Source organism: Camelus dromedarius, chromosome 12 (assembly GCF_036321535.1).
Source record: "Camelus dromedarius isolate mCamDro1 chromosome 12, mCamDro1.pat, whole genome shotgun sequence".
Classification (NCBI taxonomy): domain Eukaryota; kingdom Metazoa; phylum Chordata; class Mammalia; order Artiodactyla; family Camelidae; genus Camelus; species Camelus dromedarius.
Genome location: NC_087447.1, coordinates 37,643,631 through 37,787,809, shown reverse-complemented (window position 1 = coordinate 37,787,809; position 144,179 = coordinate 37,643,631). Strand labels below are relative to the sequence as shown.

The window sequence follows — 144,179 nt, the reverse complement described above, 5'->3', positions numbered from 1 at the left end:
TTGAGTTTCAGATCATGCTTTGAGTTGAGAATTTGGGGGGTTTAAAATGGGGCATAAGCCTCCACCTCCACCCTGAGGTCCGTAGATGCCCCATACCCTTATGCTTGATGGGAACTTGGTTCCAGGTAACTAAATTTATACTGAGTGTCATAGTTTCATAGTTGCTGGGTTCTACTGGAATATGAATGGACTTCTGTGCTATTTGCCACTCGTCAGATAAATGATCTTACACTCCACATATTCCGTACATTTCCCTGAGCATTTGTTTTCTGTACTCCATTCATGCCATCAATCTATGTCTCAATTAAGGTTCTCGGCTGTAAGCAACAGAAATGAACTCTCATGCTGAAAGGCAACTTTTTGGAAGAGTATCACAACGTTGTCACTGAATTCTTGCAGGTCAGAACGTGGGAGTGGCTTAGATGAGGGGTTCTGGCTCAGGGTCTCTCATGAGGTTGTAGTCAAGATGCCAGCCAGAGCAGTGGTCTTCTAAAGACTTGAATGGGGCTGGAAGAGATGTTCTAAGTTCAACCATGTGTCTGTTGGCAGGAGTTTTTTTAGTTTCTTGCCAGTGGGAGTTTTTTATGAGATTGTTCACATCATGGCTTAGCCTCAAGCAATTGACTGAAGGAGGAGAATGGCTGGATGGGGAGAGAGAATGAAAGCGTGAGATGAAAGCTGCAGAGCTCTTTATACCAGAATCACATCTCCATATTTTCCCGACCACATAGACCAACTTTGGTATAAAGTGAGAGGGAATTACACAAAGATGTGAAAACTGGGAGGCAAGGATCATTGGGGGCTTTCTCGGAGGCTGCTTACTACAGTGGGTAAGTGGAGGACAAAGCTGGGAAACAGGATGAAATTAGGGCTGTTCCTGAGATCTGGCCAGCAAAACTTCAAAAAATGTCACAAAGAGGGAACAGTGGTCTTTATGCTGTTGTTGTTACAGTGATGAATATGACTTCCAGTCATTCTACGTTGTTGAGTCATTTGAATTAGATTTAGAATCCTGGGAGTTTGCTGAGCCCACCTCCTGTGCTTCCATTCCCAACGTGCCAGGTTAGGGAGAGATTCAGCTTCCATTGTAGCAAGTACTACCTTCCACCAAGACCTCCCACAACAAGGAATTCTCCAAATGCGAGGTCAGGATGCTAATAAGAAAGAAGGGTTTAATGCTAGAAACCTCATCTCCTCTTCAAAAAAATAATATAATGTCTACTAGAGTCATATAAAGTTGCGGACTTTCAAGTAGCTAGTACAATCTGTGGTTCTGAGAGATTTACGTTGAATAACTAGATATGGTGGTCATTGGAATTTGAAAAAAAGGTAATGCAAACACAGCAAATGTCTTTTAGAGTTTGCTTGGGAGGAGAATATCCTTTTCTAAATAACATCATACATCTGATGCTTCTTGAGTTGCCCTCAGATCTAAACCTCTAGAAAGATAGTAGATATGAGCTACATTCATTGGGGCAAGGGTTTGGACTTCCTATCACTCATCTTTTAGAAAGATGAGCTAAAGGCCTAAAAGCTTTTCAAGAGCCCATGAAAACGTTCAAGTTTCCAAAGTAGATGATTGGCTTCAAAATATGAAAATGATAAAAACAGATAAACGTTTATTTAAACATCTACATATCCATTGGTCTACTCCAACTCAACTCTTATATATTTGTATAGAAATAACATTTAACGTGAGATATAGGTGCTTTTTTAACATGATGTGGGGTGAGGATGTCAAAAATAAATGTGTAGTGGCTGGCAGCATCTTAAAATACCCAGTCTCCCCCGTCCCTCCCGCTGGGTGCGAGGCAGCCCCTTCTCCACCAGAGGGCGCACCAAGCAGGCGCTTACGCTCGCTTTACCAGGATCCCCTCCTCCCAGTCGGGTCCCAGGCAGGTCTCCAAGATTCACCTCTGGTTCTTCCCTCTGTGAGCCGTGGTTTTCTGGCCTGTATAATTCCTCTTGTCTGAGGGGCCTTGAGAAAAGGGCAGCCATAGAGAGACCCATTTTGTTGCCTTCTTGATTTCCCTCAGAACAAAGGCTGGGGCAGAGATGGAGGAGGGGCGGGAGTGGGGGGCATTCAGGGCATGAACGGGGATCCCTGCATTTTGACCCAGGATTGCTCCTGTGGAGGGGTGGGTGAAGACAAAATAAGGGAGATGTTTAATGGAAGAGTTAGTCTTGAACTCAGTGTTGAAGGGCTGGCTGGTAGGGTTTATTTTTTAATTAAAAGATTAAATAACTTCTTTTTTTATAATTATAAAATTAAAATACTCATGGAGTATTAGAAAATTTAGAAAATAAATTTAGAAAATACAGGAAAGACAGAAAAAAAAAAAACCAAGTTGGGGGAAATAGTGTGTTTCTTAGTTATCCCATCATCCAGAGAAATTTACTGTTAATAGTTTGGTGTGTGTTCTTTCTTTTATATCTTATGTGGGTATTTATAAAATTGTATCATGCCAAACTTACTTCTTTGAAACCTGCCTTTTTCAGTGTCCATCTTTCCATGCCATTCCATATACATTTCTTCTAGTGTATCATTGTTCGTGTCCATTTCACATTTCACTGAATAAATGTGCCAGAGCTTATTTCATCCACCCCTTATATACATGTAAATTGTTTCCAGATTTTTATTACTGTAAATTGCTGTAATAATCATCTTTGGAGCTAAAGTTCATAAAATATTCATTTTTTTTCCTTAGGGGTAATGTGCATGAGCACAAGGTAGGATCATGTTAATCTAATTTTAATCTAGATGCCATTTTAAAGAATTCTTTCTAGCAGAATGGGGTTGTAGTGTCAAACAGTAAATGCAAGTAACCTATAATGAAAAAGAATATGAAAGTGAATGCATGTATGTGTATGTATGACTGAACTATTATGCTGTACACCAGAAACTGACACAACATTGTAAATTGACTATACTTCAATTAAAAAAAAATAAAGACAACCAAAAAAAAAAGTATAAATGCATATGTAATTTTGCTGAATATAGGCAGTCTACCATTTTGCATTCCCACCAGCCATGTGTGAGAGTTCTTGTTTCTCCCAGCCTCCCCAACTGGATGTGTTGTCGAATTTCTGGATAACCAGACACAAGGGGAGATGGAGCAGCATAAACAACAGAAATCAGAAACAGACCTGGAGGCTCAAACTTAGGGAACAAATGGGAAGAGAAATGCTAGCTCAATATGGGGAAACAGTTTCTGACAGTCAGAGCTGTCTAGAGATAGCAGGGGCTCCTCTGAAGTGAGGCTCCCTGTCACTGGAAGTGTTCAAGGAGTGGCCAGGCAACCATTCAGCAGAATGTGGTACAGAAGGTTTCAGCCACTTGGCGTCTGGACTAAGCTCCTTCAATGCCTGGAGAAAAGCACACAACCAAACTGATCGATTGCCTTATTTTAAATCCATGAATCCATGACTATGAGCCTTAATTAAGCCTTTATTGCTGCTAGGAAATTGTATATCCTTAGTCTATTCACTCTCCCATTTACTTCGAGATCATCACTCACACCTTCTCCTCAAAATCCTGACACCTCCTCCACCATCCTTATTCTCAGCCCCTGACCTTGCAAGTTCCTACTCCACTGATAAAGTGACATCGATCAGAAGAGAGCTTCCACCGAAACGCCTGTACACTACTGGGATCTGCCCCCAGGCACTCATCTCCCACTCGTCTCCAAGGATGAACTGTCCATGCTCCAAGTCAGAGCCACTTCTTCCACTTGTGCATTGGGCCCCGTCCCCTTTCCACTACTCAGGGCATCGCTCCAGCTGTTCCCTTGCTCTCTCTGCCCTCATCTCCTCCTGCTCCCCCGACCCTTGCTCATACTGCTCCACTTCACTGGTCTCCTTGCTCCTGCTCCAAGACACCAGGCAGGCACACTCCTGCCTTAGAGCTTTTTCTCTGTTTCTTTTCCTTGGAAAGCTCTTCTCACAGATAACCATTTGCATGACACACAACTCCTTTACCTCTATTTCCATGGACTGAACTAAAAAAACCAGTCTAACTATAGGCTCTTTACAAGAGGTATTTAAAGCATAAGCATACAGAAAGCGCGAAAGTAAAAGAACAAACAATTCTCCATGCAAACAGTAGCCAAAATAATGGTAATGTAGCTATATTAATTGTGAATACAACTGACTTTAAGGCAAAAAGCATCATAGAGATAATTAAAGCCGTCTTATAATTGCAAAATTTAAAATTTGTCAACCGGATGCAATAATTCTAAATGTATGTGGAATTAATAACACAGACTCTATGTATATAAAGTTGAAATTCAAATTATGGTGGGACACTTTAACACACCTCTCTTATTAATCACCTCTTAGTATAAGATGATCTGTTTATATCTCTTTTTCCATTATTAAGCTGTGAGCATCCCAGGGTCAGAGATTGCCTGTATTCGGAGTAATGTGCACAGGACTGGTCTTATTCATTTTTTGCTGGAGTAGACATCCTTCCGCAATAGTGAGGTCACTATCTTCTGAGGTAGCACATTCTTGCGTTGCGAATGCTCTTACTCTCAGAAGGGTCTTGGTCTTCTGGATTGAAACCTGTCTTTCCCATTCTCCCCAGCTTTCCTAATGTGGCTTGAGCGTGGATAGGTTTTGGAGACTTTCCCTCCAGGAAGAATGAGTGTGTCTGAGGCCAGATCTTTTAAACTGTAGGTGGGTATTAATGGCAAGGAATTTAAAGTAAATCGATTTTTTAATTTGTTTGTTTCCTACAAAGTCCTTGCTGGGCATGGTTTCTATTAGAAGGGTCCTTTCTGGGCTGTCACCCATCCATCCTCAAAAATATATCTGGGTGTTGACATTAGGGCTTTTCAGTTATTCAAGTTTTCAGGATTTTTATCCCTGGTAGAACTTTTCTGGACGGTCTCACGGCAGCTGCTGCATGTGCCCTGTAGCACAGCTAAAGCTCTTGCCTTTGTCTCTGGCAAAGGCCCTCAGCCAAAGGCTGTAAATCTGGGCGTATACAGACCATTAGAACAATTCAGCGGCTTTCTGGAGAGCACAGTATTTTTATAGAGCGATTTAAATGAGAGGGAGGCTGTGGGACATTTAGAGAGTTTGGAGGTCTGGGTTTTTCTCTTTAAATACCTCTTTGTTCTGATTCTTATCCATTTGCACTGTAGACCCTCCCCCATAGCTTTTGCATCCTTCTCTCCTCCTCTCTGTGTCCTGAGGAGCTGGTCCGCAGGTCACACCACCTGGGCTATTTGACTGAGTTTTGCCAGTGGAGGTGCAGGCTGGAGATGAGAGGGAGAAGCAGAGAGAGGCAAGGGAATTTCTTTCCCGCTTTGCTGCAATGGTTTTGAGATGACCTCTTCGGTGGTTCCACTGGAACACTAGTAAGCCATTTCCCTCCAGCCCCTAGACTTAAGGCGGTAGCATCTTCCTACCGTCATCAGTCCCAGGGTGCCTCAAACCAGTTGTTATTCTCTTAACCCTGACCATAAATAGCCTTTCATTAAACTGTCTCCAAGTCCCATCCAACTGGACTTCTTTTCCTGCTGGGACCTGCCTGGGATATAAAAAGATACAGAATATACATTCTGCCTGAAAGATGGCCCCTTTCATCACCTTATGGGCTCAGAGTCCTTGTCAGATACATCTGAGTGGACTCTCGGACTATATCCTCTGTGACTCAGAGGGGGAAAAGGACACTTTCTTAGAGTCACGGAGGGAAGAGACGCCTCGGCTCCTTTCCCCCTGTGCTGTGCTCCTCCCACTAACCACTGGGCCTTCTCTTGGCCCCATCTTTACCAAGGACATGTGGGGAGGGGGTATAAATTAGGACTTTTTAACTTGTGAGCAAAAGAATAAGCTAGCCAACTCAAGGGAAATAAGAAAATGTTGGTATAGTCTAGGGGTGTCTCATGGAACCTCCAGGACAGGGAAGCTGCTGGGTCTCACAGACCAGGGGGGCAAACACCCTTCTTGGGGAAAATTCCTGGAAACCAGAGTCCTCTTCCTTTCAGTGCCTGTCTCTCTTTATCCTTTCAGCTTCTGGATTCCAGATGGTCTCTGCCACTTCTCTGCTCTGCCACGTTGGGCAGCTCCTTGCTCCTCTGTGCCTGAACCACTCCGCAGACGTTGACTGAGTGTGTCCCTCTGTGCCAGCGCCTTGCTAGGAGACAGAGCCACTGTTCTTGTGGGTGGAGAGAGGGAGAGGCAGACAATAACCAACCAAATAAATACACAGGGAAATTTTGAGAGTAATAAGTCATATTGACAGGGGAATGGCCCAGGAGGGTTCCTTTAATTCGGGTGTTCAGGGAGGCGCTCTCTTAGGAAGATGATGTCAGGGAGGCGCTCTCTTAGGAAGATGATGTGAGCTGAGACCCTGATGGAGAGAAAATCATGTAGAGTTTCGGGAGCCAGAGTAAAGGGTCTAGAACCTTTATTTTACACACAATAATAATAAGCTGCTGAGGAGTTTTAGGCTGGAGGGGAATGTGATCTCATTTACATTGTAAAAGGGGGACTTGGCAGCTTCGTGGCTTATGGAGTGTAGATGGTCAGGGATTCACAATGGAGGCAGAGGAGAAGGGACAGACAGACAGGTTGGATGTTGGGGGAGGGGTGGCGAAGTGAGAGGAATACAAAAGGACTCAGGTTTTTGTTTTGTTTTCCACCTCAGCTGGGAAGAGGTGGTGTCGTTTAATGACCTGCCTTGATTCCAACTCATAACCAGCTCCAGAGCTTCCCACTCCCCAGGTGGGGAAAGTTCTTTCCTGACCAGGCTCCAGCTTCCGTGATGACTCCCAGTGCCCAGGCCCCACTCCGTTCAGGAACCTGGGTTGTGTTCTGCCAGAGCTGGGAAGAAACTTCCTCAGAGCAGCACCACGCAGCATCACACAGCTCCCCGCTGAAAGCACCCACCATCCATGGGCAGGTGGAGTCCTGGATGTTTCCCCTCTTGCCAAGGACGGTAAGCTCCCTGCAATCCCTGCTTTGCAGCACTTTAGTCATGGAGTCAGCCTCTGTCCTCAAACTCAGATCTGGAGTCACTGACTCTGGATGTGTGATTGCTCTCACTGGCTTCATTTCAAATGCATGTTTGCCAACACCAGCCTGACCACGATTGTCATTCCTAATCCACTCCTTCTTCTACTGCCCAGCGGAGCTACCCTGAGACTCCTCAAGGCCCTACTCCCATTTCTGCCCCTTTGCTTGCCACAAGCCATCTGGCCTCCCACTTTAGAAAAGGACCCTCCACCTCTCCTCGTCCAGCCTATCAGAGCTAGCACCTGGCCGTCCCTCTCAGCTGCAGGTGCCCTGCCTCCTGTGGCAGGTATACCTCTGTACCTGGGTTCTTGCACTGTATCCTGGGAAACTCGAGGGCCTGCAGCCAGGCAGGCCTGGGTTTGAATCTTTGATCTTCCACTCACTGGCTGTGGGATCTCGAGAGAGCTGCTTAGCCCCTCTTGCCCTTGGCTCCCCACCTCTAAAGTGGGGATAATAAGTGTATCATTAGATTGTGGTGAGACACAAACAAGGTCACCCGTGGAAAGTGCTTAGTACAGCAGGGCCGTGTACGGGAAGAAGTCAGTGCCTGGTAATGCAGTAGTTGTGGTTATTTTATTATTATTATTTTACTCCTCTTCCCAAGACCTCACTTCTTCAATTACCCTTGAATCTCATCTTTCTCTTTGAACGTGGGGAGCACAAGAAACAGTAGATTCACACTGGAGAGGCGAAAGTGGCCTCTAGAGCGAGGCCCTTGGCAGGCCTCCTCACAGAAGGACACCTGAAGCTGTCCCTAGGACGGCCAGAGGAGTCCCCTGGGAATCTGAAGGACCAGGGAATGGCCACTAAGTTAATTAGGCACCAAGACAGTGACAGAAGTCGCATTTCCCTGCGGTGCGTCTGCTGAAGTTGTCTTGCTGTTTTAGGAAAGAGGTTGCCCCTAAGACTTTGGAAAGAGGGTCTCTGTCTTAGCTCAGAATGCAAAGCCACAGCTCAGACGCCAGAGATTCCCCAGGAGTGTGGGATCAAGGAGGCTGGCCAGGAAGAAGTGGGACTGGCCATAGCTGGCACCCCGATGGCCTTTCCTCCCTGGGCTGAACAGCCTTTGATTCACTGTTAGGGAAGCAGAGCTACCGCCCCTCCCACTAGGACGGTGGCCCTCAAAGTTTAACAGGCATCAGAATCACCTGCAAGGCTTGTTAAATCAGTTTGCTGGACCCTAGTCCCAGAGTTTCTGATTCAGTAGTTCTGGGAGGAGGCCCGAGAATTTGAGTTTCCTGTACAATGCTGGGGGTTTCTGGTGCTGCGTGTCTGGGACCACTCTTGGAAAACCATTGCCCTGGAGGATTGCATATTGACACACTCTTCTTTTGCATCTTGTCTGAGGGAGTGACGTAAGGGAAAGATAAAGGGGCAGGAATCTCAGTGTTCTTATTTTCACTGGCTTGCTTTGTGGCTGTATTTCTCAAGGTGGTTTGGATTGTAAGTAACAGGAAACAGCTAGTTACTTTAAGTAAGAGGGAATTTGTTGAGAGGATGCTCGGGAACCTCTCTGAATTTAATGAAGAGCTGAACAGTTAAGGCTTGGGAAGGGCAGGGCAACCCTGGGCCCTCAGCAGCTGGAGTTCATGTGCCTGCTGTCCAGGGTACTCTAAGCAGGTGATCTGGCCACTAATAACCTCTAGTCCAACCTATTCAAATTCTAAATACTGATGAAAGGTAATCTGATTGGCTCACAAGGGGCAGGACCTTCCTGCCACCCCTCTCTTAGCCAATGAGCCACAGCAGGTGTGTGGTAGAGAGGATGCAGGAGAGGGTCAAGAAAAAGGCAGGGCTGCCTGCCAGGCCCCACCATCCTGAACTAAGCAGCTGTGATCCCATGAGGAGCCTAGCACCGTGACCTCAGTTAGGATTCTTTCCCTCACGGGACCTCAGTTTCCTTATCTGTAAAATGAGGGGTTTGGGTTAGAACCTCATCACCTGATCAGTGCTTTTTCTCAAATTGGCCTGCATCATAATTGTTTGGAATGCTTAAAAATGAAGACCTGCATGCCCCATGGTGGGCTGGGAAGTTGTCTACAACAGGCTTTCCAAATCAAAGCAAAGCAAAGTAAAACAAAACAAAATGCCCCAATTTGTAGTATTTGCCCAATTTCTGTGGTGTAAATAGATACTACCATCATAGCCAGTTTCAAGCTGCCAATACAAAGTCATTGAATATGGACTTGGGAAGAGAAGGGCACCCGGACTCCAGCTCATCACCTACCCACTGATTCAGAACCTCTGAGGGAGGCATTTCACCTGCTTTTCACCTCCACCCCCAGGTGATCCTGGTAGGTAATAAAAATTTCAGAACTCCTGCTCCCAGAGCTCACTGAGGGCCTTTCTGTTCCTTATATCCTCCAACCTGATTATGTTCCAAGTTCTCACACGGGTCCTGGAAGTTGGGGGAAATTTTCCCTGTAAGAGCATTTCCCTCTGAGAGCAGAAGGCCTGACAATGAGCTGTTGCCCAAGTGAGTCAATGGTGTGTTCACACCAGCCTGTGGCCAGATTTGCCTCTCCCTGCTCTCCTTGGGTGGCCCCTCCGCCATCATTCCTGGAGGCAGGGCAGTGTCTCACTGTGCGTGTCTCAGGGTGACAGGAGGACACGAGGGACTGCAGGACACAAGGTCACAGCCGTGGCTACTGGGATCCTTGCCCATTGCTCATATCTCTGGGTGGGCTGGCATTTCAGCTGCGATCATCATAAACTTCTGATCTGATATCTCCGTCCTGGGAACTGAGAGCCTGTCTGGTCATCAGTTATTTTTGTGCAGGTCCCTCATCATGATAACCTTCTTAGAGCAGGTGCAGAATAGTACAGAGGAGGCCTTCTCTTACTTGAGATGTACTGAGGCAAAGAGAGCCATCACAGAGCCCACAGGAGATCTACCAACAGACGGCAGGGCTGGCACAGAAGCTGGGAAGATGGAGGCTGGGTGAAAGAAAGTACAAACTACTGACAGAATTGGAAATTCTCTCTTTAGGGGTCTTTCAGAGGACACCATTTGCATGTTGAAGTCAGGTTGTGCATTTAGTTCTGAGTCGGGATGACCTCTGACTTTCTCTTATTCTATAAAGCAGTTGTTCACAGAGCGTGACCCCCAGACCAGACCATCCACATCACCTGGGAACCTTTTAGAAATGCAAATTCTTGGGGTCCAAATTCTCCCCCTCTTAGAGCCAGTGCCTGACCACATGATTCCAGGTTCATCTATGGGGGTTGAGCATTCCTCTCTCGAAAAACCCGTTTACAATGGAGATGCCCCACAAGGCTGCCATGCTGAGCTGTCCTCAGAGTGGAGGGGCTGTGACTGCAGGAACATCTGGGGAATTCTGGGATGGGGATGGAGGTGAGAAACCTCGAGAGACAACAGAAATCACCCTGGCTGCAGCCGGCCTTCCTGGGCATTCTCCTGGGGCTGCTGGGGAGGCGGCCCAGAGCAAGCCTATCCCCTGCTCGGAGATGTCTAGCTTAGCACGGAAACTTCCAGCAGTGGGCAAGTTCCTTGGCTGCTAAATTCTTCTGTTCTCTTCTTTTGCAGTCCTGTTTCCCTAACTCCCAGGGCTCTGGACTTCGCTCCTTGTCCTGTGTCGTGGCCCCACCCCCTCCTGTGCCCCTCCCCCACAAAAGTCCTGCCATCTGTCTTCAGGGTGGCTCCAGTTCCCTTGGGCAGCCCATGCTCTGTTCTACCTGAGGCCTGGGCGCTGGTGCCTGCTTTGTCCTATGGGTCCTGTGCAGCCTCATGTGGGCCTGGGGGCCAGAAGCCTTCCTTGGCCAGCCCCTGACAGCCCCAGGGTCTCTGACATGTTCCTGGCTTGAGGTTCGTTCGTGATCCTATCAGGAGAATGCACCTGAGACTTCTTCTCCCAGTGACCATGTAGGGTGTGCTGCGCAAACTGGATTTGGAGCTGAGGCTAGGGGTTTACTGTAGCTCTGGCTGGCTGGACTGTAAACCTGAGATCTTCCCTCCATTTAGGTCTAACTGGTCCTTCCTGAGGTGACTTGTGAGGTTGGTAGAGCTGGGAGGGGGTGTTTGGGAGGGAAGAAGACCATGGAGTCAGGCTAGAGGGGCCCTTTGTCTGACGCGGCTCTGGACCACTCCTGGCTTCTCCTTTGGTAGAAGAAACTATGTGTGGTCGTGTCCCTGAGTGTGTGCATGTATCTCTTTACCTGTGCTTCTCCCTGTTCCCCCCATGAGGGTTCCCATGCAGAGCTGTATAGAATCTCCCCTCATCTCACAAGCTGTGAGGCCACAGGCAGGTGATTTGAAACATGTCTGACCTCCATATTCCTTGTCTGTATAATGGGCGTAATAATAACTTCTACAAAAAAGTTACTGCGGTGGCAAAATGAAACGATGCACATAAGCCCCTGAGCATAGTTCCCAGTGCTCATGTGTTAGGCTGTTTATACTAGATGCCTAATGCAAATTAATAACCCCTCTGAGCTTCATATGTAAATTGGAGGTACTAGCAGAACCCAGCGTTGTGAGGATTAGGGAAGTTGATACCTGTAAAGAACTTAGCACCATGTAATAAATGCTAATGATTGTAATGCTTAATATTATTATATGTGTATATGTGTCTGGGTGAGAATCTCTGAGTCTGGAATGACTCCTGGCATGTCTCTGTGCTCGTGGGTGTATATATGTATGTGAATATGTGTGTATCTGTGTTTATATGGCCAGGCAGGCCTATTGTCTCTGGGTGGAGTTTGCTGTTGGCCCAAGCCTGGACTCCGCAAGCCAGCCAAGACTGGTGCCGGGGATGGAATTTCCATTAAGAATTAAGCAGGACAGCTCTGGGAAGCCAGACAGGCAGAGGGGAGGGGGTTGAGGGGGGTGATGCTCCAACTCTGAGCTCCTTCTGTGGCCTCAGTTCTGAGCTGCCTTGCAGAAGGCCTCTGCCACCTTTGCCGGGAGTTGCAGGCCTTGCTGGGGCCATGGCCCGGAAGGATGGGCAAAGAGAGAGGAGCAGCCTGCAGGGGCCTCTGTAGGGAGACTTGGAGTTGCTGCAGCCAAGATTGGAGCCATGAGGAGGCCCCCTGGGAATGGAGAGACGGCCAGCGAGGGTATAGGCGGCTGGGGCCTATGGGGCCGACATGAACCCAGGAGGCTGGGCTGTGCCGTATGTATATGGAAAAGTGTGTGTGTGTGTGTGTGTGTGTGTGTGTGTGTGTGTGTGTGTTCAGGAATGCAGGGTGGGGGACATTCATACCAAGTGCACTAAGGGAACATCTAGCAAACCAACTCTGTCTCTCTCTCTTTCGTCCTGAAACCCAGGCAGAGTTTGGGCATAAAAATAAAAGATTTCTGAGGCTTTTTGCTAATATTTATCCTGTTTATAATCTAAGCCTCATTCCATTTCTAGTGTACTAAGGAAAATCTTAGCTTTCCAAGTGCTTTTACATTCCTGAGCTCATCTCATACTTTCAACAACCTATGAGTTTGACAGAGATTATTATGATCCCCCTTGTAAATATGGGAAAACTGAGCCTCAGAGAGATTAAATGACTTGTCCAAGGACACACAGCTAGAAAGTAGTAGAGGCAGGATGCAGTCAGGTTTCTCTGAGGACAAAGCCTAGGCTCCCCCCCACCCCCCACTGCCTGACCTATCAGAAATGGACTCAAGGATTTGGGAAACTTTGCCCATATGAGGAAGGCTGTGGCTCCAGGGTTAATGCCCAACCAGGTAGGTGACTGAGGGTCCAAGCTCTGTCCCCAGGCTCTGAGACAGCTTTTGTTCAGATAAGAACTGAAGCCCCTCTCATGGGTCTGGGAAGTAGAGTCAGGCTGTCTCAAATGGATAGAGGCTGTATTCAAAGCTGGCTTGTCTGAGGGCAATGACTTGGATACCTACCGACTCTGGGGTCCCCAGAAAGCTGAGGCAGCTGAGTTAGTGTCAGGAGCTGCAATGCATCCAGGGCCAAGGAACAATCATCATTTTTAGCCAAGGCCTGAAAAAGTGAACAAGGATATTAGTGTTAAGGAAGAGATGCTGAGATGGGACCTTGGAGTGGCCATTGTGTCATGGAGACGGAGCTGGTTTTTCTGTCCCTGAACACAAAGTGTGAGCATGTTGACATAATTTGCACAGGAGGGATTTAGGTTAGACACTAGGGAGAACTTCCTGTCAGTGAGCAGGTTCAAGATTGGAAACAGTGCCCAAGGGAGGCTAGGGGCTGCTCTTCCTTGGCGACCCCTGAGAGTGGGTAGAAGCCCTCTAGGCTCCTTGGGGAACTCGTGACAGGATGGAGGGAATTGGATGGAATGACCTTGCAGCTTCCTTCCAGTTCAAGAATGCAATATTCCTTAGCTTTTAGGTAGGAATCCACCTTCTTTTCTAGACGTAGAAGTCCAGGGGGAAGTTTGATGTGCCCTAAGTTAGAAGGAGTCCCTGCAACCATCTTCTGTCCTTTTCGGCATGTGGGTGATCTTATGGAGTGACTTAGGTTCCAAAGGGAAGTACCTGTGCTGAATAAACCACACGGCATTCCAGGCGTTTGGGGGTTGCTCAAAAGTTTAGCGGTTCCCTCCGCAGAGCATGTGAACCACACCCAGACCCCTCCTTGTTTTGTTTCAGCTCCAAGGGAAATGATCGCGGCGCATTCCCTTCCCTCTCCAGATGTTGGCATGTGGGGCACATGTGGGCACCCCCGCCGGGACGGCTCCCAGGCTCCCGGGTGCTTACCCGCCGCTGTGACTCCCGCCTGGCCCCGGGGTGAGCCGGGTCTCTAATTAGACTTAACCGCGTCCCCATTCCAGCGCTCCCCACCGCCTAGCGCGCGAGGATTCCACTGCCTGGGGCACCAAAATAGCCTCATGGCCCGGGCTGAGACTCCAGGCAGCGGTGGCTGACGCGGGACAGAGGCTTGGCAGGGAGCACGCTGTCGCCGGAGGTCCTGTGGCGGCCGGGAGCGGCGGGCGGGGGCAGAGCGGGGCGGGGGCGGGGGCGCGGGGCAGCGGGCGGCCCTCGGGGCTGGGCCGGCCAAGCGGGCCACTTGCTCACAGCCTCAGGAGCCCCAGCTGTGCCTGCCACCGCTGGCCTGACCGCTGCACACAGCTGCTCACACCGGCTCTCACTCTCTCAGAGTAAGTAGAGGCGCTCCCGGGGATGGATTCTGTGCCCAGTCCAGTCTGGGACAGAGCATGCTTGTGACTCTTTGGGTAGCAGGTCTAAGTGTGTCAGTGTGAGTGTTTGTAAGTGGGAAAGAGCACCTGTGGGAGGAAATGTGTCTGGGCCCGTATGTGAGCATGTGGAACTTTCTAGCATATGTCTTAGGGTGTGAACGTGGCTGAGACAGTGTGTCAGTGTGTGTGTGGTGGACTTAAGTGTGCCCACAGGTGGCTTGTGTGTTGGAGGGGGACACGCTGTCCCACGTGAACTGAGTCTGCGCTCTCAGAAGTGCAGACTCAAGTGTGTGTGGTAGACAGGCTCCACAGAGCTGAGCGAGTGCATGTGTGGATGGCTGGATGTGTGTGAGTGAGCTGATGAAGGCAGTGGCCCCTGGAAAAGGAGTGTTATCTGTACTCACTTTCTAAGGTGACCAGACTTGTCCACAGTTGGGGTGTCTTCTCCGTGGGTCATGCAGCTTTGGTTTCTCAGGACTCTGAGCAGGACAGGAGCTCAGCACCAACACTGGAGTGAATGGGGTTCTGAGCAAGCTCAGCCTGCTGACCAGGGTAGGGGAGACAGCTTGGGGGAGACCCCACTGTGATGCCAGGAGGAGACAGGAGGACCAGGGAACGAGCAGACCCCACCACCATGCCCACTCACAAACACTCACAGGACACCTCCACCCACATGCTCACATCTGCTCATGTGTGCACACCTTCTTGCCACCCACGCCAGTCTCACACATACTGTGTCTCAGGACATCCAAGCAAATATTTCAACACATACACCTGAGGACAGTGACAGGTATGCAACAGGCACCTCTGAGTGTAAAATCTACATATGCACAAATATGCACCCCTGGCTTGACCCATTCTCAGCCTCTTAGGTCCCCTTTAGTTCCCTTAGCCTACATAGGGCACCTTGGACAAGTCTAAGAAACTGGCTTTAGTAGGAATTATCTCAAGTCAGGGGCTTCTGCTGGGGGGTCAGGGAAGATGTTGACAGAGTGCCTTCAGAGTGTCCCGTCTAATCTGGAATTAAGGCTGCTCTTGGAGTAGCCTTACCCTCTTAGAAGTGAAAAGACTTCTGGCACGGCAAGCTGGGCCAGTCTGGTATCGGGATCTGAGGCAGAGCTCAGCACCTGTAATTTGCTCCGGGCTCTAGTTGATACTCTGGAATCCCCCTGCGGCACAAAAGCAGCAGCTTCTGTGGGCTGGGCTCAAGCAATCATTTGACAGGGAGGAACTGGGAGCTGAGCTGGGCGGATTTCCTTCTCTTTGGTTTTAGTCAATCCTGTTTTGAGTCTCCCATCTGCAGCCGAGGCTGGAGGGGATAGCCTTTGCCTTGCTCCATCCTAGTGGCTATTTCTTTTCTTGACCAAATCTTGTTCTCCCTGACCTCCTCCCCCTGGGGACTACAGGGGACACACTAAAGAGTGCTTGGAAGAGTCAGTGTCCCAAACTATCAGCTAGCTGCTGCTGCTGCTGCTGCTGCTGTTAACGGCTTCTTGACTTCTCCCATCCTGGCCATTCTCCCGTGGACAGGCTTTAGTGAAACGCCCTCACTAAATGGGCCCCTTCAGTTGTGAAGTTAAAAAGGTGATATTGACTACGTCTTCCTTAGTGTTTATTATTTGGTCTAAGGAGTGCCTGAGTTGTCACTTGACCAACTCCCCTGATACGCAAGGGAGTAGATGGGCTTCAGCCATTTCCTAAGGAGGTGCTGGAATCTGCCTTCCTTTGGCCTGATCCTCCACCTGACCCTTAGGGATGGTTAAATACGGGCAGGCTGTGGTCAGCCTGGCAGCCTTTTACAGAGTAAAGGTGGTGAGGGAAGGAAGTGTGCTTGCCTTCCCTAGCCTTCTTGTTTGTGGGGGCCCCCAACCACCTCAGGACTCAGGAAAAGACTCTGGAAAACTGGGGTATCCACCGTGACTTCGCCCCAGACTGTCCTCGTATTTTTAAATTCATCAAATACATATACCTGCCAATCAGAATTTTAGAGCAACAATTAGGAATCATAGAACATCAAGGCAACCCCACTATGTTAACATGGTTCCAGTTTAAAGAAGAGAAATCAGACAACAGAAAAATGGTAGTAATAACAACCACCATTTATTGACTCTTTAATACATGTTTTATTTCATTTACTTTTCACAACAACCTTACTAGGTTAATAGTCCCCCTTTTTTTTTCTGACAAGGAAATTGAGTGTTCAAGGGGTTCTACAAGTCTGAGTGACTCCTGAGCTCATGATATAACCTTCTTATTCTGTGTTTCTCTTCTTACTCTGGCTCCTAGGAAACTCTTTGTTCACCATATTGCTTCATCGTAGTAACTGTATTCATTGGAACCATGACTTTGACTTTTAATTTCTGCTTTAACAACTTTATAGGATGTACATCTTTAACTGTAAATTCCTACCTCCTCTATAGAAAGAGATCAGAATAAATAAATGAACAACCAACAGTTAAACATTCTATTAGTCTCTAAGGATGAGAACCGTGTTGCATGGGTTTTGGAGGGACATCTCCAATTTAAAATATTTCATCTGGTTTTCAAACCATATGTCTCAATTTTGGCTTCTGAATCTTTGGGCTCTGATTAGTGACCATGTCTTGGGGCTTTTCTTCCTAGCGGCTCTGGGAGATAATGCCCATTCTGTGCTGGCTCAGACAATGGGGATTGTTGAGAATGAATTGGGCCATTGATAAATGCCCCCGGCTCTGACTGCTTCAGCTGCCAGCTTCTCCCTTCTCAAAAGCATGAGTGTCTGTGTGTTCGAAGGAGATTGACCCCTGCCCTACTCCTGGCCCTGGCCCCATGGCCACTGCTTCTTCATGTGACCCCGCCTAGGCCCAGGGCTCTGCTGGGAGGTCTGTGTCTCTTGGACCTGAGCTATGCCTCCCTCAGTGTGGACTACAAGGTCTCTGATCACGGATGGCCCTTCTGCAGCAGGAGATCAGGATGAGGAGTGGGGCCTTTGGAGCGTGGAGAGACACACATGGTGGAGGCAGGGGACTCTTCCTCCCCCTCTCCTGGATCTGTGAGGCCATTAGCTAGTGCTCACTTTCTTCTTTTTCCCCATGAGGAGCTCTCAAGTCTGCCACATGGTCAGAAAGTCATTTGTCACCTCTTACCTGCAAGGGATGTTTGCCACCAGGTTCATCTGAATGCAGGGCAGGGCTCTAGCCACACTGCAAATTTGGCGAAACACCTAACTAGTTTACTCCAAGACTAATTATTTTAGCCTGCCCAAGGCTATTAATATTTGCAAAGGGGAAGAGTGGGGGGGGGCAATGCTTAGCGCTAAAGATTACTTAGAAGGGCTCTGACGGTGGGCTTTCAGGTCCTGTGCTGGAATCTTGCTTCTCAGTATGCATTAAGTTACCAGACGCTGGCAGCTGCTGCCCACCTCCAAGACTAATCCTCCCAGAAGCATTTGGTTACAAAGCAGGAAGAGGGAATCATTGGCCTGAGGCCCCAGGAAATGCCAGGAAGCAGGTGATGTGCTGGTGGGTTGGTGAGGGTGAGAGGTTTGTTCCTTCCCAGGTAAATGCCAACTCAAAAAGGTAAGACTTAGATTTGATTACATCTCTGCTGAGGATTCTGGTTGTTCCCTGGACTTTAAGCTCAACCAAGTGAAAACAGGTTTAAAGTCCAGTAAGAAAACATCGGTGAGATGGTCAGAACTTCTGTGGGGAAAGGCTTACTCACGGTTACTCTCATGGTTTAGTATCTACTAACGGCCAACTCCCTTGTTAGGTGCTTTGCATCTCTTGTTTTAAGAAACCTCTGGAACAATGCTGGGATACAGGCACCACTATTTTCAAGGTAGGGAAACTGAAACACAGCAAGGCTAAGTGATTAGCCCAAGGTCAGAGCCAGCAACAATTCCATCCCAGGTCTGTCTGATGCCAGAGTCTTTGAAGACTCTGTGGTCTGTGGTCCACTGACCACTCCCAGGTTCAAAGGCCCTGAAAGCAGAAAAATCCAGCCCTTTGGGCCAACTGGGGAAGGGCTGAGGGCCTGCTTCTCTGGTTGTAGGACCTGAGTGTCTTCAGCATCCTAAGCCTTTCCAGCTTCAGACGGGGACTGCTACTCTGTGGGAAGCCGGGGTGGGGTGGGGAAGGCCTCCGGGCTGGGCAGAGATCCACTCCCCACCCCACCAGCTCCTGCCAGCCACTCCTTTGGGGTGGGCTTCTGTGGCTTGCTTCTTCCCTGGAGCAGTCTCTGTCCTGGGAACTGAGCCTCCACCCAGACACTGTGATCCAGCCAGCCTGTCTTCCTCCTGCAGCTCCACGGTGCCCTCAGTGCCAAGCTCTGGGGGAGTCCTGGATCTTCTGAGGACGTCTCTGGGCAGACCAGACCTCGTTCGGTGTGAGGCCGCGTCTGTAGGCGTCAGCAGTTTGGCTGGGTACTGGTGTATAGTGTTCACTTTCTGCTGGAGAAGTGGAGGTTTTATCTTACAAACCAAATATCCTGGGTTTGGAAACCATGTGAAATGTAGCCTGCGGTCTGAGGGGTGTGGGCTGCGCGTTGTGGGTCTGTGTGCGGTGCTGGTTGAGGGGCAGAACGACTGACTCAGGCTGACTTGTTGCCTCTGCTGGAGGGTCAGGGGTGGGCTGCGCATCCCGGCAGCATGTGGAGAAAAGAGCTTTGCCGTCAGGCAGATCTCACTTGGAACCGGTTTCCTTCCATGTCTGTAAAAAGGGGTTCCTTATAATGCAATGGTGATGCCCGAACTGGAAACCTTATGGGAAGCATTGTGTCTGGCGTAGAGCAGGTGAACCGTAAAGGCTATATGTGTTCTTCCCTCTTGTTCCACCTGCCTTCTGGGAAAGAGCATGGCTGATGGGCAACAGGTCCAGATTCCAGCTCTGGCTCAGCCTCTGGGTACATTGTGTTATCATACCCTCTCTGGGCCTCAATTTCTTTGTGTGTAAAATTAAAGAAGAACTAATTTCCCTTATTCTTCTGTATTTTTCGAGGATAGGGAAAGAGACTGAAGTCAGGGGGCTCTCTTGGAGGATGCAGAAAGTTTAGTCACTATTCTTCACACATTCATGCTGCACATCCTGTGATGTGCTGGGACCTGTGCACAGCCCTGGGCATCCAGGTGAGTCAGGAACATCCCGGGCCTCAAGCAGCAAAAAGACAGGGTGGCAAGACAGGCTTGTGGCCAAAAAGAGACAGGCTGTCTGTGGGACATGATCACAGCAGGTACTGGCGGTGTTGATGTGTCAGAAGAGGAAGTATCACCCCCAACTGGGACGATCAGAGAGGCCTTCCCAGAGGTGAGAATTCCTGGTCTGGAACTTGAAAGATCGCAGGAAGTTTCCAGGAGGATAAGAGGCTGCAAGACCAGCACATGCTAAAGCACAGAGGTGTTGCCTAGTGTGGTGAGCTTGGGGAACTTTAGGCAATGAGTCTACCAGTCAGTAGGGATGAGAGAGAGATGGGAGACATTATAAAGGGCTATCGGTGGATGTCAGGCCTCGCTGGCTGTTCTGAGGTGTTTGGATTTTTTATCGTGACAGTTATGGGCAGCTGCTGAGGTATTTTAAGCAGGGGAGGGTCATGGTTGGATATGGGCTCACTTATTCACTCAGCAAACATAAAAACAATTTTATATCACCTTCAATTTTGGTGTCATATCAAATTATACAAATTTGCTGATAAAAGAAATTCTTTTTTTTCCCAGCAATATTGATCATTTTTTTAAAAACATTTCTTATTGATTTATAATCATTTTATAATATTGTGTCAAATTCCAGGGTAGAGCACAATTTTTCAGTTATACATGAACATATATATATTCATTGTCACATTTTTTTCTCCGTGAGCTACCATAAGATCTTGTATATATTTCCCTGTGCTAAACAGTATCATCTTGTTTATCTGTTCTATGATTTTGAAATCCCAGTCTATCTCTTCCCACCCCCTGCCCCCTTGGCAACCACAAGTTTGTATTCTATGTCTGTGAGTCTCTTTCTGTTTTGTAATTATGCTTTGTTTGTTTGTTTGTTTGTTTTGTTTTGTTTTTAGATTCCACATATAAGCGATCTCATATGGTATTTTTCTTTCTCTTTCTGGCTTACTTCACTTAGAATGACATTCTCCAGGAGCATCCATGTTGCTGCAAATGGTGTTATGTTGTCGGTTTTTATGGTTGAATAGTATTCCATTGTATAAATATACCACATCTTCTTTATCCAGTCATCTGTTGTTGGACATTTAGGTTGTTTCCATGTCTTGGCTATTGCAAATAATGCTGCTATGAACATTGGGGTGCAGGTGTCATCCTGAAGTAGGGTTCCTTCTGGATATATGCCCAGGAGCAGGATTCCTGAGTCATATGGTAAGTCTATTCCTAGTCTAAAAGAAATTCTTTTATCTATGTCCCTTAATTGATTACAAGACACTCCATTTACTTCATTGTTTTTGTTTCTTCTCTCTCCAATAATATAAAAATATCTTATTTTTATTATTTATGTATATTTTAATTACCTATATAATTTATACTTTATTGTTCACTTATAATAATATATTTATGGTTTTATTATGTATATGTATATACATGAATACATATAAAATATACATATTTCTGATCAATTTAGGAGTAAACTGGAGACATGATGCTTCTTTGCCCGTAAATACTTACGTGTGTATTTCTTTAAAACAAGGATATTTTCTTAACACATACAATTCTGTCCCAATAATGTCTCTAAAGCTCTCCTGTCTCCCTCGCCCCATTCATGGTCCAATCCATAGACTGCATTTAGTTGTCATATCTTTTTAGTCTCCTTTAATCCAGAGCAGATCCTCTGCTTTATCTTTTTGAATTTTTAAAATTTTTTTATTGCTTTATCTTTCTTGACCTTTATGTTTTTGAATAGTACTGGCCAGTAATTATGATGACTAGCCCTCAGTTAGGGCTTATCTGATGGTTCTGCACAATGGGATTCAAGCTGTGCCTGCTGGGCAGGAACCCCGCTGCAGGGAGGTCAGCACGGCGCAAGCACAGGTTGCGGGGACGGTCCCAATGCTGGTGATGGACGCCTTCGTCACTTGCTTAAGTGATGTTCACCAGTTCCTCCACTGTGAAGTTACTATTTTTCTCGAAATTAGTAAATAATTTGTGGAGAGATGCCTTGAGGTTATGTAAATATCCAGTTCCTTATCAAAAGTTTACTCACTAATTCTATCATCATTGATACTTTTGAGTCCATCATTTCTTCTGTATTTATTTTTGGCATTCTACCATAGGAAAGATCTTTCCCCTCTTCTTTTCTCTCTTTCCCCCTTTCCCTCTTTCTTTCCTTCCTTCTTTCATTACTATGGACACATGCATTTTTAATTAATTCATATCCAGTCTACCACCATGTCTTGTTGATGTGCTTTTGAAAATCTCTCCCACATCTGTCACATCTCTCTGTCTCCACCAGTATCACTCTAGTTCAAGGCCCCATTTTCATCTTTCTGGAGTACTACAAGAGCCTCCTAACTGGTCCACCTAGATCCACGCTGGCTCCCTCCAGTTTGCTCTCACACAGCAGCCAGAGTGCGTTTCAACTCCATTCATGTCATTTCCCTCCTTGAGAGTACTTCAGTTGCTTCCTATTGATCATAAGGTAAAGACCAACCTCTTTAATAAACCCCAAAGGTCTTGTTTGTCTGACCCCTGCTGCCGTCTCCTACATCCTCCTACCCAGCTCTCCCTTTGCTCTCTCTCCTGGCCTTGTCTTAGTCCCTCGGGCTTGTCAGGCTCCTCCTGCCACTGGGCCTTTGCATTTGCTGCTCCTCTGCTTAGAATGCTCTTCCTTCATGTCTTTATTGACTGAATTCCTACTTATGTCTCAGTTCTCAGCTCACCTGTCACTTCCATGGCCTCCATGATTAGGTCAAATCCCATTTTAAAGGCTTTACAACACCATGTACCTTCTTCAAGACTTTATCGTGGTTGTGATTTTATGTTTATTTGCAGTTATTTCATGATAATTAATGCTTATTTTTCCTCTTTGGTGATGAGTTTTGCTCATTACTTTATCCTAGTAGATAGTGTGTTACTGACACATGCCACAAATATTTGTTTTATGAATGAATGAATGAATGAAGTTTCGTCAGCTGAACAACCAGATAGATGGTGGTACCACTCAGTAGAATAAACATTCTAGGGGAGTATATTTGGGGAGAGAGAGCTAATTCATTTTAGGACATGTTGCATTTGAGGTGCCTTGACAGCCACATGTCTGCCCCCCAAACATCTTACTATCTTCTGGGCAAACAAATTAGATAGTCATTCGGGAGCTTTGGTGGACTGGTGATAGGTGACATCTAATTCCTGGCTGAGTCTAAGGAGCTCCTGGAGAAAACAGCTAAGTCACATGGCATCCCTAAGCTGTAACCCCCTCTCTGATTTGTAGCAGATACAGGAGATCTGAGGGACCTCCAGGTGGTCCTGACTTCGTTTCTTGGCTGCTTGTATGAAGGATCTTTATAAACATTTATGAAGGCTTCTTGGATCTTGAGAGTTACTTGCATGATTCACATCAGTCAGGACTTGTCAACCTCCTCCCCATCCCTGAGACTGCACTAGACATAGGCCCAAAAGAGAATTCAGAGACCATTTACGAAGCCTAGTGAGCTGTCCTTGCAAAGATGCCAGTCACTCTAGGATGGAGAGCCCATTCTGTCACTCCGGCTCACTCACTCCTGCGTTCCTCACTCACTGATTCAATATCTATTTCACCTTCACTCAGTCACTTACCAACCAACCCACCCAGCATCCACCTGTCTATCCACAAACAAGAGTTTATGTTGGATCTGTAGCAGGACTCAAGGCTGCTGAGTCACCCTGACACCCTGTCTCCTTCATCCCTCTTTCATGTGTCCTCACAGCTCAGGAGCCCATGTGAGGCAACAAACATCATGATAAGGAGACGTCACTGTGCTGGTCGAGGGCCGTCTGTGCTTACTGAGTGTTAACAGGGAGGGAGGGAGACACTAATTACTCCTTTTATTTCACCTTCTGCTTCTCTAGTGTCCTGCCCCTCTTTCAGCGGTGATGAGAAGTTAGGAATTACGCTCCTTGATCAGACAGGTAAAAGCTGATAGCTGGGTTCTGCAGAAGTGTTTGGGGCTCAGGCTCTAAGGAGATAGAGAAATACAGCTCGCTATAAGCCCCACCGTGGAAAAGAGGATGCTTCTGTTTTCTTCTTCGTTTTCTACCAGGATTGCCCTTTTAACCCTGTGGAATTTGCAGAGAGGCTAGGGAGAGGGAGGGACAGTGGGATTTAAAATGTGGCATTTAGGAAGCAGGCAGTAGACTAATCTTGGCCCCGCCTCTCCAGAAGCTGCTCTTTTAGTTCTCTGAGGTTTGTCATTTACAAAGAGCCCCCTTGAATGTGTGCTGTCCATCTGCCACGACATTGGACAGGGCTGGGGCTGACCAGACATAGGACAATGGCTGTCATGTCAGATAGAGAGTATCTTGGAAAAATGACCGAAGGTGCCAAGGATCTGAGTTACAGACTCATTCACTCATTCCCTCCCTCATTCATTCTTTTCAACCACTATCTACTTAGTACCTATTCTGTGCCAGGCATTGTTCTAGACACTGGAGATACAGCAGTGAGCAAAACACCTGCCTGTGTAGAATTTGCTTTCTGCTGTGGGAAGACAGACAGTAAACAGGTTGATATATGCAAAATAGTGCTGAGAGCTGTGGAAAAATATAAAGAATGGTGAGGGGGTTCCAAGAGTGGGAGGGGAATTGTATGTTTATACCAGGTCAAGAGATTCTCTCTGATATGCAGATATTTAAACAGAGGCCAGGAAGCAGTGAAAGGGCAACACTATGTGAATATTAAGGGGAGGAACAGTCAGCATCTCAGTATTCTAGGTGTCCTGTAGTCTGGGAAGGTCAGAGTAAGCTTCCAGGAAGAGGCCACATTTACGTTGAATCTTGACACATGGGGACAAATCAGTGCTGAAGAATAGCAGGGAACTTGCTTTGAAGCATGAACATAACAGGACGTGTTGAGGAGGACAGTTCAGTAAGGCCACAAGAGGCGGGGAGGCTGGAAAAGCATCTGGAGAGTCATGAATACCAGGTTACAGAGTTCAGACCTAAGTTGAGAGACATCAGGGAGACAGAATTTCAAGGAGATGTTACAATGAGAGCTGTGTTTTAAGAGGCTGAAATTAACATCAGAATGGGCTGGGAGCTGGGAGGTCAGCAAGAAGACAATTGCCTTGTGTAAGCCTTCTTGGCCTTATGGCCAGCAATGCCCCTGAGGTTGGGGGGAATGTTGAAGTGGCCCCCAGAAGCACCGCAGGCCGGGATGCGGTGATGTGGGGCTAATAGTGGCTAACAGAAGCAGCAGGTGATCTGAGTGGCTGCCACTGGTTCAAACCCCAGATGTCTCCTGTAACTTGAAGTTGTATCTGAGCAAAGAACACAGAGCAGCCAGGGTTCTGGGCAGAGCAGACTGGAGAAGAGAGCTTTGGGTCTGATCTCTGGCCATGAATGACTCTTTTAGAAGCTTTAGGGAGGAGGGCGTGGTCCTTGGATTGTAGGAATATTAGATTCAGAAGGGAGCTTATCGAATACAGCTCTCTCTTCTCACAGATGGGAAATTGGAAGCCCAGAAAAGGGCATAAATTGTCCAAGGCCATATAGAACCTATGTGGCAGAGAAAGGTCAAGCATCTTATCTGAACTCATCTTGGAGGAATTACTACGTTTTATTTAATTATAGCTTTATATATCTCTTTCAGTGGAAGAGGAAATTCTAAGAAAGAGGAAATCATTTTATGCATCTACTTCTCTGTCATCCGGCTCTAGCCCGACACAGAGCAGATGCCCTCCTGACCTGGACCAAGGCTGCTCTTAGCCTGGTGTTGGAGTGGGCCAGATGTGGGGACAGAAAGAGCTGCCTGTGGGTGGGGGGAGCCCTGGATCACTCATGTGGCTTGGCCTGCGACCATTTCTACATCAGTTATACTCACAGCCCTTGCCAAGGGGCTGTGGATGTGAGGGAGTAATGGGGGCTGCTGTCACAAGGGTATCTGCTGAGACGGGGAGGTGACAGGTGTGCTGAGGGGCCAGGTGTCCTGGGCCTGAGGCCACTGCAAGAGAAAAAAGCCCTGCCTGGCTTGAGAGAGCAGCCCACGGGGGGCTTCATGGCCTCTAGGAGGACACCTGGGATCCATATTTGGGGTGTAAGTCCTGTGCTTGGTCTGCCCTGAGGCTGGGCCCCTAGGGGTGTCACCAAACCCACTCACCTGCTGTTCCAAGGAGCTGAAGGCCACATTTTAAAGAACACGTCCTGTCTTCTCCTCATAGCACGCAGAAGCCTGTGACTTAATGACAGGATTTCAGATAGAACTGTCCTTTGATGTGCCTCCCTCCTCACATTCAGGGCCCTAGCGGTAGGGCTGAGTTGGAGACAGTTTCCTGGAAAGTCAGAGGGATTTGAGCTGTAGCTTCTGCCAACCAGGACCCCAGGGTCTGCGTCGGTGCTGGAGGAGCAATTGGTTCTTAAGCTCTTGGTCAACACATTCTGTTTGTCTTGTACAACGGTATTGGCAGAGAGATTTCTACACAAAGGGGAGCGAGTTATACACATCAGCAAACTGAACCTGTAGACACTGGAAAATAAGTGCCCAACTTTGGCGTCTATCAGTGAATGTCCTGGGGAAGGCAGTGGTGTCTTCTTTAGGTGTGGGGTCATCATGCTCTCGAAGGTGCATCATAGAGTTGGCCAGGTTTTGGGCAGAACTGGAGAGGAGGGGAAGAAAGAACTTGGATTCTAGTCTGGGTTTAGCCACAAATTCGCTCTGTGACTTTGGCCAGATATTTGCCTTCTCTGAATCTTAGTTTCCTTTTGCGTAAACCATAGGGTTGGAAGAGACAATTCCTGAAGACCTGTCCTATAACACTCCAGGTTTCTTACATAATGCTAACCGGAGTTTTGTTTAAGACCCTAACTTCCAGATTTTTATTCTGGCCCAGGTCTCATTTTTCACTTTGCCCGAAATCCAACCTTTATAGTTTCATTCCTTTGGGTCTTTTAAGAGACTCCTATTTCCATAGACTTATATTGACTAACAAAAATCCCTCTTAATTTTATGATATTCTGTAGTGATACAAAACAGTGTAATCTGTGAATTGTATTTCAGCCTTTACAACAACTGTGCCAGGTCATCACAGGTATATTATTATTTCCAGTTTGCATATGAAAAAGGAGGCATGGAGAGGTTTAAGAACCTTGATGAATTTCACAAAGTTGGTTGTTGGCAGAGCTGAGATGAGGCTGCAGGTTTCTTAGCTGTTGACTTTTGTTCTTTTCTTTTTTTTTTTTTTTATAATTCCTGTTTCCTTTTTTATTTTTTATTTTTTTATTGAGTTATAGTCATTTTACAGTGTTGTGCAATTTCCAGTATAGAGCACAATTTTTCAGTTATACATGAACGTACATATATTCATTGTCACATTTTTTTTTCTCTGTGAGCTACCACAAGATCTTGTATATATTACCCTGTGCTCTACGGTATAATCTTGTTTATCTATCCTACATATGCCTGTTAGTATCTACAAATTTTGAACTCCCAGTCTGTCCCTTCCCACTCCCCGCCTCCTTGGCAACCACAAGTTTGTATTCTATGTCTATGAGTCTGTTTCTGTTTTATATTTATGTTCATTTTATTTTATTTTTTTAGATTCCACATATGAGCGATCTCATATGGTATTTTTCTTTCTCTTTCTGGCTTACTTCACTTAGAATAACATTCTCCAGGGACATCTATGTTGCTGCAAATGGCGTTATGTTGTCGGTTTTTATGGCTGAATAGTATTCCATTGTATAAATATACCACATCTTCCTTTGTTCTTTTGTGCCACCTTTTGACTTTGGAAAGGGGAGTCTAAGGACTGCATGGGGTGGGGGTCGTGGTGTTCATCAGATGGCAGAACTATCAGGATGACAGCTTCTGCCTCCACATACCTATACTGTGGAAGGGAGAAGGGTTCTCAGCCTGGGGCAGCCCCAACCGACCCGGGCACAGCGGCGAGGGGCTGTGCTAGCCCTGTGCCTGGTTATATGAAGGCAGGTCAGGGCAGGAAGCAGGCCCTCTGCAGCAGCTTTCACACAGAAAAGCCTGTATTCTTGTCGACCACAGACTATCTCAGCCGGGTTGTGGGTATCTGGCCGAGCCCAGGCCTCCTTTTTTTCTGCTTTTATCCCCTAGCTTTATTGAGCTATAATTTGCATATAGCATTATATGTTTAAGGTGTACAATGTGATGATTTGATATATATATATTCATTGTGAAATGATTACCCCAAGAAGATTAGTTATGCATCTGTCACCTCACATAGTTACCTTTTTATTTGTGTGGTGAGAATTTTATGGATCTACTTTCTTAGCAACTTTTGAATGTATAATATGATATTGTTAAGTAATAGTCACCATGCTTATATTAATCTCCAGAACTAATTCATCTCATAACTGAAAATGTGTACCCTTGGACCATATCTCCCCATTTTCCCCAACCCTCAGCCCCTGGCAACCACCAGTCTCCTCTGTTTCTATTATGTTCAGACTCCACATATAAGTGAGGTCGTATAGTATTTGTCTTTCTCTGTCTGACTTATTTCACGTAGCATCATGCCCTCCAAATCTATCCATGTCATTACAAATGGCAAGGTTTCCTTCTTTTTTTTTTTTATGGCTGAACAGTATCTTATTGTGGTATATATATATATTTTTTCTTTCTTCTTTTATCCATTCATCCATTGAAGGATATTTAGGCTGTTTCCATGTCTTAGCTATTGTGAAAAATGCTGCAAGAAATATGGGGGTGCAGATGCCTCTTTGAGAGAATGATTTCACTTCCTTCTGACATGTACCTAGAAGTGGGCTTGCCATACCACATGATAGTTTTATTTTTAATTTTTTTGAGAAAACTCCATACTGTTTTCCTAGTGTCTGCACCAATTTACATTCCCATCAATAATGCACCGTGGTTCCCTTTTCTCCGCATCCTCACCAGCACTTGTTGTCTCTTGTCTTTTTGAGGATAACCATTCTAACAGGTGTGAGGTGATATCTCATTGTGCTTTTGATTTGCATTTCCAGGTGATTGGTGAATACCTTTCATGTACTTGTTGATCATTTGTATGTCTTCTTTGGGAAAATGTCTATTCAAGCCCTCTGCACATTTTTTTTTCAGTTAGATTTTTGTTGTTGTTATTGAGTTGTATGAGCTCCTTATATGTTTTGAATATTAACCCCTTATCAGATACATGGTTTGCAAATATTTTTCCCAGTTTCCTGTAGGTTGCCTTTTAATTTGTTGATTATTTCCTTTTCTGTGCAGAAAATTTTTGTTTGATACAGCCCCACTTATTTATTTTTATTTCTGTTGCTTGTGCTTTTGGTGTCATAGCCAAAAAGTCTTTGCCAAGACCAGTGTCAAGAAACTTTTTTCCTAGGCATTTTAGAGTTTCAGAACTGACATTTAAGTTTTTAATTCATTCTGAGTTAATTTTTATGAGTAGTGGAATGTAGGGGGTTCAGTTTCTTTCTTTTGCATGCGAATACCTAGTTTTCCTAGCACCGTTTATTGAAGACTCTCTTTTCCCCTTTCAGTATTCTTGGCTTCCTTGTCAAATACTAGTTTACCATATATGCGGACGTTTTTCTTGGCTCTTGATTCTTTTCCCTTGGTCTATGTGTCCGTTTTTATGCTAGTCTGGTTTTAATACTATAGCTCTGTAATTAAGCTGGAAATCAGAAAGTATGACACTCTATTTGGGTTCTTATATGGTATCACATGAATGTTAAGATTATTATTTTTTTATTTCTGTGAAAAATGCCATTAGAATTTTGATAGGGATTACATTGAGTCTGTAGATTGCTTTGGGTAGTATGGACATTAAAACTATTAATTCTTCTGATCCGTGAATGTGAGCTATCCTTCCATTCATTTGTGTGTTCTTCACTTTCTTTCATCCATGTCTTACAGTTGTCAGTGTACTGATCTTTCACCTCCTTGGTTAAATTTATTCCTAAGTATTTAATTTTTTTAATGCTATTGTAAATAGGATTCTTTCTTTATTTTTCAAATAGTTTGTAGTTAGTGCATAAAAATGCAACTGATTTTTGAACATTGATTTTGTATCCCGAAACTGTACTGAATTCATTTATTAAGTCTAACAATTTTTTGGTGGAGATTTTAGGGTTTTCTATATATAAGATTATGTCATCTGCAAACAGAGACTGTTTCACTTCTCCTTTCTGATTTGAAAGGCTTTTATTTCTTTTTCTTGCTTAATTGTTCCGGCTAGAACTTCTAGTACCATGTTGAATAGGAGAGGTGACACTGGGCGCCCTTGAGTTGTTTTTGACCTCAGAGGAAAAGCTGTCATTCTTTCACCATCGAATATGATGGTAACTGTGGGTGTGTCACGTCTGGGCTTTATTATGCTGAGGTATATACCTTGTATACTCAATGTGTTGAGAGCTTTTCTTGTGAAAGGGTGTTGAATTTTGTCAAAATTTTTTCCTGCATTTATTTAGAGGATCATTTGATTTTTATCCTCCATTCTATTACTGTGGTGTATCACATTTATTGATTTGTGTATGGTGAACCCTCCTTGCATCCCAGGATAAATCCCATTTGATCATTCAAACTGAATTTAACAGCACATTAAAAGGATCATATACCAGGTCTTCTTAATTAACCTTCCATTTCTCATTTTCAGAAGATTTCTAACATGCTTGCCCTGGAGATGGGCTGGACTTCTCTGTCTGCAGAAGGAGGCTCTTAGAGCACCCCTCTTAGCTGTTTCTCTCTAGCTCAAACCAGCTCAATCTTTGCCCCTGGGCCAGAGGGATGCTCAGGGGCCTGGATGTATGGGCAAGAAGGAGCTCTCCCCTAATATACCAGGCAGGAGCAACAGTGGGAATCACCCCTGCCCCCAATTCACTCTTTGCGTGTGGTTTTGGATACGTGCATGTGTGCTCTCACTCTCTCTCTCCTGTTTTCCCCCTCCTCTGTTATTAATCAAGTTTTCACATTTGCTTTGGTCTAGTTTGGAGCCTGTTATTCAATTCTCTAAGTTTATTCCAGGGTTGATATCACATTGTATTTACTATTTGAAAATAAGCCTTATTATCTAAAGGAAAAGTCCTCCAACCCCCAATTTCTTTTTCTTTTTCAGGAATAATCTTGGGTGTACATTTCAGGTTTAACTCAAGCCCTAGGAAAAAATTTTGTGGGGATTTAATTGGGATTTCATGGAATCTATAGATTAGTATGATGAATTGATATGTATATGAAATACGTCTTCCTTTATTTTGGTCTTCTTTAATATCTTTTAATTATATTTTATAATTTTCTCAGGAAGGGACTTGCACATTTTAAGATTTATTTCTGCATACCTTATGTATTTTTGTTGTTCTTGTCAATGCCCTCTTTTCTAAATCTCACTTTATTTTTGCGCTAGTGTCTAGGACTATACTTGACTTTTGTATATTCACTTTTAGCCGCTTTTCTAAGCCCTTTTATGAATTAAAATAATTTCTTTGTAGATACTTTTGGGCTGCCTACATTGACAATAAGGGTAACTTACTAGTTCATGGTAAATTTTTATAGGAATTAGGAAAAGATACAACATCTGGGAAGACGTAGGCCCATGGAGACTTGGCTTGCCAAGTGGACTGCAGATTTGTGTTTGGTGGACTCAGCCCTGTGTAGGGTATGTGGCTGGGTGGGCACAGAAGAGGCTGACTTCAGCCTCCACTCACCCCTGGGCTGTGCGCAGGCTGATGTGGCAGCCCTGTGGAAAATCCAACAGTGAATAATGACAGTTTTGTTTCTTTCCATTCGCATGCATTTTCTTTCTGCACTAGCTAAGATGTGTAATACAATAATGAATAGAAGTTGGTGGGAGCTGGCATTTTAATTTTGTCTCTGGTTTCACAGGAAATGCTTTCAACATGTCATCATTAAGCATGTTATTCCTGTATATTTTTTTCTTGATAGACGCCCTTTAATCAGTTTAAGGACAGTCTCTTATATTCTTAGTTTGCTAAAAGGTTTTGTTATGAATGACTGTTGAACTTCATAAAATTATTTTTCTTCATTTATTGAGATGATCATAGGGTTTTTCTTCTTTAACCTATTAATGTAGTGAATTTTATTAATCTCTTTTCTAATGTTAAGAGAACCCTGTATTTTCAGGCTTAACCTACCTTATCCATGATGTATTAATCTATTTATATATAGCTGGGTTCTGTTTAGTAATATTCTATTTAGTATATTTTTATATATGTATGTATATGAAATTGGCCTATATATTTCCTTTTTGTGTTTTAGTTTCAGCATCAAAATTATGTCAGTCTTATGAAATGAATTGAAGTATGTTTTCTTTTATTCTTATTCTCTGGAAGAGCTTGGCAGAGAAAGAGTTACCTTTCCTTTGACTGATAGAAACTTATTTGTGAATTTCTCTGTGCCTGGTATTTTCCTTATGGGAAGATTTTTAACTACTGATTAATTTATTCAGTAGTTATAGATCTATTTCTTCTTGAGTCAATTTTGGTAAATTGTATTTTTCTGAGACCGTAGTTTATTTATAATTTCTACAATATTGTAGAATATTCTTGTCCATATAATATTATCCATCATAATCTTATTTCTGCTGCATTTGTAGTAATAGTTTCCTTTTGTACTAATATCGATTATTTTTGTTCCTGTCTTTTTTCTGATCCTATCAGTGGTTTATCATTTTATTTGTGTTTTCAAAAACTAACTTCAACTCTTGATCACTTCATTTGTGTTTATGTTTTGTTTTGTGTTTTTGTTGTATTTTGCTTAATGTTTGCTTCTATCTTAATTATTTTTCTTTTGTTACTTTCTTTGAAAGTATATTCTCTTTGGAAAATTTCTTATATTGTTAGAAGTTAGAAATTCTTCTAATTTTCATATTTATTTTCTAATTTAAGGCTGCAATTTTTGCTCTTAATGCTACTTATCTGTATACTATGTAGTTTTTATATGTGTGTTTTCATAGTCATTCATGTTTATTTTCTAATTTCTGTTACAATTCCTTTTTTGACCTGTAATTTGTATGTTTAAAATATCTAGAAGTATGGAGGTGTTTTATATAGGGGTAGAGACTGCAATCTGTAGGATACCAATCATTTGAAATTTGCTGAGGCTTGCTTTAAGATCTGGTCACTAGTCATTAAAAAAAATAATGACTCATGAATCCTCAAAAACAGTGTGTATTCCTGATAAGCTGAATGCAGTGTTCTATTCATTTTCACGTTTGTTACCTCTATCTTAATTGTGCCATTCAAATCTTCTGTGCCCTCACTGAGAATTTTTCTGTTTGAGCTGTCAATCAATGACAGAATTGTGTTGGAATCTCCACTTGTGATTCTGGACTTGTTCATTTCTCCTTGAAGTTTTATCAGTCTTTACTTTGTGTATCTTAAGACCATATTATTATTAGGAACATCCTTATGGTAATATCTTCTTGATGAGCTGAGCTTTTTATTTTTATGTAATGAATCTCTTCATCTCTATAGTCATTATTGTCTTAAAATTTGTTTTGTATTATATGAATACATTAGCACCAAAATTCTTTAGGTAAGTATTTCTATGGTGTATCATTTATAGCCTTTAACTTTAAGATGTCTGGGTTCTTTTGGTTTTAGGGATATTACTTATAGCCAACACATAGCACACTTTCTCTCCTTTCCTCCCTGTCTTTTTCTGTGTGTGTATGTGTGTGTGTAAACACATGTTTTATAATCTTGGCTGACAAGTGTCTAGTTTAGTTTATCTCCCTGTACTGTGATAACTATTATTCATTGATACTCCCCTCATCCATATCTCTTTCCTCTTCTGGATATTTTTTTTCATTATAACTTTTTTTTTTATCTTTGCATATTTGAAGGGTAATGTCTATTCTGCCTCTATGTGTATTCTTTAAGTGGGTTACCCTAGATTTTACTGCATTAATAATAACCTAATAAGGCTAAAGTTAATTTACATTTCTATTTTATTTCTCCCAACTAAAAGAAACACTTTAGTCATCCTTTTCTGAATTTGCATATAATACTTCAGGTTTATCTTTCTTTCTTTATCCCACAAACGAGGTTTTGTAATTGCTTCTTATAGTTGCAGTTTGTTTGGATTTACTCATCTAGTAACAAGTAAGTTTGCTCATCAGTCTGTCTCATATCTCAAACCTTCCCTCTGGCATTACATTCTTTCTGCCTGAAATGCATACTTTAGAATTTCCTTTGGTGTGGAATTTTTACTTGTTTGAAATGTATTTGTTTTAGTCTTATTCTTGAAAGAGAGTTTATCTGGGTATAAAAGTTTAAGACAATTATTTTCTGTAATCAGATACTTTTTTCTGTTGCCTGCTGACATTCATCATTGTTATTATGTGGTCACCTGTAGATCTAACCTCTCTCTCTCTCTCTGGATGCTTTCAAAATCTTTTCAGTCTTTTGTGTTCTTTACTCTTATGAGTTATCTAGGGCAGGGTCTATCTTTTATATCTTTCCTGCTTGGGATTCATTGGCATTCCTTGATTTAAAAGTTGTTTTGATTTTCAAAAATTCTGGTAAATTTTTCAGCCACTATTTTTTTGGATATCACCTTTTCCTCCTATTCTCTCTCTTAATCTTTTTTTAAGAAATCTGATTAAATACTTGTGAGGCTACCTTACTTTCTAGTCCTTAGCTTTAGTTCTCTCGTATTTTCTGTTTGTCTCTCTGGGATGCATTTTAGATCATTTCTTTTGTTGTGTCTTTTAATTATATCAATCCAATCTTTAGCTGTGATTAATATGTTCAATGAGTCTTTCATTTTAATTACTATATTTTTAATTTATAGAAGTTTTATTTGGTTCTCTCTAAAATCTACTTGGTAATATTTTATAGCCTCTGTTCCTTGAAAATGTTTCTAAGACTCTCTTTTATGTTTTGAAGCTAAGTTCTCTAACTGAGTTCTTTCCCCTCACAGATAATGTGAATTCAGGCTACAAACCTTTATGAAGGTCATATTTTGTTCATTAATTCTCAGGAGAGATTTTACTTCTTTTTAACCCAGCACCAAAGTTGGGATAGACAGCTTTTCTTGCTCTTCTATATAGGAGATTTATTTTTCATTCACCATTACGTTGAGTTTCTGGCCTTCTGGACAACTATTTTATTGTTTCCCTAGTCCCTGGACCAGGACTTTGTCTTCCCTTCCCCATTCACACATGGAACAGAAGCAGCTTAGGGAAAATAACATTCAGCAGATGTTCTCAGGGCAAAAATTCCAACTCTTGCTTATCATTCCTGGTTCCTGCTTTTGCTCTCCTTTTGGCCGAAAAGCCAAATTTTTTACATTTTTGCCAGCTAAGTGATACCTTTTAAAAATGTTAAGAGCATTTTTATCAGTCCTTTAAAATTCTTCTTATGAAGAAGTATTTTAGACTATATGACATATTATATCGCTCCACATAAAATTCCTGTGTGAATTTTCTCTGTAAGAAGAGGACTCAAATACCAATTAAAAAATCAGATTCTAAAAAATAGTAGCATAGTACGAATTTCCTTAAAGAGAGGATACGATCATTACCCTCATTTAACTTACTAGCTGTGTACATTAGCAAATTATTGAATCTCTCTTGATTTCCATGTCTTTAAAATGGGGATAATAGTAGTACTAATTATTTGGGATTTCTTTGAGAAATAAATTAATTTACTTATATAAAGCACCTAGAAGTGTCTTTGAGACATAGTTATGTGCCAAATACTATATTTTATTAAATTTAAGATGCCACAGATTGTAAGATGCCATGTCACTTCATAAAAAAGAAAAGATGCTTTTAATTAAACTATAACACAGTACAAAGATGCCATTGACTGAAATATACATCCCAATTTCATATGTTAAAATATGAAAAAATGCATCTTAGAACCATCTAATAATACTAAATTTTTTCCTTTGCCCACTTAAAAAATTATTTATTTATTTATTTGTTTGTTTGTTTGTTTATTTAATTGAAGTATAGTCAGTTTACAATTTTGTGTCAATTTCTTGTGTACAACAGCATAATGCTTCAGTCATACAAGTACATACATATATTCCTTTTCATATTCTTTTTCATGATAGGTTATCACAAGATATTGAGTATAGTTCCCTGTGCTATACAGTAGAAACTTGTTGTTTATCTATTTTATATATAGTAGTTGGTATCTGCAAATCTTGAACTCCCAATTTATCCCTTCTTACCACCTTCCCCCTGGTAACTATAAGTTTGTTTTCTTTGTCTGTGAGTCTGTTTTTGTTTTGTAAATAAGTTCATTTGTGTCTTTTTAAAAAAGATTCCACATATAAGTGATATCATATGGCATTTTTCTTTCTCTTTCTTGCTTCACGTAGTATGACAATCCCCAGGTCTATCTATGTTGCTGAAAATGGCAATATTTTATTCTTTTTTATGGATGAGTAGTATTCCATTGTGTAAATGTACCACATCTTCTTTATCCAATCACCTGTCAATGGACATTTAGTTACTTCCATGTCTTGGCTATTGTAAATAGTGCTGCTGTGAACACTGGGGTGCATGTATCTTTTCAAATTAGAGTTTCCTCTGGGAGTGGGATTACTGTATCATATGGTAAGTCTATTTTTAGTTTTTTGAAGAATCTCTGCTACTGTTTTCCATAATAGCTATACCAAACTAAGTTCCCATCAAGAATCAGTTTATAATTTTGTGTCAGTTTCTGGTGTACAGCAGCATAATGTTTCAGTCATACATGTACATATGTATATTCCTTCTCATATTCTTTTTCATGATAAAATAGACTTAATTCCCATTCTATAGCTGAAGAGGCTAAAGGTCAGAGAGGCCTATTAAGAGGCAAAACTGGGATTGGAATCCTAATCCTGAACTTTTGGATTTCCATAACCTCATCATGCTACTTTCCAAATGTTATTGAGCTGCCTCCAGTTTGGAGGATTTGAGAAGGAAATAAAATCCGAGGAGGCTGGACTATCATGGTAGTTGACGTAGCACTGTTGTCTACTCATGTCTTTAGAAGTAAGAGAAAATTGTATTTGTGAAACTGCAAAATATTGCACAGTTCTCTCTCCTCTGTCCTCTTTCCCAAGGGTATATAGACCCCCCTCAAACTGGGTCCTCATCATGACTCAGAGAGGGAAATAGCTTGCCCAGAGTGACCTCTGAGTGTGATTTATGAAACAGGATGTATCCAAATTTTCACCACATTGGAGCTATTCAATTTTCTCTAATGGCCTTTATCTGAGAGTTATGTCTATTCGTGGCAGCCACGACCAGTAAGTCATTAGCTTAAAGTATACTGATTGTTAATTTTAGCATCCTGGGACCTGGGCCCAGTAAGAGAGGACTCTCATTTTTGCGAGTTGAAGCTAAAGAACGTTCGAGCAGTTGGCTAACATTTACATCAGGAAAAGTTAGAAAGTAGGAAGAGATGATTAAAAAGTTAGAGAGTAAGAAGCAGTTGACCAACTGGACATAGTTCAGGAGGGTCAGAATGGCCTCCATTTGGCTGCCTCCCTACTGCTGGGTACTGCTCGCACCAGAAGAAAAATGGAACCAGTCCTTACATCAAGCACCCATGTGTGCCAGGTACTTCACGTGTGTGATCTCACGGCAGTGCCAGGAGGAAGGAACCGTCACTTCCATTTTATTTTTATTATACATGGACCCTGCTTCATAGATAAGGAAACCTAGTACCCAAGGTCGCACAGCTAGTAACTGATGGAGCAGGATCTGAACCTGGGCAGTCTGACTCCAAGTCTGCATTCTTAACCAACAGAGCTCTGGATGGGGTGGCCCAAAGACCCAGCCAAGCCTCCCTTGGGGACTACATGCCACCTAAAAGTCTGGGGCACCATTTTCGCACTTTTGACACTTAGAAAATGGCCAGCTCAGTGCCCGCTCCCAGATGACAGTAACTGCAGTTTCCTGGTGAGGCTCAGGGCTTGGTGCTCCTCTGATGGGCGGCTGGGGTGTCCGAGTCCCAGATCCGGGGCGGGCCCACCCTGAGACTCAGGCTGGGGGCAGCCATGGCCTTCCTGGCTCCAGGAACCTGGGCCTCCCTGCAGGACTGCTTGCACACTCCTTCAGGGGAGGCTGCTGGGGTTGGCTTTGACAAGTTGAAGCCATTAAGAGGATGGATCAGTTTAGTCAGGGCCTGGGGCACACGGGCCTCAGCGGGGAGAGCTTGTCTCTGGGCTCCTTTCTCTCCAACCTCTGGGGACTCGTGGGCATCTCTGAGTCAGCCTGTCTGTCACATTCCAAGGCTGAGCTGAATCAGACCAGGAATCCTGGAACTCCCCTGTCCACTGTCCATCTCCTGTGCTTGGCAATCACAGCAAAGAAGAGAGAACAGGTGTAATTATCCCTGTTTTACAGATGGGGAACTGTGGCACCCCAAGGATTTCCCAAGGCAAATCACCTTGTGCCTGGGTGGGTCTCTCTGGTCTCTCACCAGGCTAAGCCTTCTTTGGCTTTCCCATGGGAGGAGTTTATGGGAGTGAGGAGACCTGGGTGAAGGTCCCAGGGATAGCTGGGCTTGCTGTGTGACCTGGTGCAAATCTCTTCCCCTCTCTGAATGAGCCTCTCCATCTGTTCATGCTGACCTCTCTGTGCTTCAGTTTCCTCGTCTGAAAACTGGGGATAATAATTGTAACTTACTTCAAGGGGTTATTTTGAAGATTAAATGTAAAGTATTTAGAAAAGTTCCTGATACAGTTAGTACCCTTAGAACCCGATAAGTACTCCTTCCTCTACTCCTCCTCATTTTTTGGGTATTATTATTATTATTATTATTATTATTATTATTATTATTATTATTATTATTATTATTATTATTATTACTACAGAGAGGTAATCTCTAAGGCTTCCTATTAGTTCTAATACTATAAGATTATGATGCGAGCTCCTCCAAGAAGGCTGCCTGGATATTGGCTGGGAGCTATAGTCTTACCCCTGTCAAGTTCATGGACATATTTGAGCAGATGGGATTCCTGTTCCCTTCCAGGTAAGGCCTGGAAAGTAGATGTATCCAGTTGATCAGGTGGAGGTTTGGGACCTTGTCTGTGCTTTGCTGAAACTATTCTAGCTCCAGAATCGAGGAGCAGGGCTGAGGTCTGGTGGGCCCCCTCTACCTGATGCAGTGTCCTTCTGGGCTGTCCAGCTGGGCTTCTCAGGGCCTGAGGGGACAAGGCCTGGCTCTGTGAGCCCTGAGGTCTGTGCTGCCTACGTGCTGGGCTCCGTCGCCTGTCAGCTGCGAGGGGCCGTCGGGGCCTCCCCCAGGGAGCCGGAGCTCTCTATATTTCATGAGGCTCCGTCTGTTCAGCAGGGCTGGGTGGCAGCTTGCTTGGTTTCTTGTGCCTCCCCTGGGAATGAGGGTTCTTAAAAGTATCTGATTGCTGCAGGAGGCTGGCCATCACAGCTAGCAATACTGAAGTATCTCTGATGACTGTTACCACCTGTGGGAGACAGGTCACACAGAGGGCCCGCGTGGGAGGGAGGAGGGGGCCTCTTGTCGTTACTGCACAGAGTTCATGGCATCCCTCCTTTCCATGCCCAGGTGCCCACCTCCCCAGCCTTGGGGCTTTCAGGGTCCCCTGGGAGCTTGTATTTCTCTTAAATGAACTCTTGCTGCTGGTCTCACTCCCTGGAGTCCGTCCACTCCACTGGTCCCCATGGGAGCCGAAATTCTACTCTGATCATTTCACTCTCTGCTCAAACACCTTCAGTGGCTCCCACCATCCATAGGCTGGAATCTAGAGTCAGTTCCTTTCATGTGCCTGATTAAAGGTGCCCCTTCCTTCCAGTCCCCTAGGAGAGATCTGGGTGCCTAATACCCGCTTCATTTTCTGGTCTCCTTGCCATGGCTCACATTGCTCTCTTGGCACTGAATGTTCTTGTCCCATCATCACCTGGCAAAATGCCACCCTGCCTTTAAGACTCAGCTCAGATGTCACCTCCTCTAAGAAGTCTGGCTTATTCCCCCAGCTGAAAAGTGACCACTCCTTTTTCTGCTTTTCCATGCCACTGGGATAGCTTCCTCTAAACTCCACCACCATCCCTGGAGGCCCCAGCCTTCTAGAAACACTTGCAGTTCTGTAACTGTACCATGCTCATGATTCTGTGCCTTTCACACGCCCTTCCTTCTGCCTGCACACTCTTTCTTCCCGCCCCTTCTCCTTCCCTTATTCCCACATTCTTCTTTCTGCTTTGTGGTCATGTCCTGAGAAACTTTCCATGACCTCTTCTACTCACCTTCCATTCTCACCTACTACTGCCTGGAAGCCCTCTGGACCTCCCTTAGCATCCCCTTGGTTACCTGTTATTGTAGTTTTCATGCAGCATTGGGACCGCCCCTTGGTCTGTCTGTCTGTCTCGAGCACTTCATGAGCACAGGCTGCGGGTAGGGAGGGAGGCTGCCCAGCTGGGTTGCACCAGGCTGTGAGGACTGCAAGAACTCAGGAGGGACAGGTGGCTCTGCTGTGTGAATGTTAGGTTGCAGAGCCCTTTCCATGCAGTGTGTGTGGTTGCAAAAGGCCCTTGCCTCACTGAATTCTCATAACAACCTGGTAAAAGTAGGTACCTTCCTTTCTGTCTCTCATCTCCCATTTACCAGTGAGAAGAAAGCTGAGGTTCCTTCAGTAAGAACCCACCCAGTCAATCAGCAAGTGTTAGTTGATTTGGTCGTTAAGTACTAGGCCATGTTTTGGGAAGGGGTGGTGGGGAATTGAAGGAGATGCAACAGTGAGCAGGTCAGACCTAGTCCCCGACCCTGGGATCCTCAAGGGAAAAAGATGTTAAACTACCAGTTTCACAGTTAATTGTTTAATTACAATTGTGATAAATTCTACCGAGGAGAAATAATGAGGGGGTAGGGACATCATATAATGAGGGACTTGACTGGATCCCTAGGTCCCTGCCTCTCCTGCCCTCCCTCCCCCAGCTCCTGCTCCTCTCTCTACCGCTGCGGCTGGAGTTTAACTGCTTCCCACAGTGTTTACTGTCCTGCTCCTGTTGACAGCCCTAATGTGTTCTGCAGATTAAACAGTCCCAGCCCTGCCTAGAGCTGCACTCGGATTGGCCCATTAGACAAGAGCAGAAGCTGCCCTTGCTTCTGGTTCTAATTGAATAATTTACTGTAAATAGCCTCCGTTTCCTCCAGAGCCTAAGCTGGCTCCTTAGCCAAATGGAGGTGAGCAAGGGCTGCTTCTGATGGGATGCAGGATCAGAAATGAGCTCTCCAGATGAGCAGTTGTCCTAGCAGGTGTTGAATTAAAGCAGAGACATGTAAGGCTTCAAGTCCTTCTTATAAACTAGCCACTCCTGGCTGGGGAGAAACAGCCAAGAGCCCTGCAGAACCCTGGCTGCAGGCTGCAGGGCGGGGTTTCTAATGAATTAGGAAGGCCCCTGGGCAGAGGGGTGGAGGTGATGGAGTTTCCTCTTTCTTGCTTACTCCTGCCTGAGTCCTTTTCACCTCTCTGATGGGCAAGTAGCATCTCTGCCCTGAGATATATTTTTCTACTCTTCCTTCCATGAGGAAAGATACTCCCTTTGAGGCTACCACGTGCCAAACTCAGGATATTTTATTTTGAATTATGTTGTGTTATATTATGTTATCCATTGAGGAGTTTTATGACTGATCTCATTTGATCTTCATGAGGCTCCTGGGAGGCAGGTATAATCAAGGAAGCTACATTCATGTGGGTTGATGCTTTGCCCGAGATCATGTACTCAGGCATAGAATCAGGATTTGAATCCAGATCTAACAGACTCCAAAATTCAAGTTCCTTCTGCAACACCAGTGAGGACACATGGTGTGGGGCAAAGGGCTTACCTTGAATCCATTCTTGGTTTTCTTACATGCTGTGCAGCTTTGGAGGGGTTCTACTCTGACTCTGTTAACAGGATGAGTCTGGCTTAAGGCAATGGGAGAGGGTAGCCACTCAGCAGGCCGTGGGGTCCTCCTTGAGGGCTGCACGCTTGACACAGGTCTCTGCACAGGTAGGCTTTAGCTGGGGCTGGTTTCCCATCCCCTGATCTCTTTAGGACCTGTAACTCTAATCCTGTGACTCACAGAAGGAACCAACCAATGAGAAACAGAAGAGATGCGCCCACCCTCTATGTCCTTCTTTCTCCAGTGATTTGGGGGCAGCGTTGGGCTGCTTCATTTTCCCGAGGACTCATCTGCTCTCTGGTGTGTCATTGAGGGCTGACACTGGATGAAGCAGGGGGACTCACAGTTTGGGAGGTGGGAGAAGTGAGAGGCGCTGATGAGATGGAAGAGGGCTTGGTTGTCTGTGAAGGGTGGGGGCCCAGTGCTGCCCCCATGGAAAGAAGTCAGGCTTCCTGGTAGCAAATGCTGGACCTGTGTCACTTTTGTTGCTCTCATTATCTCCACCTGCTCCAGCACCTCCCCTCCCCTCTGACCATAAAACCTGTGTACTGTTCCTCTGTCACCCAACGGCTGTGTGAGCTGGAGCAGTGCATGCACTTCCACTGAGTATCAGAGGTCTCGTCTGTAACAAGGGGATGGTGATGGTATTGAATGAGTTAACACTAGACGAAGCATTTAGAACAATGCTTGGCATGTAATACACACTCAAAAAAATACTAGCAATTATTTTTATTATTATTATTAGCACTTTACAAACATCAGCTGAGTTAACTCTTGACATTTACTATCTCGCCCTTCAGATATTCTCTCCTACCTGTTCCCCATCCCCTGTGAATGTGAGCCGAGGCTCCTCTGAGAGCCAGTCTGATTCACAATCCCAGCTTCGACATGTGGGCGCCCAGTCCCACACTGAGCAAGATGCGGTTTCAGACATCAAGGAGCTTGTCCCATTGAGGGAAAGAGGCAGGCATGAATAATACAGCCCGTGCACAGGGCAGTGATGCCCATGCAGCCCAGATGTCCCCGAGTGGCCTCCCCAGCCTCTGGGAACACGTGCAATCACACGAACCTAGGTTTTGTTAGCAGGTGGCCTCCTCTGGCCTCACTGCTGGGGAGCTGGGGATGGAGTGGAGGAGCGAGGCCATATCAGCCGGGCTCTTTAACAAAATCCAGATATATTCGGTGTACTGCCTCCCCCTCAGCTAAGAGCCAGTGGTCACTAACGAAAAGGGAGAAGATGGTTTGAGTATGACTTGTCCCTGCTGGGCTCCAGCTGGCTTCTGTTGGAAGGGCTCAGATCAGTAATTAGGAATTGTTCTGGGATTCTGTGGTTGCCAAGCTATGTTTCTGGAATCTGCCTCCTGGAAATTCAGAACATTCTCCTGTATTCAGGCTTCTGCTCTTGACAGCTCACTCTTTCTCGGGGTCCCTCAGATACGACTTTTTCAGATTCAGAAGGTCCCCCAACATTCTAGGCTGCGCTCACAAAATTCTAACTGATTCACACTCTAAAGAGCTTTGGAGCTTCCTGTAGCCTTACACTTTCCTTGCTGTCACCTGCCTTAAGCTTTACCTCCCTCTTCATTGTTTTCACTCTGCTCACTTCCTTCACCATGATGAAAAGATGATGAAGATGGAGCTAAAATAAGATCTGCTTGCTCACTGCTCCCTGATCACATCAGAGCACTCACCGTGAGAAGTCGGTATTTCCCTTTTTGGTTCTTTCGTCAAACCTGTTGAAAAGGGGCAGATACCTCATTTTGTTGCTTCCAGCTTTTTTCTTTTATGCCCTTTTCTTTTCAGGCTGCTGACTCACTGCATTCCAGAAATATACCTTCTCAATAATGAAAATAATGAAAGTAATAAAAATCGTGCTACTCCTGATGATAATGCAGCCTCGTGGAGCAGTGTTATTGTGCTGGCTGCTTTATACGCTTTATCTAATTTTCCACATCTCCTCCAGCAAAGCTGACCACGGGGCTGAACACACCACAGATTCTCAGGGCATAATAATGACTATTTATTTAGCTCTTGCCCTGGCCTGACCCTTCTACATTCCTTATCTTGTGTCATTGTTATGATAGCCCTCTGTAAAGTAGATATTATTATTCTCAGTTGCAGGTGAAGAATTAGGGCTCAACATAAATGTATTAAACAGTCATCTCACTCATTATCTCTATAGACATATCAAGTGTTTGCTAAGTGCTAAGCCCTTGGAACCAAGTGATCCCTGCCCTCCAGGATCTCACAATCTAGTGGGGCCCACAGACCAGGGAGCAAGCAGTAGCAGTGAGTCTCTGGAATTTTCTAAAGCCCTCGTTTATCCTGGGCTCCTGCCTCCCTATAATTTTCAGATTCACTCTTCCCCCCACCACCCCCCCAAGCAGCCTAAGGGATACTTTCTGTCCAGCCACATCTCTATTAATTAAAGTCCTCCTCTGTTCTTTTCTCATAAGGGTCACTTGTAATCACAGTGTAAGAGCTGAATGTTTCTAGACTTGTCTAGCTGCCCTCCTCAGCTATCTCCTCCCACAAGTTCATACTTGTGTGTTCTCTGAATGTCTTGAAATCTGCTGTCCTCAAGCCCAGGACATGACAGGTGAGACAGTCAGCCCTCTCCTTCTATTGCTTTGCTCAAGTAAAGGTGACAGAATCTCCATTCTCCTCAGTGAGGGCTTCTTCCTTGGCTTGGAGAAGGAGGTGGCAGAGAGGGAGGCATGGGGAAAGGACGGCAAGGTGGGAGACAAACAGGGGGCAGCTGATTTTATGGAGGAAGGGGGACACTGTTGTCTTGGTCTAACCTGTGAGGCCCAGGCAACCCAGGTGGGTCCTCAGTGCTGGGATGAGAGGCCCTTGGAACTGAGGTCACCTTTATCAGTCAGGCTGCTCTGGGGAGTACAGAACCAAAATCCTCACTGCAACAAGAACATTATTATCTTACGTACCAGGAAGCCCAGAGGCAGGCTGGACTCGGGTTGGTTGATTCAGTCACTCAGTGGTCAAGGACCCAGGCTTTTTTCCTCTGTGTGCCTGCTTTCTACTCCAGCTAGGTCCTCTTTTGGTTGCAAGATGGTCGCCAGCAGCAGTGGAGTGACATGTTTCCTTGTACAGGTCCAAAGGGAGAGATGCTGTCTCACCCTGTGGCTTGTGGAGAAAGAAAACTTTTCCTAGAAGCAATCCTGTCACGGCTCATTGGCTTGAATTGCATCACATGCCTATTCCTGAACCGTTTCCTGGCAGTTTGGGCGAAATTACATCATCTAAAATGGAATGGATCTGGGGAAGCAACTGCCATGCCCATTACAGGTCACATTTCCCAGGCATAATCAACGTGAAGAAAGCAGTGCTGTGGCAGTAGACAGTTAGGGAATTAGCATGCGGAGTTTCTAGGTTTATCTAATAATACAGGATGCCCAGTAAAACGTGAATTTCAGATAAACCAGATTCTTTTCAAGTACAAGTATATCCCATGCAACACTTGCTGGTCTGTGTGTCCCGGTATTTGGTACAAAGCAAAACAGGCTAAGTAAGTGTTTGGCAATGAGACAAAAGAGGACTGTAGAGGTCATAGCGGGCTAGGGACTTAGAACTGAGATCAGATCTGAGTCCTGCATTGCTTGTGTGGGGACAGCAAAGTATAAACTGGTCCAAGCAACAGAGGAAGGCCAGGGGGGCCTTCCCTCCGCACATGAGCTGACTCCCTGTGACCAGGATTCAGGAGAGAAAATGATTGAGCCTCCTTGCTCGGGGGCCCTCATTGACCCCATCCTACCCTCTCTTTCCAGGGCCCCGACCGCTGTGGGCAGGCGTTGCTGCAGATTGGCATCAACATGATGGCGCTGCCTGGAGGCCGCCACCTGGACTCCATCCCCATGTCGGGCCAGCGGTAAGTCCTACCGCTGTGTCTCAGGGCCAGGCCTGCCCTGCTGGACTCTGGCTGAGGCCCAGCCTCCGGGTCCTAAGGCTGCAGGTGGCCGCATCTCTCTGTGCACGGGGCTGGGGGCAGGATGGGAGGAATCTTAGGACAAAGTAGCAGGGATGCCATGCTCACTCAGTAAGTATAAATGGAACTGGGCCCTGGGGCATGGAGGAGTCAGCCACATTCTGCCACCAAGGAGCTGCAGTTTAAGATCCAGGCAGACAATAAAGAAAAGAGTCAAGTGGGATGTGCTGCTAAGACAGGGAGCCCCTGAGGAGGCTCCTGATCCCACCTTGACCAGGAGGCTGGTGCTGCTGGGGGAAGCTGCCTCCCGGGAAGGGATCAGTCTAGGTATCTTTCTCTCAGGGCACCAAGGAGAGAAGTAGGCATGGAACTGATCTTTGGAAACACTTGCTGCCCTGAGCTGGCAGTGTGGGAACGGGGAGGGAGGGATACACTGAGCAGCAGGTGTGGCCTGGATGATGAGCTGAGAAGAATGGACCCTGGGGGCTCCAGGGTGGAAGGGATGAGGGAGTGGGTGTAGCTCTGACTGGTTGGTCCTGGAGACCCGACCAGAAGCAGAATGTTTAGTAGTGTTTCATTTTCTATGTTAGGTCTATCACCAACGTCTAATCTTTACTCTGTCCTTAACCCCCTACCTGAATTACAGGGGGTCTCAATTTATTTACATTATGCATTTCTATGTTGTTTGTTTGGGTTTTGAAGGTTTCGTGGGGGAGACTATGTGTTGATTTTAAAATCAGAAAGATTTATTAAATATGTGCTAAAAGTTACTGGAACCGGGTTAATCTCTATGATAGCATCTGTCTGCTCCCCCAGAGCCATTGTTATGAAGGGGTTTAAGAATACGACATACTGGTGCATGTGACTGAGGGCTGGGAACACTGTCAGAAATGTAGTTAAGAACTTCCCGTGTGGCCTGACACTGAGGACAAGGGACCCTGTGGAGGCCCAAATGTGTTTCCATGAGGACTCTGAGGAAGCGCCGAGAGATGGTGAGATGCGCCTGTGAGGGTGCGTGTGTGTTCTCAGACGGGGACTTGGCTCTTACCTTCATGATCCATGACTGCCTGGCTTCAGCGTCAGGCTCTACCTCTGACTAGTTGTGTGGCCTTGTGCAAATTCCTCAACCCCATCAGCTCCTTGGTCCCCCATGTATAGAATGGGGGTAATAGCCTGCATCATAGGGTTGAAGTGCGGATTAAATGAGTTAATAATATATGCAAAGTGTCTGCCTTGCAGTGAGCACTACGTTAGGGGGGCCCTTGTTTATCAAGTGTCCCCATGTGTCAGAGGCCGGCCATGACTCTTCACGTAGGTGATCTTAGTAATTCTTCTAGGAGTCCCTCCCTTCCATTTCTCCCTTTATGTCTGTTAGTATTTGTTTTACATATTTAGGTGCTCCTACATTGGGTGCACATATGTTAACGAGTGTAACAGCTTCATCTTATATTGTTCCTTTGATCACTGTAATATTGTCCTTCTTTTTCTTTCTTTATGGCCTTTGTTTTAAACTCTATTTTGTCTGATATAAGTATTGCTGCCCCCGCTTTCTTGTCATTTCCACTTGCAGGAAATATCTTCTTCTATCCCCTCACTTTCAGCCTATGGGTGTCCTGGAAGTCCTTCCCTGGACACCCAGGTGATCTCACTGAGAAAATAAGAAATCATGGACAGACATTCCCAACAGCCTAATATTTTATAATCAGAAAAAAAGTGGATCTTCTGGAAGAGGTATCTTAGTCTTTCCATCTCCCATCCTGCCCAGGCAGTAGGCTGGAAACTGTGTACCCAGCTGGGCAGCAACAGCTGTGGCAATAAGGCTTTGGGACCCTCCACAGAGCTGATGTGTCCTGGGATGGTTAGACCAGAGCCTGTGCTGGGCATGGGGAAGCAGTTTAGAACAGTGGTTAGGAGTTGGGACCACCCCCCACTCCCCCGCAACTTATTCTTGGTTCTGCTATTTGCTATTTATTAGCTGTAACCTTGGGTTTTAGTTTATTGATCTAAGAAATGGAGATATTTATACTTACATCGTTGGGTTGGTATGAAAATTTAAGATAATATGTATAAAGCACCTGCCTGGCAGGAACTGCTCAATCAATATTAACGTCTTTAGATAAAAAATAAGCCCCCCAGAGTAGAGGAGATGGGGTGAGAGAGATCACACCCTGGCACTCTTTCAGCCCCTGGGAACCACTGATCTCTCTCTTCCAAGCTCCTCAGAAGTTTTCAGGATAAAAGAAAATTAAATGACATAAACATGATTTAGAAATCAGATTATTATTCTTTAGGTTCTCTAGCCGATGTTGTCAGCAAATACTTTGGGAGGAAAACCCCAGACTGATGTGATTCTGCAAACACTGCAACCTGCAAAAATGTTTGTTTAGAATTGTCTTTAAACTGACAATTCCAGTAGGGCAGGGTGGGCTGCAGAGAGAAGGTGCATTTCCTTCAATGTATTCACAGCTGGGCCAGGCCTACACAGAACATTGAGGGAATATAATCCTATTAATTGTCTACCACCCTATTCATCACCTGTGTTCTGGAGGCATGTGCGTGGGCCACGTTCCCAGCGAAGGCTCATGTGTATTTACAGGATGTCAGAGGGGTTCATTTGTTCAATCTGATGCTGCATTATGGACAGACAATAGCTGAGACCTCTTCCTTCCTCTTGTTCCAAGCTGCAGAGGCCTCTCTTGTGGGGAATAACACCATGGTTATTGTCCCCAGATAAATAATTAATGCTGGATAATTGACTTCTTTCTGTTGTGTTCCACTGAGACTGAATTTCCCTCTGTAGTGCCATTGTTCACCTCAATGTACAAAATTAATAAATACTGTCAAGTTGCGTGGGATCATCCCACAGCCTGGGTACATCATGAGGGTTAGACCCTTGGGATCTGAGATCCTTATGAGTAAATGGCATCAGAAAGGGCTTTTCTGGATGCCGGCTTCTGAAAGAGAATAAAGGGCAGAGAGAAACCATGTCTGAGTCTGGGGGTGGGAGCCCCCGCTGAATCGGGGTGGATGACGGGAGGGGGCGTTACCAGGCTCTGGATTCTGTGCCTGAATCTCCTGGCATGCTTTCATATTTAAAAGTAACAAAATAAACAAACCAAAGAACAAACCCCTACTGTTGGAAACTGTAATGGGAAAACTCTAAGTGGTTGAAAGCATACAGGCCTTGGGATCGGACGTGGCCTCAAATCCCAGCTCCGTTTCCCGCCAGCTGTGTGACATTGGCTGCCGCCTGATCTGTTTGCACACCAGCCTCGTCGTCTGTGATAGAGCAGCGGTGGTCTTTGCTTTAAAGGGTCTTGTAAGTGCTGGGGTCCAGGAAGGAAATTCTCTCTAGGCCTCAGGGTGTCAACCCATATTTCATCAGGCTGTCCTGGTAAGGGTAACACACCCTCCCTCCCACTTTCCCTCCCTCAGCAGTGGAGGCACTTGCAAACTCAGGTGCAGGTACTTCCCCTGCGGTTCATGGATTTGTTGGTGGGAGTGAAGGGGGCAGGGGATCAGCTCTCTGAGTAGCAGGAGACTGGCTACTCTGTCTCTAGCTGATCTTACTTCTTGGGTCTCGGGGCTCCCATCTTTGAGTCTGGGGCACTAATCCTCCCGCTGGCTCTGGGCTGGGGGTTGGTGGTGCTGCTAGGACCTAGCCATGTGGTTGGCTGTGGCGGCCTGGGTGTTACCGCCTATCTGCCTGCTCCCAGGGTTGTGCCACCACAATCATGGTATAGCCCTCATCTACTGCAGGGGTCCTGATGGCCCAGTCCTCTGATTTACCTGTCTCCATGGAGAGGTGCCTGCGGGGTGGGTTGGATGCCAGTCTGAGGGATGCACACAGGGCCAAGTCCACACATCCCTTTCCTCCCTACTTCCTTTCTTTCCTTCTTTCCTTCCTCCCTCCTTCCCTTCCTTTCATCCTTCCTTCCACTCCTCTTATCCACAGATCAAGCTGGGACATCTTGACATTTTTCTCTCTGGTTTCCGGCCATTGAGGGTGGGGATACTGATGAAGGGCTGGGCTTCACTAACACCCTTAATAAAGTTGGCTCACCCTCGTCCAGCACTTGCTACAAGCTGGGTGCTTCTACACATAGCAACTCATTTGGTCCTCATGACAGCTTGTGTATGTACTTATTATTATTTCCATTTTGCTAATGAGGGGGTCACAGGTTGGGTCTGAGTTTAGAGTTAAGACTAGGGAAGGGGTGCCTTTGGGATCCACACCCATGGAAGTGAGAGGAAGTGAGCAGGCCTGGACCGAGGGAGATGGTGAGCGGCGATGCCGGCCTGATGACGACCTCAGCTGACCTCACCGGGACTTTTGGGATCAGATTTGCTGTTCATTAGCCAGAGGGGCCAGGGTCTTCATATCCCACCCGGATCTGTCATCAGAGTGGGTGTCTGAAGGCAGGGCATGACATCAGGTGAGGCGGGTCTGAGACAGCATCTGGGGGACCTGCTAACTGGAGGCAGCAAGTCCTTCCTTGGGGGGTAATTGGAGCGGCATGTGTGCAATGTCCATCCCAGGAGGAAACTGAGGCTTGAGGAGGTTAAGTTACTTATTTGTCCAAGGACAGGCTGATGAGGAACAGAGCTGTGATACACATTCCCTGACGGTGCTTGAACCTGAGTGCCAGCCAGTACTCTGTCCAGGCTGCCTTTTCTGTGATGTTCTTGGGGGCATTACACAAACAGATCTTTCACTCATTTACTCAGGTGGTTGTTTATTCATTGGCCTTCCACAAGATTTCTCTACAAGTAGGTACTGAGTGCAGATCATGTGCTTTGTACGGTGCTCTTGCGCTTAAGGATGTGATGGTGACCGAATCTGGCGTGGTCCCTTCCCTCCTGGAGATCACTAAGTTTTATCTCTTGACTTAATCAGGCCTGCCTTTATAACAAGTGTACAACCTACTTGGGGCTTTTATCCCGGATGTCTCACTGCGGGGGAATCACTTTCTCCCAAGGTTGCTGTTCAGCCTGGAGTCTGAGATGAGCCCGGGCTGGTGCAGCTGCAGCTGGTGGCAGGAGGCCTCCTGGGTTCCCCCGGCCTGCTGGCGAGGACCCGCCCAGCTTCCATGAGCCAGCGGGGCCGATGCAGGCCATCCTGTCTCCAAGCAGATAATGGCTTGCATGTGTACACCCTTGGTCTGCGGCTGGCTTTCTGCTGCTGGTCTACTTTCTGTGCCTGTGGTGATGTGCAGGCTGTAATTGTCAATGGGATAATTAGATATTTTTCTGTTGTTTAAACTGAAAGGAAGGCCAATCAAAGCTAGAATCAAATTCCCTTCCTTCTCCCATGTCCCCAGAGAAATCCACAGAAACACAGGGCGTGACCTTGTAAAGGCAGAAGGACAATGATTCAATAGTTATTTTTGAGAGGAGAGGTTGGATTTAAATTCCCTTACAGTGCCAGGAAGTGGGATCATAGAGGCATCCAGAGTTCCTGCTGGAAGTTTCCTCAGAGCTCATCTATGCCCTCCTTGCATTATAAGATGGGGAAACTGAGGCCTGGAGAGGGGAATGGAGCTGTTGTAATATTCTTCAAGCCCCTCCTGCCCTTTTTGGAGTCCTATCTTCCCTGGGCTGTGTATCTTAAGCTTATTTACCCACCCAGCCTCCAGTAAATTCTAGCAGCTCTGTGTCCTAGCCCCAGTGGAATCCTCCTGTTAGCAGTGATCTGTAATAGACATCAGTTTCATTCATTCACTTTTTCATTTCAATAATACTTACTTTAGGCTAAGAGTTTTGGGTCAGACCATGAGTAGTACAACAGTGATTTATGTAAATATCATCTTTCCTCCTCAGTGATAAATGTCCTGAGGGCCAAAGTGATTTCTGATTCATATTTGTGCTCTAGTGATTATAATGCACACAGTAGGAGCTCAATAAATGATTGTTGAATAAATATATGTTTAATAAATGTTTGATGGAGGAATAACAAGTGGCTGAGGAGTCAGAGGTGACTGTGAGAAGTTTAATTCCATAGCTTGGATTTTGTTTCTTTCTCCAAGATACTCCTCTGTCTCCAGCCAGCTTTTTCTTTTTTTTCGGTAGAAAACTGCTGCTTGGAGGGAAAGGGTAAGCTAGAGTTTTAATTTAATTAATTTAAATATTCTTTCTGAATGGAAGCCAAAGATTTAATTGGTGGAAGGAGTCAGACAGTTGGCGAGACATGTTTTCTTTTTCTAAAGAATAGCAATTCAGAAATATTTTTAATCTTTGATTTTAAGGTCATTGGAAAAAATGTCTCTGCAATTTCATCATTAAATGTCTTCAGGAGAACACACTGTAGTGGGGACCGTGGACCAGAAGCCAGAGGCTGGACTTCCTTCCGTCTTGTCTTCCTTCCCTTCTTCCTTCCTTCCCAGCCCTGGCTCCGTGCTAACCTGCTGTGTGTCTTCAGACAATCTTTTTCCCTCTCTGAGCTTCAGTTTCCTTATCTGAGGATGAAGAGGTAGACAAAAGTTTGCCCAGGGACCCTTTCAGCTGGAATGTTCTAGGAGTCTGTGAGTGACTTTTGAATAGTCTTTTTCCTTTTCTGGACAAAAGTATCCCACTTTAGTGTCTCAGGGCTGGGAAAGAATCCCATTGACCAAAAGAAAGTCTTTTCATTCTTTCCTATGAAATGCATGAAGAAGCCTAGCGTTTGCCTTCTGGCTGGGATGGAAAGTGCAAGGCATGCTAGTTTGGGAGCCCATTCCAGCATTTGAGGGTGTGCCCTGTTCAGGTTTTAAGGAAGCCTTGTGGTAGAGCCTGGAGAAATGTTCTATCTGGGGACAGGGTGATAGAAAGCCCTGCTTTGCTGGAATATAATACGGATAAATCCACAGATCCCAGCACTCCAACATGCTTCATGACTTAAAGTTCTTTTTTATTGACTGAATTCATTCCACCCCTCTGACTATTTTTACCAACTTGCCATCTTCCCAACATGTGGTTCCATGCCTCTACTCCTTTGCACATGCTGTTTCTTCTGGCTGAAATCGTGTTGTCTTCCAGCTCTGCTGCTTCTTCTGGCAAACTTGAAGGCATCCTTCTAGTGTTGGCCTGGGAAGCTTCCTCACACATCCTAGCTTGGGCTGAACATCCTTTCTCTGTGCTCCCCAATTCTTTCTTGTTACTTCAGAATGCCACATGGAGCATACTGAACCATATTTGCTTATTTATAATCATTCATTTATTCATTCAGTAAATGTTTATTGAGTGCCTAGAACACGCCAGGTGTTGTGCTCGGTGGAGGGGTTATGTCACAGTTTTGTAGAATGTGGTCCTTCTTGGAGATCCTATTTTTGCCATCTATCTTCTGTAGCCCCAGCACCTAGTCCAGGACCTTGGCAAATTGGGGTGCTTGATAAGTTTGGAGGCCATTACCAAGTGTTCTTGGCATAGAAAAGTGTTTTTTTATGGAGAACTCTCCACTTCACACAGCAGGTAAAACAGAGTAAGGCAGAGAAATCCAAATTCCAGACTTTGAAGAAATAATTAAAGTTTCATTCTAAGTGAAAAGAGGTTAAAATGAGCCAAAAAGAATGTAAGCAGAGATTTTCAAAAACTATTGACCCCTGATGTTTTGAGGAACACTGGATGCCAGGCCAGTAGGATTATCTGGTGATGAGGAACTGGTACCAACAACTGGGGGCCAGGGCACAGGTCTGCTAAACTGGAAAAAATGGTTCCCTTTGGCATCAGAAGGGTCAGGGAGTGTCATCTTCCCCAATGATGGGCGTGGAAGAATGAGGAGGACAGTCTAAGAGGTGAGAGCTGAGGCAGGGCAAGGACAGTGAGGTGGGTGGGAAGACCCTTTGCAGCCAGAGTCCTGAGAGGGTCACTCCCACTCTGTTTGCACAGTCTTCCTGGCATCCCTGCACTGGCTGTACTTCTGGTGTGAAATTGTCAGAGGCCTGTGATGATGCGGCCAGTGGGCCAGTAGTTTTGTCCTGAATTTAAAGAACACACAGGCTGTTCTCCCAGAAAGAAATAAGGCAAGAGTTTGAAAAATGACTAGACATACTGTAGTCTTTAAATGATCACAAGCTTTAAAAAGGCATTAATATGCCACATAAGGGCAGTCTAGCACAGTAGAAAGAGCCCCTGCTGTGGATCTGAGGGTTTGAGTATCAGCTAAATTGCTGTAGACCATTAAAGAACACATCATTTAGTTAAGAGCAAGGCTCTGGTCTCCGACTGCATAGATTCTTGTTTCTACTTAGCCACTGAGACCTTGGCCAAGTCAGTTCACTTCCCAAATCTCAGTTATGTGACCCTCATGGGGTTGTTTTGAGGGTTACCTGAGAATTTAAGATTGGATTAAACAAAAGGGCACATTGACCAGAAGTAAAGAATGTCCATGTTAAATATAAAGATTAAATGCCCCTCTTCCTGGGGCCACAATGCTGGTCCTCCTTTGAAAATGAGACTCCCTTCCCAGATATCAAGGCCATAGACTCGCTGTGTATGTGCTGGCCTGTCCTTTTACTTTTGGAAACCTTGAAGAAATGTAATCCTGGCTTGTTAATGTCTCTTTCTTCTGACAAGATGTAAAACTGTGCTGAAAATCCTGCTTCTCTGAAGCAGTTTCACAGAGTAATCTGGGAAGTGGGCTTCTGGGCTAGTCCACAGTTTGGCTCAAATAAAACTCTTCTATTCTTAAAAAAAAAAAAAAAGGAAAGAAAGATTGGATTAAGCATTTAGCATAGTGTCCAGAATGTAACAAGCACTCAGTCAATTTTAGCTTTATCATTACTCTTAATAGTGAGGTCTTAGACAAGTTAAGCAATACCTCTAAGCCTCAGTTTCTACATCTGTAAAAATGGGTCGATGATCTCCAACTATCACACCTCTGTATGGCCCGAAGGAGAGAGAGTTCTTGGTACACAGAAGGTGCTCTATTGTTGGTAATTCTCCCCTGCTTGCTCTGTGGGCAGTTAATTCCCCCTGACTTTAGACATATTTTAGGGAGCCCATTGTTTCATACTATAATTCCTTAGTATAAGACAGTGCTACTCCCTTCCCACCCTGCATAATTCTGGATTAAAAAAAAATTATCCGATCAGTAGCCTGGTGTGTGGATGTTTGTGGTTACATCTGGCTTTGTGTTTGAAATCTGCCAGACTCCAGAAGACCCAGATTTGGAGGCTCAGTTACCTCCTTCCAGATGTCCAGGAAAGCCACCATCAGGGAGCAAAAGGCAGACGACGTGGGGAGTAGTCATCCTCTTCTCCCAGGGACTCTGCTAGGAACTGGGCAGGGCTCCTGTGAGCCCTGTTCACTGTCTGGGATGCCCTCCCTGCTGCGCAGGCACAGGAGCAATCTTCATAGCATCAGGCTCGGGTTCTGATTCACAGTGGAGACAGAGGCAATCAAACCCCAGTCCTGGCCCCTGGCTCCTCCATCTCTTTGGCTGGAGACCCTACAGGCTCCTGACTGCGGTGGTTTTCCATCATGAAGGGCATGTGACTCATTGCCAGTCCATCTGCTTGGACCTCAGTTTTCAGTTCTCTTCCTCTGTGTGAGAAATCAGACCACCTGTACTTGCAACAGAAAGATTTCATGCACAGTGAGATGGCAGCTCCAAGGTCATGGCCGAGGACGGTTGTGAGGTGCAGGGACGGTAGCCCGCCCCCACCGCACAGCGAAACCCTCCCTGTTTAACCAGTCTTTTTATGTTGGGGTCAAACAGCAAGTCCAGTAGGAGAGGTGGAGCCCTGAGAACCAGAGAGCTAATGACAGAGAATCTGGTGAGCTATGCAATTATGGGATGCTCAGCGCTAACACAGTCCAAACCTTAAGGAGCCACAGTCCCTGGACTCTGAAATTGAGAAGAGCATCTCATTATGTGGCGGCACAGTGACCGCGGCTGGGAGTGGACTGGCTTGTGGCCAGACCGGGCTGGGTTCACCGGGTCTGCTCTCCTCCCTGGGAAGGTTGGGGCCTCTTTGAAGGACCTCCCTGCAGGACCTGGCCCCTACCTCTGCTGTGGCCTCATATATTCCACTGGTTATTGTGCCTCATCTGGAAGCTGCGCTAAGTGATAGGTTTCCTACCTCGGCTGGGGCAGCACCCATCACGGTCACCCAGACCAGAGACCCAGGAGCCAGCCTTGCTCCTTCCCCTCCTTCCACCTCATATCCTCTCATCTCCCTCCCAGACCTTCCTGTCCCATGTCACTGCCTTAGTTCAGCCTTCTGTCCTCTCTCTGCTTTTTAACCATCTTCTCCCAACAGATTACCTTCTTGTATAGTATTTATTTTTTCAAATTTAAAAAAATATTCCAGATGAATTTATTTTCATTTTTTTGTTTGTATTTTTTGGGGAATGTAATTAGGTTTATTTATTTATTTATGTTACGGAGGTACTGGGGATTGATCCCAGACCTCATGCATGCTAAGCACACACTCTACCACTGAGCTATACCCTCCTCACCTTGTATAGTATTTGACCTGGCCCCAGTCCATTTTCTCCTAAGTCCCTGCCCTGCTTTAAAATGTTTTGAGTGACTCCAAGTTGCCTTCAGGATTCAGTCCAAATTCCTAATCATGGTATTCAAGGTTTTTGATCAGCTGGTCCCTTTCTCTCTCCTTAGGCCCCTGATACTTGAGTCTAGTGAAAATTTTGGTTGTATTACTATTTTTATGTCTCTAGGCTGTTTTATATTTATGTGGAAGTCCTTTTGCACTTGTCATCCTGGCCAACTCCTCTCCTCTCAGAACCAGGGCAAATGTCATTTCCTTTGTGTACATATTCCCAGGCAAAGTCAGGCCCTCCATCTCCTGTGAGCTTAGACTATCCTGCTCACAGCTTCTTGAAGGCAGAGCAGTGTTTAGTTGATATGGGGAGAGACTCAGGCTCTAGACTGTGGGTCTGAGTAACTGCTCCACCACTTACCCACCATGTGACTCTCCCAACAGTCTCCTCATCTGTAAGTGTGGGTAATAATTGTCTTCGCTCCTTGGGCTTCAGGGAGGATTAAAGAGGTAATATAGAGAGAGGGCTTAGAGCATGCCTGGCCAACTGCTGGAACTCAACACATTAGCTACTGTTATAATTGTTATCAGGTTGGATTCTTGACACTTTCCTGCCTGTTTAGGGTCTTGCCTGAGCTGTGTGAGTGCTGGGATTTCTTCCTGTTCAGCTTTGTCCTCAGCCTCCAGAACAGGCTAGTGCTGAGAATGCACACAGAAGACGCCAGGACATCAGGGCTCCAGGCCTGGCCCCAGCACGTACTGGCTGTGGGACCTGGTGGGACAGGCAGCCTCCTCAAGTCTCTGCATGTAGGGGTCCCTTGGAAGCCCACGGTGAAGGATCTTTTGTCCCTGGAGTCCGCCCACACCTGTGGATAGAGAACTCTGGGTCAGAGCCCGAGGCTGGGGGTGGAGCGAGGGTGCATTGGAGGAAGGGGATCCAAGCACTGGGGGCTGGAGGCTGACAGGGTCTGTGGAGTCGCTGATGGTGTAGACGGGCTCTTGGAAACACTCTAGTCCTGACTTCGGTACTCTCACCTCTTTCCCAGAACCTTGCAGAGGTACCAGGATGGCAACTGACACCTCTGAGGTGTGAGTCCTCCTAAATATTCCACTTTGGCAAAGGAAAATACTCTCCCTAAATGCTCTCCTAGGAGGAGAATAGAATGGGGAAAGACAAAGCTAAACCCTCTTCAGTCTATACATCAGGTCCCGTGTTACAGCCGTGAAACCTGAGGACAAGCAAGGGCTGAGCTCATGTATGTGCGAATGCGTTTATAATATCCACCTGACGGTACTAAGCCTGCCATCTGGACAGAGCATGGCCTTTCATAATGCAGTTTAGTGTGACATAAAGGACATGGGGGTCTGGAGTCTGATAGGCTGGGTTGAGAGCCAAACTTTGCCACTTACAAGCTGGGTGATGTCAGATAGTTCATGTAACCTCTCCAGGCTTCAGTCTCCTCATTTGTAAAACTAAGATCATTATTGTGCCCTCGGGGTCATTGTGAGAACTGCATGAAGCCATCCCCATGACAGTTGGCACAGGGCCCAGCCTCAGTACGTTTTGGAGCTTGTCATACTAACCTGATGAGACAGGACAACAGTACAGGTCATTGTCATTCCCATTTGATAGATTTTAAAACTTAATTCAGTTCCATAAATATACACTGAGCATCTTCCCTGTATTAAGTCCAGTGCCAGGGGAAGCAGGTGGCGGGGGGTGGGCACGACAGACACAACCCTGCCTCTGCTCACAGGCTAGTGGATAAACAAGTAGTTAGACATTATGATCTGTGTCATGATGGAGGAAAGACAGTGCTACAGGCACACTGCACACGGGACAAAAGCTCATCTAGGAGTCAGAGAAACCTACTTCAGAAGAGACATTTAGGCCAAGTTTCAACGATGTGTAGGCATCAGCAGTGTGAATAGGAGATGGAGAGAGGGCTCAGCACGTGCCGAGGCTGGGGGGCTGGAAGTCACAGCAAAGACACTTAAGAGAACTCAGTGTAGCTGGGACAATGGTTTGGAAATGAGGGGGAGAGCAGGTCAGGGAACTGAGGCTCAGAGAGGGCAAGTGTCACATGCAAGGGCACACAGCTATCAAGACTGGAAGCGGGTTGAGGACTCAGTGATGGTTCTTCCTCAGGTGTTCTGCTGTGAGTATCACCCCGCCAGCTCTCATCTGTTTACTGACAATGCATGTACACACATATTCTTAGATGTTAACAAATGAGTTGTTCCTGGGTTAATGAAAGGCTCAGGAGTATCGTTAGTGGCTTCTTTCTCCCAGGGCGTCTACAATGCCAGAGTTTGATAAAGTTAACAAGATGGGCTCTGAGTCATCAGAGAGGAGGCAGCTATTAAATGTATACATCGGCACAATGGACTGGAAACTGTCACCTGGAGCCAAATTCATGTTCCCTGGCTTTCTGAAAGAGAAACAACAGCACACTCCATAGGTGCTGGACAGACCAGGGACAGCGAAGGCACAGGGTTTGGAATCAGGCAAACTGGGATTGAGATCTAGGCTCTGCCATTGACTTGCTACTGGAAACATTATGAGCCTGTGGGTTTTTCCTCCTCTGTAAAATGGGGCAGAATAAATAGCATTCCTGTAACTGCAAGACAGATATTGTATGTGTAAGCACTTAATATGTGCCTGGCATACAGAAGGTGCTCAATAAATAGTTTCCTTTATAGTATGCTTGAAACTATGCTAGTTTTTTTTTTTAATTGACTTGTTAGAGTATTCAAATCTCTTCCCTACTTTCAAGCCCTCCTACAGATTGATGGAAGCTGCAACCTGGTGAAATGGATGGGACAAAGTGACTGTAATGCCATTATCCATGTCCTCTTCACAAGTTACTCCCTTTTATCAGCTTTGAGGTGTACTGGGGGGAGAACTCCTGGGTTTAATCTGCAGAAAATGTTATGGCACACATGTCAAAATGGGTAGGATGAATAATGAAACTGAGGATTTCTGGGTAGAGATCTGAAAACTTTTCCAGTTCTACAGCTTGGAGCAAAGGGTCAGTGCAGGGAACACAGAGGAACAGAGGCTATTCCCCCAGTGCAATCGGTGATGCAGGAAACCTGCAGATTCTTCAAAGGAGAAATGACCCCCTTCCTGGTTCTGGCATCGCACAGGTGGGTCAGCTGCAAGTCACAGGCAAGCCTGCTGTGAGCTGTCCAACACCACTACACTTAAAATGTGAACTAGGAGTGGTTAGGGATGGAGAGATGGAGAATTACCTGCCCCTTTGACAAAAGCCCCAACCCACAGAAAGGTCTGTGCTGCTGCAGCTCAGCGTGGGATTCAGAAATGGGTCAGAAGCAGTGCAACGAAAACACGGGAAGAGCTGAACAAGATCAGAGAAGCAACATTTCCTTTAGTTGCTATTGGCTGCGTTTTACCAGTTCCGCAGTGCCTTCATGAAGAGAGGTTGGAAGTTAGTATCCTAACTAAACTGTAAATTATTTGTAGCTTGTTGCATAAATAATTATGCTTAAATTAACTGTTTAATAAACAGTTTATAGTTCACTGCATATCAGAGGTTAAGTCATTCTAAATTAACCTATGCATTGTTTTTATAAAACCCTTAGTGAGAGAGCCTTCCAGGTCGGGTTGGAAAAAGGCAGAGGGGACAGGTGGACCCAGCTGACATCTGGTGACAAGATTTCTCGGATGTCTCAGGAGGAATTCTGTTTATTCCGGGTGAAACCCAGAGTGCTTGCAAAGGCTTCCAGGCTCCTCCTGGATCTAGCCTGCGTCCTTCTCTGAGCTCACCTTCTACTCATCTTTCCCTTGCTCACTCCGTTCAGCCACACTTATCTCTGGACCGTTTCTCAAACACCCAGGCCTATTCCCACCCGGGGTCTTTGCACCGTCTATTCCCTCCGCCTGGACTGCTCAGTACCCGCATTTCAGCCTGTGTGATTTCCTCACCACCTGGAAGCATTCCCTCATTTCTTCCCTCCTCCATGAGCCCCACCCTGACCACTTACTTTAAAGTGGCAGTTACCTCCCTTCCTCCCACATGAACAATATTGTCCCCACTTACTCTAACTCTACTTTTTAATAGAAATTATCTACTTTTAACATGTGATATACTTTTAAATGTATCATCTTTATTATTGTTGTCTGGTCTCCCTGCTACAGTATATCCTCCACAGGGCAGGGATGTTTGTTTCCTTCACTAAGTATCCCAAGCGGCTGAAAGAGTTGCTGGCACACAGTAGGCACTAAGGAAATATTTATGGAATGGATATTCAAGGTGGCGCCTGTGAGGTCACACGCTCTGAACAGAAGCTGGGAGTGCTTGGAAGTTTGGGGAGTCAAGTTCTATGGGAGGGCGGCCCAGTGAGAGGGACTGGCCCTCTTCAAAAGAGGAGGCAGTAGGTCCATGAGACTCAGCAAATCTCAAACCAAACCCACCTTCCTGTCTTCTGAAGTAGTTTCTCCTGTCTATTCAGCTGCTCAAGTTAAAAACCTGGGTCACAGCTCTGACTATTTCCTGTCATTTGGTCTCCGAGTCCCGTTGATTTCATTTAGTTATTCTTTTTGTTTTGCTTTGTTGTTGTTAGTTGGGGGGGGGGGTGCTAATTAGGCTTATTTATCTTTCACGGAGGTACTAGGGATTGAACCCAGGACCTTATGCATGCTAAGCATGCGCTCTACCACTTGAGCTATACCTTCTCCACCTTACCTTAATTGTTGTTGAGTAGTTGTTTTCCAGGACCGCTGTGCCCACAGGAATCAGAGATCCTTCTCATCTTATGCTTGAACGTCATTTTGGCTGAATATAAAATCCTTGGCTCACACTTTATTTGTTTTAGTATTTTAAATATGTTACTCCATTTTTTTTCTGGTATAAAGAATTGCTCTAAAAATAATTATCACAGTACAATTTTATATCCCTTATAAGTAACATGCACTTATTTCTAGATGCTCAAAAGATTTTCTTTTTTCTTTTTAAAAGTGCAATGATCTTACTAGAATATGCCTTGTATGTTTGGTTTGATTTATCCAGTATACTAGGTAGTTAGATTTTTTTCCAGCAAAGTTTTCCTGACTTATAGTTTTTATTCTTTACTCTGTTCTTGTGTTTTGGGCTTCATCCTCAGGAACTCTTATTGTGTGTATATTATAACTTCTTTGCGTATCTTATGATTTGTCACTTCCTCTCAAATCTTTTTTATTTCTTTTTTCATTTAAAAAAATATTTCGACATTTTCTTTATTTTGCGTTTGATGCTCTTTAGGCATTGCCTTGAGTTTCTTCTTGTTTAGTCTTTGTTTCTAAAAAATGACAGTTCTGTATTATTTCTAATTCTTTCCTGAGTTAGGACACCTGTTAGAGGCTTTGTGCTTCTCTTTCATGTCTTACTTAATTTTCTTAAAAATTTAGACTCATTTTGTAATAGTTATTGAAACATTGAAATAGTAAGTTATAATTTCCTTCTATTTTGGGGGTACATTCTCCTGGCATTTTCTCATTATAGGGATATTATTCTGACCTTCATTCCTTTTTAAAAATAACTATGCATGGGATAAGACCTCGGTAATTTTTTTGTTGGTTACCTTTATGTGAAATTAGTTTTCATGAGCTATTAGGGTGAGGTAGGGTTTGAGAAAGCTGTTCTAACTTAACAGAACTCTATCTTCTTGTGTTTTTGTATAGAGTTAAAAATTATAGTGATCTGCTTTCTAAGGCTGCTAGCTGTGCTCCTGCCCCTCGCATTGACCTGAGCATCTCTTCCTTCTGTCTCTGTTGTCTCTTCCGGCTCAATTTTGATTTTACTCCTAGCAGTTTCTTCCTATTGTGGCACTTTGCTGTAGAAGAGGTTGCTGATGGGTTGGTTTTGAGAGTTCAGGGTAGGTGCCTTGCACTCACCTCGGGGAGAGGCAGCCCTTTTCCAATTTTAGTTACTGTTCTCACATTGTCATACTGTGCTTTCCAGTAAATACCCAGGGTGTCCCTAGGGGTTCTCCTTTCTTGTGTTCACCAGATGCCACCTTATTGCTTCCTTCTTCCGTTCGTACAGATGATACCAAGCGTCTTGCAGCTGCAGGCAGTTTGTCCCCACCTGCGTGTGTTTCGAGGTTTGTAGGGATGCTTTATCATCTAGGTTTGTTGTAAGTGTTATCCATGGGGGTTTGGCTTTGTTGTCTGGTTTCTCTGTCAGTTTTTATTTGGGAAATTGGAGAGACTGAAAAACTATGCTGCCACTACTGTCATCTTTCCAGAATTTTCCCCTTATTTCTCTTACTTTTAAGTAACTAAGTTCTGGTGATGCAGCTGCTTTAATTCAGATCACTCCAGTAACAACTAACACATACAGTGTTGCCTATCAGTTACTATTCTTAGCCAATAAATACATACATTTGTATACATATGTTTGTGTGTGAATATATGTATTTATGTATTCATATATTCACTTCACTTAATAGTCACAAAAAGCCTAGGAGTTAGGTACTATTATCATTCCCTTTTGCCTCGAAGGAAGAGGAAACTGAAACACAAAGGGGTTATGTAACTTTCCCAAGGTTATAGTTAGCAGGTGGCAGATGAGGATTTAATCCAGGCAGTCCAGTCTAGTCTGAGGGGAGCACTGGTGCACAACAGAAGCCACATCATGTGTAGAAGACCCAGTGCCCTGCCTGGCTCTGATAGTGGCACAGTGGTGCCTAGAAGATGCAGCAGTGAGAAAAGCATCCGCAGCGGTGACAGTCTGAGATGTCTAGCAGAGACCAAACAGCATAAAACAGTACCCAAAATGAAAGGCAGCCGTGCTGGGTGGACCTGGCAGGACCTGGCAGCTAGAATGACGCCCAGTGTAACGGTGCTAAAGAAAGAAAAGATGGCAGAATCATCCAATGCCACCTTGTGGTTGACTGAACCAGTCTTTTGTGGGGGAAATATTTATGAGATGAACTTCAGGGACTCCTGGAAGTAACTGACACTGTGATACCATGTTGGGATGAGAATGTGGTTGGGCTATATTTGTTTATGTCTGTTTCTTCTCTTAGATTGTATGAGCTTCCTCAGGGCAAGGGTCATCAGCAGAAAGCCTGGCATGTGATCAATACCAATAATGTCTCATTGAATTGGCCAGGGATTGTCCGGGAGGCACTGCTCAGTGTTTTAAACCTTATTAAACTGGTTGGGAATATTTTACGTTTGTTATGGGTATCATGGGGGGACAGGCACTTCCTGTGGGAGCTCAAACCTCCCTTCAGCCTCTTCCCCAAGGCTTATATATAAATCTCCACATCTCACTGGAAAACCAGTTCTGAGAACTGGGACAAGGGTTTCTAATGGTCCAAGCTCTAGCCAACCAGAACATTGCTTCATGGAATACAGGAATGTTTTTGCAAAATGCCTTGTTACAAAGGTCTCTCTGGTTCTGCTGACACCTCCTCTAAGTATTTCTATTTAAAGCAAAACAACTTTATTATCATGTCCTTTGTGGGATCTAATTACTTACAAAACCTCAAACTTTGGCTACAGGGAGAAATCATAGCAAGGAGCTCACCTGTACTTTGTCTTACATCCCAGCCAAAGATTGAGTCCACTTCTGAAACATAGTCCCAGAACAGAGGATGGAGTGAGTTCAGAGATTCCGATCTATGTGCCAGGTCCGGGCACTCCTGCTCACTTTTTGTAACACTGCAAATTCTGGAAATATTTTTAGCTGGTGTGGCAAGGCTCACAATCTGCCTCCCAGGCTATCTCTGGTTTGCTTGATTCAATTAAGTATTTATTGATACCTGCTATATGCCAGGCCCTGTGCTGAGTGCTGCTGATGCTGAGATAAACCATTGAGAAGTCCTGCCCTTGAGGACTTCTCAAAGTCTGGTGGATGAGAGAGACAGAGAAACCACATAGTGTAGCTGGTATGCACATAGTCTTTGGAACTGGGCTGCCTCCATGGAGTTCTGGCTCTCCTAAGTCATGTATGTCTTCTGTACCTCGTTATTCTCATCTGTGAAATGGAGAGATTTTTAACTTAACCAGGTTATTGCGAGAATAAAATGCTACATAATTATATAGCCTGAGGCACAGTTAACAGTCCAATAAATATTAGTTATTACTACTGGTGGGTTTCGTCTACTTTCTCTTTCTCTGTGACTTCAGAGCTTTCATCCAATTCTCTATTTTCAAGTTAATTAATTAGTGAAACACAATTGTATTTTTATTCCAATGGTTTAGTTGTAACTTGGGCAGCTTGGGAGCAAAGCACACTGGGCAAAGTCAGGCTGGGTGGAAGGTACATGGTATACATGATGCCTTGAGCACTGACCCATTTCCCTCCACCTACTGGCCAGAAGCTCCTGCTGTCCTCCCTGCTCTGGTCAGACCTGGCCTTGGAACTAAGTGGGATATGCCTGCTTGACAGGGCTGGGGTATGAGCCACTGAGTGGGGTTAGGAGGAGGCAGGAGGCAGGGATCCACGGGCTTACTGGTCGGCTTACTGGTCTGCTTGTTTATTCTCCTCTGTGTGTTTGGTCGCTGCTGGGGGAGGAGGGGGTATCTGTTTAAACAACCTCTAGAAATAGAAGTTATTTTCAGCTCATTCTAAAAGAAAACCAGATTCTGCTTTCCCCACAGGCGCCCCTTGTCTGTCCTCATCTCTGAGTCTGTCATCCTGGAAGGCAGCTCCTGGAACTGCACGGCCGGGAGTGGGTTTGGCCTGAAAGCAGCAATTACATCTCTGGGGCCCATGATCCTGGCCAGTCCTCCCACCACCCAGAGCTTTAGGCAGAGTCTGTGGCCCACAGCTTCCCTTCATCTTCCTGTTGCTGATAAGCAGTCCCTGAAGTTCTTCTTTGGGAAAATGGCCCTTCCTGTCTCCCTGTGTTGAGGATCCTCATCGTGCTCTCTGCCCTCTCCCTTTGAGGGGTAGGCAGGATGGGAAGCAGTCAAGCATAGCACTTAAGAGTGGACTCTGGAACCAGAGAGACCAGGGTCTCAGTCTCGGCGCTACTGCTGTTTACCTGGATGATTTTACTTCTTTCAGTCTCAGTTTCCTCATCTGTAAAATGGGGATGATAATAAGACCTAACTCAGACATTTGTCCTGAGGAGAAAATCAAATAATGCACGTGAAGTACTTAGTGCAGAGCTCAACACATGGAGTGTGCTCACTAAATTATAGCCGTTGTTATAATTCTTGCAGGTGCTAAAGTGTTACACATTGGGAAAGGCGGCAAAGAGAACAAACATTTTTGAGCATCTCCTTTGTGCTGTGCAATGTCCTAGGCCTTTCCCATTCACCATTAAATTTAATTCTTCCATCAAATTAATGTAGAAGGTTCTATTATTACCTCTGTTTTACAGATGAAGAAATTGAAGCTCAGAATGGTTAAGAAACTTACTCAAAAGACTCACGTATGTTGTGAGTCAGGATACTGGTTGCTCTGGTTGGGGAGTGACCAGAAGGAGGCACAAGGGAGACCTCTGGGAAGCTGGTAATAGTCTATTTCTTTATCTGGTTCCTGGATACAAGGGTGTGTTGATTTTATGAAAATTCATTGAACTGCAGCTTGATATAATGATTTGTTGACTTTCATGTACATATGTTATTTCAGCAAAAATATCAGGAAAAAAAAAAAGCAGCCATGGTGGCAGCTGGCCTTCAGTCAGAGATAATGAGCAACAGAGCCAGCTCTTTCTACCCCTGTGTGCAGCCGGGCAAGCCTGTCGGCCGGGGCCTGCGGAAACGCCTCTTACGCTCAAGGCCCTTACACAATAGGCTGTTCTGTCTCTAGGAAGCTGTGTTTCAAAGCCTGTTCAGGCAATTAAGGAGGGAGCAGCATCTTCCTAAGCCAGTCTGAAGGCCTGACTGCCGGCCGGAGGCCTCCCTGAGGCAGCTGACCACAGAAGGCGCTGGTCCCAAGAGGCTCGCCCAGGATTCAGCCATGGCTGGGCTCCAGTCAGCAGGTGATGGGCAGACTAGAGACCAAGCCAGCTGCACTTGCCACGTTCCTTCCTCTGGCAGGACAACTTCCATCCCCTGGCCCAGCTGTGGACCCCCGTCCTTCCATTGCCAGGTTCTCTGAAGAAGCTTCCATCTAGGATCCTTAGCCAGGTTCCTCCTTCCCGTCCCCTGGAGCGTGGATGCTCTGGGGCGATGCCAAGTCAGAGAGACAGCCAGTCTCAGCCTGTGTTTCTGGTTGGGGAGGAAGTGAGGGAAGTGAAATTCTTTATGGAGGGATGGGGCAGGAAATCCTTAGGCCTGTCATCTGGACTCCTCCTCCCTCTCCAAACCTCATTTGTTAAAGAAAGCTTTTTTTTTTTTTTTTTTTTTTAGTTCTTAAAATAGTTTTGGATTTATAGAGCATTGCAAAGATAGTATGGAGTGTTCCTATGTGCCCCATACCCAGTTCCTCTGATTAACATCTAACGCCATCTTGGCACGTTTGTCACAACTAAGGAACCAGACTGTGAACTCAAGTCCAGACTTTATTTGGATTTCACTAATTTTTCCATGCATGTCCTTTTTTGTTTCAGGATCCCATCCACAACACCCTATTACATTTAGTCATCATGTCCCCTTGGTCTCCTTTGGTTTACGACACTTTCTCGGTCTCCCCTGTGTTTGATTACCTGACAGCTGTGAGGAGTACTGCTCAGGCCTTTTGTACAGCGTCCCTCAGTTTGGGTCCCCGATGCTTTTCCCATGATGAGATTGAGTTACGGGTTTCCGGGAAGAATGCCACAGAGGTGAAGTGTCCTCATCACATCGAATCAGGGATACATGCTATTAACGTGGCTTATCAGTAGTCAGTTTCACTTAACCAAGGATCTCTTGGTGAATGGTATTGGCCAGGTTTCGCCACTGCAAAGTTACTTTTTCCCCTCTACTTTCTACACTCTGTTCTTTGCAATTGAGTCATTAAGTGCAGCCCACACTCAGCCCCAACCCACTTCATCTGTTTTTAATCATAGTGTTTATCTGACAAAAGCCCAGTAAACACACAAACTCATCTGAGTATTTACGCAGGTACAGAAACACAAACTCTTACCCAGACGCCCAGACACTGGCGTACAGATAATATAGACAGACACCCGGGTGAGTTCATATCCGCAAAAACACAGACACGCATGAGCACAAATACACAAACACTGGGGAAATCAACAGCTTTGTCATTCCGTTTCTCTTACCAGCAGAGTGATAAATCAACCGGGATTTTAATCAACACAGCTTTTGAAATCCCTCTTTCTCTCTAATTTTTAAAGTTCTTAAAGAGCAGAAGCTGAGTAATAATGCCTCCATGAGAGGTGGGGGTGGCAGGGGTGATGAAAATGTGAGTTTGGAATCTAATCAGGCCTCCCGGGATGAAGGCATTTGGTGGTTCTGACTCCCTTTTTCTCCCTTCCTGGCTCTTCTAGGGCCCTTCCCCATCCAGACCAGAGGTAAGGCGGTGTGAGTGTCTCCCCTTTGAGGACCCCAGAACTCTTCCACAGGGAGACATGCTGTGAAGCCCCCCTGCCAGCACCATGGGTTTCCTTTGCGCAGGTGCTGGCCCCAGCTGCTGTGATTTAGCCATCTTTCAGCCCCATGGGTCTCCACCCCTGTTGCACCACTGCCCTTCGATAGCTTCAGAGCTTCTCAAGATCAAGACTTTCCCTGCTTTCCAGCTCCCCCCACCCCACTGCTGTCTCTTTTCCAGAATGTGTAACTCTAGTCCAGCTGACCTGCCCATTGTCCCATTGTCTGTCCCATCCTGGAAGATGCTCCCACTGTTTTAACGTGTCCATACCCTGCCCAGCTCTAAAGCCACCTTCTCCAAGCACAGTCCCCTGATCTCTAACTGGGAGGAACGGCTCCCTTCTTTGAATTCCCAGAAAACCTTTTCTCTAAAGGATCGCAGTGAGTCAACTCTGCTTAGTTATCTGTGTACTTGTGTTTTAGAAAACTCCTTTTTGCTTGCAAGCAATAGAAAAGAACTCTTGGCCTTATTCCCCAGTTACCAAACGATCCTGGAGTTCCTTGTGGGACAACTGAAGTTGCCATCACAAAAGTGACCCACGTCCAGTAGCTCCAGTCTGTGTAACTCTTGGTTCTAAGTTTCAGAGTTTGGGGAGGGGGAATTAGATTTAGTGCATTGGTTCAGGAGCCCACCCATGAATTACCCACCAGCTATGGTCAGGGGCGTCTTCACACAGCGCAGACATGGCCCCTGCAGGACCACTCTATGTTTGGGAGGAGGGACCTTCCCCAAAGAGGAGGGACCTTCCCCAAAGAGGAGGGAAACACTGAAGCCTAGATTGCCCACCAAGAGGCAGCTAATGTAACTTGTCTTTGCAATTGATGGAAGAAGGAGGAAGGATGCTGGGAAGATGAAAACAATAGACATCAACTGGGAAGTGTTTATGGAGCAAGTGAGTCAGTGAGTGAGTAACTGATTCTGTTGTTGCCCCTTAAAAGTCCAGGTCAGTTTGTCTCCCAGTTCTGTATCTCTAGAACATGAAGGTCAAGTATTTTTCCACCCTCCATATCCCCTTTCCAATCATGTCGGTCTTGGAGCACTCCCAGGGAAGCCTGAGTGGTGAAGGCATATGGAGGCTTCTGCAGAGGGATAGCAGTAAATGTCTGCTGCTCCTTCTTAGGCATATGTCGGGCATGGATAATAAACCAGATACTAAGGACTGTCCCTCACAGGACTGGGAGAGTTCAGATAAACACACAAGTTGCAATAGAATGTTATTAGTGCTTCCATGAAGGATGCACGGAGAGGTCGGGGGCTCTGGGGAACAGCTGATGAACACTGACGGAGGCTTTTCAGAGACAGTAACATTAGAGCCGGGTATTGCAGGGCAAATAGGAGCTTGCCAGGTAGAGAAGAAGGAAATGGGATTCCCATCTGAGAGAGGAACTGTCTATGCAAGGCCACAAGGGGTGGTAAAAGAGCACTATGTTTGAGAAATAGGAAAGTTGAGTGTGCCTGGAGTGGACTGTGCTTATGGCAAGGGTGCTAAGAACTGGGGAAAGATGGAAAAGGGAGATGGGTGGGGAGGGAGGCTGGGGCCAGATCTTGGAAGCTCCCCATCTGAGCCTCAGGAATTTTAACTTATGGGGCAGGGGGATGTCAGCCAGGAGCCACCGATTACTCACACAGTAGTGTGACTATATGGGTCGACCCTATATAGGGTAGTAACTGTATGTATGTATAGAAAGTTCTCCTACATTGTTGGGGGAATGGGACACATTGCTGCTTTGGGGAGCTAATATGGGAGCATATATTGAATTTCAGTTCTACTCCTGGGGATCTGTGACATAGAATGAAGATACTGATATGTAAGGGCATATGTATGAGGGCATTATAGTGGCCAAGAACTGGAAACAAAGTAAGTGGCCAACAATGGGGAAACAGGTTAATAAACTGTGGTTTACCCACAGCATGGAACTGTTTTCAGGCATTGGAAAGCATGTTTTAGAGCCCTACCAGATAACTCGGAGGGGTTTTCATGTTGAGTAAGGAAATCAAAATGCAACAAAATGTGTGTACATTATGGTCCCCTCTGTGAAATAAGTTAGGGTCAGAAAACCTAACAAATGTACATGTACTTAGATATGAGTCCATACAGGAATGTATGAGTGTGGAGAAAAATATGGAATGACACTAGGTTACCTTGAGTTGGCCAGGGCTGGTGGAGGTAAGGATTGTGGGAGTGATAATAAGGTGCAGAAGAATAGAAATTGTCTGCAGTCAAAGAGTGCATGTCATACAGTCCCACTTCTGGAAAGTTAAGTGTGAGCTCACAAAGACAGAATGGGCAGCAGGGCACTGTGATTTCAGGTGACTTTGTCTCTTTATCTATCTATGTATACAAATTCTTTACAAAATATAATAGCTATTTTCACAAAGGGACAGGGAGAAAGAAAAGTCATTGGTGAGTTTTTTACAATTTAAAAAGCAATTTACTATAAGAAACCACATGTACAATCTCCATAGTTAAACATTATAAACCTTGTGGTTAAAAATTGCATTTAAAAGCCTTAGAGTCAAACAGCTGCATAGTTTAGAAAGGCCTACTCTTTCTCATTAAATAGCAGTAAATATGAAGATGTGATTTTAAGCATAGAGAATAAAAACCAGGTCTTCTCTTTGTCCCACATACAGCTCTAAAGGATCCTCCTACCCCCACCCTCCACTGCTCTTACCTCATGTCCTCCATCTCTCTCTCTCTCTCACTCTCACTCTCTCTCTCTCTTTCTCTCTCTCCCTCGGCCAGGTTAACTCTAGCCTTCTTGCTATTTCTCACACATCTCAAGGACACATGTGCCCCAGGACCTTTGCACTTGCTGTTCTCTCTCCCTGAAACAGTTGGTCGTCAGATACCCACATGACTCGCTCCCTTGTGTCCTTCAAATCTTGGCTTAAATGTCCCTTTCTCAGCAAGCCTTCCCTGATTCACCTATTTTCCATTGCTATGCCTACTCCCTCCCACCCCTCACTCTCTATTCTTTCCTGTTCTCTTTTCCTTCACAGCACTTACCACCTCCAATGTATTGCTTATTATAGGCATTGCTTATTTATTTTGGAAATTACTTTGTCCTCTCACTTGAATGTAACCTTTGCAAGGGAAAGGATTTTTACCTATGGTTTACTGTTACAGCTCAGGGCTTAGAACAGTACTTGGCACGTGGTAGGCACCAACTACTTATTCGTAGAATGAGTGACTAACTAGTGGCATTTGGTGAATGGCTGGAGGCAGGTACGATTAGCGACAGAAAGACTAGTTGGAAGACTGTTGCAAAAGCAAAGGGACTTGAGTCCAGCCTTGAAGATTAACAGTGTGTGTCTTCTTTCATAACCTTCAAATGAGGTTGAAATCTATTGTTTTTGAATTTCTCATTACTGTGTCTTGATTCTGTAGGCATCAAAAGTGCCACAAGTGGGGAGGCTTGGCATGTTTATGTCCACTCGTCCCACAGAGTCTGGCACTTATATGATATTAAATATAATTCATTCAACCAGTGTTCAAAGCTTCATTAATAATCTGATATTACCAAATTTTATTTGACTAAGTGAATTTTAGAGTGAATTTTATTTGTTAAAGATCTTAGGACCTAATCTATATTCTCATGCTGTTGTACTAAACAGAGTTAATTTTGTTCCATTATGAAAGTAATCTACACAATTATGATAGGAAATTTGGGGATTAGAGAAAAGTTGAAAAAAGATGAAAGATTTTTTTAGTTTCACCACTCATAAAGAACCACTAGCATTTTAATGTTTCTTTTAAATATTTTTCTAGATACAGCTTTTCAACATAGTTATAATAATTGTGTTTACATTTTTGCATACTGCTTTGCATACTGTGTGTTTACTTTATTCGTGTACACATTTTTCTTTGCTATAAAGTTTTGGAAAGCATTATTTTAAATAAGCGTGTATTATATAATCAGTAGCTGTACCATAGTTCACTTGACATAACTAATATTTGATGTTTAGGCTATTTCTATTCTCCTCTTACTGTAAAGATTATCTGCTACTCTGTTATACTTCATTGCCTAATTTGTCTAGTCATTTGCCTTCAAAACATCTTATTATCTGTAAGATGGACATAATGAGAAGAGGATTAAGGTGAGTGAATGCAAGAAACAGTGATGAGCATACAGTAGGTGTTTCATAAACAGGTGGGTTGGAACTGAAACGCTTGGAGACCGTGGAGTGTGAATAGCCTTCCTGGCGCTGTTCTCTGGCTGCAGGCTGCACCTGATGCAGGTGGACTCAGTCCAGCGCTGGATGGAGGACCTGAAGCTCATGACGGAGTGTGAGTGCATGTGTGTCCTGCAGGCCAAGCCCATTAGCCCGGAGGACGATGCACAGGGTGACCTTATCCTGGCAGGCGGCCCTGGCCCCGGAGACCCCCTGCAGCTGCTGCTCAAGCGGGGCTGGGTCATCAGCACCGAGCTGCGCAGGATTGGGCAGAAGCTGGCCCAGGACCGCTGGGCGCGCGTCCACAGCATGAGCGTGCGCCTGACCTGCCACGCCCGCTCCATGGTCAGTGAGTACAGCGCGGTCAGCAGGAGCTCCTCGCAGGAGATGGGCCAGGTCAGTTGCCTGGCACGGGCATGGGTGGGCACTCGGAATGGGGTTGCCTTTTGGAAGAGTGGGTCTGAATCGTGCGGATTCTGGACTCTTCCTGCCCCAGGGACTTCCCTCCCCTTCCAGTAAAGCAGGGAGGACAGTAAGGGCCGTTATTGAGTAGCTGCTCTGTGCTGGGAAATGTTTTTATACGTATCTCATTTAACTCTCACAACCTGTGAGGCCATCATAACCACCTAAAGACACCGGGCAATGGTTAAAGGCACCCACTTTAATGCCACACTGTCTGGGGTCATATGTCAGCTCTGTCTGCTGTGTCACTTTGGCAAATTACTTAACTTCTCTGTGCCCCAATCCCATCATCCTAATGAGTATAATAACAGTGTTTATTTCATAGATCTGTTGTGAGGACTAAGTGAGTCATTACATATAAAACATTAAAAACAGTTGATTAAGTTGATTAAAAATGTTAGTTAATATTATTGTCCTCACTTCAAATGAAGAAACAGAAACTCAGAGAGCCTAAGTAACTTGCCCAAAGTTATACAGTGAGTGGTATCAGCGGGATTCAACCTAAGGTTCTGTGAATCCAAAGCCCATGATTTTGAATCTTCTCCAAGTCCAAAGTGAACCACTGAAAAATCCCCTTTGTCATTGTTCATCTTTCCTCTGGCATCATTTTTGCACCTTAGTGCTTTCTTTACCTTTCTCCTTGTTCTACTTCACAGACAGTAAACTTCTATTCATTCTTTGAAACCCAGCTCAAATGCCCCTTCCTCTCTGAAGCTTTCCAGATCCCCCAGCATAACTAACTGTTCAGTTTTATTTTTTTTTTTGAGCTCCCAAAGCAGCTGATGGTGATCTCTTTTGCCACATCCACCAAACTGTGTTACAGTTTGCAAACTATATGCCTGTTTTCCAAATCGGATGATTTGATTCTTCATCTGTACGTCCCAGAGGGCCTGGCGCAGCAGTTGGTCCTCGACCAATGCTTATTAAATTGAATAAAATTGATCTATTTTTCTGCAGATTGAGAAGCTGCTGATGGAGAAGTGCTCAGAGCTGTCAGCGGTCACAGAGAGGTAAATCTGGCCTCTGGGTGCCTCTGGACAGGGTCTGCCAGCTCAGGCAGGGGAAGGGGCTGGTGTCTGCTCCCTTGGGGACAGTGTGAGCGGGCAGGCCTGGTGGTGGTCTGGGAGTTTCCTTTTGCTAACTTTTATCAGCAGCCTTAAAAGACTCCCTTGGGATTTTCTGCTCCATTTTCAGGCCTGGGAGAATGTAAAAGGCAGAGGAGTGGCCCCAGCATAGGAAGAAAGAGGATTCTTAAGGGCTGGTAACAAGGAAAGGTTTCCCACAGCTTTGAGAAGCCCCCAGTTCCCAAAGTCAAGGCCAGGTAAAAGCAGACGGCCACCCTTCTACTCACAGACACTGTTACAAGGATTTCACAGACACACACATACCCACAGACAGATACATAAACACACACCCACGCAGTCACAGAAATACCCTCACACCCTCTTGTCCGTATCTCACACATAAACATACCTACGCTTACACTCAGACACGTGCACACACCCGGGTGTGTGCTCACTCGCCATCACCCTTTCCAGCTCCCAGGCCCTGGGAGAAAAACCTGGAACTTGGTATCCCGAGGTCTCACATGAGGTCTTTGGCTTTCCAGTATGGAGCATTCTCAAGCCACAGGGATCGACTGGACCCTGAGCCCTCGCTCTTCGTGTGTAGGGAGAAAACCCTCAAGCCTCTTGTCTGCACGCTGCAGGTGGCCGTTTCTGAAAGGCTCAGAGGCACTGCTGTCTGTCCACCTTCACAGTGAGCACAGCGTACCTGACACACCGGCAGCCCCTCTGCAGCCCCCATCACCCGTCCCTAGACCCTGGCTGTGACGATGGTAGATTCTCCCGGCGAGAAGCCCAGAGGGATGGATTTGGCTACTTTGTGATGGCCTTTCTGGTGCTGTGGACTGTTGGCTGCCATGTCAGGCCCGCACTTCTCTAGGAGGCCGGGGGGATGAGCCAGCCTTGGAATATTCCATCTCTGACTCCCCAGGAGCTGATGTCTTCTTCCCAGGCCACTTGCACCACCACCAGGCCTGCAGCAGGCCCAGATCTGGCCCCTGAAATGACTCTGGGCTGACTGCCTGGCCCTTCCGGGGGCCCACCCTGCTGTTTGTTTCCCCAGGTGCCTCCAGGTTGAGAACGAGCACGTCCTGAAGTCGATGAAGGCCTGTGTGAGCGAGACCCTGAGCACGCTGGGCCAGCACTTCGGCCAGCTGCTGGAGCTGGCCCTGACCCGGGAGGTGCAGGTCAGTGCAGGCTGAGCTGGGGAGGTGGGCAGAGGGGCAGGGCCAGGCTGGGGGAAGCTCTGGAGTGGCCTTTCTTGGGGGACATCATCCTTGGACCACCAAAGTGAACTCCAGCACCTGAGAGACAGGACTATCAGAGCTAAGCGGAGGCTTCCTGAGAGCTTCTAGCCCCAATTGTGCATCTTCCAGATATGAAAACTAGAGCTCAGAGAGGGCAGAGACTGACCAAAGGGCACACAGCAGGGCAGTGGGAGAGCCCGGTGTCTCCCAATTGCCCTTTCAGTATTGCTCCCACCACCTTAAATCTTCTCTGTTGAGTTATTGTTCACAGTGCACACAATGGATCCTTTTTGTCCTGAAGGACTTGAGGTACCTACAGGGAACAAGTCAATTCTGGAACTCTTGACAATAGAGAAGAATCTAGAAAGGTCACCTAGTCTAGCCCGTGCCTCTAGGCAGGCTGGTGCATGATTCCAGAAAGAGTGAGGTCTTTGGAGCCTGACAGACCTACTTTCAAATTGTGGTTCATCCTGGGACCTTGGTCAAGTTCTCTGACCTTGTGGCCCCATTTCTCCTCATCTGTAAAGTGAAAACCTTCCCCCGAAGAAAAGGGAGAGGACTAAGCAAACAACATATGAAAAGTGCTTAGCACAGAGTGTGGGTTAAATACATTTCCCTCTTTTATTTCCCTCTCTTCTTGCCTTTTCCTATTTTCAAAGCCTCCCAGAAAAGCTGATTCCATACGGTTTTCATTATGAAAGGTATTTACATGTTATTTATAGTCACAGAAATACTGTGTCACATATTTGCCATTCTTTTCCCACTGCCGAAGAGAAGCTTTCCACAAATAACAAATCCCTTCCCATATCGGCTTCTCTCCAAACTCGGCCTTTCTACCTAGCCCAGACTTCTCCGTTCTCTCTTTCTTTGTGTGTCTGGCTCATTCTGTACATGGCATGGGCCTTTCTGAGCCAGTTTGCCTGCCAGTCATTGCAGCTGGCCCCACGCAGCCTCACCCTCCCAACCCAGAAGGGGCTGTGAAGTCCACTCTCCCTGCCTCGAGAGTCTGGGACAAGGGGAAGGATGGGCCAGGGCTGGGGTGCTGGGGCTGGCACTTAAAACTGATGAGCAAATGCTGACAGTCACTTGTAGCGGCAGGTGGTGGTTCAAGCTGGGACCAGTGTCCCAAACTGAACCACCAAGTCCCATAGGGACCCAGTGGAACATGGGGCTGAAATGGGTGAAGAAACCAAAGGAGTGATGAGAGAGGGTATAGAAGTTAATGGCGGGGAGGAGGGGAGCCTGGAGGATTTTCCGAGCAGGAGCACAGGTGCCTGCTGATGCTTCTTATGCCATTTTTGCACCCTCTTGCCTAGCAGTCCCAGATTCATTTAGTGGGCTGAAATGGAAGCGTTCCGTTGGGTTGTAAACAGAAGCCAGCTGGGTCTGGAAGTAGTCCTTGGCTCTCTCTACCGGGGGCACAGGGTAGGGTGTCTTTTTGATGCTCTAGGTCACAGAATCCTGGGAAAACTCTGTGGACTGTCAGGAACCTACTTGGGCTTTGTGGACTGTGTATCTGATTTCCCAGGGCACTGGGCCCATTCTGTTTTTCCTCGTCCTGATCTTGTTCAGGGTGGAATTCCTGATCTGGTACTTCTACTTTCCTGGCTAAACCCTGTTCCACCCCCGGGTCTGCCCACCTGCATCATTGATGCTGAACCTGGGAGCTGCTGGATCAGCTGCTCCTCTCTTAGAACTGAGCTCCCATTGGCCCCCCTCACCTGGCTGGGGAGGCAGTGTCTGTCCTCCATTCCTCTGCTAGCTTCCTGACAACCCCTCTTCCCGCCCACATGCCCTGTGGTGTCCTCTAAGTCCTCCTACGGGCTGAGCTTGCTGTACTGATATTTCTTGGCTGATCTCTAAGCCTTTTAATTTTTTAATTCTTTATTTTTTATCGAAGTATAGTCGATTTACCATGTTGTGTCTATTTCTGGTGTACAGCATAGTGATTCAGATACATATGTTCCTCTTCATATTCTTTTTCATTATAGGTCATTACAGGGTATTTACTATAGTTCCCTGTGCTGTACAGGAGGACCTTGTTGTTTATCTAGTTCATATACCATAGGTAGTATCTGCAAATCCTGAACTCCAGATTTATCCCTCCCCACCTCCTTTCCCCCGGTAACCATAAGTTTGTTTTCTGTGTCTGTGAGTCTGCCTCTGCTTTTTAAATAAGTTCATTTGTGTCCTTTTTTTTTAAGATTCCACATATGAGTGATATCATATGGTATTTTAAGCTTTTTTACATTAGAAAGTTTCCATACAGGACAGTGGTAACATAAGGAGATATACTAGCCGAAGGACAGTAGTCTGTATTCAGTGTTGTGAGCATGTTATTTCCAAAACAGGTGACTCAAATACTGTTTTCTAGGATGTTAGCAATTATGCCAGGATTCTGTATTTGAGATATCTTGACATAAATGAACTTAAGCTTAATTATTTGCATCAGCATTTCTCTAATGACGTGCTATTCTGCATTGCGAGTCTTCTAAAAGGTCCTCACACATTTATGGCATTTCTTGTCTGACCTGTAGTTTCCACAGACAGGAATTTTGGGTTGTCTTGTGTATGGACATGTATCTAGTGACTAGAACAGTACCTGGCATACAATAACCATTTAGTAAAGATTTATTAATGAAAGAATATTAAGTGTATTCCAAACTTACACAGTCACAGATCTTTTTTATCCTTAAAGTACCCATTCACTTATTCAGGGAAGCTGGTGTTTCAGGAACTGCAATTTGGGAAATGCCTTTTTAATGCACTAGGGAGCCATGTAGGCTCTTGAGCAGAGGAACAGTGCTCTTTCCGCCCCCTACCTCCACCATAGATCCACAGTTCATGGTGGAATGGTGCTTACGTCAAGGGCAGTGATCATCTATCACAACTTTGCGCTGGTCTGCTCCATCCTGGAATGCTACGCCCAGCTCCAGACCCCAGATGTGTCACTGCAATGATTGTGCTCAGAGGAGGTTCCTAGGAGGATGGGGAAAGGCTGAAGATTAAGTTTTGAGGGTAAGAGTTGAAAGAGCAGGGTTGTTTAATCCAAGGATGCACACTCTGCCACCTCCAAAGCTCTGTGCCTTGGGCCCCCAAAGGGAAGAAGGACCTTGGGCCAGTGAAGCAAATCTACAGGACATTCCATGTAAAAAGGAGTTTGCAAAGCAATCGGGCTGCCCTACAGTAGAAGGGGCTGCCTTAGGAAGTCCCCATCACTGAGGTGGGAAACTCACACCTGGGAGGACATCGGCAGTAGAGGAGGTTGGACAGAGTGACTTGCAAGGGTTCTTCCAATCCTGATAGTATGTGAATTTATGAATGTGAGCTTTGTGGGTAGTGGACTGTGCGTGGCATGAGGAGGCAAATCAGGGTTCAGATCCTGACTGTGCTACTCACTGCATAGGCATACTTCAGCAAGTTACTTAATTTCCTCACCTCTGCAGTGGATTGCTGTTAGGATTAAATGAGACAACAGAGGAATGGTTGGTGGCACTCTTCCAATTGTGCCAACTTCTTTATCCACCAGAGACCTGTTCTGCCTTCAGAGAAGCTCACAACAAGCTTTGCTAAAAAGAACCTTCTAATCACCTAATTACTGTTTATTGAGATAATTTAACTACTTGGTGGGCAGGGAAATTTAAGGCTTAGCTGTTAGGAGCCACCGATGGGAAATTAATGAGCATTAAGGATTAGAGTTGCTGGGATTAAAGGATTAGCCATGTGGGAGTTTAAGAGGAAAAGACTTAGAAAAGTTGATTTACTTGAGGATGACGTCTAGGGGACTTTCTGTGGGTCCTTGACTCAGTGTCATGTGGATAGGTGTTATATGCATTCATCCTTCCGTTGCATCAATCAATTTTTATTTTAGTTTAAAATAGCACCTTTGTTCTTATAAAACTGGTTAGGGAATGTATCTCTGGCTCTGTGGCTAAGAGACCTTGTTAAAAATACGTCTCATAGCCAAATTCTGCCCCTCCCTCCAACCCCAGTCCCAGGCAGAGCTGGACAAACTCAGTCCTCACCTGTGGCACAAGCGCCTATCCTGTGACAGAGGGCAGACACTTCCTAAGAGAAGAGAGGCAAGTGCTAAGCTGAACATACTCAGTTCCTTCTTCCCAACTTGCTAACTCATCCCTACCCTATCAGCAAAATGACATGGAGAGGTAGGGCTGAGGCCAGCAGAGGTGGTGTTGCTGAAATCCTTTCCTAGCAGGACAGGAGGAGTGGGGATTGGCCTTATCCGTGCAGCTGTGGTCAGGCGGGGGTGTGGCCGGGCTCCTTGGAGGAGGTGGGCGGCTGCCTGTGAGGCAGTCTTTTCCCACCTTCATGAAGCCATCCTTCCAAATAACAAAGTCTACTCCTTTGTGGATCCTTCTGGAATCATAGTGGGCAATTTAGACTTTGATCCCAGAAAGCTTGGAAAGAACTAATAATATTACATTCATTAAACTGACTCTAAGGAGATTTTGTAACTAAAGCTCAAAATTTGCTTTCCTGTTCTATTTCCCACTCTGAGATTTTGCTCAGTTATGTTGTCCAACATACGGAGTCACAAACTGCAGTGTGATTAAATACAGTAAGATAAAGATAATCTAAACATACTTGCCAGGATGAGAAATATAAAGCTGTCCAAAATTTTAAAATAGTCTCCTATTTCATTTTAAAGTTCTTTGGGAGAAAAATAAAAGTGAAAGAAAAAAGCCAGAAAACTGAATCCCTTTACTCTTAGGAGTAATTCAAAGCCCCAGATTCTTAGGTTAATAGAATTCTCTTTAGTTTTCTTATTCTGCTCAGTTTAGCCAGCAGAGCCTCATCCCAGTGTGTGTGTGTGTGGAGTCTTGTTCCCTTGCGCAGTTACAGCCCAGGGTCTCTCCAGCAATGGGACCAGTGTCTTCAGGGCTTTTCAGTTTATACTGATCTTTCTCCACCATACTTGAAAGTGCAAAAAAATTAATACCTTGAATATACAGCATTGTCACAGCACTACTCCTACACTCACAGAAAGTTAAAACAAGCCAGTCCTCAGTCCCTAGGGCAGGAATTCCAGTCAACGTGTCTTCCTAAGACTCTGTCCTTAGGGTTGCTGAAGACCTTAATAGACACTCATCTGCAGTTGAGAAAAAGAGGGTGGGTGACAGATTCCATCTTGACTGTATCTGCAACAGGACGTCTATTTATTTCAGTTGTCCGCAGTCCACAGGGATTTGTGAACATACATTCACCGGGGAAAAGCGTCCACCATAGGTTAATGGTGGTACAGTGTTTACCGTATATGGGAGAAAAATGTCTCCTTTATCGTCGAAGGGCATGTGATACATTTTCTTCTTCCTGCAAAGCCAGGCATCTGTAATTCCCTCACAAAGACTGGCTTGACTTGCATTCTTTCCCATTCAACATTTTCAACATTTCTTAATTTTAGGCTCCTCTCTAAACGTTGTGTTTCTACCACCCCAGGCTGCACTGATTCGGGCTGCCTGAAGTGACTTGTGCCAGTGGTCTGTCGCTTCCAATGCACTGTATTCTCCAGGTTCCCAAACATTTCTTACGAAAAATGCAAGCACGTATACTTTTAAGGAAACCAAGTTCCAGATCTTCAATTTTCATTTCTTTTCTTTCCTAAAAACAATCCTCCCAATAAGACAGGTTTTACTAGCCCTTCTATTATTTACGAAAAGTAAGCATACTCTTCACCCATCCTAAATCTTCTAGTGCATTGCCCTTTTTTTTGCACAAACCGTGTTGTGGGAGTAGGGAGAGCAAACCAAAAAGAAGCCTCCCTTCCTGAACCATAAACTTTTAGGCTTCTGTGAATTATTTCCATGCTTTTTACATATTTCTGTTGAGAAAAGCATTAGAAATTGTATGTTTTTCATAGTATGGGGATTTTCTGAATCCAGAAATATGGTTGAATGATAGAGAGAGAGAGAGAGAGAGAGAGAGAGAGAGAGAGAGAGAGTGTGTGTGTGTGTGTGTGTGTGTGTGTGTTGGAGGGGTAGTTATGAACTTTTCCAATTATCTTATCCCTTCCATCTTCGTTTATTCTCAAATCATGCCTAGCTCTTGAGGGACATTCTCCTTGGACAAAGCAAAGAGAGCACAGGTAGGACAAATCAAACACTCACCATGGCTTTTGGGGACACTTTTTATTTTTATTTTTTATTGAAGTTCAGTCAGTTACAGTGTGTCAATTTCTGGTGTACAGCATAATGTCCCAGTCATGCATATACATACATATATTTGTTTTCATATTCTTTTTCATTAAAGGTTATTATAAGATATTGAACATAGTTCCCTGTGCTGTACAGAAGAAACTTTTTTTAAAATCTATTTTTATATATAGTGGCTAACATTTGTAAATCTCAAACTCCCAAATTTATCCCTTTCCACCTCATTTCCCCTTTAACCATAAGATGGTTTACTATGTCTGCGAGTCTGTTTTTGTTTTGTAGATGAGTTTGTAGTGTCCTTTTTTTTTTTTTTAAGATTCCACATATGAGTGATATTATATGGTATTTTTCTTTCTTTTTCTGGCTTACTTCACTTAGACTGATGATCTCTAGGTCCATGTATGTTGCTGCAAATGGCATTGTTTTATTCCTTTTTATGCCTGAATAGTATTCCATTGTATAAATATACCACAACTTCTTTATCCAGTCATCTGTTGATGGACATTTGGACATTTAGGTTGCTTCCATGTCTTGGCTATTGTAGATGGTGCTGCTATGAACACTGGGAATCAGTATGTTTTCAAATTAGAGTTCCCTCTGGGTATATACCCAGATGTGGGATTGCTGGATTATAGGGCAAGTCTATTTTTAGTTTTTTGAGGAATCTCCATACTGTTTTCCATAATGGCTGCACTAAACTACATTCTTGGTGACACTTTTTAAATGCAAAAACTCCTTTCAGCTGTATCTTATACTCAACTCTAAGATATGTCAAAAAAAAAGTATCTTTGAAGAGCCAAAGACTCTCAAACTTAATGATTCTTTTAAATGTAACTGGAATATTTTTGAGAAGGACCACATTTTTCAAGATGTACTGGATAAAATTCACAGATACCAGTTTTGCATGATTTTTCTTTTCAGATTTGATACATATTATTTAAGAAAGCAGTTAAAGCCTACTTTGTCAAAACATTTTATAAAATATTTAGACTAATTTCTACTTCCTGTTAGCAAAAGATATAATTAATTGCTAGCAGCTGTACTAATTAGATTTCAGTATAAATACTTTTCTCCTTCTTTAAATACATATGGAAGTTTGATCATGAGAGCTACTAAAAACAGTTGAATAATTTTGGATATTTTTATTCTCAAATCTTATTTAATTATTACCTGAAATTAAACAGCATAAATTCCATACATATACACATCTATTTGCTGAAGAACTACAATGCCCTCTATCATATTCCAGATTTATAATTAATTTACAGTGTTAGCTATTACTTTGCATTATGAAAAGCTTAATAAATTGTTTTATCTTGGTTTTTGAACATATATAAGTAAATCAAATTTTATTTTAGGTCTATATTATTTTAATATTGACAGTTTTTAGCATTTTCCCTTACTGAATGATATCCATAATTATTTGTCAGCAATTTTTAGCATTTCTTGGAACACATACTAAAATTTTTTTAATTAAAAATGAAGTCAGGTCTATATTGAGAAAAAGCTAAGTTGACTTGGCTGATGGCTTGAGTAAAAGAAATGTCTTTGCCAATTAGGTTATAGGGTAGGTATTTTCCAGAAATTAAATAAGCAAAAGCTGCAGCTTCAAGGTTTTTATACAACATATTTGAAACATACAAAAATATTTGATTAAAATTGTATTGGCAATGAAATTAATAATATTTTGATTTTCCTGATCCTTTCTGAATAATTTGGGTAATCCAAGGTGCTTTAAGTGAAAGAGTAGTGGGTATAATTAACAGTTATTTGATAAGTCTTGGTAGAGTACTTCTGGAATTCTTCCCAGAAATTGAGATAGTGAGTGAATGACTCTAATGATTGGGTAAAAAATGCTTTTGCAAGTCAAATGTTTCCAGTTCTTTGCTTCTACCAATTTATAGGAGTAATCAGCTGGAAGATTAGAAATAGTGTTTGATGATAGATCACAATGTGGTTACATAACTCAGAATGTGCTCAAAGGGCGAACAACTTGGCCATAAGAACTCCTTCCATTCCTCTTTATTGGATTTATGGTAACAAGATTCTTCAGGGTTTATATCTAAAAATATAGCACTCAGCCAGTATTCAATCATGGATAAATAAATGACTTAGACTAAGAAAGATACAAAGCCTCATTCATCTTGTTAAGAGCTAAATTTGTAATAAAATTTTAATTTTATGATTGATAATTACTTATCAAAATTTATCATCTATGTGGTATTGACCAAGTGTACTGATAGTAATTGTAACACTAATTCGACTAAGAAGAGATTATTTTTAAACACGTAGAGCCTTATAGTCACAGGAATTAAAGTTTCAAATTTCAGTGATAAGTATGCTAAGGGTGATCAGTAAAGTACTTTGAAACTTAAAAGTATTACATTAAGATAAAATTCTGCGGGAGAATTAGAATGGGAATATGAATTTAAAGATGAAAAGAAAAGAGGCAAAATGTTCAAATGTTAAGAAAGATTATTCATGTATTTTTAAAACGGGTGGTGATAGTATCAAGTTGTTTTGGTATTTAGATTTCATTGAATATATCTAAAAAAGTGATATAGTGGTTTTTACTTTATGTCAGTATTTATAGTCGGCTGGAAATTACATCCTTTCTAACTTTGTTCTTTAAACTTATGATGAAAAGTTTTGTCTGTCCAATTAAAAATGTGCAAAGGGTCATATATTTTAGAAAGTTCTTGTAGGGCTAAATGAGAAAACGACAGTAGACCCAGGACACACAGGCACTCTGGTTCTGTAACAGGATGGCTGTTGGCCCTGCCTCTCGTCAGAGAATCACTTAAGCCTCAAGACCCTGTCTTCTCAGGAGGGTTTCCTGGTGATGCTCCAGAAGTCTGGTCCCTTATGGGCCCAGTGGAAGCCCATCCCTCTGCCATGGGCTTCTCAAAACACCGTCTTCCCATACCTTTTGAAGGTTTTAGCCTTGAATAACATTTGTTTCTGCTACATCTCTCTCTCTCTCTCTTTTTTTTCCAGTAGCGACTTATGTTTTCAGTTTTCTCTTTCCTTCTGTGAATCCCCTTCACCTTTCAGGGAGACTCAGCTGAATTTCTAAGAGTTTATTTACCCTGCTTCTCATGGAGGTCTCTTTCCTTCTCTAACTCATAGAATGAGCACTATTTGCTGGATCTAAGCAGCTTTCTCGCCGTGACTTCGTTCTCTTTTCTGGCACATTCTTTTGTGTTTCCAAAGTCCTCTTTCAGATTTCCCTTATTGAGAGAAATGAAATCAGTTAAGTTCTGGATCTGCCCCAAACCACCAGTTCTAAGCGATCTTTTCCACATGGGCCTCTCTAAATTGGATATTCCCACCCAGGAGAAATTTTCCCATCAGACCAGTAGCTAATCCAAGCCCGGATTCAGTTATTATTTTGTCTGTCTCCTCTTTAGGATGTCTATTCTTCCCGTGCCTTTCCTCAGAGTCCTACTTCATGCATTTCTCCAAAATGTTCTCTTGGGACACAGGCAATCCTGTGTCCTTATTTTAAAACCTTTTCCTTTGAATTTGTCTAGTAATCCTTTGACCATTTCATGCTGATCTGTGTAATTTTTTCCTGTATTGCAAAACTCTACAAAGACATAACAAACAACCCCAGCAACAATCATTTTTGCTGTATGTCACAATTTTAAGGGTCAAGAATTTTGGTGAGATTGGCGGCATAATCCTTCTGCTCCATGCGACATCAACAGAGGTCTTTTGGTGGTATTCAGCTGGCAGATGGTTTAGAGAGTCTTGGAAAATTTCATCACATCCACGGTGCCTTGGAGGGGATGGCCGGAAAGCTGGTCTCAGCTGCGAGTATTGATCAGGGATCCCACACAAGGCTTCTCTAGCATAACAGTCTCAGAGTTATCACCCTTCTTACCTCGTAGCTCAGGACTCTGAAAAGAACGTTCCAAGAAGCCTGGATGGCAGCTTCAAGGTTTCTTATGACCTAGTCTTGGAAGTCCTGAAACATTACTTCTGCCAAGTGCTGGCTTCTATTGGTCAAGCAAGTCACTGAGTTCAGCCCAGATTTACAAGGGGGGAAATTAGAATCTATTGCTCTAGGGGAAAAGTAGCAAAGAATTTGTGACCATCTTTAATTTACCCACATTTATGCAATCCCCTTGTATGGCTGGGCTGCCCTAACTGGATCTGTCTATGGCATCTCTAACTGAAGCTTAATATATTTATTTAGGTTTTTACTTATTTATTCGTTTATTTATTTATTTTAATGGAGATACTGGGGATTGAACCCAGGACCTCTTGCATGCTAGCCCGTGCTCTACCACTGAGCTATACCCTCCCCTCTGTCTGAAGCTTTTGAAAGAGGTTTCATAATATTTTCCTGCCTCCTTCTGAGGAACTTGTCCCAGGATTCTGTGTGAGAATTTATCTCTCTTGATAAATATCACTGGGCTGTAGTCACTCTTTCTGATGGAGGAAAAAATTACAAACATATCCCTCCTTTCAAATTCTTTATTTAGAGTACTTTCAGTTGTGCGCCTCTCCTTAACCCTTTTTTATCCCTTTCTCCCGCTCTTCAAGATCTTTTGTTTTGTTTTGTTTCATATCTGCCTAGAGTATCTTTAAAAAAAATTCTGCCATTTGATTTAATCGATCTATCTTCCTTTACGTTGTTTCCATTCTTAAGCCAAAGTCACCTGTTAGAGGAGTCCCCTGTCCCGCAGTGACGGGCTCGCAGTGGTGCCCCTGCCGTGCTCAGTCCCCTCTGGCTGGGAGGAGCTCAGGGGGAGTATGGCCCTAACAGGAACACGGTGGTGGATGTAGAGGGGCAGCAGCTGGGCTCTCGGTCACCTCTGCCCCCTGCAGCAGAAGCTCTGGCGGACACAGGGTGGAGCGTTGTAGATACTAATGGAAGCTGGGGTGGAGAGCTGTGCTGCATGGTGACAGCGACTCATGAGGCTGGATTCTCTCCTTGTCTTGAGACTTCCATCTCCACTAGTCCCTGTGAGGACCTGCTGGCATTGAGAGACATGGATTCACTGACTTTGGAAAACAGGAAGTCGAATTCACAGGGGTTAAAGTCTAACTCCCCCACATACCACATATATAACTTTGGTCAGATGTCTGTGTCTCAATCTCCTCAACTTGGAAGGAAATCTTGAACAAAACTTTGGAGAGCCCTTCCAGCTCTGACGCATTGTGATACTTAGAGCCTTGATGATTTCCGTGGAGCCTTTGATCTTGTATCTTCCCAAATTGATCCTGGTGAAAAGGATGCTTTCCACTTTTCATTGTCAGAGAGCTGACTCACTGAGACATCTTTGAGGTGTAATTGTGGTATAAATGGGTAAAGACGTTAACAAGAAATTATCCTCAGACATAAATGGTCTAATAGCTGCAGATGATTGCAAAAGACATTGGGTTTGAACAGTTTAACGTAATGCGAATTTGCTTCAAGTGCAAACACTAATCAGGAACATTAGGTAATTATCATTTAGGTACAGGACCCCAATAGTATGAAGCCTGCATTTTCGTGTTAGCACTGATATCACTTACATAACTGCTTCTGGTAACGATGGGAAAGGATTCTAAGAAGCACATTCATTATAGAGACTTGCAGTGATGAATCTTGGGTTAATTTTACCTTTTGTTAAAATCTTATAAGAGACATCTATCCAATCATAGGGAATAATTTTTATATTTAATACAGTCTGATTAATTGCACATGTAATCTTGGCTGCTATATGTAGAAGACTAGCATGTTGCTATGTGTGAAGAATTCTATGAGTTTGAGTAAGGAAGAGCTATTTACCTTAATCCTCAAACCACCTTTGTAAAATTTAAATCATTTTACAAATGGGGAAACTGAGGCATAGGAAGTTTATCTCCACTGCCCAAGGTCACAAGATAATAACTGCTAGCCATTTTATTTTGCTTCTGTGTGCCTGGTACTTTTAGAAGTTCTTTATATATATTAGCAGCTTTAAGGGATGGGTACCATCACCGTAAGAGAGAGCCAGTTGTTTCCACCATCTTACAGATGAGGAAACTGAGGTGTAGAAGGCCTAAGTTATGTGCTTTGGGGCACTGAGGCAGAAGAGGCAGTGCCAGGATTTGAATCCAGGCAGTTTGGCTCTGAGGTCCATGCTTTTGATCATATACATACTCCCTCATCAACATACCGTGTTAAAAAAAGGCAAGCTGGCCCTGGAATTCAGGTCTCGTCATTTCCTTGTGTCTTTTCTATAATAGCAGGGTTATTTGAAAACAAACCTATTTGAATATTTTCAAATAAACATGGCAACTGAAACCGCACAAGAGGCTTCCCAGAGGTCTTACTTTCTTGCACAAGGCCCCCAAAGGCAAGTCTTCCCCGTTTCTATTGCCACACCTCCCGGGAGAAACTTAAGCAACGAGCATTAATTAGCAGGTAGGAATCATTTGAATCACATGCTTCAAAACAAATGGCTGATTATGAAGTGGTTTTAAGCTACGTGAAAAGCTTTTTCCGAGAAATCAGCTAAACTCTTCTAGGAATAATCTTCATATCTCATTTGTTGGTGACTTCCCTTTGCTTGTCTTCCTGGGCCTCTCGGGGTCCTGTGCTGGGACATTCCCAGCTCTCTCACCACCAGCCTTAGGTCCAGCCTTCATCAGTGTGGCATTCCTCTCTCAGCTACCCATTCTTTGACAGGATTCCAGAGTTGCCATTTTGGCCTGGCTTATCCACCCAAGGCGAGTGTCGCCTGAGCAGGAAGCTGCTAGTAGAGTGTTTCTCTTGACTCATCTCCTGAACCCGTCACCCAGCTGGAGTTTGCCATTAGCCACTGGCCATCCAAAATGAGCAAATTCTTTGGTCATACCTGTAGGAACTTATTAGTTTTCAACTTGATGGTTTGTTTATTTAACTGATGGTTCCTATTCTCAGTAGGAGCCCACAGAATAGCAAAAAGGTGCTTGCTGAGCCCATCGGTGTTGAGAGCTGATTTTCTGATTAACTGGATCAAGGCACATTCATTGTCCATGCCCCAGGGGTTTGAAATTATCCCGTATTTCTGAAAAGTAGCTCAGACCTCATCCTGACTCATGTCTTTCCCAAAGCTGGATGGAACCTCACCATCGTGGGACAGTGGATGGGGCAGGGTTGTAGATTTCAGGGGCCTCTTAGGAGTGTGGATCCACTAGTATTCCACTAAGGAAGACAGGCAGAAGGTAGGTGAGTGAGTGATCATCACACTTTACTCTCTTTTCTTAGGCACTGGTGAGAAAAATTGATGCCTCAGACAATATCTACACCACAGAATCCACCACAGGGAACCTGTTCAGCCTGACCCAGGAGGGGGCTCCCTTGTGCCGAATCATAGCCAAGGTGAGTTCCATGGTTGGGGCCGAGTTCACAGGTCAGCCTGGGGAGAGTGTGAGAAAGCTAGTTTGGTGGGAACAGCTGGCTCAGGAAGCCTGTCTTGGCTCTAGCTTGTACTTGCTGTGTGACCTTGGAAGAGTTACCTCCCCTCTCTGGGCCTTTTGTCTCCATCTTTCATAGGGACTAGTCCCTCTGATTTCATTTCCCACTTGAGACAAGAAGAGGGTGCCTCCAGATCCTCTATCATCTTTGTTCACGTGGTGTCTATTATAAATATCAACCCTCCTTCCTCATCTTCACATACCCCACCAAACCCAAGCCAAACATATCCCCTAACTCAGGTCCTGGGCTGGGTCTTGAAAATGCCTGCAGCCATGGCAATGCTACATGAGGAAAAGACAAAATTGAGAGGAACAGTGGTTTTCATCAATTACCATGGGTGTTACAATTCGTTAACTTTATGGTCAATTTGCCCCTGCATTCAAGGTCCAAACACTTAGAGCAAATACGGGCAATTGGGGAGCCCTAGGACCTCACTAAGGTCTTCTGTTTAATTTTTGCTTTTTATTTTCCACTTGAAAAATGACATTACTGTTGGAGATAGAACGATGATCTAAGTGGAAGCAGTTATGTCCTTCAGTAGACTTAAGATGCCAGTCACAGGAAGATGCCAGTCACAGGAAGTCTTCAGCTCGGTGGTTCCCAGTGCTAACTCTGAATCATCATCCCTCAGGGATGGTTTGGAAAACACAGATGGTTTGCCCCACCCAAGATTCACTGAGGTCCTAGCGTAAGACCTGGGAAGCCGCACTGTAACCAGCTCTACAGGTGATTCTGAGGGGCATGGTCACTCTCAGAAGCACTGGTCTAAGCCCTTAAGGAAATCTGGATGAGCAGGGCTTGTCAAGTCTGGTCCAGGGAGAAGTAAATTGTACAGAACAGCAATAGCTAACGTTTGAGTGTGCTCTCCCTGTGCTTAATGCCTTGCAGACGTTTCTTTTAAATCATAAAACCACCCTGACAAGTAGGAGTAGGTGCCATGTTGTTCCCATCTGTGGTTGAGGAAATGGTTTGAGAGACTTCCTCAAGGTCACATTGGATAAAGAGTGGAGTCAGGATTAGAACCCAAGTCCCTTTAATTCAGAGTTCATGATACTAAAGCCCACAGTGGAGACTTCTGGTTCCACTCATGGCCCTTCAGTTTCTTGGGACAAAGAGGGCTCAGAAGTTCTCCACCCCATATGCATATTAGCATCACTAGGGAGCTTTAAAAATCACCGCTAGTAAGTGACCAAGCTGGAATTTGGTGCCTGGCTGTTTGGCAGCAAAGACTGTGCTCTTGCTTGCTGTTCTGAACTGCCTCTTAGCAGCGCCCCCCACCTTCCTCCTGCCTGCCTCCTTCTCGCCCCCTCCTCCAGGGCCCTCCTCCCTTCTCCACAACCTTTCTTATCTCCTGTGTCCTTTCTGTATGTCAAGCAGTGTGCTACGCTTTCCATTCATCCTCTCATCCGATCCTCCCGATATTCTAATGGTGTGTTATAATGATAATTCCCATGTTTAAGATGCTGGAACAGAGGCTTTGAGAGAAGATCATGCACATTAAATGCAGAGCTGGGATTTTAACTAAATCTGCCGACTCCAGAATCTTAATCTCACCCTTCTTATGTCTCCGGTCCTTGGTGGGGAGTAGACAGAGGGTTGAAGCAGAGGGAAGGTTCAGGGACGACTCCCATCTTCTCAGCCTGGAAGATGGCCAGATTATTCCATCCAGCGGAATCGCTTTGTGTGGGGTTCTGGGAGTCTCTGGTATGCCCTGCACAGCATCCTTATCCTTGATTCTCAGGAAATGTGCCCAACATGGTGACAGACGTGGGGCAGCTCCCCACAGTGGTCTCCCTCACCACCTCCTTGGGGCCCAGTGTGGCCTGTCTTTGGGCCCTTTATCCATCTGAGCTGTTGGGCAACCTGTCTGAGGTCAATCCTTTCATCCTCTTGGGTTCCTGTGAAGGCCAAGGAATAAACCCAGTTCTCCCTATGCTAGTAGCAAATCCTATCCCTTCCTGAGTCAGAGCACAGAAAATTCCAAAATTACAGCCACCCCCCCAACTCCAGCTCCTCTGTTATTCCCACCCCCAACCCACGAGCCTACATACCCCACGAGTGGGCCCCTCTGGCTTTATGACAGCTTATCCCACGTCTGTCTGAATAACGCATACCATTATACAGCTGGGCTCTGAGCCCAGAGCTTTCTATAAAATTAAACAAGCCCCAGCCAACAGCGTGATTCCACCAGCTCAGGCGATTCCCGGTTCCACTCTAAGCTGAGCGCTGCGTTTGGGTCCTAGATGGGGTTTCAGAGTGGCCCACACGACTACTCCATCTCACTTCCCCCCACCTCTTCATCCCACAGGTTCCAGCCCTTGGGATACCTTTCATGAGGGTCTGGGACACTCTTCCAACCAGGAAGCCTTACATAGCCTGACCCTCACCCGGGGGCTGGGTGCTTGGCCCTTTCACCCTTGAGATGTTAACTCAGTTCTTCTTCCAACAGCTGAGTCATGGAGCTAGCAGGATCCCATTTTTAGCCAAAGGTAACCAGCAGCAGAGCCAGGATTTGAACCAGAATCTCCTCAGTCTGGGTTCAGGATTTCTCCCTTCCTCTCCAAGGAGCTGAAAATGCTGAGAAGACCATTTTCACAGGCTTAGCAAAGGATGTAATGAGAATCCAATGCAATGGGTACAGAGGCTTAAACAGATTTCTGCTGGACTCAGCATCTCCTGGACCAAGGGAAGGCTGTCACCTTGGTCCTGGCTCCCAGCCTCACCTTCTTTGTCACTGTTTCTTCATTGTCTGTTCCAGATGTGAATATCTATCTCCTACCTACCACGTCTATCTATCTATCATTTTACACATATAAATAATATTTATACTATATATGACTAGATAAAAATACATGCATATATACATATGCATACATACCTAAACACATACATGCATATCAATATTTACATTTGGAGGGAGGTCATTAATGACCAGCAAGGCTCACTGGGGAGACCATATGTTTCCTGTTTTTTAATTCTCACTTTAAAGAGTAATTTGATTTTATGTCCGAGACTCTCTGAGTAGGGTCTTTATGTGGAACCCTTATCAAATGTCCCCGGAACTGGGAAAGTAGGAACGCAGGGATAAAGGCTTGTGGAGCAGAAACCAGAGGGTTAAGTGTCTTGTCCCACACCAGAGCATATTTATATCGGAGTAATGATGTGCATTTAAAATCCGAGTGCTTCTCTCTGACCCTCCTACAGCCTCCCTCAGATTATGCCGGGAGTTCCTGCCCTGTGCTTTTTAACCCTGCACCTCCTGTCTTGTTTCAATACACCTCTACCCAGATTTCTTCCTGCTTTTAACGCTGTCCACCAGACCATAAGTTCAGTGTGGATGGGGACTGAAGTGGTGTCCAGCATGGTATCTACAGGAATGAATTTACCAGTCCTAAGATATGACCCTTTCCCTTCCAATGAGCTCCCTGAAAAGGAGGTAGGAATACAGAAGGTGAGGATCACTCTTGGCTGATTATAAAAGGTCAGAAATCTGAACCCCACCCCCCACCCCCCAGCGTCGGACACTTTCATCTTGGTCCCTGCAGTGACAGGCAGCAAACTCCTAGAATGCCCAGGGCCCTGAGCTCATCTCTGTGGGCTGCGGGGAAGGGGAGGTGCTTTGTCGAAATAGGGTGACATTTCAGGGAGGCGGTGCCCGGCCGGAGTGGTCATTGCTGCTGCTTCTGGTTTCTCACACGTTATCCTGTCAGTCAGTCACTGCTGCGTCCCCAGGACACAGAACAGCACCTGTTCAGAGTAAAGTTTTTGTTGAAAGAGTTCTCAAAAATCTGACAAGGGATGGTAATTTTGCTGAACCCAGCCACCTCCTTCTCCTTGTAATAGCTTTCTCAGTTTGGGGAACAGAGGGCAGTGGGCTCAGTTAGAGCCGAGAATGGTGAGGAGAAAGGCGAGTGCCCCTGTGGACCAGGTCCAGACCACTTGCTCACGCACTCTTTCCTGCTGCTGCCCCTCCGCACCCCTTCAGCCCTCAGGGAAGGGGAGAGGGAGGAAACAGGGCACAGCCAGGTGTGGGGTAGCCAGCCTTCTGGCTCTGGACGTGAACTCCACGGTGGTGTTGTCTCCGGTTTGCTGGGCGCCGTGGTGAGTCCCCTTCATGGTCTGTTGGCTCTCTCAGTTTGCTCCGGGAGCTAAAGTGGCTCAGTGATTTTTATAGAATAAAAATGTCCAGTTAGGATGGATGCCTCACTCCCAGATTCTTCCCAGAAGTCCTCCCAGATTTCTCCTGGGAAGTTGCTACAAGGCAAACGTGTCTCCATAAACTAATCTCACAAAAGGAAAAGAAAAGTACATGCTTGCACTCAGGAGCTGGGCTATCAGTACTAAAGGGCTTTTGGTTTTTTTAAACAGGACCAGTGTGGACTTGGGGTGATTATTTCACCCATCTGGACTTCAGTTTTTCCATCCAAAAGTGGAAATAAATTATATTACTGCTGTAAATAAACTTCCTTTTTGTGTGCCTGCCATAGTGGTAGGGAGGATCTGAGAAGTCACGGGTGGTCTCTGGCAGAGTGAGACCAGCATGGGGCATCTAGGCTTCAGTTCCCTCCATCTGCTCAGACTTGTTTCTAGAACCTATTTCAGACGACTCCAGGCTTGCTCCACGGTGGTTGCTGAGAGGGGGTTGCCAGGAGTCTGGGAGCAGATCTGAATGGGGTTGAGCCTGGCCCCTGCACGTGTGCCTGTCCTGGCCCCTGCAGTCCCAACCAGCAGCATCTGGGGATCCCACCTCCAGTTTATCCAACGAAGGGTGGCATTACTTCTGGAGCCGGTATTTCACCGCAGCATGCACGGGAGTGTGTGTGTGTGCGTGTGTGTGCATAGAAACCGGAGGGGAAGAAAAATTCTTTCTACTACCTTTCTAGGTTCTCTGGCTGGTATCCTATAAATTGAACTGACAAAAAACAGATTAACGAAAGAAAAAACATCCAAGTTTATGAGCGCGTGCACAGGGGACCTGTCAGAGATGAGTAACTCAAAGGCTTGGTTAGAGCTTGGGCTTATGTAGCATCTTAGCAAAGGAATAACACATTTTTAGAGCAGTAATAAGACAAAGAAAGTGAACCTTGAGGTGTGGCAAATGGTGGGAAGGCACATAGATGGGAAGCTAGGAGTAGATAAAGGCTGGTTAGTGAAGTGTGCTATGTGGATTCCTCTGTGCCGAATCCAGGCTGATAAGGGTCTAAAGTTGTCTCCAGTGATTAACTCTTGTCCTTCCTAATAGAGGGAGGAAGGGGACAATCTTTGTAAATTTATGTCCTGCTTCTGGGCAAATAGGGGAAGGGCAGAGAGCTTTTCTTGTGTCTGCTTCTTCTTAAGGGCCTACAGCTCAAAATAATCCTTGAGTCAAAGTGACGTATTTTGGGGTGACATATTCTGCCACCCTACAGGCCCCAAAGTACAGTGAGAGATGTCAGTTATTCTAGAGTCAGCCCCAGGAGAGGGCACACAGCGAGGTCACATGACATCTTCTCTTTCTCGGCAGGAGGGTGGGGTCGTGGCGCTCTTCAAGGTCTGCCGGCAGGACAGTTTCCGGTGCTTGTACCCCCAGGCACTCCGCACGCTAGCCTCTATCTGCTGTGTGGAGGAGGGTGTCCACCAGCTGGAGAAGGTAAGAGGGCAGCTGGCTGGGCCCGGCCTGAGGTCGCTGAGGGCCAGGAGGGTGGCAGGGGAGGAGGTAGACACCTGGTGGCCATCTGGGCCTCTTCACGGAGCACGTCCTAGGTGTCCCTCCTTTCCCCAGGCATCCTTCAGATGGGGCTGCTGGGGTGGTGACTGTGGGGACTGATGACACGTGAAGGTGGTGGAGACTGAGGAGCTCGGCCAGGAGAGGCGGGGACCAAGGGGACGCTCATCACTTCTTGGGTGGAGTGGCCGACAGGTCCAGGGTGAAACAGAGCAGCAGGCAGGCAGGTCAGGTGGGGAGGGGTGTCGAGGTTGAGGGCGGTTGGCCCTTCATTCATGATAGGACCCAGCTCCTCAGGGGACAGAACGGGCAAGAGCAGGGTGGGCTTGGTTGCCTGGGCAAGCAGGCTTGGGTTAGGGAGAGGCAGGCTGGAGTCCAAGCGTGTGATGGGTCAACATGATGGGGGTGGCCAGGGCTGGAGGGAAGGTGGTGACCTGACAGGTCCAGATGCCCTGCTCCTCGCCAGCCTAGGGCAAGGTGCCTGATTCCAGCTGCTGCTCCCCATTCCCCTCAGATTGAGGGCTGGGGCTGCTCCTCCCCCTGGGCCTGAGTGGGTCTGAGCCTGCAGACGGGCCCTCAGGGACTGAAGCCAGAAAGGCTGGGAGGCTGGGCTGACACTTGGGGATTTCTCAACCACGTTTCAAGGAAAGATGCTGAAAATGCTTATGGAAGAGAGGCAGGAAGGCCTGGGATGTCCTGGTGACACTTGTGGTGCCTGCAGAGTTGGGCGTAGGTACCTTGAGTCTGTCCCTGTGACTGGCCTAAACAAGGGTGAGCCAAGCAAAGGGCTCCCCTTCCTCTGCATCCGTGTCCCACGGTCTGGTCCTGGCTGCCCAGAAAACCTGCACTCTTCCGCTAGCTTCTTCACTTTGGTCTGGACTCCAAAACAGGTGGTCATCTTACATTCTACCCTGCCTCTTTCCAAATCTACTCAGGTTGTGGGACAGGGTCACAGAATCATGGGCTCAGAGGTGCTTTTAGCTGAGGATGGAGGGTCCATGGGAAATTGGCTCATTTTATAGATAAGAAGGCTGTGGCTCAGAACAGGGAAGTAACTTGTCTGAAGCCACACAGCAAAGTGGTGGAGGAGCTAGCGCCAGCCCTTTGGACAGAGTGCACCCCTTCCGCAAGGTCAAGTGCTCCCTTTGTACTTGTGTGCTTACTTAAGTGGCAAAGTGGAGGAGGGGGCAGTGGCGAGACAGACAGACTGACAGACAGACTCTGTGAAGTAAATGTATTGAGCATTTCCATCTTCATGTGCTGAATAATCCTCTCTTCTTCCATAAATTCTTCTTCCTTAGACAGTGGAAAATGGCCAGACGGGTTTGTTTCTTGCCTTCTTTCATGCTGGTTGGCAGGAAGAATGGAGGAGAAAACAGAAGGGACTGGAATCACTAGACCTCCCAAAGCAGTGGATTTCTTGGCTTTAGAGAGTTTTCAGAGCAGGAAAACTTCAATCCAGGGAAGAAAATCAGCTGGTCTTTTTGGTTTAGAGCTGAAAACCCGTGCAGTTGGGAAGGCTGCAGGCAGTGTTTCCTTCCATCTTCCTGAGGCTGCTCCAAAGCCAGAATACACAAACGCGTCTTTCCCAGGCCAGGTGGGCTGCCGGCCTGGGAGTCGGACCCCACCCCGCAGAGCAAGGGGACGAGGGGCTCAACGCCTGAGGACTTACTAAGCGCCCAGTGCTGAGCTAGCCCCTCACACACATCCCTTCATTAACCCACCAGAACCTTGTATGGTGAGCACTGTATTCATGTCTCCAAAGACGAGGAACTGAGTCTCTGCCAGTGTAAATGACTCGTCTAAAACCACATAGTAAGTTTTGGAGCCAGGTTTGGATCCCCTCTGAGTCTAATGCCCCGTCTACCTCACTGCCTTGCTGGTTTAATAGATACTCTCAGAGCGCCCCCCGCCCCACCCCCAAAATCCCTGGAGCTAAGCCCAGACTACCTTGCTGTTTCTGGACAATGTCCTCATTGCCCCCACCCCCAGCTTGCACAGAAGGTCACACTGCCTGGGCTTCCCCCTCCTCTAGGTCAGGTTACTATCCGTACACAGACACTCCTGAACTGTCTCTGTGCCAGGCACTGAGCAGGACGGAGACGTGCCAGAAAGGAGCCCCCGTGTGGTCAGAAACAGGAACTACAGCTCTGCAGTCAGAGCTTGCCAAGTGGCTCCACAGGCAGCCTAATTCCATCAGACGTTTGCCTGAGTGTGCAAGTATCCCCATTATACAGACAAAGAAATCAAGGCCTAAAGAGGTGAAACGATGTCCGCACAGAATCACACAGCTTGTAATTCATTCATAAACATTTATCGACTGCTACTTCCCAGGCACTGTTTCATGGGGTGGGAGTCCAGTAGCGAACTAAACAGACAAAACTCCTTGTCTTCTTGAACTTACACTAGCTCAGGGGGTGGCAAGTTACAGCCTGAGGGAAAAGTCAGCCTGCTGTCTGTTTTGGCATGCACATGAGCTCAGAATGGTTTTTTTTTCTTTTTTTCATTTTTAAATGGTTGAAAAAAATCAGAAGAAGAATATTTTGTATCACATGAAAATTATGTGAAAGTCAAACTTTTGACCCATAAGGTTTTAATGATCACTGCCAGACTCCTTTGTTTAGGTGTTGTCTATGTCTGATTTCTTGGTACAACTGCATAATTGAATAATTGCAAGAGACCATGTGACCCACGAAGTAAAAAATATTTTCTCTCTGGTGCTCTACAGAGAATGTTTATCGACCCCTGTTCTATCAGGTGATAAGGACATTGTGACAGTGATTAAAAGGACAATAACTGACATCTATCGAACACTTGCTTTGGGCAAGCACTTTGCTAACCCCCTCCTTTCATGGTGTCACTTAATAGTTAATCCATTGCTGCTGTTATTTTCCAAGTCGTTTGTAGAAGGAAGGGAGATTCAGAGAAGGAAAGTAACTTGTTAAAGAGCACACAGCGAACGAATGGCCTGGCAGTCATTCAGTCTCAGCTCTGCTGGGCCAGAGCCAGCCTGGGCTGCGAAACATTATGTGGACTCAGGATTCCAACCCAATATTGTGAGGCCAACACCCATGCTCTTTTCCTCCACATCATGCTGCTTCCAAAGTTGTGAGAAGTTCTAGAGACACCCAGAAGGGCCTGGGTCACCTGCCCCCTCCCCCAGGTCCTGCCGTCACCTGCTGCCATCTGTGATCCTACTGCTGAGCGCTAGCCTCAGATGGTCCCATGAGGTGCGGCCATTGTCCATGTCCAGGGTGAAAGGTGGAGAAGTCCAGGGACAGGCAGATAGTAGAAGCCGCAGCACAACAGGCAGGGCGGAGGCAGGCTGGGGGGGCCGAGCCCCCAGGGGTCTCGCCAGCTGCCCACTCCCCAGGCACGGTTCGTGCCCTCCTTAGATAATGTCAAACACAGCCTTCCCCTGATTTACTGGCCTGGCCTCCTCCCTAAATCCCAATTAATTGGCCGCAAGAAATGTGCTGGATTTGGTGAAATTCATCTCTGTCGTGTGGCTCCCCCCACTTCCCTCCAGCTTTAAAGTGGTTCATTAAATCATGCACAGAGCCCAGCGGAGCATAAGTCTAGTCGGGTCACCAGACACCCTCATCCATTCCCGGCCCTGCTGCGTGATGCCCGAGCTCTGTCGGGCTGGGGTATTCACGTGGCCAGAGATTGACTCAGTCACCTGCTTCTTCCCTTCTCCATCGTTTCCTTGCTCACTCACTCAGTCTATCACCGTCTCATCTTGCTGCTAATTCATTCTTTCATCACACTTTGTTGTGAAGCAGCCCAGCGTGGTGGGGACACCATAGCCTTGGAGAATCAGGGTCTTCTGGACTGGAATCCAAACTTCTCCACCTGTGAACTTGGACGTGCTTCCCTGGGCATGTTACTTAACTTTGTAGAGGTGTGGTTTCTTCATCAGTCAGATGGACATGATGCACTCTACCTCCCAGGACTGTCAGAGATGAATAGATGTGCAGTCACGTGGTGCCTGGCACACACTGGGCACTGAATAAATGGTAGCTATTATGATCATGGCAGGGATGATGCCAGTCTCGGGGGTTTTGAGTATCAGTGGCCTCAGGAGGATGCAGGTCTGGTGAAGAAGGGAGTGCTGGCAGGCCAGAAGGAGGCGCTAATGTGGTCCAAAACACTGCCCAGTGCACAGTGTGGAGAGATCAGTGGGGCTGGAGTACGAGTCTCCATGACCTTTCCATTTCACAGGTGAGGAAACTGAGACAGAGAGCTTGTGTTCCCTCAGCTCATGAATGTAAGGCTTGGATTCAAACCCAAGTCTGGCTGGTTCTAAAGCCCATGTTCTTTATACTCGGGGACTCTGGGAAGAGCTGGCCCTTTGAGGCAGGGACTGCAGGGGACTGGCTCCCAGGAACCAAGCTCTGGGTATTGGTCTGGGAAGGGGGCAGATGTGAATACTCCCTGGGCAGGTCTGGAGAAGCAAGAAGTCAAGATACAGCAAAGGCTTCTCCAGAGGTGTCTGAAGGCTCTTTCAGGGCTTCATTTTTTCTTTGCAGAGGTCTGGTTCATCCTGGCCACCACCATTGTGGTCCCCTTGGGGCAGCAAGTATTAGGAAATATCCTCCCTTGTGTCCTCAAGAAATCAATCACCCCTCATTCCCCAGTCCCGGCTCTGGGTCCTGGGGAGGACAGACAGGCAGCTGTGTTCCCTGCCTCCCACCCAGGGTAGCTGAGTGGCAGCCCCATGACCATCAGAAGCTACAGGCCGGTGGCGCCACCTCACCCTCACCTTGTGAAGGCAGCAGCAAGGGGGCAGTGCTCCTCCCAGAGCACCAAAGAGGAGCTCCCAGGCAGGCCAGGGGAAAGTGGCCTTGGCCTTGGCCTTGGCAGAGGGGCTCCACAGCAGGCTGGTAGGTCAGTGGGGCTCTAAGTCTTGTAGGACCTCTGTGCTCAGTGGATTAGGGGAGTCCAGAGGAGGAGGCAGTGTTCTCTGGACCCACTTTGGAGGAGATGGGATGAAGGAAATGAGGGCCAGGGAGGGAGTGAGGGCCCCAGAGCCACACAGCACAGCCCATTGAAAGCAGATGGACACAACTTTCTGGGCCAGGTGAACCAATCTGCCTGGACTGGTCCGGGCAGCCTTCCTGGAGGACTAGAGCAGAAAGATGGACTGGCATTTCCAAGGGGGAAGACTGCGGGTTTCGGGGGAGGCAGACTGGGTTAGGGAGCAAGTGATTCCTCTCTGAACTTTGATTCCGTCTTTATCAAATGGGACAAAGACACCTCGTCCGAGGGGGTGCCATAGAGATGAGGCAGCAGTATGGGTGGGTCCTGTGTGGAGGAAGCACTCACCTGTTTCTGCTTTCCTTCCCTCCTCCCTGGCCCATTTGTTTTCACCTTTTCAGGTTGATCTGGGGGAAACTCTGTGATACTCCCAAAAAGCATCCTGGGATTTTGCAACAGCCCTGTCTGAGTTCAGGAGTTCTGAGTGGCTAATGGGAGGGTCAGGGCACTGTGGCTGGGTTTGGACAGGGCAAGGGGCCAGGATGGAGTTGGAGGCAACTGGGGACTAGAGCTGGACCAGGGACTGTGGTCCAGGTGAGGGGCTGGGGATGTGGGGCAGGAACCTGGAGTCTAGGCCCATAAGGGGTGGGGACGTTCCAAGCCCTATGCTCAGACAGCCTCAGAGAACTCCAAGAAGGTTCTAGTAACTGCCTTTTCCTTTTCTAGCCTTGAAACCAGAGACAGTCTGGCTTTCAAAAGTTTCCTTTTATTCCCACCCCCTCCCTCTGATTTCATTTTTTTCAAATAAGGAGTTCATCCTGTGTTGGAGACGAGAAGCGTTTAATGAAAATCATTGGAGAAATTAGAGATGAGTAAGGGAGGAGAGGAGGGCTCAGCTTCAAGTCTGAGAAGAAAATCATCTGTGGTGGGGGATGGGAAACTGCTGCCTGTCTCCATGCAGCTCCTTCACCCCACCCCTGTTTCCTGGGGCAGCTCCTTGGGGTTGAGATGTCCTGACATCTCAGGGGAGGTGGGAAACCAGAGACTCCGGGCAGGAGGGAGCAGAGTGCTGGGAGTGGAGGGTGGGGGTGGAGTGTGCGGAGGGGGAGGCTCTGTGTCTCTAGTGGTTGCTTTACAGAAGTTTCTCTCCCCTACCTGCAGCCTGTAAGGCTGCAGATGGTCAGAAATAAGTATATCTGTGGAAAAGGTTAACCAGTTTTTCTCATCCTTTTGCTCGTTTGAGTCACACAATCATTTTGCAAGGAAGGCAGGGAGAGATGGTTATGCCCATTTTAAAGAGGGGGAGGTTGAGGATGGAAGGCGTAGAGACGCTGGCAGAGGCAGAGCCTGGGGCTGAGAGCCTCATTTTTGCTCCCAGCCATAGGTTCCATTTGCCACCCCCAACTCCCACCCCATTAGGGGAAAGAGACGGTCGTGTACAGACCCCAGGGTGAGGCAGCTACTTTGTCTTCATGGAGTCAGTTCTAATATGTTAGTGAGGCTGGGTGGGGAGAGAGGGGATCTGGATGCCAGGTGAGAGCTCTTGCTTAATTTGACTTGAAGCCCTGTCTTTACCTGGGAGCAGCTTGTAGAGAAATGGAGAGAGAAAATGCCTCTGAATGAAGATCCAGATGTCCCCTCACCCCTCTCTGGGGCTCAACCCACCTCGACGTATCAGCTTCCTCCAGTCCTCACGCCCCCAGGCGCCTGCCTTCAACCTCCTGGATGGGAGGACTGTGCAGAGAGGCCCTGGGGAGGGTGGGGGAACTTGAAGGAGGCCAAGGCGTGAATGGGCAGAACAGAATTAGGAACACTGCGCAGTTCCCCCTGCCTCTCCCAGCGAGATTCACGCAGATATTGTGGGCCAGTATTGTCCAGACTGAAGGAAGGCCCTGCTGGCTTGGGGGCTGCGCCCCACTCCAAACTGGAGTTTGGAGAAAGTATCAGGAAGCCTGAGCTCTGAAAGCAGCGGGCGGCAAAGACTCAGCTCAGCGGGTCCTCGGCGTGTCCCTGTGCGCCGTGCGACAGCGCCGTCTGGTGGGAAAAAGCTGAAACTGCAACCCTGCCGCCCTGCCTGGGGCTGTCTCCTGGAGCTTGCAAAACTGGAAGGCTTCACACCAAACCAGAGGTCAGGGCCAGGCTATGTCCTGTGTGGGTCGTGCTTTGCAAATTTAAGGAAACAGAATGTTCTTTCTACTCAGCAGCTTCCTCCAGGAGGAGGCTGTGGATACATCTTGTAATCTAGTATGTTTTCAACTTCCAGGATTTGACTGTGAATTTGTCCTCTGCCTTCCTGGAACAGGACCCCTTCTAAGCATCCCCAGTTCTCACTGGACAAAATCCAACCCCCAAGCCTGGCACTGGAGGTGCCCTCTGAGCAAGCCACCTCTGGCACGTTTCCCCTCTGGTACACGGACCTGGTTTGATGTCTGGCTTCACCACTTACTATGGGTTGACCGTGCACCCCTCTGAGCCCTGGTGCCATCCTATGAGTAGTGAAGTGATAATTCCTGCCTTGCAGATTATGGGGACAAAATGAGTCAATGTGCCATGAGTGTCAGTTATTTTCCCCTTCCCCTCAGATTCCTCCACTATCCGTCCCCTGGGCTTCCTTGCCCTGCGGCACCTGCCCAAGCTGGGCTGTCCCAGCCAAGTGTTTCCCCAGCACCGCTGACATCTGTCAGTGCCCCGTCTCCGGGCGGCCTTCCTGACGGCCCTCCTCCCCCTTGGTGCTCCCCAGGTACTTGGTGCAGCTCTGGGAGCATGATCTTCGCTCTTGACCCCAGAGCTCTGTCTAAGCCTCCCCACCAGCAGGCACTATCTCACCCACCCCGGGCCCATCAGGGAAGCGGCTTGCACGCACAGATGAACAACTCTGCTGCGTGAATGAATAAATACAGTCGGAAGAGTGCTGGTGCCTCCTCCCCCATTGCAGATGAGAGGACAGAGGCCCAGAGAGGCAGAGTCACCTGCACACCCACGTTCCCACTGTTCCCAGCAAGGCTGAGCCCAGAGGGCAGGCTGCCTGACTTCACTCAGATACAGCCTGTGAGCAGTTCCAGGCCCAGCGTGGGTTGGGAGTGGGGGAGCGAAGACACTGTAGGGCCCCTCAGCAAGGGCGGAATGGCTAAAAATCTCTATGTGGGATTTACCCTGAGCCCCCTTTTGCACCATGTGGTCCTAGAAACTTGTTCTGTCCCCACCCCTCTCCCCCTTTCCTCTCCCTCCTAAAGCTCTGAGCCCAAGTTCTTAGGTCCCCAAGCAGAACTTGTCCCCAGGTTGGGCAACCGTGGACAGAACCTGGGGCCAGCTCCTCTTTTGCTGCTGGTTGGCTGGGGAATCACGAGGGAGATTCCTAACCCCTATAAACCTGGGTTTTCTCCTTTGGTGGGTGGAGTCTCTGTTCTGCTGGTATCGTGCGTCATACGAAGTGATTTTGGAAGATGAAAGTGATGGACGAAAGTTGGAAAGTGTTGTGCTGGCTGGGCCGGGAATTCTGGTGCCTCTTCTCTGGGGTGGTTGGTGTGTGTTGTCAGAAGAGAGCTGGGCCCCCCTCCCTCCCTGTGAGTTCATAGACGGAGGCCTGTGGTTGAGAACTCTGTGTGTGTGTGTGGGGTGAGGGGCAGTAAGCTCTGTGGGGTAAAACATTGGTAAAAGTGCATTTCCTGGCTGCACCCCCAAGTGATCTAGTGAGAACAGGAAATAAATAAGCAGTCAGATGTGAACGTGATGCTTGTACTGGGGAGGAGGGAGGCTGTACCACAGGGAAGCCAGGGTTGCTCAGGGCACCAGACGTGTGCAGAGGTGGGGCCTGCGCTTCCGCACTGGCCTCCCCTTGGCTTCTCGAGTGGGGCAAGTGTTAGTTTTGAGACCAGCAGGGAAAGGAAATTGCTGTAGCAGGGAGGGGAGACAGTGAGGAGACTGAGGGAAGACAGAATGTGCGGCTTTGGGGGCAGAATTAAATTAGGGAGGGTCGGCTTCCTGGGAACAGCCTGGCACCAGCAGCAGGGAGCAGGCCAGCCCTCAAAGCACAGAGCAGGACCCAGCATCCGCCACCCCTGACAGCAAGGGGTGGGTCCCCTGGTCCCACATGCAGACACAGAGACGGGGAGAGGGAAGAGCGGTGAGAGAGCGGAAGAGAGGGAGGGGAGATGGAAAGACACACACAGAGATAATGAACACGCAGTTTCCGAAGCCATGTTTCATTCTCCCTTGGGCTACTTTTAAAGTACAAATGATTAGTGTGAAGTCTGTGATGGCTAAACGCGCAGCGCCCTGCTGGTGGCCTGCTTGGGCACAGCGTGCTCTCTCATGATGGCTTCATTTTTCATCTTCCTGATAAGTAGAAGTTCTGAGCGTGTTTCCATATCCTTATTGTCTTCTTCTGTGAAATGTCTGTTTGAGACTTTTGCCCTTTAGAAAAAATGAGCTTTGTCTTTTTTCTTATTGACTTATAAACTTAAAAAAAATATATATTTTTCATACAAACCCTTTGTCAGGTTACGTATTGAGGACATATATTCTCAGACTGTGGTTTGCTTTTTCATTCTCCTAATGGTGTCTTCTGATTGACAGAAATTAACTGATCAAGCCCAATTTGTTGATCTTTTTTTTCATAGTTAATGTTCCTGTGTCCATTTAAGAAAGGGTTGTTTTCCCCAGAATCATGAAGAAATTCTCCTATATTTTCTTCTAGGAGCTTTACTGTTTTACCTTTCACATTGAGGTTAATGATCTGTTTCAAATTAATTTTGTATTAGTGTTCAAGTTTCAGTGTTTTTCCATATGAATTCAGCTGAGCCAACACCATGTATCAAAAAGGTCATCTTTTCACCACTGAGTTAAAGCGAAGCTGTTATTACATCTGTGAGTCTGTTTCTGGACTATTTTTCTGTTCAGTTAGTCGTTTTGTCCATTCTTGTGACAATAAGGCACGTGGCTGAGTCCCATCTAATATATTTAAAAGTCTATAATAAATTTTAATATTTGGTAGTATAAGCCCTCCAATTTTGTTCTTGTTTGAGATTATCTTCATAATTTTAAACTCTTTGCATTTCTATATACAAGTTAGAATCAGCTTTTTAAACTCAACCTGCTGAGATTTTGACTGGGTTTTTTTTTAATTTTTAAATAAATTTTTGGATAATTGACATCTTAAACAATATAGGGAGTTCCAATTGATAAATGTAGTATACCTCTCTACTTATATAGACTGCCTTTTGCTTTTTTTTTTAATTGAGTTATAGTCATTTTACAATGTTGTGTCAAATTCCAGTGTAGAGCACAATTTTTCAGTTATACATGAACATACATACATTCATTGTCACGTTCTCTTTTGCTGTGAGCCACCACAAGATCCTGTATATATTTCCCTGTGCTACACAGTACGATCTTGTTTATCTATTCTACATTTTGAAATCCCAGTCCCTTCCCACTCCCCGTCCCCCTGGCAACCACAAGTTTGTATTCTATGTATATAGACTGCCTTTAATTTCTCTCAGTGATGTTTTGAGTTTTTAATGTCGACATCTTGCACATCTTTTTTTAGATTATTTCTAGGTATGTTCTTATGCTAATGTAACTTATTAAAATTTTTTATTTTCTAATTGTTGCAAATACATAGAAGATACAATTTTGAACATTGTATCTAATGATCTTGCTAAATTCATTTATTAATTTTAATGGTATGTAGATTCTTCTGGATTTTATACAGATTTGGATTTTGTACACATGCACACAATCATGTCATCTATAAATTATGACAGTTTTACTTCCTCTTTTGCAATCATTATACCTTTTGATTTCTTTTTCTTTCTTGTCTAATTGCATTGGCTAGGGCCACTGTAAAATGTTAAATTGGAGTAATGATAATGGCTATCTCTGTCTTGTTACTGATTTCAGGGAGGATGCTTTTGATATTTCATTAAGTGTGATATTACCATTTTTAAAATTGAAGTGTAGTTTATTTACAATTTTGTATTAGTTTCTGGTGTACTGCATAGTAATTCAGATATATTCTTTTTCATTATAGGTTATTACAAGTTATTGAATATAATAACCCATGCTATGCAGCAGATCCTTGTTTATCTGTTTTATGTATAGTAGTTTGTATCTGCTAATCCTAAACTCCCAATTTATCCCTCCCCCACTTCCCTCTTTGGTAACCATAAGTTTGTTTTCTATGTCTGTGATTATGTGTCTGTTTTATAAATAAGTTCATTTGTGTCATTTTTATAGATTCCACATATAAATGATATCATATGATAGTTGTCTTTCTCTGTGTGACTTACTTCGCTTAGTATGATCACCTCTAGGTCCATCTCTGTTGCTGCAAATGGCATTATTTCTTTATTTTTTTTAATAATAATAATTTTTCATTATTCTTTTTTTATGGCTGAGTAGTATTCCATTGTGTGTGTGGTGTGTGCACGCGCACGCACGCGTGCGTGTGTGTATGATGTATACCTTCTTTAAGTGTGATATTATCATTTTAAGGATTAGAATACTGAGACTTAGAGAAGACGAGTAACTTGCTCATTTCCCCAAGTCAGCAAGTAGCACAGCTGAATTGTGAGCCCAGGTTTTTTTACTCCTAAGTTTTTGCGACTTCCACTGTACCACAGGCACCTCTAGAAGAGTGGTGCTTAACTGAGGATCTTCATTAGAGTTACCTGAGGAGTCTCTAAAAATCTTGATGCGAATACTCCACCCCAGAGCAATTAAATCAGAATTTCTGGTGGTGAAGCCTGGGCATCAGTATTTTAAAACGTTTCCATATGATCCTAATCATCTGAGAACTAGGCAAATAATGACGGATCTAGAAGCACTTTGATACAGTTCGGATCCCAGCTGTGCCAGGAGGGCTTTGCGGAAAACTTGGTATCTTCACATCAGCACATGCCTAGGAGCCCCAACCCAAAGGGAGAGGAACTTTCTCTTAGTGGTCTTTCCATACCTTCTCACAAATGCCACTCCTTCCACCACCAAATGCCTCCAGAGCATTTTTTTTAAAACAATTTGCTTTAAGGAAAATCACCCACTTGACAGGGAAATTATTTTCTATTTATATTCTTAAGTGACTTAATCATTGATTTCTTTCCACCTCAGTAAAGCATCTCTTTCTTCGTCACTGAGTTGGCTGCCAGACTGGTTATATAATTCCTTCCATGCATTGTTCCATTCCCTATTACACAGTAAGATTTCTATTTGTCTATTTTGGCACTTGGCTTTTCATCAGAGATTCTTGTTTGAAAAAGCAGAAGAGGTTGAGTGGGGTCTGAGACACGTTCACTTGGGAGGATGAGAACTCTACCCTCCTACAGGCCTGCGTCACCTTCTGTAGCTTTCTACTGAGTGCTCAGCTCTGCCACCACCCCTTAAAACAAATCTGTCACTCTATAGAGTGAGCCTTTAACCCTTACGGTGTTCGCAGACTTTGTCCTGAACCTTGCCCTGATCTAGATTACACCCCACATTCAGGTCCTGCTCTGGCCCAGGGGTTCATTTTTCCACCAAATGCTTTGCCCTGTCCCTTGACCCACACTTGTCTCTGCTTCCTTGGGCGTGACCCTTGCTTCCTTCTCTGACTGTGATTGAATTGTCCCTCTGGCTGTACCCTGGGCAAACAGATCCATCCTGCCTTGACCCATGAGAAGGATTTCAATTGCTTTGTGGTCCCACTTGTCTTTTTTTTTCCCTGCAGACTCTTGGGGTCCAAGTGGCCAGAAAGGTGAAGAAGGTAATTTGAAGGTCTTTAGGTCATGCTCCCTCCCCGTGGCGGAGTTACCACTGCATTTGCAGGATTCTGCTTACCCGTTAAACAACCCGGCAACCAGCTCCTCTGCCTTTCCCTAGAGACTGAACATGCAAAAAGGAATTAGGAAGTAGCTGACCAGCACCAGTGCTATAGGGTGGCCTTTGTGTACTAGCCTGTGTCCCTGAGATAGTCACATAAAAACCACCATTGATGCTTTTCCAGAAATCAGTAGGAGGACATTGCTCATAAATGTGATGTGATGTTTACAGGATTTACAGTACGCTTGGGCTCCTCAGCTGCGTGGCTTCCACACCCCTTCTCCCACTCCTTGGGCAGAATCTCAGCATGCATCAGCTCCCTGTGTCCCGATTCCGGGTGCATCAGTCCTGCAGCCCAGGTAGTGACCAGGCCAGGCCAGCCTCACCACCCACCCCTCGAATGCCCTCTGTGAGGAAAGCTTGTCCTCAGGCCCAGGCCCATCCCGCTCTGTGTAAAAGCTAATTACCTCTAAGTGCTTCCAGCAGCAGTTTCTTTAGGGATGTGAAAGTGCTTTGATGAGATTGTTCTCTTGGCATCATTAAGTTTGTGACTGAAGATGAGAAGTGGGTGTTTAGGGAGGGAGACTCTCCGGAGAAGGGACGAGTGTTTGAGGAAGCTGGCCTCGGGCTGGGCTACTCCTGGGCTCACTGTATTAACTGAGCTCAGCAGCCCCCACTGCCCTGGCCCTCTCCCCAGCTTCTCCCTTCACTGCCCTTTCCAAGGGCCCCAGAGAGGGGGCACAGGGCCAGGAGAGGGGAGGCCAGGATGGGAGTCCCAGCCCTGGTGTTAACTTGCTTCATGGCCTGGGCAGTCCCTTCCCCTCCCTGAACCACTATTTCCTCGTCATTCGGCCCACACTCCACAAGTTAACTTCTGTGAGTCAGGCCTCAGCTGGGTGCTGGAGACCAGAGAGGATTCTGTACAGGAGCTGCCCTGAGCAGCTCAGATCTACTGCAGGGAAAGGTGTGTAAATTGATGAGGATGATCCAACAAGATATAGGTTGTGGTTGGACCAGAGTGGTGTGGCAGCTGGGAGGACTGGGACCCTCTGTCTGGGGGAGGCAGGTGTCTGTTCCCAGAGGAGCTGACCTCTCACCTGGGTCTGAGAGGGAGTGAGGAGGGGAGGCAGGGAAGGTGAGCACTTCAGCTGTAAGTGACCTGGGCTTGACGCCTGTGAAATATCCAGAGAAATCAGTTTTAGACTTGAACACAGAGACTCAGCAGCACGTTGGAAGTGTAGATGTGGATCTTGGGAAAGGTCCGGGATGGAGGGCTGGGTTAGGGGGTCATCACAGAGTCATAGAGGCCACTTGGGTTTGGGTGCTATTGACTGAGGTGGTACAGAGTGGGCTGATGGCCAAACCTGGGGCTAAAAAGCAGTTAGCTGGAGAGAAGGTGAGCCCCAGAGTGGGGTATCATGGAGGCCCAGGAAGGGGAAAGAGTTCTCAGCAGTGGGAGTTGATCCAGAGAGCCGAGTGAGAGAGGGTTGGAGAGGCTGGGCTTTGCACCAGGCAAGTTTCCACATCCTTTTAAACGTATGATCTCTCTCTCTCTCTCCCCTCCCCTCTCTCCCTCCCTTTCATTTTTTTTGTTTGTTTCTCTATGTGTCTGTCTTTATTTATTCCTGATCCATCTCTGCATCAGTCTGTCTAGTTCAGCACCCACAATGTAGGTGTTCAGTACATGTTTGCTGAACTATACAGGGGTGCATGGGTGGGACTCTCCGCTGGTTTCCTTGTGAGGAATTGTCATTATTCATCTTACTGTTCCTGGTCAGGTATTAAAACAGGAGTCACTGACATTCTAGGACTTCTAGTTCTGGGCTGCATGATCCAAGGCTGGCCAAGCAAGTGGCTAAACTTGGGGCCCCAACCCAAAAGGCTGAGGTTCTCCATAGGGTCTTAGTCCTAGAGAAGCCTGCGGAAAGGAGCTCTGGAGAGAAGCTCAGTTGGGAGACCTAAGCTGGGGCAGGCAGAATTGAGGCGAACTAAGACTCAGGGCCCCGGAGTCTAGGAGAGGTGGCTGCAGCCACCAGATGGGGATGAGGTGGGATGATGGTGCCACCATGTGGCAGACACTGAACATGCATGTTCTCAGTTGATTCCAGATTTCAGTATCCTCTGAGGTTGGTATTTTTATTCCCATTATATTCCCAAATAAAGCCTCAAATTAGGTACAAAAATTGTCCAGGTAGTAAGATACAGAGGCAGAATTCAGACCCAGGTGGGTGTGACTGCAGATCTTGTGTGTATTCTGACGCTACAGGAATTGGTTCAGGCACTGGGACGCCCAGAACCCAGTGGTGGGGGACCCTTCAGGCTCCTGCTGTGATGAGCCAGGCTGGGCTGGAGTTGCTGAGATGGTGATGAATATGGAGCTCAACTTGGGCTGGTGGCAGCTTGTTGGCAGGAGGCTAAGTGGCAAGTCAGAGGCATCAGAGCCAAAGGCCTGGGAAATTGGCCCATGTGACTATCGACCAAATAGAAAAATGAGCAAAATGCATACAGGCAACTCATAGAAGAGGCAATTCAAATGGTAAAAATCAAACCAAATCAAAGCAAAACCAAACATATAAAAAGACTCTTAGCTTCATTATAGTAAGTGGAGCCATGCCTATTAAAATAAAAATTTACAAACCTATCGAAGTGGCAAAGATTTTAAATATGACAGTACCAAATATTGGCGAGAATACGGTGTTAAGTGAGTTTACACATTGCTGGTGGGAATCTAAACTGCTGTAACTGTTTTTCAGAACAGTTTGGCAACACCAGCAAAGTTAAGGGTGTGCAGACCCTCTGAGCCCGTAATTCCACTCCTAGATTGAGGACCCGAGAGAAACAAGCACATGTGCACCAGAAGACATTTAGAAGAATATTTATAGCTGTGCCGTATATTGTAGCAAAAACTGGGAAACGACTCAAATGTCCGTCAAAGGGAGAATACATACATGAATTACAGTCGATTTATACAGTGAAACACCACACAGCAGTGAAGATAAATGGCCCTTAACCACATGTAACAACAGAAAGGAGTTTCCCAAACATAAGGCTGACTGGAGAAAAAAGCAAATTGCTATACACAGTATGATTCCATTTATGTCAAGTTCAAAACCTTATAAAACTAAACAATATGCACATGCAATAAATCTCGAAGGTTAACAAGGGAATAATAAGCACAAAATTCAGGGCAGTGGCTCCTTCAGCAGAAAAAAGCAGAGGTATGAGATCAAGAATGACATTCAGGACCTTCATGGTTTTATTTTATTCCAGATATTAGAAGTTCCGGATGTTGGGTACACACACACACACACACACACACACACACACACACACACACACATATAGGTGTTCATTTTATTATTTTTGATACCATATAAATTTGTTACATATATATTCTCTTTTGAAGGGATGATGTATTTCATAATTAATAAATTACCTAAAGGGATCTGGAGCATCTAAAACAAATTAGAAGGAAAGCCAGACAGTGGGCAGTTGCACTGACAGGACACCACAGATCCTTGTCTCTTGGGAGAGAGGGTACCAGGGTCCACATCAGGCTGGGGTCAGGGTCACTTGCCTGGGGTCAGGAATCTGTGGAATCCATGTTTCCAAGCCGGCTGTTGCTCCAAAGCTGCCTCTTCCTTTGGTCACAATATCTCCTGCATCTGCAGTACAATTTCTTTACCTTGACTTGTCTAAAGACTGTCCTCAGTCTTAGGTCAAATTTTCCTCTCTTGCATTTATCCTCCCTTTATTGAAAGCCTACTACATGCACAAGCTGTGGTCCCCAGACTTACAGTGCCCCTAGGGGGATGGCAGGCAGAGACAGATAAACCCGGGAGCAGAGAATCACACCCCAGGGGTGCTGCTCCAAATTTCTGGTGCATAAAGTCAGTGCGGACCTTGTTAAAATGCAGATTCCAGGCCTCCCCAGAGAGTCTAACTGAATAGGTCTGGGTGTGGCCCAGGAAGAAGAAACTTTGAAGAAACTCGTAGTGAATTTGGTGCTGCTGGTCCACAGATGCACTTGGAGAAACAGGGCCATTCAGGGTGATAAATGCCGCCATGATAGCAGAAGTGCTTGGGTGTGGGTTCCAAGGATGGACACCTCCCTGAGCTGGGGTGTGAGTGTTAAGTCAGGGTGGCTTCTGGAAGGCCTCCCTATGGAGTGTCCTTACCAGAAGTCATGTTGTGTAATGGCCATTTGTGGACGAGTCACTTGCCCCTGCCCCTCTGCTCCAGCTCAGGGCCTGGCTCAGGAGGCAGGAGATTGTGCTGAGTAGGTTTGGTGAGCGACAGTCTGGGCTGGTGGCACAGGCCGTTGGGGACTGTCCACTTCTTGGCCTCTCTAGTGCGATCAGATAGGCCCATCTCCCACCAGGTGCTGGGGAGAAGGTCTGGGTCTAGTTTGGATCTGACCAGCATTCCCAACTGGGTGTGGGAGGCAACTCCATAAGCATCCAAGATGAGATTAGGGAGCTGGACTGACTGAGACGTCCCCCCATTAGACACCCCGGAGCTCCTTCGATGCAGCCTTGGATGGTGCTGGAAAGAGGAAGGGAACAAACCAGACGAGGCTAAGGGGTTTCTTAGTTTGGTGATGAGGGGGCTGCTTCCTGTTTCTAGGCCCAGAGCACCCCTCCTTCCTTCCCTGAGTCCAAGTGGGGCCCCTCTCCAAGGGCCTGTGACTCAAACACCTGGCACGAACCCAGTCCTGCCAGGACTGCCTGGCTGCTGTTTGCTCTCGTTTATTAAGTACATCCAGGTGAGTTTTATTGCGGACAGTTCCCTGAGCTACTGTTTCCACATTTGTCTCTTTTGAGTCTGAGATTGCTAAAGGCCTTCACAGCTAATGGACCTTACAGCTCCCAAGAGCATTGAAGGGAGGCCCAGAACTCAGTGGGGGTAATTAGTCAAACGAAATGCAGACTCTGGGGAGCTGAGTGGCAGGAGGTAACTGTAGGGACAGGAGCCTGGGGCCTGCGGCAGGTGTGGGAGCAGCAGCGCAGGCCTCTCCTCACCTCACCTCGCCCTGGTCCTTTCCTGCCTCACCCCTCCCCCTCTGACCCCTACTGAGGGAAGGTCTCCGTGGCCCTTGGTGGCAGGCCCTCAGGCAGGTGGGTGTCCTGGGGCACCTGAGGAGCTGTGAGCTCACCTATCAAGTTACTGCCCCGTTTTCTCTAAACAAGTCTCACCTACTCACCCCTGCTGGAGGCTGGGGGCTGAGCTCAGGTGTCGAGTCTCAGAAGAAGTGTGATGCCTTTTCAGAACCATGGGCTTTGATGCTAGACCATTTGGGTTCAAATCCCAAACCAACTACCTTTGAAGTCTGTGATCTGGGGCAAGTCAATGCACCTTTCTGTGTCTCAGTTTCTTCATCTGTAAATTGAAGATAATAGTAACACTGACCTCAGAAGGTTATTATAGGATTAATGGTATAATAACATGTGCACTGCATATAATAGCACTGACCTCAGAAGGCTGTTATAAGGATTAATGGTATAATAATATATGCACGGTGGTAGCCAGCGTGTATTAGGCACTCAATAAGTGGAAGCTGTTATGCCAAAAGCAGGTGTGACTGGGGCAGAACTGGGAAGCTGAAGTCTATCCGGCATTCATGTGCCCGGATTTGTTTCTCTCTGGGGGGCGGAGAGAGCAAGGCCTCTGGGGAAGCAGCCCTCCTCCTGTGGGGGAGCGGGAGGGAGGAAACACATGGACCCCAGCTTGCTGCTAACCCAAGGAGGTGCGGAGGGAGCCAACACTTGCTAAGCCTCTCTTCTGGATCTAGCATCACTTGCTTCATCTCTTTAAATCCTAACACCTTGCTGGCAGATGAGGAAATAAAAACTCAGAGAGGCCGAGTGACCAATGCAAGCGAGAGGGAGCTGGGATGGGAGCTTAAGGATGTGAGGTTCCTGCTCTTTCCACTGCTGTTCACTTAGTGGATGAACAGGGCCTAGCCCCTGGAAGCCCAGCTGACGTCTGCTCTCTAAGAAGCCCATGGAAGGTCACTGATCTCTTTGGAGCCAAAGGGTAAGTCCCCAGAGTCACCGAGGATGCAGGACTGGGCTGTGTAGGGTGCCTGAGTCTGTCTCGTGACTGTCAAAAGCATGCGCTCTTCCAGGACACACAGGGCTGTGCCCTCTCTCCATCTGCAGGTGGACGGTGTTCTGTGCTTGGCCGACATCCTGACCGACGACAGCCACTCGGAGGCCACGCGGGCTGAGGCTGCAGCCGTGGTTGCCCAGGTCACCTCCCCACACCTGCCCTTCACCCAGCACCTCAGCAGCTTCCTGGAGAGCATGGAGGAGATCGTGACTGCTCTCGTTAGTGAGTTGTCTGGGGCGGGAGGGGATGCTGGGTGAGGGGGCCTTGTCACAGTGGTCTTCAGGAAGGAACAGGAGGGTCTCCCTGCCCCCCACTCACTGCACCCCACATACCTCCTGCATGGGAATCACACCAGCTGAAATCCCAGCTGTGAAGTGTCAGAGTCAGGCTTTAAAGAGCCCTGTTGTCAAGTCTCCTTGAATTGAGGTCAGGTTGGGATTCATTGGCCTTTCAGCAAGGAGACCAGGACAAGCCCCAGGGAAGAGTGGGGCCTCAAATGTTGAGACCTTGACCAGATCCTTAGCCAGAGAGACTCTGGTGGGCTTTGTTCCTGAAATCTCAGTCTATTATGCCCAGCAAATGTGGCAGCAAAGACTGGGGGCAAGCGGCTCCTCAGAGAAGCCCACTCACACGGCCGGCTGCCTGCAATCCCACCACTGTCCTTGCTTTGGGGGGCCCTGAGAGCTTTGGCTATCCTATTCCCCTGTTCCGACATGTGTGCTCCGGCGGGGAGAAGCAGAGCCCGGAATTACAAAATACACTCTTCCTGCAGTTTCCCCTCCCCAAACTGCAGAAACTGGAAGGGCTCATCTGGATGACAGTCCTCAGGACACTTGTTTTACAAATCACATCCTCTCTTTTATAAGCGCTGGTGATGGTTTGTATTTCTGCTTCGGTCCCCATCTCTGTCACTGTCTCTGTATCTGTATCTTATTGAAACTGAAGGAAAATGGATTCCATCAGAAAATGTAGGGTTAACACTGGGTGTTACCAAACCTAGGGCTGGGAATATCTGGAATAGCACAAATTTAGGGGCAGCACAGACCAGTGGACTTGCAGTCCGAACACTTGGGCTTGGTTTTTGGTCTCTGATTCATCCATTCAGCAAATAGCTATTGACCACTAACCCTGTGCTGGCCTGTGTGAGACGCTGCCGCTCACAAGCTGTGTCACACTGCAAAGCCCACCGTGCAATTTTCCTACCAGACAAAGCAAGGGGTCGGACCTCAGGGGTCATGCTAGCTCTAGAATTTTTAGACCTGCAAGTACTTTGCACCTAGGAGGACTCAGTTAAGTTGACTTTATGGCTAATTCTAGTGCCTGGGGCCGTGGCACTCACAGGCCAAGCTGGGAGAAATCAACTTGTCAACATCCACACTTACTCAAAGTTGAGAAAACACAGAAGCCCATTGTGGAAAGTCTTGGCTGGAGGGAACTCAAGCGACCATAAAGTGTAATGCCCATTCATTCTATAAGAGAGGAAGCCTAGGCCCAGAGGGCTTGAGGGGCCTTCTCAAGGCCACACAACTGTGTTAGGGGTCACTTCTGCCAGGAGTGTCGTGCTCAGTCACGCGCCAGAGTCAGGCGGGTAACACACATGAGCTGAAGGGAAGGAAGAAGAGAATCAGGAGGCTTGAGTCCTATACTGAATTTATTTATTTAATATTTTTGAGTTGTCTTATTTTGTACATTTTTATTTCTTTTTTTGTCTTTGTTTTTGAGGGGAGGAGATAATTAGGTTTTTATTTATTAAAAAATTTTTTTAATTAAAAATATTTTTATATTTATTTATTTTCTATTTTCCTTCTTTTATTAATGTAATTTCTTTTTTTCTTCTTTTTAAACATTTTTTATTGAGTTATAATCATTTTACAATGTTGTGTCAATATTTATTTATTTTTAATGGAAGTACTAGGGATTGAACCCAGGACCTCGTGCATGCTAAGCACGTGCTCTACCACTGAACTTTACCTTCTCCTCCCCACGTATTGAATTTAAAAACATGTGCAGTGACTAAAGAGGGGCAGTCACTGATAAACTCTGGTTGATTATTGCCATGTAAGAAAGGCCAATTAAAAAAAAAAGACAAAAATCCTGTTTTATAGAAAATCTCCCAATTTATAAATGATTGCAAACAATAAATCAAAACGTATGTATTCCAAATGACTTTTCATTATTGTCCTGTGTCCATTCCTCCTTCTTTGCCTGGGCTGTATTTCTGCCCGGAGAAGAGTCTCCCTATTTATTTCACTGTGATGAAGATACATTGTGGAGTCTGCTCTGAGAGTCAGCAGATGGGATATATCTTCTGGGCAGGAAGCCAGGGCTCTGTTCTTTGGTGGGAAATAGTCCTCCAATTTCTTGCCATTCCCTGGAAACATTTATAAATGAGTCACTGGAATCCTCAATTTAATCTTCCTAACACACACCAGGTGACTCAGACTGTAGTTCAAATAAATGTGCATCAAAATTAAAAGGCACTTAGCTGCTGGTGTTAATAATTGCTGTGTCAGCAGCAATGGTGACTGCATAAGAATGAGAATAGGTGTTTGGACTTAGAAGAAATCATGCAGAAAAGCGGGCCAGTTTGTGTGGTCTCACTCCCATACCCTGGATGCAGGGGAAGTGGCCTGGAAGGGATTGGCTGACCCTGGTGGTTCCCACAAAGTCAGAGGATAAGGCAGTTATTGGAAAAGGGGAAATCATTGAGTTCTTAATTCCTTGGCTAATCTGCTGGCCCAGCCCAGGAGGGGCCAAATCAAGATTTTCGGTTGTTTAGTGGAGTGGTCACACCTGGGCTGTGGGGAGCAGCGCTGCCCAGAGGCAGGCATTGCCCTCCTCCTTTAATAGAAATGAAGCTAGAGCTGCAAGAGCATCCCTGGGGATGAGGCAAAGAGGCCTAGAGACAAGAGGCAGCCTGGCGAGTAGGAAGGATGAGGACTTCGGAGTTAGGTGGACCTGGATTTGATTCTAGGCCCCTCAGATTACCATCACTCCTCAGCGCCACAATTTGGGGAAAAATCATTTAACATTTGAATCCTCAGTCCCTTCATCTATAAAATTTGATAAGCAGTTGGGTTGTTGTGAGGATGGAGTGACCTAATGAGATGAAGAATATACAGCAGTGCCCGACCTGGAGTAAACACTCCATCAGTGCAGCCGCTGCTCTGGCTACCAGCTTCTCTGGATCTCAGCTCCTACGTCGGTAAATGGAGCGACCCTCTGCTGCTCTAAAGATGCTCAGAAATAAATGGCACAGTGCAAGACACACTGCAGGGGGTTCAACTAAGGCTATTTTCTGTCCCTTTATAGGTAGGGACCAGAAACTGCAATCACTGGAAGGTGCCAAGAGGTGCCAATTTTAATATCAGAACCTGGAAGTAGACTCTTTGGAAGCAAGAGCTAGAAACCAGGATAGAGCATAGCTCAGCTCTGCCCTGGAAACTTTCCTCCTCTCTTATGGCTATTTTCTTAAAGCGTGGCTTCTCTTCCTGTATTTTTATAGAGCTGTTATCGGTAGAAGGGGGCCTGAACCCAGGAAGCACTTTGACTGATGGTCAAGGTGGAGCTGAGGGTCAGAAGTCAGGGCCACTGGGACGGGTGGGCAGCATCATGAACCCTTTTGTGTCTTCTCTGAGGCAGGAGTCCATTCTAGGTCATGTGGAGCCCATGGAGGAAGGTGTTAGGTGGGGGAGGGATGCAGGGGTGGGGGGTGGTCCCCTTCTCCTTAAAGACCCTCAATTCAATTACAGAAGATGAGGGGGGGAATGTGCTTAGGACTGGGTCAGAGAGAAAGAGCCTGACATTCAGGGGCTCGGTGTAGGATTTTCTGCAGTGAGCTGACACTTATCCTGGGACCAAAAGAAACTCCTGAGGCTTTGCTGATGGCAGCTGAAGAGATAGAGTCTTTACGTTTTAATTTCAGCTTCTTTCTCAAGGCAAATTCAGCAGCAGTCTAGTGTACATGACTGGAGACACTCATGGACTAGGTGCTCTTTCCTGCCGCAGGGCCTTTGTACATGCTGTTCCTTTGGCTTGGAATATGCTCTTCCCCCAAATACCCCCATGATTGCTTCATTTTCCCCCTAAGGTCTCAGTTGTAAAGTCACATTTCAGGGAGAACTTCCTCATGTACCCAGTGGGCCTCTAGTTATTCTCTGTCTTAGAACCTGTTTATTTTCACCCTCACATTTATTAGAAATTGCAATTATTTATATTGACTTTTTAAAAGCTCATTTTCTTTTGCCCACTATTAGGATGTGAGCTTAACAGAAACAAAACCTGATCTTTTTTGTTCATCAGCCTATCTGAAAACACCAGGGTGCCTGGAACCCAGTGTTCACTTAGTAAATACTTGTTGGATGAAGGTGTGATTAGGACTCACGCATCAGGCTTCAAATGCCAGCCCTGCTACTTCTGTAGACAGATAAGCTTCCCTCTCCAGTAACTACTTTCTTCATCTGTAAAATGGGAATGATAACGCCTGCCCAGATTTTCTCCCAGAGCTATTGTGGGAACCAGATGAGGTAGCTGACATGAAAGCACTCGACAGTGAAGTTGTTTTCTTCCTCTTCACCATCCAGAACTGTGCCAAGAGGCCTCGTCCGGGGAAGTCTTCCTGCTGGCCTCTGCGGCCCTTGCCAACATCACCTTCTTTGACACGATGGCCTGTGAGATGCTCCTGCAGCTGAATGCCATCCGCGTCCTTCTGGAGGCCTGCAGCGACAAGCAGAGGGTAGATACGCCTTACACCCGGGACCAGGTGAGCAGCTCAGGAGGAACCAGCCCAGAACCTGTCACCATGAAGACAGAGGGCAGGAGGCCAGGGCTGAGGTTCCAGGGAGGGGCAGCATGGCCTGCAGCACACAGTCAGTCCTGGTAGTCGAGTTTCATCTGAAGGAAAAGGAATATGTTCTCAACATGCCTTGTTGTCCTTGGAGCATCTGCACGAGCCCACTTCCCACTCCCTTTGCCCATCCCAGCCACTACAGGGGTTCCTCCATCTCCATCCAAACCTGTCCATCCTGGGGGGTCAGAGAGGCATCATGGGAAAATCCCTAGACTCTGTCCAGCCATCTGGGCGCCTGATTGTCTGATATTGTACTGGCAGTGAGTTTCTTTCTATTTCTGCCTCCATGACACGGGCTTGGAGCAGAGCCTAGATTCGGGTCTCAATCACTGTATCAGTCTCAATTTTTTTTTTTTTTTTTGTATATTTGAGTTCCACATAAAGTTTTGTTCGGAGAAAAAGGATTTTACTACTAAATGTGTTTGAAACCATTGAGTGAGGGGGTTTTCAAGGGCCTTTGAGCTCTAAGGTTGTGGAATTCTATGCTGTCCCATCTCTGCTCTGCTCAGCCTCCCATTTCCCTACCAGAGGTGGGGGTGGCAGATCTGGGGGTTTTAGTTCTCTGAAAATTCCTCCAGGTGCCTGAGCTCAGTGTTGGATGATCCCACAACCTCCAACCCAGTTCACCCCTGTCTGCATCCTGGCCCCCCAGCCCCACCTGTGTCTTCCAGCCTCATCACCCAGTCAGAGCTGCCACAGCCTCACTGCAGCTCCTACCCCAGCAACTTCAGGAAGGCCTTCCCGGATGGACGGCTTTCCCTGGGAGCCTCCTTTCCTTGAAGGCCACACCTCACAATGCAGTGTTGACTTTTCCGATGATACTTATTCCTTTCCAGTTATTTCGTTGTCAGTTTATCCCCCTGAGGGCACGGCCCAAGTGCTGTACTCTCCTAGGATTTCTTCAGGCCTCTAGCCCAGAGCGGGTACCCAGGGCAAAATTCTTTAAATGTTTGTTTGGGACACAAAAGGGAAGAAGCAGGCTGGAACTTCATCAGTTGTCTCTGTCATTAGAATCACCCGTGGAAGGGCAGCCGACCAGAGACACTCCCATTAAGAGAGAATTGTCTAGTATATAAACATTTGTATAAGAGGGTTCTGTTAATACAGTGAGGCTGGTAATATCTGCCCCATTTTACAGATAAGAATATTGAGGCTCTAGAGAGTGTCCCCCCAATCATATGGTTGGCAAGTAGCTAGCCAGCAATAAATCCTGGCCTGAAGTGGACTTTGATCTTTGACTTTCATCTGCTCCCATCTCTGAAAATGAACAGGAGATAGTGAAGCTCTGGGGTCAGAGAGACAGAGTGTCGATCATGTCTGGAGCCACTTATTAATTGGGTGACTTTGGGCAAGTCATAGCCTCTTGGACGTTGGTTTTCTCATCTATTAATTAGGTCCACCTTGCAGGGTTATTGTGAGGGTGAGTGAAACAATACGTGTAAAGGACCTGATACAGTGCTTTGTCCCTGAGTCCTTCGTAAGTGGTGAATATAATTATTTTTCAAACTTGATGTTCCAAGGAGAAGCACAGATAGTGAATTAGCCAAAATCCTCAGCTTGGCCTTCCAAGTCTTGCGTGAGATGGTAACTCATGCAACTTCTCTTCCAGTTTAATCTCACTTCTTTGGACAAGCCCCTCACAGAGACAGGGTATGGCAGTATGGACAGATGAGTGGTGGCCCACAGGGCTGGCCGTTGGCCACTAGGCTCTTGAGGGGGAGTCACAGTCCTTGGCTGTGGGAAATGGGGCTGGAGAGCTCACTCTGCACAATCTGCCTTGCTCCTTCTCTTCTCTTCTTCAGATGGATGCCTCCAGTTGCTGCGTCTCTTACCTCCCTGACACATTTTAGGTCCCTTTGCCTTTAAGTGCCTCTCCTGTAGCTAACTCTGGTCATTCCATACAAGATCCAGTAGTGAGACACTAAGTACAGGGATTTGGGGATCAGATGACCTGGGTTCAAAGCTTCTCTGCTGTATAATCATGCAACTTTGGGCAATTTCCTCCGAGCCTCACTTTTCTCATCTGTGAAAGGGTTGAATAATACAAAGCTCACAGAGATGAAATAAGAATTGAATAAACGAATGAATACAAACTCTTAGTGCAGTTCCTGGTGCAGAGAAACTATTAAATAAGTGGAACCCACTGTCAATGCTATTATTATTATTGGCCTTTGAATGTGTGGTACTCAGCCCTGAATGGGGACCCTTCAGAGGGCATTTTTCTTATCTGCAAGGTGGGATGGCCTTTGCTGGCTTAGACATCCTATGGCTCTATGTGCAGAGACCCTTTTTCATCAGGAGGAGTGACTGGCCCCCTCTTGAAACCTCAGATTCCTAGGAAGGAGGGGGCTCAGGTGGAGAGAGAATGTGGTCAAGTTCTACTTAGAGGGCAGTTCTTTCTGAATCTGGAGTCAGGCGTTTTCCTGCTGCACTCCCCCACCCCTCCATCCCCCTCCCTACCTCTGAGCCAGGCTTGTCTCCCTCATCCTCAGAATGGCTTCACCTTCTGCCCTGACTCAGGGCAACCACTTAGCTAGTGAGAGCGGACTCATTAGAGAAACAAACGGCTCTTTCCTGCGGCAGAGGGAGGATTAAGGTGATCAGAGCGCTCTCAGTAATGAAGACAAAGAAGATGAATTAGACTCTGAAGTGCTCACCGCCCCCTGAAACACTTAGGAGATTAAATGCCCGTGAGTCTTCCGGTAATGCTTCTGCCAGTGACGCCAGTGCTGTGCAGAGCCTCTTGGTCTCGGATCTGTATTTGTCCATCTCTGTTTGAACATATCAGGGAGAACCCCTCCATCATCCTAGCAAGCTGAGTCCACGGAATTTTTCCGACAGAAGCCTTGGTGGCCATGCCTGTCCTGTACCCACTCTGGGAGTGTGGACAGGGGTGAGGGCAGCCTTGGGCCTGGGCTGTTCTAGCCCCATCTGCTAATCTAGGCGAGCTGGATGTGGTCAGCCACCCAGAAACTCTCCCTGCCTTATGAGTCATCTGCGTGGCCCGTGTTTTCATCCCCAGCAAGTATTTTCTAGGGTCATGCTGCCCAGGGAACCTGGCTACACGTGTAACAATAGGGTTGGGGGAAAAGGGCTGCTCACCTCTGCCCTGCCTGTGGAGTGGTGACAACCTTGGGTGAAAGGGATGTGCTTATCTTGTCTAATCCACAGCAGAGACTTCCACTGAGCATGACTTTACAGCTTTCAGAAAGTAATTGCTTTCACAGAGGTGAAAGGTGATGGTGTATTCACTTCCCATGAAGACACATTGCTTGGCATTTTAGAATGTTCAGATTTTGTAGCATTTCTGAGACTTTTCTGTGAATACCAGGAGTCTATCAGAAATGCCAGTTAGTAGCAATTAAAATTTTGACTTACATTGCAAAAGCTCTCTATAGTTTATAAAGTCTTATCATATACATATATGACATAGTAGGAACAGTATAGACTTTGGGTTCACACAGATCTGAGTGAATATCCTGATTCTGCCATTTCCTAGCTGTGTGACCTCAGACAAACTGCTTAACCTCTCTGAGCCACAATTCCGTCGTCTGTGTAATAGGGATACTAATATTTCCTCCCTCCTTGTGTCATTATAGTGGTTAGATGGCATAATGCTCATAAAATAGTTAGAATCCAAGTGGATACTCAATAATGAACGGGCCAGGGGTCTCTCTGCTGATTAGCAAAAGACAGAGGCCAATCCATCTGAGTTTTGATATTGATACATTTGACCCTACACTGGCTCCAGCCATAGGAGCCCCTGTTACAGGGGGACTGACCTATCCAGAAGGCGTGTATGTTACTGAGCAAACACACAAGACAGGGTTGCTTTCAGTACTGGATCTTGTTGAAGTCAATCCTTGGTTGGCCGCTTCTGAAGAAGAGGCCAAGTCTATAGCTGGCCTGGCAGTGGATGTGATTGCTTCAAGTTTTGGTCAGACAAGGGAGGGAGGGCACACTGTCTATGACCTACTTCCCACTGTGTGAGAGAGAGAGGGAGAGAGAAAGACAGAGAGAACATGTGACAGGACTATAAGCCACTAAATGGAGCGATGCATTTACTTGCGTATGAATATACGTGCATATATATATTCTGCCTATCTGGAGAGGCTTAGAGAAAACCAGGATCACAACACCCAGGTCTGATCTGTTCCAGAAACCCCTCCCTACGCAGCCAAGGGAAAACCAGGCCCACAGACAGTGGTCTGGCGTCTACATGCTCTCTAATACTGTGAGGCTGACACCCCATCTAGCAATTAAAGAACAATTCCAATTACAGTTCTATGAACTCTTGGCTTTTTGTCCTAATTTCCACACAGCATAAAAGCAATCATAACTTTTCATTAAATGTATGCGAGATTTTCTGTATTGTAAGTACTATCAGATCAGAGCTCCTGTCTCTGTTTGGGTATCCCAGGTACTCCTTACTTGTCTTTTTTTTTTTTAATTGAAGTATAGTTGATTTGCAATGTTGTGTTAGTTTCTGGTGCACAGTATAGTGATTCAGTTATTTATATGTATATATATAAGCTGTGCTACACAGTAGGACCTTGTTTATCTATTTTATATAAGCTTTTCAGTGGTATGGTCTTCAGTGTTCATGACATAGCAAAGGAAAGGGACAAGGGTAGGGTCAGCGTGTGATCAGGGCTGACTGCTGAGACATTGTAAAGGATGCAGACGAGCCTGAGGTTAGTTTGTGAAAAGTAAGCCTTTACAGAGTAAACCTTCTCGTCTACATATATACTGACACCAGAAGGCTTTGCTGACCTCCTTCTTACCACACAAGGGCATTTCTTTTTGAACCAGTGATATGAGATTTCCTGTTACTCTGGTTCCATTTGCTATTCGCCTCAGTTTTCCTAAGGTCTTTGGGAAGTCAGAGGAAAAATGATTTTAAAATGCCACAGAAAGTCATGAACACAGTTGGTTGGGTTCTCCCCTGGGAAAGGCTCCTCCCGCTCTGGGACCTTGCCTCTGTTGGGAGGGATCTCACATTGGCCACACATCTTGACAACATGAGGTGTTGCACTGGTTAGTACTTGACACAGTCTTTCAAGGCCAGGGTCCCTTTCAGGCTCTGTTGCCTGGGGGCAGAGTACATTCATTTTATAACACATACTCTCGGTGCTTGACAAAACATTAAGTCATGTAATGCTCGTAACAGTCTTATGAATTACCTTTAACTTCTGTAGAGGGCCAGCTAATGGCTCCTCCAAAGATGCCCGTGTCCTAATCCCTCAAACCTGTGAATAGGCTACCTTACATGGCAAAAGGGATGTTCTTCAGATGTGATTAAATTAAAGATCATGGTACAGGGTTATTATCCTGTATTAGACATGTGGGCCCAATGTAACCAGAGCGATTCTTATAAGTAGGAGGCAGACAGCTCAGAGTCAGAGTGTGAGATGTGATTAAGGAAGCAGCGGTCAGAGCGATGGTGGTGGGGGTGGCAGGAGCCAAGGAGTGTGAGCAGCTTCTAGACACTGGAAAAGGCAAGGACATGGACTCTCCCCTCGAGCCCCTAGAAGGAATGCAGCTCTGTCAATGCCTTGATTTTAGCTCCATAAGACTCATTGTGGACTTCTGACCTCCAGCACTGCAGGATAAAATGGTGTGGTTTTAAACCACTGAGTTTGTGGTAATTTGTTTTAGCAGCAACAGAAAACTAATATACCTTCATTAACCAGGGCACAGAAAGGTTGAGTACCACGGCCAAGATCCGATGGAAAATAAATGATAGGCTGGTCCTTGCACTTAGCCATTCCTCTACCCTGCCTCTTCCCTAGGGCCTCTCCCAAGGCTGATACCCTCTGTATTCACTAAATAGCTACAGAGGGACTAGTACCCTCTCACTCAGGAGGAACAGAACTTGATTAAAAATCATCAGACAGGAATGAACTCACCTGGGCCAGGGGAAAACTGTGCACCTGGCTCCTGTACTCTGTCCCCTGACAGCATTGCTAGCTTGTAGCTAACAAGGTAACCCAGTTGTCCCTAAAACCCCAGGCCCAGGTCTGACTGAGGAGCAACGTTGATCTCCCCTTCCCTCTACATCATGGTACACACAAGGATGTTTCAGAAGGGGGACTCAAAGCAGGGCATAATTAGCATTTATTCAAATTGTGCCTAATTGAATACTTCATCTGCACCTCAGAAGACCACATGGGGTACAGGTTCTGTAAAGAGGAAGTAATTTTCATTAACAGGATCTAAATTAGTCTGACACAAAGACCTACCTGTGCCTGTGGCACAGCTAATAATTGTGTAATGAACTTGATGTTGCAAAGATTTCCTTTTTTATTTTGCCTTTCCTTCCTTCGTTCCTTCCTTCCTTCCTTCTTTCCTTCTTTCCTTCCTTCTTTCCTTCTTTCCTTCCTTCCTTCTCTTTTCATTTTGTATGTCAAGCAGGCGTCTTTATTCAGAGGCCGGGCTGGTGATGGTTGGAGGGGAGTGGCCCCTGTGCTCACAGCCCAGAGAAGACCAAATAAACTGCAGCCTGACAGAGTCTTGGCCTTGTGAATCCTTCCTCGTAAGACTCTGTCCTTTATGCCCCTTGAGAACATTCTGTATTTTGACTGCTTCTTCACGCTCATATTTTTCTTCTAACTCCTTCCACTCAGCCCTAAACACTCACAATCCTAAAACAGAGGGGAGAAAAGAGCTTCTAAGGACTAAATCTCCTTTAGTCCTATTATCTTTCTAAAATGCAAATAGGAGCTTGTCACTCCCCTCATAAAACACCTGGTGGTACAGAGTGGCCTTCAGGATGAAGCCTTGAGGGTATCTCCTGTCCCTCCCCTGCCCAGCCACCTATCACGCTCACCCGCCCAGCCCTGGACCAGGTCTGAACTGGAAAGGACAGCAGCCTAAGAAGGCATGTCCCTTTCCAGCATGTGTTTAGTGGGGAAGGGAGGAGATAAAGATTCTAATAATGTGGCAAACTTTTTTCCTTTCTATTTAAAAGAAGAGATTTTTTGTGTGTATTTATTATCCAGCATAGTATACCAATATTGAACAAACTAAAATCTAGAGAATACACTCTGTTGGTAAACATCACGTTGCTGCGTATGATTTAGCTGCCTGACCTGTCCTCAGGGGACTGTCATCTGCTGACTGAGGTCGGGGCATGGCCTAGGGTTCTAAAGTGTGACAGGCTTTGAAGGAGCCTTTCAAGAGAGAGAAACCTGCACCACGGAAAAGTGTTATTTTATTTTAATTTCTCTTAATTACTACTTGAGAGTGCTGTCCACTTCTACGAAAGTGGGTGGATTTTCATTTTGCTAAAATGTGTGTCAGGAGCAGTGTCATGGGTGTCATCTGGGTTCACAGGTGCCACATTTCCAATATATCCCGTGGTGTTTGGCACCCTGAAGAACTGGGGGTCTGCAGCGGGTCCCTTGCTGGCTCATTCCTTAATCTAGTTTTATGCCGTGAGTTTTCTGTGCAACCTTGACTATGCCAGGGGGTGGGGAAGGGGTGGCCTCTTGGCTGCCAGCCCACAAGATTGTAGCCACGGCTCACTGTCCACCTGATGTCACCACCCCTTTCCGGCAGGCAGAGCCCCTCAGTGATGACTGATACATGAGGCCTGTGGGCCACAGACCTCTGAGTACAGCTGAGCATGAGCTCTCATCAGATTCCACATCAGACCTGAAGCCTGCGGTGTGATGCTGCCTTTAGTTTCCTCGTCATGATCTCTCTCTTAACCTTAGTCTCCATTCATTTCAGGTTGAAAGTAGGTGGGGTTCAGTATCAGGCAAGGAGCTGGGATGGAGGGGATCTAATCCAGGGCAGGGGCTAGCCAGAAATCTGCCAGTTCTGTCTGCTTTTCAGGGCCTGAGGCCAAAGGGACCCTGTAGAAAGATGATGGAGGCTCCACCTTCCCCCAGGTGACCCTGTTCTCTCCAATGGTGTCCTGAGGCCTCTGGGGGCCATCCCAGGGCTACGTGCTGATGAATGGGCATCAGTCACTGGGAAAGCACATCTGGGTGGCAGAAGCCCATAAGGACGGAAGAAAATACCATGGAAGGATGGGCCAGATGGACTGTAAGGAGTCATGGGCTACAGGAAAACTTTATAGCCCCTGGCTCACCTGTCTGTACAAAGTACCTTTTGGCTCAGGTGTGCCCATTTTCTTAGCCTCTCAATTCTCTTTTCCAGATTGTGACCATCTTGGCAAACATGTCTGTCCTAGAGCAGTGTGCCTCTGACATCATTCAGGAGAACGGTATGTCTTTGTGTTTGTGTAAAGGCCCGTGTGTAGGCACGGACATTTGTGCACGTGGGTCTCCACACTTGCATGAGCGTGTGTGTGTGCTTATGTGGGCGACTGGGTCAATATGTAAATATTTGCTTCTGTGGGGCTTCAATGCTAGTGGGAGGCAGACACTGAAAAAGAAGATTTAGAATGTCAGGTGCAAAAAATAAAACAAGGAAGGAGATAAAGTGAATTCGAGGTAGAAGTGTGGCAGTTTACTATTTTAACTAGGGAGATGAAGAGAAGACAGAGATTTCATTATGATTCTAAAAGCAAAAGTCTATTCCTACAGAGGATATGTTCCAACTTTAAACCATTCCCATCACATTGGATTTGGCCTCAGGAGAAAGTGGAAGTGCCTGGGAAGGGAGCAGGGTAGGGGAGTAGGTCAGGGCCAGCTGGATCCCTTGATGCCTTGCCTGAGAGCATCTCTTTCCTCCTGCTCCCACCTTGTGCTGAGGGCATCACCAGGGTCCAGGTGAGATGGGCCAGGTTTCATTGGCCTGGAAGCTAATCATAGCAGCCTCCACTGGGGGACAGGTTGGTTGCCTTGCAGCTGGGAATGAAATGGCAAGGGCTTCCCATGACTGAGAAATAAGGGAGCAATTAGTAAGGTTGGAAACCAAAGACGCTAATGTGAGTGAGCTGGGAGCCCGGGCAGCTGCCTCTGCTCTTGTTAAGCCCTCTTCTCCCAGGTTGCTCTGCTGCTCTGACAGACATACACATTCCCTACCTCCCATTGCTCTATTAGTAATCGAATGACATCATTTTGTGTTAATTTTATGTGATTGGGCTAATAATGAAAAACTTTACTGAGCCAGCTGAGACTGAGAGGCTGAGGGGTATCATTTGGGATCTATTCCTTCAGCGCCCAGAGCCTTTGCTTAAGGTGGTCAGTGGGAGTGTTTTAGAGGATCCTGCATTTACTGTGTGTTCAGCAGAGCACCAGGTATGCAGTCAAAGCTCAGTAATAGCATGAAAAAAATTTAAAAGGGTGTCCTCCAGATGTCCCTTCCAAGTGGAGTGACTTGGTACGTGGAATCAGAGACACCCCCAGGGCAGAAGGAGTGGGAAAGGTGGGCTTGCCCAGGTTCCTCCTGTGGTTGAGACCCCCGAGTCGTCCTGACAGCCTTTGCTTGAGCCTGTGGCCATCCAACCGGCTGGCCCCAGAGGACATCTCCCTGGTGGCGTGGCACCAGCTCTTCATCACTTTCCACCCAGGGGTCCAGCTTATCCTGGGCATGCTATCTGAGAAGCCAAGGTCTGGGACCCCCGCCGAGGTGGCGGCCTGCGAGCGAGTCCAGCAGAAGGCTGCGGTGACCCTGGCCCGTCTCAGCCGAGACCCAGATGTGGCACGTGAGGCCGTGCGGCTGAGCTGTAAGTGGTGCTGGTGGTGGCAGGGAGTGGGGGACCTGGGATAGGAGCAGCCGTGATTTCATGGTGGCCGTGGTGATGGAGGACTCAGCAGGGCTGGCTGTGCTGGGAAATGCTGGCATGGGAGCCTGCGGCGCAGCCCCGACTTAGCTTCCTTTCACCTGGGGCTGAAGCGAGAGAGAGGAGACGAGAGAGGTTTAAGTTGGCCAGAAGGGTGACTCTCCTGCCAGCTTCCTGTTAATGAGGACCCTGTTCCTTCACTTACTCATTCATTTCTTCACTTATTCACTTATCCGCTTACTCATGTGCTTCCTTATTCACTCATTTGTTCACACATTCATTCATTCATCCTTTGGTTTATTCCTTCATTAACTCATTTATTGCTTCATTTATCCACCATTAAGTCATTTATTAATTCACTCATTAAATCACTCATTTATTCAGTTAGTCACTTATTTACCCAACAGATGTTTTCAGAGCACCCACTCTTTGCTAGGCTAGGTGTTCTGCTAGGTGTTCTGAGTGCTGGGCATATACACTGATTATAGCAGCGTCCTGACCACAGCGGCTTCCAGCCTAAGGGTGGTGGCAGCAATGGAAAGAAAAAATTGCGCTTGAATATCACAGAGCGACACTCAAAGCATGTCCAGCATACAGAGAAGTAGCCCTTGTTTATCTGGGTGGGTCAGAGAATGTTTAACAAGGAGGAGACTCTTCAGCTGTGGTCTGAGGTGTTATTTGGGTATGAGGGCCAAGGAAGGACGCCAGGTCGAGGCAGGAGAATAAGCCTGGCGGTGTCGCCGACCATCCAGGCATTCGGAGGGCAGCAGGAGGTGGTCCTGGGGCAGCAGAGGTTCCACTTCATAATGCCTTCATGGTGGATAAACATACAGACTCTGTCTGCACATCTTTTATTACTATTTTATAATGAGTTTTTTTCCTCCATTGTGGTTGTTTTCAGCGTTTAAAAAAGAGTCAATTTGCATGGAAAAGCAAAGTCATTTATTTCACTTTCCACTGTAAAGGCTTAGGAAACATTCATCTACCCAAACTGTAGTCTTCTACAATTTTAGCTGCAATATATTTTCTGACCCATAATGGGCAATTGAGGGAAAAAAAGGTACTGGGAAGTTCCCCTGATAAAGATATAAATATTAAATGTAGCACTGAATTAACATTGGAGGTGCCTGCACAGGAAGTTCTTTCTCAGAAAGACCTGCAGTGTCCTCTGCGCTCACACCTCTGTCCTGCAGCTGAGCTCCGTCCTGGCCAGGGTTCTGGCACTTAGAGGTTTGGTTTTGATGCTCTGGCTCATCCTGGCCCTGACAGGGTCTGTTCACAGCTGAGAGAGCAGAAAGTCTCCCCAACAAGCTCCTCAGTGGAGGTGGGGGAGTTCAGCCCCTTTCCCTGCCAACTGTTGGCCACCTGTCTCCACGGGGCCCCATGCAGAGGGCTGAGTGTGACAGACGGGGGCACCTCTGGGTCAGGCCCAGCCAGCCCCATCCCAACCCCCGTGTCTCACGCAGGTATGTCCCGCCTCATCGAACTCTGCCGCTCGCCCTCAGAGAGGAACAGCAGTGACGCGGTACTGGTGGCCTGCCTGGTGAGTTCTCAGTCCTGCCCCAGCTTCCTTCCTGGGCTTTGGGGTTGCAGACCAGGGGCCAGGAGAACAGGCTGTGTCACGGTGGGCTTGGGTAAGCCAGGCAACTTCTCTGGGTTTCCACTGTTCTCTTTAAAGTGGTGATAAGAGTAATACTTGTTCCATTTTATTCATAAAATTATGATGAAAGTTAAATGAGGTCATATGTATGAAAGGCAGAGGTCCAGGGAACCCCCATTACCACATTTTTAGTAACTTTTGAGGTTCTGGGGGATCTTCACGGCAGGTCAAGACCAGAGTGGCCAGCTGGCAGGATGCTGGGTGATGTTAGTGATGGCGTGGGAGCTAGGCTGTGATGTCTTCTGCCTGTCTTCTTCTGTGAGAAAGCTTTCCCTCCTTGGATGGAGCCCCTCTGCTGGTGCTCTTCCAGCTTTGCCACTCCCTCCTCCTTTGTGGAGTAGGAGAGGACAGGACAGGTAGTATTCAGCCAGCCCCCAGGATCGTCACCCTGAACCTAGCACATCCCAGGAGGTCCCCACCCAACTTCTTGATGCTTGAGTCCACTGTGGAAATACTGACAGCACCAGAGAGGAATGCAGGCCTTGTTTCTATACCTCTCCCTACTGGGTTGTACCAAAGCCCAAAGCAGGGCAGCTTCTAGTTAGGAGCATGGAGGAGCAGGAGAGCCATTGTACAGACAGGCCATCTGACTTCCAGAGGGGGTGCCAAGTCCTGATGGGTCCTCAAGGACCATGAGGGAGAAGCGATAGAACTAGAGGGCCTTCAAGCTGTTTCACCATAAAGCCCCTCCTCACCCTGTCCTTTTTCTGAAAACTGAGCTCATCCCATTTCTGGGCACTCCTGACGGGTATTGTGCGGTGGTGGAAACAGCACGCCTTACAGTCAGACCCACCTGTCTTGATTTTGCCATTAATGAGCTGCATGCCATTAGGCTGGCCACTAAGTGCTGTAAATTGTATTCAATGAATATTTGCTCAGTGATTCCACGGGCCATGTACTCTTCTAAGCTTTTGGGATACAACTGTGGGGAAAAAAGACAAAAATCTCAGCTCTGTTGGGGCTTTTGTTCTGCTACATGCAGAACAGCTTTCACGATTTTTCTGTGTTTGGCAATCTGGTGAGGCTATGGACCCCTTCTCAGTATTAGGTTTTAAATGTACAAAATAAAATATGCAAAATTAGAAGGGAAACAATCATATTAAAATAATTATTAGACTATTTAAACAAATGGTGTGTGTATGTATACACACACACACACACACATACACACACACACACATACTTTTAAATTAACACATTAAATGAAAGCTAGCAAGGAGTCTTGACTAGCAATGAGCGTAAGTGATATTTGACAGAACTCCAAAAGCTGTAATGGGATGTGAAAGTGTCTGATTTCTATGGACGAGCAAGTAGTAGGCATCGCGGAGACTTCCTGTTTTGTTGCTACATTCGTAACCGAGGACAGGGTATTTCAAGGGCAGTAAATATAAAGATGTATTTTTTTCCCCTGGAAGTTCACAGACCTTAATTCCATCTGGTCTAGTGAGTAAAATGGAGAGAGTTAATTCCTGGCAAATACATAATCATTGACCCCAACTACCGTATCGTCACAACGCGGGCAGCCAGCAACTGCGCGTCACTGAAGAGGCCTGAGGAAGTGCTGAGAAACGATAAAACTCCATTCAGATGTGCAGGCTTGTTATGATTCCTTTTCCATTTTTATTATTAGTTTGAAGGCAAGCATACAGAAGGGCTTGGCCTCTATCTTCAATCACTTGAAGGACTTACCGGTAGAAAAGGGATTAAATTTCTCCTTGTGGAAGGGGTGTTGGAGGCCGAAGAGAGGCCCTCCCTCCTGAACCCATCCTTCGTGTGGCTGCCAGGCTGACTCTCCTCAGGACAGCTTGCAATCATGACCCGTCCATAAGCCATCCTTCCCTGGTTCCCCTTGCTGATGACCCCATGTGCTCAGTCCTTCACAGCCTGGCTCTGACCCAGCTGCGGTCTGAAGGCTTCCCACTGCCTCCAGGCCCTGTCCTGCTGGGCTCGGTCAGAGGGCTTGAGCCGCCTGGACACTGTGCCTTGGCCCTTGTTGCGAGCAAATGCTCTCTCAGTACCTCGATCAGCACCTCCTTCAAGGCTCAGATCAAAATCCCTCTCCTCCTTGAGGCTTCCTGGGAGCTCTCTGTGGCCCAGAGACAGGGAGTCCTCAGTCTGCACCCGGGCCTGCCTGCTTGGACTTTGTTTTCCCCGTAGGAGGCAGCTTGTGTTATCCTGTGTTCTAGGTGTTTTTAAGGGAGGCTCTTGGAATTCAGACACACGCCTGCTAATGCTGCAGGTCTTGACTTCTTGACCAGACCAGCCTGTTTCCAGCCATGCTTTCTTGCTGCCACATCTTGTGGCTCTGGTCGTGCTACCTTGGCTCATGGGAGAGGATCTGTATTTCTCCTCCTCTACCCTGGAACTTTCTCCGGGTCTCGTATCTCCCTAGGACCTTGGTGACTGTTTCTTGCCTCACTGAGGGACTGATAGACTTGTTTCCTTGCCCCCAGTCATCAGTGTTGGTGGGTGTTTGTGGTTTGGCTCCCAGAGGGGGCTTCACACTTGAGTGCGGCCCCCTGGCTGGTGAGGTGGGAGCCGCTTGGAGCCAGGGCTGGTGACGGAGTTGGAGGCTCCCTCTCCTGCCCCTCCCCAATCCTTCTTCCTGGTTTCGAAGGCTCTCTTCAGGTGACGGGAGGACATTTCAATTATCATCTCCCAGTCTGGGAAAGTGGCAGCGCGGACTGCCTCTCGCAAATGGAATTGATTTTTCCTTAATGAAACAGCTGTCAGTGGGCCGCTGGGCTTGTTTAATACTTGGGGGTTTGCAGACTGTCGGGGAATGAGATCCTGGCAAGACTGGCTGTTAACCCTCTGAGGAAAGCAGAGGCCAAGAAAAAGGCTTCAGAAGGGTGAAGGTTCCTTTGAGGACCTGGATTCTGAGGAGAGGGTGCCCTGAAATCATTTGGTTCATGTCCTGCGTACTTTCTGGGGACCCTGGGGAGATGAGGGTATCCATTTGCCTGTGTGGGTGTGCGGGTTTTTTTCCCCCTCTGTTTCTAGTTCTCTCTCTTGTGTTTTGTTTTTGCTTTTCTCTCCTTCTAGAGGTTGCCTCCTCCCTTAGGGGTGTCTCTCTCTCCTTCTCTCCCCTCCCCCTTCTTTTTACCCACCTCAGTCCTCCTTCCCTTCCTCTACTCCCTCTTCATCTCCAACCTCCCTCCTGTTACCTCCAGCATGCGCTCGCTCTTTCTCGGACACTGTCTCTTTCTCTCTCCAGCTCCCTGTCCTGCTTGGTCTCTCTTCTTCCCCAAGTCCATCCCTGCCTCTGTTTTAATAGTTCCTTCTTGTTCTGTTCTTCTGATGTTGTCTCTTTTCTCTCTCTCTGCTATTTTCTTATTCTATCTCATTTTCTCTTTTCATGGCTCTATTTTCATGGGTCTATTTTCTACCTATTTCTTTGTTTCTCTTTTTCCTTCCCTCCCTCTTGCTTTATATTTAGCCCTGATGATGTAAAATACATTGATGGGCTCATATTCTCCCATCTGATAAGGATCCCTGGTTCCATTTTTACCATGACAGCTCAATAGGGTTGTTTCTCCCAGTTGGAGCCAAGAGGAATCAGAAAGTACAATGGAGTTCAGCCTTTAACCCTTGGGGAAATCATGCCCCAGGAGAGGCAGGACACAGTAGTTAGAGACAGGCTCCTGGAGCCTCCTTCCTGCCATGAGAGTCTCAGACCTTGTTCATGTGCCAGAGATGCACGTCCCTTCTCCTTGATCCAGCTTGGACATGGCAGTGCCTGTTAGTCCAGCAAACAACTTAAGCCATCTTCCTTTTTCACCAACTTGGCAATTTCTCAGCAGTAGGTTACCTCTCATGTCTAGGTACTGAGCTGTATGGCTGCCTTGTACTCAACATAACCAAGTATTCTGGGCTTTCAGCATCCTGCCTGTGTGTGGGTAGGTATGAGGACCCTAGAGTTGGACTGCTGTGTGATCTTGGGAAGGCCACTTTCCCTCTCTGAGCCTTAGTCTACTTATTTCTGAGTTGAAGATCATGATACTTACCTTGCCGTATCCTGTAGGGATGAAATGAGATACTATGTATAGATACTCAGGAAGAGTTGGCATTCCTCCTTCTTTGCTTCTTCTGCCATGCTGGATCTTCCTCTCTTTGTTTCCCAGGGGAGGGGCATCCTTAAGATCCCACCTTGTTCCCTGCTGTGTACAGGCTAGAAAAGAGGGAAGGAATAAATATTCACTGAGTGCTTAGCATGCACTGCCTCAGTGCTCTAGGTAAGTGCACAGCTCACTTTTAGTTTCAGGTTACTCTAGCAGGAGAACCCCTAAGCACTTCATTTGTTCTTTTTTTCTTTCCAACAAACATTTATTGGGTCCTGTGATAAGCCCTGTTCTACCTACTGTGGAGACAGAGAAAAATAAAAGTCTCTACCCTTGGGGAGCTCAGAGTGTCGTGTGGGAGACAGAAGAGTGAGATGGTTGAGGTCAGCCCAGGGAGAGACTGTCTCTGCTTCACGGGATTAAGGAAGGCTTCACAGAGGAGGTAACAGTGGGCCAGGCCTTGTAGGATGAATGTAACTGCTGAAAGAGTGGGGAGGGGCTTCGCAGCATGGGGAAGAGCTGAGCAAGGGCACAAGGACAGAAAACAGGATAGTGGACTCAGGAAAGAGTTTAACCCTCAGTGTCTGGGGACCTGGGCAGTGGTTTCATTCTGTCTGAACCTCTTTCCTCTTCATCCACATCTTGGTGGCAGAATTTCCATCTCCTTTAACTTTATGACCTTCCTTCCTCTCTCTCTTTTCCCTCCTTCCCATCCCAAAATTGCTTCACTCAAAACCTTGTTGAATTTATGGATAAATTAAAAGTCCTTGCTGTTCTCAGGTTCCTCTAGGGACCTGGAAGCAAGAATATAATTCCACTGATGCTTTTGGCAGTTCAAGTCTCTAGGATAAACAAATTGTGAACTTAAATATGTCACTGAATTGACCCAATCCTTAAAATAATACATCTTTAGAACAACCAGTTTCCTAAGATGTCTGAAAAACCAAGATGGCAAGACCATTATTAAGATCATGAAGACTTTCAGATGATATCCACCACAGTGACCAAGCTACAAATGAAACCTGGTGACCACATGATAAGGTTGCTATGGTGACCAGGTGACCAAAAGGACCAGATCACTAAAGTGTCAAGGTGATGATCAGCCCGAGTTGGCTGGTAAATGAGCCACCTTCTGAAATACATCTCTCAGGGCAGTTGAGGGAAATACTTACACATAAGCAGGGCCCAATCTGATTTCTTCTGTTCTCTCCCCAGGCTGCTCTGCGGAGATTGGCCGGGGTCTGCCCTGAAGGCCTCCAGGACTCTGACTTCCAGCAGCTGGTTCAGCCCCGGCTTGTGGACTCTTTCTTACTCTGCAGCAACATGGAGGAGAGTTTTGTGTAGCAAGTGTGGGAGAGGAAAGGCTTTCGGCCTCATTCTCAACCCCCTCGTATATACCTGTGAATACACCTGCCTACACTCCAGCCCCCTCACCTCCCTATTTATACTTAATTTATTTTTTACGTGAAATGAACAGAAGGCTAAATATTCTAGCAACATCATCAGGCAGGCTGTGGTCCTTGGGAGTCTTTTTTGTTTTTATTTTTTGACTTCTGTGACTTTTCAGTTGCAGGTGTTGAAATGCATAATGGCTAACATGACAGGTTGTCATGGCGATTTCACTTCATCTTACTTTCTCTACTCTCACTATACAATCTTGCCTAATTTTTTAAAAAACTTGAGAACCAGAGTATTTTAGCTGCCCTGCAGTTTTTTTTGTTAAAGTTGGATTTGCTCTTTCTAAAAATTTTTAAATGAACTTCATAGTTGGACAGAATATACTAGAAGGATATTCTAGTTTTATTCTTTAATAAATAAAATCATATAAAATGTGTCTTGGATTCTCTGATTAAATTATGTCTTGGACTAACTTCTCACTTCCCAAGGTTTCATGCCATAAAAACTTTCTCAGCTATTAAAAGTGCATAGAAAGTTTTATTGCTTTCATAGCTGCATAAATGGATCAGGTTCTGAGTGATTTAGGGAGAAATCAAAAGATTTCCAAAGCCCTAGGAACTCAGTTTCCCTTGGCTTGCTCTACTGTAAACTCATGGTAAATGGTATCCTCAGATGAAGCTTTAGTGAAAAATACCTCTTAAAAGTATACTTGAAAGTAATGGTGTGCTGGAGCTGGCTTATGTCAACTCACAATGGACAGCTGTGAGGATTTCTTCCCAACTCCACATTCAATGATCCCATTTGGTAACTTGTAGTTGGCAATAGTGACAGTATTTGCACCACAGAAATTGGCAGATGCTACAAATCAGAGCCTTTGTGTTTTTTTCGGAGAGCTTATTTACCAATATTATTGCTTAAAAGTATCATAAAAATCTGTGAATCTTTCTGAAGAATTTAATACCATCATATTATATGATTTTATCACAATTCAAGAAATATTTAATTCCATTACATCAGGAGGCTAAAAGAGAAAAAACTATATCATCACATCAATAGATGCAGAAAAAGCATTTCACAAAATACAAGAGTTCATGATAAAAACTCTCAGTAAACTAGGAATAAAGGAAAATTTCCTCAACTTGTTAAAAATATCTATGAAAAACCTACATAGCTCACAACATCATACTTGAAGTTTTCCTACTAAGAAACACAAAGCTTTCACAAAAGATCAGGTACAATCAAAGATGTCTCCTCTCATCACTTCTTTTCAACATTGTACTGGAGATTCCAGCTAATGCAGTGTAAGAAAAGGAAATAAGAGATATACAGATTGGGAAGAGAGAAATAAAACTGTTTTGTTCACAGATGACATGCTCATTGATGTAGAAAATCTGAAATAACTGACCAAAAAAAAAAAAAAAATCCCTATTGGAACTAATAATCAATTATAGCAAAGTTGCAGGATACCAAGTTTATATGCAAAAGTCAATTGCTTTTTTGTAAACCAACAATGAACAAGTGGAATTTGAAATTAAAAATACATTATTGTTCATTAGCACCATCCCCCAATGAAATAGTTAGGTATAAATCTAACAAAATATATACAAGATCTGTATAAGGAAAACTAAAATATTCTAATGAATAAAATAAAAGAAGAACTAAATAAATGGAGAGATATTTCATGTTCATGCATAGGAAGACTCAATATTGTCAAAATGTCAGTCATTCCCAACATTATAGATTCAGTGCAATCCCACTCAAAACCCCAGCAAGCTATTTTGTGGATATCAACAAACTGATTCTAAAGCTTACACAGGAGGCAAAAGAGTGAAAATAGTCAACACAATATCGAAGGAGAAGGACAAAGTTGGAAGACTCTGACTTCAAGACTTACTATAAAGCTACAGTAATCAAGACAGTGTAGTGTTGGTGAAAGAAAAATAGATGAATGGAACAGAATAGAGCCCAGAAATAAAAGCATGCCCCCCGCCCTGTAAGTGTAGTCTATTGATCTTTGACAAGGAGCAAAGGCAATACAATGGAACAAAGGTAGTGTCTTCAACAAAAAAAAAAAAAAAAAAAAGAAAAAGAATCTAGATACAGATCTTACATCTTTTACAAAAATTAACTCAACATGGATCACAGACCTAAGTGTAAAACTCAAAATATAAAACTCCTCAAAGCTAACATAGGAGAAAATCTAGAAGACCTTGGATATGACAATGACTTTTTAGATGTAACACCAAAGCTGCGATTCATGAAAGAAATAATTGAAGAGCTGGAGTTCATTAAAATTACAAATTTCTGCCCTGCAAAAGACAATGTCAAGAGAATGAGCAGATAAACCTCATGCTGGGAGAAAATTGATTTTGCAAAAGACACTTCTGGTAAAGGCTTGTTCTCAAAAATATACATATAACTCTTAAAACTCAACAATAAGACAAACGATTTTAAAAATGGACCAAAGATGTTAATAGGTACCTCACTAAGGAAGATATACAGATGAAAAATGAGCATATATAGGTGCTCAATATCATATATCATCAGGGAAATGCAAATTAAAACAATAATGAAACACTACTACAAACTTATCAGAATGGCTCAAATCTAAAACACTGACATCAAACACTGGTGAGGATGTGGGACAACAAGAACTCTCATTCATTGGTGGTGGGAATGAAAACTGTATCAGCCACTTTAGAAGACAGTTTGTGGGTTTCTTACAAAACTAAACATATTCTTACTATACAAAACAGCTTGTGCTCACTGGTATTTACCCAAAGGAGATGATAAATTATGTCCACACAAAATCCTGCACGTGGATGATTCTAGCAACTTTATTTATAATTGTCAAAACTTGGAAGAAGCCAAGATGTCCTTCAGTAGACGAATAGAAAAATAAACTGTGGTACATCCAGGCAATGGAATATTATTCAATGCTAAGAAGAAAGGATCTATTAAGGTGTAAAAAGACATGGAGAAAACTTAAGTGCTTATTATTAAGTGAAAGAAGCCAATCTGGAAAGTCTCCATACTGTATAATTCCAACTATATGATATCCTGCAAAAGGCTAAACTATGGAGACAGTAAAAAAAAAATCAGTGGTTGTAGGAGTTGGGATGAGGAGGGAAGAATAGGGAGAGCACAGAGAATTTTTAGAGCAGTGGAAACTCTATGACACTATAATGATAATGACACATCATTATGCATTTGTCCAAACCAATAGCATGTACAAAATCAAGAATGAACCATAATGTAAACTATGGACTTTGGGAGATTATAATGTGTCAATGTAGGTTCATTGATTATAACAAGTGTTCCACTCTGGTGGGAGATGTTGATAATGGAGCATGCTATGCATGAATAGGGGCACAAGGTATATGGGAAATCTCTGTGCCGTCACCTAAATTTTCCTGTGAACCTTAACAATAAAAAGTCTTAATAATAACAACAACAACAATAATAATAATAGAATAGAGCAAGATATATTCAAAGTCATGAAAGAGAAAAATCTGTAACCTAGGATATTCTACCCAGAGAGATTATCATTTAGAATAGAAGGAGAGAAAGAATTTCTCGGATAAGCAAAAATTAAAAGAATACAGCAACACACAACCTATCTTAAAAGAAACATTGGAAGGTCTTCTCTAAATAGAAAAGAAATAAGAATGTATAGAAAAGAGAAAAATCACAGTGGGAAATGCAATGATAACTACAATGAACAGTAAAAGAATAAACATGAAGATGTAAGTGAGGACATTAAAATCATAAAATGTGGGGGAGAGGGGTAAGAAAAATGCAGATTTTTTTAAGAATGTGTTTGAGTCTGTATGATAACCAATCTAAAACAAGGAGATAAGTAATGGGTTAATATACTTGAAAAATAGGGTAACCACAAATCAAAAACATAGAGTCACAAAAACCAAAAAAGAAAAGAACTCAAGCATAATACAAAAGAAAATCATCAAAACACAAAAGGAAAAACAAAAAGAAAAAGAAAGGAAGAAGAAATACAAAATCAACTGGAAAACAAGGTTTGAAATGGTAATATCCACACACCCATCAATAATTATCTTAAATGTCAATGGACTAAATGCTCCAATCAAAAGACAGAGTGGCAGACTGGATAATAAAACAAGAGTACACAATATGTTTCCTACAAAAGACCCACTTTAGGGTGAAGGACACACAGAGATGGAAAGTGAGAGGATGGAAAAAGATTATTTCACACAAATGGAAATGACAAGAAAGTAAGGGTAGCAATACTCATATCAGACAAAATAGACTTTAAAACAAAGGCTATAAAGAAAGATAAAGGACACATATAATGATAAAATGAGCAATATAAGAAGAGGATATTACACGCATTAACATATATGCATCCAATATAGAACACTTAAATACGTAAAACAAACACTAACAGACGTAAATGGAGAAATTGATGGGAATACAATAAAAGTAGGAGATTTTAACACCCCACTAAAATCAATGGACAGATCTTCCACACAGAAAATCAATAAGGCAACAGAGATACTAAATGACACAATAAAACAGTTAGACTTAACTGATATTTTTAGAACATTATATCCATTTTAGAAACAATATATACATTATTTTCCAGTATGTATGGAACATTCTCTAAGATAGACCACCTGACCAAGGAAATGAAGCCTTATATGCAGAGAACTACAAAACATTGATGGTGTTTATCAATTAAGTATATATCATTGTGGTATATATATATATATATATATATATATATATATATATATATATATATATATATGTAAAATGAAATACTACTCAGCCATAAAAAGAATAAAATAATGTCATTTGCAGCAACTTGCATGGACCTAGAGATTGTCATACTAAGTGAAGTAAGTCAGACAGAGAAAGAAAAGGACCATATGACATCACTTACATGAGGAGTCCTAAAAAAATGGACACAAATGAACTTCCTTAACAATACAAAGACAGACTTACAGACATAGTAAACAAACTTGTAGGTACTGGGAGTGGGGAGTGGAGGGATAAATTGGGAGTTCGGGATTTGCAGATACTAACTACATTGTGTATAAGATAGATTAAATAGCAAGGTCCCACAGGGAATTATATTAAATATCTTGTAGTAGCCTATAATGAATAAGAAAAGGAAAACATATATATGTATAACTGAATCACTATGCTGTACACCAGAAATTAACACATTATAAACCAACTACATGTCAATGAAAAAAATGATATGAAATTAAAAGTTAGAAATATGTTAGAAATATGCATAATAGGTGATTTACTAGCACTAAATATGCGGTGGAACATTCACCATCATTTTTGCTTTAAATGAAGATTTGCAAATGAAGATTATCAAAGTGACAATTCAGTTTTTTCAGTTAGAAAAATTAAAAAATTAAAATCCAACGGAGAGACAACCATATAACTGATAGATCTGACCACACAAAAGTTATAGTCTCAAACATTCCTGCAAATATATCTATACTTGCATAAGAGAACAAAATTGCAAGCAGCCATCTTGTGGGAAAAAAACAAAAATCAAAAAACTTGCATTTCTTTTTTTTGAAAGACTGATCAAAGACAGGAATGCAAGCATTTCAACCACATGATACAAAAGGAAAGGACTCTCACAATTTTTGATCTAGAAAGTAAATCGCTAACAAACATACATCTATGTATAGCACCACAAGTCATAAAATACTTGCAAATTAAAGGTCTTTAGCATACCCCTTTTCACATATTAAATAGATATCTTTAATGTTGAGAATCTAGAGTGAGAGCAGATACTGTGATATACTGTTTCAAGAAATGCTGTTGCTGGGATGTATTTGCCTGCATATTCTGGCTGGGATGGTCCTTATTAATATTGAAAAAACTAAAAATGCCCAGCATAAGATAAAAAGAAATGTCCCCACTTCACTGTAAAAAAAAAAAAAAAATAAAAAAATGGGCAGAAGACCTAAACAGACATTTCTCCAATGAAGACATGTAAATGGCCAATATATACATGAAAAGATGTTCAGCATCAGTAATTATCAGAGACATGCAAATTAAAACTACAAAGAGGTATCACCTCAAACCAGTCAGAATGGCCATCACTAAAAAGTCCACAAATGAGAAATGCTGGAGAGGATGGGGAGAAAGGGAACCCTCTTACACTGTTGGTGGGAGTGTAGTTTGGTGTAGCTGCTATGGAACAGTATGGAGATTCCTCAAAAAACTGAAAATAGACTTTCCATATGATCCAGCAATCCCTCTCCTGGGCATCTATCCAGAGGGAACTCCAATTCAAAAAGATACATGCACCCCAATGTTCATAGCAGCACTATTTACAATAGCCAAGACATTGAAGCAACCTAAATATTCACTGACAGGTGACTGGGTAAAGAAGATGTGGTGTATATACATATGGAATACTACTCATCCATAAAAAAGAATAAAATATTGCCATTTGCAGCAACATGGAAGGACCTAGAGATCATCATACTAAGTGAAGTAAGTCAGACAGAGGAAGACAAATATCATGATATCAATTATATGTGGAATCTAAAAAAAAAAAAAGACACAAATGAGCTTATTTACAAAACAGAAAGAGACTCACAGACATAGAAAACAAACTTATGGTTACTAAAGGGGAAATGGGGGGGCAGAGGGATAATTTAGGAGTTTGGGATTGACAGATACAAACTACTATATACAGAATAGATAAACAACATGGTCCTACCATATAGCACAGGGAACTATATTCAATGGCTTGTTGTAACTTGTAATGGAAAAGAATATGTATATAGTTACATGCATAACCGAATCACTATGTTGTACACCAGAAACAAACATAACATTGTGGATCAACCATACTTCAATTTGAAAAAGTGGGAAAAAAGAAAATAAGAAAAATTATGACAAAATAATGGCTGTAAAAAAAAACTTTAAAATGACACAAATGGTCTAATTTACAAAACAGACTTGCAGATATAGAAAACAAACTTATGGTTACTAAAGAGGAAAAGTAGGGAGGAATAAACTAGGAGTCTGCTATTAGCAGATACAAACTACTATATACAGAATAGATAAAAAACAAGGTCCTACTGTATAGCACAGGGAACTATATTCAATACCTTGTAATAACTTATAATAAAAAAGTATATATATGCATAACTGAATCATTATGCTGTATACTGGAAACTAACACAACATTGTAAATCAACTATACTTCAATAAAAGAAAACAATAGGAAGGGAAGATCTAAAGCTGAGGGGACGGAGAGCCTCTCCAATGGCATTGGAACACAAATGACAACTTCCATAAGATCCTCTGTGAGAGCATTCTGCCCTCCAGGGACCTGCAGCTCCATCATGCCTTCTTTTTGGCTATATTAAACTTCAGAATAATTACTGTCCCTTTAACAATATCTTTTGTAACTCCCACAGGTTCATAGCTTGAAGAGATGATGTTACACAGAAAGGAAACTTTATTAAAAAGCAAAAGAAGAGGAGGAAGAAAAGAAAGTTGAACACAGAATAGGAAACTCAGGCTGAAAATTTAAAGGGTCTTTTTTTTTAAATAATGTTATTCAGAAAGCTGGAACTTTTGAAAAAGAACATTTAAAAGAGGAATGAAAGGATGACATTAAGCTGTGGATGGAATTTTATAGTTAAAACCCACAGGTGATGGGATAAAGCCCTGCCCTTCTTCTGGAGGCTGTAAAGGGCAGAACAGGCAGGATGACGTGTTGACTTAGCCTCAACTGATGAGAGCCTCAAAGTCCCATGATTTTATAGCATTTTACAGCAGCCTGGAACGTGGACTGTGTGCTTGGCCATATCTGTGAGCAGCTTCTGGGCTCTGGTGGCTGCCGTAACCAGGCTCCAGGACAGAGAATCCTTCTCTGGAACTCAGAATAAGACCTCAGTGGCTCCGTTTGAAATTTGCCCCAAGATCGGAGCTAATGCTGATCCTTTTTAGTGACTGCCTCCTGCATGCAGTCATTTTCCTATGTGTTACCTCTTGTAAGTCTCACATTTGTGACCTAGGTGCTATTATTTAGATTCCCATTTTCGCCCTCCATTACAGATGGGGAAACTGAAGCTTGGACAGTTTAAGCAGATTGTCAAAATCAAATAGTTAATACTAAGGTAGGGACTGAAACCACATCTCTGACTTCAGAGGCTAATTAGGAGGAAAGCAGGAAATTAGTGCCAGATACTTACTACAGGGTTAAGTATGGCTCTGGACCTATGCGGAACAATCATCCTCTGACAAACATGGGCCCAGGAAGGAAAAATAAAAACGAATAAATGTTTGAATTACCTGTGAATTTAGACTAGAGGGTGGTGGGTTAGTTGTCAGTAAACCAACCCCCTTAGAAAACCTGTAAAGCACACTAGTTGAAACAAATCTGAGCTCTACACCTCAGTTTGAATCCTGGCTCTGCCACTCACTAACGCTGTGACCTTGGGCAAGGTGCATAACCAGTCTGTGCCTCTGTTTCTCATCTCATGATGGTGCCTTAATCACAGAGTTGCTGTGAGAATTAAATGTGCTCATACATGGAAAGGCTTAGACGAGTGCCTGCTGACAAGTGCACAGCTAATGTGGCTGCAGTGAAGGTCAACCGAATTCAAGTGTGCATCTATGCAGGTTCCCAGACCCTTCCCACAGTGCCTCAAATGTTAGACCTATGGCGCGTTAGAAACAGAGACTTTAATCCTGCAAGGGACTTGAGTGGGGACTGTCTAGTCCCATCTCTATATCCTATGCTTAGGAGTAAAGAGACATGCCTAAAATCACACAGCAACTTAATGAAAGAGCTGGGACTTGGGTCCAAGAAATCACAACTGCTATCACCATAGCTGCCATTTTTTGAGCACCTGCTCTGTGCCAAGAACTGTAAAGTACACAACTTCACTAAATTTCTAAAATGACTTTGCTAAGTAGTTATCTTGATCTCTTCTTACAAATAAGGAAACTGAGGTTCAGGGAGAGTGTGTCCTGCTTAACATCACAACTGATAATGAAGACAGGATTTGATCAAAGACTGTCTGACATTAAACTCGTGATCTTTTCACTTTGGTGCACAAATGTTTTACACATAAGCTCAAACACCATGCTTGATCTTAAAAAACAGAACTAAAGCACTTTAGCAAATTCTGAACTTTCTCTTTATTTGAAAAAAAATAGTTTGTATTTTTAATTAAATGATTTTTAAGCATTGATAAACAAACTTTATTCATTTGTTAAAATTCCAGTGTTAGATGTGAAGATATTTCAGAGAGAAAGTAAAAAGGAATGAGACAATGAAAAGTAACTTAAACAATCAAAATAGAAATCCGAAGTAAAACAGTTACTCCTTAGCCTAGTTTCAGAGTAAAGCATCAAAGACAAATCAAAGTAGATGCAGTATGTTATCCGTCCCATTTTTAAAGCAATGACAGCTCTGGGGAACAATTGTTTTAAAATTCCTTTTTGTTATAGATTTCTGATGGTCCCTTTGTAGAGATTCTATTTATGTCTGGAATCTATGTCTCCTTCCCTGTGATTTTTATCTGTGATTTCTTATACAGTGTGGGGCTATCCATGACGGATAAAAGCAGAAGTTAGAGGATATTTATATATGTGTGTTTCTGAGTCTCAGCCTTGAGGCCCTCAAAGGAAACCATGGAATCCAAACAGAAATCCATAAAGGGCTATTTGCATATTTTCATATTTTGGCAACACATAAAAACGAGATTCTTGTCAGTTTCCTTACATCATTTATGTGGCATTTTCTTTAAAGTCCATGGCCCCTCTCTTCTCCAACTCTAGACTGAATCAATACCATTGCAGGCATATCTCACCATCACCCTTTCAAACAGAGTCATTTCTCACTGTGGTGCAGGCCATGGTGCCTACGGGTGACAGCTGGGATATGGGGTGACACTACATATGAGTGAGGCTTCTCAGGTTTGTGCCCTCAGGGAAGGCAGAGAGGGAGAAAGGGAGGAGGAGACACATCCCATGGGCTGTTGTCCCAGGGGTCTCTCAAACCAGACTTGAACTTTCAATACTTATTCATCAATTAAAATCACTTCCCTCTCATTTGTGTTGTTTAGGGATATGGCATCATGGTTAAGTGGCTCTCCTTCTACTGCCTGAAACTTTGTTAGCAATGGGACCTGCTAACCCCTGAAATCCTAAATGTGCAGGGTCACAAAATGCAGTTAAAGAGCCACAGAATCTTTGGAAAGACTGGAATCAGAGAGCTCATGGAATCCAAGCCCAAGTATCTGTTACTATTTACTGATCAGATGACATTTTG

General features: G+C 45.4%; 1 protein-coding gene across 1 annotated transcript; it reads left to right on the top strand.

The window, feature by feature from the left end:
* The first annotated feature begins 71,146 nt into the window (after positions 1-71,146).
* Positions 71,147-134,014, top strand: INSC (INSC spindle orientation adaptor protein). The gene is made up of 12 exons (XM_064491884.1): positions 71,147-71,163; positions 71,289-71,634; positions 72,658-72,710; positions 73,828-73,951; positions 87,407-87,520; positions 93,120-93,245; positions 112,256-112,427; positions 116,789-116,967; positions 125,221-125,287; positions 126,539-126,694; positions 128,218-128,294; positions 133,688-134,014. The coding sequence occupies exons 1-12, from the start codon at positions 71,147-71,149 to the stop codon at positions 133,814-133,816; spliced, it is 1,560 nt and encodes a 519-aa protein (XP_064347954.1). The 3' UTR covers positions 133,817-134,014.
* Positions 134,015-144,179: the final 10,165 nt, after the last annotated feature.

Bases quoted from the DNA above. Each gene is read 5' to 3' on its own strand.
- INSC (XM_064491884.1), top strand. The intron at 71,635-72,657 runs GTCAGTTGCCTG...ATTTTTCTGCAG, and splicing joins CCTCGCAGGAGATGGGCCAG to ATTGAGAAGCTGCTGATGGA. The intron at 112,428-116,788 runs GTGAGTTGTCTG...TTCACCATCCAG, and splicing joins GATCGTGACTGCTCTCGTTA to AACTGTGCCAAGAGGCCTCG.